Source organism: Caretta caretta, chromosome 23, assembly GCF_965140235.1.
Source record: "Caretta caretta isolate rCarCar2 chromosome 23, rCarCar1.hap1, whole genome shotgun sequence".
NCBI lineage: Eukaryota > Metazoa > Chordata > Testudines > Cheloniidae > Caretta > Caretta caretta.
The window spans coordinates 5060801-5166252 of record NC_134228.1 but is presented as its reverse complement, the minus strand read 5'-3'; the positions used below and the strand labels follow the sequence as shown (position 1 = coordinate 5166252).

Genomic DNA, 105452 nt, shown 5'->3' with positions numbered 1-105452 from the left:
GTCCAGGGAGGCTCTTGCAGGGGGTAGGGGCTGCAGAGGAGAAGGCTCCCAGGCCGTCACGTCAGTGGGGGGACAAGGCAGCGGCCAGTGCTAGGTGTGAGAATGAGAGAGACAAGAGGCCAGATTCTCTGATCTGCTCCTGTCCACGTGTGATATCTCAGCTTGCTTGCAAGTGTGTGTTGGCCCATGCAGGCCTGCGGAACGGCAAGTCTGCATGGGAGATGCCGGCAGAGTTGCCCATTGGCAACTGCATGGGTGCCCCTGCGTGTTTGTTTGTGCATGCGTGCAGTGACGTTTGCACGTGTGCATTTGCTCGTGCGCATTTGCTCGTGCATGCATGCAGAGTGGCAAGTTTGCCCAGGTGTGTTTGCATATGGAGGGGTGCCGGGCATGTTTGCAGATGTGTTTGCTCCTGTCTGTGTGCTATGTGTGTTTGTACACATGTTGGCACACGCATGCGCAGGGGCACGTTTGCACAAACATGTATAGTCTTGGGGTTGCACATTGTACATGGCACTTGTCAACACATCCAGGACCCTGGAAGAAGTTCTAACGTGACCACTTTGGGAGCAAGCTTCCCCATCGGGGACCTTTGTCTGTGGGTCCCCATGCCCCCTCCCCCTTTCCCCAGGAAGGTGGCAGGGAGACAAAGGGAGGTGGACACAGAATCTCTACTCCCCCCTCCAGGGCTCAGAAGAGCCACTCACTGCTGCTGTCATCTCCGCATGGCCTGCCTTAGACAAACATCCTGCCACCCGTGCCGGAGGGGCTGGGAGCTCCCCCACCCACAGAGACCTGGGGGCAGGAGCCGTGACTGCCTAGGCCTGGGAGGGGACAGAGCAGAGAAGCCTGGGAGATGTTCCCAGCCTGAGCCCTGCTGAGCTAGAAGTCTAAGGGGAAGGAAGTGGAGATTAGCCCAAAGGCCCATCTACCCGGGTATCCTGTCTCCTTCAGTGCCCTGGCACCAGCTGTTGCAGAGGAAGGTGCCCCCTGGTGGGCAATGAATGAATAACCTGCCTAGCAGGGAAGTTACCTCTTCACCCCATCCCAGAGACTTTGGCTCAGGCTCCGCATCAGGAGGATTTTCATAGATCCCAAGGCCAGAGAACATCCCCACAGTAATTCCTAGAGCAGATGTGTCTGAAAACCACCAGATTCAAACATTGCCAGAGGTGGAGCAGGCCGGCCGCTGGACACGAGCTGGGTCTGAGGCCACGGGGAGGAGGACGAACTCCCGGGTCAGCCCAATCCGGATGTGGATCGACACCTCTTTCAGTCTTCCTGGTCTTTACGCAGCTCTGGCCGCTGCTGTGTGTCAGCTCCCCTTTGGGGCGAACAGAAGCAAATCTGCTATTCCAGTCTAGGGCAGCCAAATATTAGCAGGGAGGGATAGCTCAGTGGCCTGCTAAACCCAGGGTTGTGAGTTCAATCCTAGAGGGGGCCAATTAGGGATCTGGGCCAAAAATTGGGGCTTGGTCCTCCTTTGAGCAGGGGGTTGGACTAGATGACCTCCTGAGGTCCCTTCTAACCCTGATATTCTATTCTATGATTTGCAGAATGAATGGCATTGGCACAAAGCTGCCCACAACCTGTCACTCCCTGGCTCTTCTGTAGCACTTGCCAGCCAGCCATCTCAAAGCCAGGTGTCAGCATCATTATCCCTATTTTACAGATGGAGAAACTGAGGCACAGAGCAGGGAAGTGACTCACCCAGCAGGGCAGGAGCAGAGCTGGGGACAGAACCCAGGTTGCCTGAGTCCCAGCTCACTAGACCATGCCCCAGGAACCCGTCATGCTGGGGCTGTCCATTCTTACTGCTTTTAGCTTTATTCAAGTATCCGTAGGAGCGCCAGCAAAGCCGGTTCCTGCCCCGAAGAGCTGCCCATCTAAGTACAGAAGAGTCAGACCAGAAAGGGCTGATTTGTCCCTATCCGCTCCTGAGTATGGCACTGGGAAGGCGGGGGAGGAGTAGAACTCACTCCTTAATTGTGCCCTGGGGATTATTAGCTAATGTCACTGGCAGCAGGAAGGAGGGGAGGGGTACGGGAAGGAGAGGGCTCCCAGCCAGTGCTAAGAGGAGTAATGGAGACTTGGCCATGCAGAGCCAGAGCACCAGCTGCCCCTGGGCAAGGGGAAGCTGAGCACAGAGTCATCTTCCTGCCCTGGCCCTGCACCACCCTCCCTGCCCTGGGGAGAAGGAGCCCAACAGGTTGGGCAGCATTCTGACCCAGCCATCCCGGCACCCTGCTGCAGGCCCCAGCGGGCGGGGGCGCTGCCCCAGCTCATGTCCCTGCGTGCGGGCACGCATGTGCGGGCACCCTATCCTGCTGGCGTACATGGCGGGGGCGTGCATGCGGTCAAGCATGTACAGATGTGCACAGGCTGCCCTGCATTGGCGGACACGACGGCTTGTGGGGTGCACACAAGTGCCTGGGTGTGCGGAGATGTGTGTGTGTTCTCAGACGTGCACGGTTCTGCACAATGGTATGCATAGTTCACGTGCCTCTGTGTACGGGGCGTGTGGGTGCAATGCATGTTTGTGCGTGTGCAAGGTGTGGAAAGCATGTTCATGTGGGTGCCAGGTGTGTCCATGCGCATGCAATGCATGTACAAAGCATGTTCATGCGTGTGCAATGTGTGGTTCTTGAGCAGATGGCTTGCAGAGTGGCTGGGAGTTCTGGCAGGGGCTCTCGGAGCCTTACAGCCCCAGCCCCGCCCTGTTTACATCGCGAAGAGCAGACCCGGCCGCACCCTCTTGGGAGCCTAAAGTGGATTGAGGACAGGCTGGGCTTTCCTGCCCTGTATGCAGCCAGGCTTAGGCCGGTTTGAGTGCGGGATGAGAGGGGCTTTGTTCTGGGCAGGTTCTGCAGGTGCTTCCCCCGGCAGCCCCACCCCCAGCCACCGCCAACGCAAACAGCAGCGGGAAGAGGCCCCAGGCTGCAGTCACAAAGCAGCTGGCCGCCAAGAGCCCATGCCTGCCACAGGGCGGCTCTTCCAGTGCCCCTCAATCCCAACCCGCAGCCCCCTGGCCTCCTCCTGCCCAGCTCTATTGCTGCTCCTCTGTCCCCCTGCCAGTCCAGCCCTGATCTCTCCCCACACAGTTCTGCTGATGCCTCTCAAGTCTTGCCCCACAGGCCCCCCAGTTGTTCCCTGATCCTTACCCGACTTGGGGAGCCTCCCATATTTAGAAAAAGGAGCATCCCAATTAAATAAACATTAGGAGGAACATAACAGGAATCGGGGCATCTTTGCTGGAGACTTAGGGGGCGGAAGCGTTTCCGTTAGTCCCAGCCTCTGCCCCCAGGTTGGCTGGTTCAAAATCAGTTCCTCCTCTTTTCCGAGGAAGTTTTGCTTCTTGGAAATAAATACGAGACATGGGTGGGTGTACTTGTGTACCGTCCGGGAAGTTTCCTGGCAGCCGCTGCTGAAAGCAACATTCAACCTACTTAAAAACAATCAAACAATCCAGCCATATAAATAAACCTTACAGAGCTCCTCAGCCCAGCATGGGGGGAGGGAAACCTTTGGCCCAGTGAGCCTGCAGCTCCTATTAGCTTTGGGGGGCTCGGCCCCTCTGGAAATCAGGGCCTTAAGAGACACCTGCCCCTGAGCTCTAGGCACAGCCAAGCCTTTAGGAAGTTCACATCTTCCCCACCCTCCCAGCCAATCCCAGGGGAAACAGTCTTGTGCATGGCGTGAAGGCACAAGCACCAAGTCAGCTCCCCATTATTATTAGGTGTATTACGGTAGCACCTCATGGACCAGGACCCCATTGTGCTAAGAAAGGGGTGGGCAAACTTTTTGGCCTGAGGGCCACATCTGGGAATAGAAATTGTATGGAGGGCCATGAATGCTCACAGAATTGGGGTTGAGGTGTGGGAGAGGGTGAGGGCTCTGGTTGGGGGTGCAGGCTCTGGAATGGGACCAAGAGATTCGGAGGGCAGGAGCGGGATCAGGGCTGAGGCAGGGGGTTGGGGAGAGGCTCAGGGGTGCAGGGTCTAAGCAGCGCCTATCTCAAGCATCTCCCGGAAGCAGTGGCATGTCCCTTCTCCGGTTCCTACGTGGAGGCACAGCCAAGCGGCTCTGCATGCTGCCCCATCTGCAGGCACTGCCCCTGCAGCTCCCATTGGAGTGCCGAAGGGGGCCATTGGAGTGCATAGGAGCTGGAGGGGGGCTATGATGCAGCTTCTGGGAGCCACATGGTGCAACTCCAAACCCAACACCCCAGCTGGAACACCGGAGCAGGGCCGAGCCGTGTGGTGCGCTCCCCCCCCCCCCCGCCCCAGCTGGAGTGCTGAAGCAGGGCCGAGACGCATGGTGTGGCCCCCCCCTCCCCCTGACCCAGTGCCCTAGCTGGAGTGGGGCTAAGTAGTGCATGCCCCCCCAAGACCCAGTGCCCCAGCTGGAGCACTGGAGTGGGGCCAAGCCGTGTGGTGCGGGCCCCCCCCGAACCCAGCACCCTTGGTGGAGTGCCGGAGTGAGGCAAGCTTAAAGCAGCTCACAGGCCAGATCCGGCCCATGGGCCATAGATTGCCCACCCCTGTGCTAAGGGCTAGAGATTTTTTCACTGCTATTTGGTGTATTACAGTAATGGCTAAGCACTCCAGACGTACATCAGGACCCTTTTGTGCTAGGGAGCTGTACATTTTTATTGCTATTAGGTGTATTATGGTAGTGCCTAGGAGCCCCAGTCCTGGATTGTGCCCCATTGTGCTAGGGGCTGTACAAACACAGAACAGAGACTGCCCCTGCCGCAAACAGCCGAGAACCTCCCTCCCAGACACACACATCTAGGGGCCATCGCCTCAAGGGGCCCAGCAGATCTCAGCCCCTATGTGACAACATGAGAGTCCATGTCCGAGACACCCAAGGCCAAATTAAGGCAGTTGAGGGCCCTCGGGACACTGCCACCAGAGCCCTCCACCACCCCTGACCCCGGGCCCACACCCACCTCCACAAGAGCTGTCTGCTGGAGATCCATTCCCACTCTTCTTTGGGAAGGCTGGGCCCCCCACTGCTCCCTACTTTGTGGTGGGGTGGGAGGCAGGGGTCTCAGCACCTACCTGCTCCTCCTGGTGTGTGAGAGCACCATGCTAGCACCAGCTGAGTAGAGTCACAATAGGGCAAAGAGATTCCCCCCCACGCACACATCCCCTTCTCCTTTCGAGAGACTGTGCCCATGCCAATGTCTCTCCCAACAGCTGCCCCTGCAACCCCTTTCACCCCACCCCCTCCCCCTTCCACAATGGAGCTCTGCTCAGGGCCACAGAAGGGGTCAATCAGGCTCATCCTCCCTCTCCACTGCAACGCTGGAAGCCCTGGCAGGGGCTAACATCAGCCACTTGCGGGCTATCCGGATCCAGAGGCAGGTGAAAGCCCATTCATTACCGTCCAGCCCCACACCCCCAGGTCAGGATTGGGTCCTGTTATACAGCTCCCACCCATCAGCCCACGCTGGTTTCAAACAAGCCCAGCCCGTCTGCCTGGGCTCCCCTTCGCCCTGCTGCACATCACCACAAAGGGCTCATCTAGTCCAGGCCCTTCCCATCCTCTCTGCAGCTCTGGATCAGGCTCCTCTAGGCCAGTTTCCTGGCTCCACGCAAACCAAATCCCCGCTGTTAGCAAATGACCCTTCCAGAGCTTGACCCCTTTGGAAGCAGGCACAGAATGCTTTCCCTGGGAAAGGCTCGCATGTGTGAAATGTCCACATGAGCAGAGCCACACACAGGAGACAAACCACACGCTATGCAGGTGGCCTGCAGCAGCTGCCCTGCACCAGGGCCTGAGCAGGGTCTGGGCTTGGTTGGGAGGAGGCCAGGAAACCTCAGGAAGTGGTGCCTTGGGCACTAGGGGGTGCTGCACGGCTGGAGGCGCAGGCAGGCAGACAGACCTAAACCCAAGACCTTGCGCTCGCTGAAGTTCCCAGGGCACGTCCCGTTCCCTACCCCCACCCACCCAAGAGTCAGTATCAAATCTGAGATGTGGGGCAGAGTCCAGCTTGGATAATTCCAACTGCAGTTTCAATAAGAGAACAGATTCTCCTTCACTTCCTATCCTAAACTGATCCTGCCCTGCTCTGTGCGACGTCACTACACGCTGCGCCCCAGAGGGAGCTGCATTTCAGCAGGGGAGTGAGAGTGCACCCCAATCTGTACAAACAATTGCTGCATAGACCTGGTTCAATGCAGTGACAAGGAGGGGGAAGAACCTGCTTCTTATTCCAAAGGGGGTTTATCGAGGCAGATTTTTTCACATACGATTCAGTCTTGTGATTAAACAGGACAAAAAAAAAAAAAACAACCCAAAGAGGTCAAATAAATATACAATAAAAAGTTAAACGGCATTAAAAAGGCGAGTGCTCTCAGTTTGGATAAATACAGCACACCGATACATACAGTATATTGGGGACGTCGGGCGAGGTTTTCAAGAGCGGCTAGCGATTTGATTTCTTGGGGAGCTCCCCTGCCTTGCCCTGGCCTAATGTGGCCTGATTGCCAGAGGGCAGCTGGCTCAGCAACGCCCCCCCTTTAGAGCTAGCACCCCACAGTCGCTAGTCGGTTTGAAAATGCCAGCGGTAGAGACTATCACACAGTGATAACATGGTTTGTGGTCACTTTAGCTTCAGCCCTTTAGGTGTCTCTGGGTTCGGTTTCAATCAGATTTCATTTGTACAGAATATACAAGGAGTTTTTCTTTGTTACAGGCGATAAGATGAAACAAAGAAGAGATGGCAGGGGATGCCAACCAGGGGGCAGGGATCTGCACCCCTCCAGCCAGGGTGGAATCAACCCCTGCCCCCAGTAGAGAGGTTTGAGAGAGCCCTGCGATCAAAGCTAACATTCCCCTTTTCGTTCCCCCCTCGTCGGTCTGGTTCCTGGTGTTGTCATGGGATTCTGCCTGAAGCAGCGACATGGTACAGGCTGCAGGGGACATCCCACGGCGTGATGGGTTAGTGTCCAAGCCAAAGTGGGGAAGCCGCCCCTGCTGAGATGAGGGAGATGGTTCCTGATGTGGCAAGGGTAACACTCAGCCGCCCAACGGCACCATGCACTTTGCAAACAGGGGGTGGGGAGGAAGAATTACTGTCCCCCTTGAGGATAGGGAAAGGGCGATGCCGGGAGGGGAAGGGACTGCCCCAAGGAGTAGGAACAGAACTTAGGAGTCCTGACTCCCAGCAGGCCTTCTGCCCTAACCCTTAGGCCCCAGTGCAGGTTGCAGTCTCGGTGACATTAGCAGAGCGGGGGGTGGGGTGGGGGAGGCCATGTGCCCACAGTCAGACCCTAGGTCACTGTCTGAGGGTGGGGGGGCAGGTAGGGAAGGCATTGTAGCCCCGGGTATATGGACTTTATTGCTGGGGTGATGGCAAGGGCGACTCTTCCCCAAACCGACTCTTAGCGCCATGGGATCCATCAGGCTCCGTGATGGCCGTGTCCAACCCTTGCCAGGGGAACGCCCGGCCTGCTGGCACTGGCTTGCTTGGGGGAGCGGGTAGGGGGTGTTTGGCCGGTGCACCCACCCTAGGTAACACTGCTCATGTCCAGTCCTGGCAAGGGTGGCCTTGCCCCCTGGGAGCAGCATGGGGGTTTAGTGTTCTGGGGGGAGCACTCCAGGTGCCAGGCCTGCGCTGGGGGTGGGCCGAGAACCAGGCTGCAGCCGGAGGGCAGGAGAACCGTTCGTGGATGAATGGAGCTCCTCTCACAGGGCAGGCAGGCGACCCTGGGCTAAGGGAGCAGTAGTGTCACACAGGAGCTGCCTGCTCGGAGACCCCCCTCCTCGGGCAGGAAGGGATTATTGCTACAATAAGGTAGGAAGCCAAGGAGGCAGAGGGCTGCTCCCCAGGGCCTGATGGGGCCGGGATCCAGGGCAGGGCCAAGCAGGCCAGGGGCAGGAGGAGGAGATCTGACATGGGAGGCTGGCTGGCCTGCAAACTGAAGGGCTAATAGGGCAGCATGGTTTGCACAGCTGGGCCGAGGGCAGCAGCAGCCTTAGAGACCAAACACTCCAAATCAGGCCCAGTGGCGCAGAGAGGGGAGGGCAGCACCCATCAGCCCCTCCACTGTCGACGCTGTAAACCCTGGTCCTGAGTCCTGTCCCCCTGTCCCAGTCACTCGCCTGGGCTGGCAGCAACCTGGAAACTGCCTTGCTAGCCCCACACTGCTCCCCGCAGGAAGGAACCTTCCTGGCCTGACCCAACGCACTGGAGCCTCTTATCCCAGGTCAACCTGAGCAACCTCCCAGCTGGCCCCCTCTTAAAATCAGTGCCCCTCCCTCCCTGGCTCTCCAGCCCCCCTTGTGATCACTAAGTCTGCCCCCAAACCCCTCCTGCTGACGGGCCTGGCGTCAGCCGGCAAGGGCAGCTCGGCTGGAAGCCGGCTGCAAGGGGCCGGCAGGGGACAGCTCAGGGAGGAAAGGAAGAGGCCAGGAGACAGTTCTGGAGGGTTTGTGAATCCTAAAGGTCCAGGGGTTACTTTGTGGTCTGGCAGTGCCTTGCCCAGGGAAGTGAGGGGCAGCAAGGGCTGCCCTGGTGCTGGGGAGGGGACGAGTGCCCAACGTCATGGAACAGCTGTGCCCAGCCCCTCCCCTCCATTATCCGTGCCTGGCCCTGAACACTTTCCACTCGCTGGCTGGGAAATAAAACCAGGCGACCTTGAAACAAGCAGAAAAAACATTCCAGAATCTGGCTTCTGGGCCCTGAGGGCACGGAGAGGGCTGGTCACGGGGCTGTCATCCTCCCCTGCCTGCCCTCCCCAGCCACACACGTCCGTGCCACTTCACTGGGTGAGAAGAGACGCCCCTTGGCAGTAGGTCCTGAGCTGTGGGGAGGTTGGGGGGGATAAGCTCATCGCCAGACGGGGTTAGCACCTCTGGAGAGTCCCAGGGACCCACCTGTTGGGGGAGACAAGAGGAGCAGGCCAGTAGCAGGCAAGGGAGCGGGGCGGGGGGCCCTCTGGCCTCCCACTCCAGCGCTGCCCTGTCCCGCAGCCCCAGCTCACCTGCAGGATCCTCTGCTGCTCATACAAAGACCTTGGCAAGGGCGTCGGCCCCTGCACTGGCGATCAGGGCCTTGCTGGGGTGGAAGGCCACAGCGTGGATGGCCTCCTCGTGCTTCTTGCGGTGGGCCGTGATCTCCTGCACGCACGTCTTGTTGTCCAAGTTCCAGAGGCGCAGAGAGCAGTCATGGCCTAGGAGAGCCATCGGAGAAGGGTCACCCGTGGTCAGGGGAGAAGATACTCATCCACGGAGTCGGGAATAGAACTCAGGAGTCCTGGCTCCCAACCCCCCTCACTCTAACCACTAGACCCCACTGCCCTGCCAGTCCTGGCTCCCATTTCCCTGCTCTTCCCTCAAAGCTCAACCAGCAAAGCCCAGAGCTCTTCCGCACAACACTCTGGATCGCTTGTTTACTGCACTTAGTGCTGGATTCTGGATTCACTTCCCACTGAACACGCCCAGCATGGGCAGTACCAGGCCAAATGCCCCCGCATTGCTCCCTGCACTGGAGGGACATCTCCCGCTAGGGGTGGGACAGGCGAGCCCAGCCCCCATGACCCATTCAGTCCTCAGCCCCTCTGACGCAATCCAGAGGGCAGGTCTAGCCATGCCAGCGGTGATGGCAGGTGCCCTACTCGGAAGCTGCTGAGATCCAGCAAACTCATTTCACTCCGGGGCCACGCGGGCGGGTACAATTTTTGGTCCCCACTGGATTTGAACACCCGGATCACTGCCCATCCTCCCCCCGGCAGGTGACTCTCAAAGCCGAAAGCAGGCAAGATGCATGCAGCTGGGGGGCAGGGTGGAGCAGAAAGACACTTACTTCCAGACATGAGGAAGACCCCGTTGGGGTCCACAGCGAGGCAGGTGACAGCGTCCAAGTGAGCGACCATGGAGTGGATGGCTTTCCCTTGGCACGGAGAGGAGAAAGGGTTAATAGGGCAGCTCCCACTCATGCCTGGGGCCTGCTCTAACCACTAGGTGTTCTCCTCACAACCCATGGGGTGGGGTAGCTTACAGCGCTGGATTCCCCATGGGCATGGGAAAGGTGGCTCCCTCTACTGGGGGGTCTTGGAGCAGCATGCTTAGGGTAGGGCACTGAGGGGCCGCCAGGGTGGCAAGAGGGGATGGGACCCTCCTGGGGAAGGGGGAGACAGTGACACCCCCAGGTGGGTGAGTGGGGTAGGCTGGGAGCCATCAGATCAGTAGACACGGTCTGTTCAAGGCAGGTGAGGGGAGCTGGAGGGCAGACTGGTCCTTGGGAGGGACATGGGCCTTGCGAGAGAGCTGATTCCATCGCATCATGGGTGAGTCTCCCTGCGAAGGGTGCACGGGAAGGCTCGCACGTGCGCCCTGGGGAGATGGCAGGCGGCACAGCAGGGGCTGGGTCCTGCATGCACAGATTTCACCCCATAACTGCCACCTACCTCTCTTCCTACCCCCAGCAGACGGGGGATGCCCAAGGCAGGACCCCAAGGCACAGTGATGTCAGAGCCTCCCTCAAGAGCCTCAAGGCTGTGGGAGAGATGGCCCCAGGAGGTGGAGCTCTGGGAAACAGCAAGGCCCTTCGCCCTAGGAGATTGGGCTGGCTGCCTTCCTGCCAGGGGGTGGGGCTGAGAAGGGGGCAGCAGGTCTGTCCCAGCCACCAGTAGACGGCTGCCCTACCTGTCCGGTTGTCCAAGAAGCGGATCCCTCGGTCATCATGCGCTGTGATGGTGACGGGCTGCGTCGGATGGCTCACCACATGATTGATTTGACTGAATCCTGGGTCAGAACATGGGAGAGGGAGCAGGTTACCACCGAACCACCCATGCCCCCTCAACCCCCCACCCTGGCCTGACCCATCCTGTGCTCATCCCTCTACCGCCCCCTGCTGGAGAAGTGCCTCCCAGGCAAGGATCTCAAAGCACAAACTAAACTGCTGGGCCTCACCGCTGCCTGGGAGATGGACACCTCATGGCGGGGAGAGAGGGAATCAGGGAGAGGCAGTGACTTGCCTACCATCACACAGCAAATCAATAAGAGCTGTGAACAGAACCCAGGAGTCCTGACTCCCAGCCTCCCCCACCCTCCCGTGCTCTAACCACTAAATCCCACTCCCCTCCCACAGCTGGGACTAGAACGCAGGAGTCACCCCAGCTCACCAGTGGTGGCTCTGGATTCCAGCGTCAGGATGGGCTGGGAGGTCTCCAGGTCGTACAGCACCGTGTTGCCCGTTCGGAAGGCGGCCACAACATGGGCAGGGTCCATGCTGGCGAACACGACAGAGGTAGGAATTCCGTACTCTGCGGGAGGGGCGGGGACACAGGGAGAACAATGAAGGCCGCCTTACGGGACCAACCGTCACGCTTCAGTGCCAAGACCACCCCTGCTGTGGCACCAGACAGAGCAAAGCATTCCAACCGCACTAACACACAAGCCTCAACCCAAAAAGAAAAGGAGGACTCGTGGCACCTTAGAGACTAACCAATTTATTTGAGCATAAGCTTTCGTGAGCTACAGCTCACTTCATCGGATGCATACTCCAAGGGTCTGGGTCTGTAGTCACCTAGGCAAATTGGTGAGGCCTTTTACCAAACCTTGTCCAGAAAGTGGGGTGCAAGGTTTTGGGAAGTATTTTGGGGGGGAAAGACGTGTCCAAACAGCTCTTCCCCAGTAACCAGTATTTGTTTGGTGGTGGTAGCGGCCAATCCAAGGACAAATCCGATGAAGTGAGCTGTAGCTCACGAAAGCTTATGCTCAAATAAATTGGTTAGCCTCTAAGGTGCCACAAGTACTCCTTTTCTCTTTGCGAATACAGACTAACACGGCTGTTACTCTGAAAGCCTCAACCCAACCACTCCCAAAATGCAGCCCTCTCTGGGGTGGAGTATGTCACGTGCACACAGCAACGGCACAAAGTTTTCAACGGGAAGTGAAGTGCCTCCCTGTTTCCCATTGAAACGAGAGGTCTGTTAGAGAGGCAGAACGGCATTCCCTGAGTTGGAATTTGACCAGGGCATCGAGCAGCATCGTGACTTTTTGGGAAGTTACCAAGGGATCTTCAATGCCAAGAGAGAATGGCCCTCGTTTTAGATGGCACCTATCTAAGGTACATATGTGCCCCCCACATCTCTGTAGTATCTGAGAGTCTCACAATCTTTAATGGATTTATCCTCACAATGCCCATGAGGCAGGGCAGGCCTATAATCCCCATTACACAGATGGGGAAACCGAGGCACAGAGAGACTAAGTGACTTGCCCAAGATCACAAAAGTCTGTGGAGGAGCAGGGACTTGAACCCAGGTCTTCCAAGTCCTAGGCTAGGGCCCTAACCAATGGGCCATCCTCCCACCTATTGAAGCACAGCACTCCCTAGTACTGTGCTAGGGCACTGGGGTCAAAACTGACCCAAAAAGAGAGAGAGATCCCCATGCTGTTCCTAACCCCCCAAAGCCTTAATCTGGTAGGGAACACCCTCTCAAAGGGGCCCCTATTTCCCAGCCAGGCTCTGTTATCCCAGGGTAGGGTTCGCTCACCACGCTCCGTGTTGTAAGTGCTGAGGCAGGATGGGTTCTCGCTAGGGTCCCATATCCTGACCGTGCCATCTGCTGAACACGAAGCCAGGCGGTTCTTGGAAGGGCTGAATGCCAGGCCCCAGATCGCATCCGTGTGGCCTTCCAGGACGTTGCTGAGGACTCCTGGATCTGGGCCAGAAACAACGCCGGGGTCAAGGAGGAGTCACGCCGCATCCTGGCTCCCAGCTGGGGAGTTTCACCCTAATTTGCCCCAGGGCCCTCCTCCAGCTGAGAGTTCCCAGCATACAGTGCTCCACCTCCACTGGAGTGGCCAGGCCGCAGTGCATACTGGGAACTGTAGTCTCCACAGGTCAAGTCAAGGGCCACTGCGCCCTGGTGAGTTTTCTACACATCAGGTACAGCCCGTCAGCTCCTGAAGAGATTCCAGCACAACCCACTCCCCAGCACTGCCACCCTGCCCTGCCCTCCCCTCCCCGGAAAACTCCCAGCAACCCCAAGGAGACAAAACCACCCTGAAAAATCACCCAAAATCTCACATTTGGGCCTCACTCCACCCTCCTCCCAGCTGTCAGGAGACAGGCTGCATACTCTGGGGTCTGCTCAGTGTGTAGGGACTGCCAGGGGAGAGAACGGACAGACAGCTGCCTGCACCCACCATAACTGTCATAAGGATCCATGCTCAAATCCGGGACCCTCCAGAAGCGGATCTTGGTGTCCGTTCCTCCGCTGTAGCAATATTCGCTGTTACAGCCCATGGCAATGGAGAGCACTGGACCCCTGCAGAAACGGGACGGCCACAGAAATGAAGGGCAGGGCAAAGGAAATGGGGCAGAGAAAGAATGGGGGAGGGGGACTTCCAAAGCCGTAGGATGGGGCTTCCCCTCTCTGCCCCACACTCACAAGGACTCTCCCAAGGAGCGAGCGTGGGTGCAAACCACACAGGATGAGCCAGCCACAGCCACCCACTCGGGGAAAGGCGCAGCCACGTGGAGCCCATCGGAGCCCTGGGCTTTGGGAAGGCATTCGGGGAGTCAGAGCACCCTCTAGTGGCAAAGTCTCTAGTTTGCCGTAGCTCCTTTGGCACTCCAGACAGCACCTGCCCGGACTGAACCACTTGTCCCTCGTAGACCGACGGAGTCGTTTAATGAACTTGCAAGACACCAGAGCTGCACTAACTGCACTTGTGGGTAGGCTGGGGGTTCAGAATTAGCCCTGACCCTCTCGCCCCAACCTCCTGCGGGTTTAAGCCTCACCCCTTCACTAAATCACAGACTGCCGAGACCAGGGTTCCAACATCTGATCCCAAAGGCTGTACTGGGGCCCAGGATCCAGACTCTAGGGTCATGGGCTTGACTCTCTGGGACCACAGAGTACATTAGGGAGATGCTCCGGCCAGAGTCACTCATGGATTCTGGACCCTGGGATCAATACACGGGTGGGGAGATGCCCCTTTGGACAGAGGTACTAGGCATCAGCCTCACACCCCAGGACTCACCTGTGTGCCCGGAAAGCGTAGACCGGCTCCACATCCAATGCGGCGTTCCTGCAGCAGGAGAGGAAAGGGCAGAGATTAGCGGAGGGGGACCCCCAGCTGGTAGGGCTGGATGCTTTATACTCTACCACCCAGCAGGACTGGCTCAGGGACAGGGCCGGACCCCACAGTGGAAAGGCCCAGGGTTCAATGTGTGACCTTCCCTCAGCATCAGGGGAGAAGGGGAGGGGATGTTGCTGGGATTTTAACCCTTTTGTGCCCACATGAAACTGAACAAATCAGGTTAACAGTTGGCAGTGCTCCCCTTCCCCACCTCCCCATCCCAAAATAACCAGCCCCACATGCAGCATGATGTGGAATGCCAGGGGGGAACCTTGAGGGGCTGCTGGCTAACAGATGCCTTAGACACGTGGGTGTATTTATGTTCTCCCTTCCCTAGATTTGGTTTTTACAGGGTGTGGTTAACGCATCTGCCTGGCAATCCCTCCCCACCCCTCCCCCACGCAGCGCCTCCTGCTGGCCCTGCTGAGCCTGGCATGCTCCCCAAGCTACAGGGGAGCTCACTTCTTGGCAGCAACCGTCTTCTGGAGGTTCCACAGCTTCAGCGTGCCATCCTCAGAGGCTGTGACTAGCGCGGACTCTGTGTGGTGGAAAACCAGGGCCCGGATCCCGTCGTAGTGACTCCGGAGGGTGAACTTGGGATTCCAGGTCTTCTTAAAGGCGTCCTTGCCATCTGACAGCTGGAAACACAAAACAAGGCAGCATGATCACAGCTATGCTCTCCTCCTCCTCTGAGCTGGGCCAAGCCATCTCCGTCCATTTTCAATTAAAGCCCCCAACAGGGACCAGCAGCCAGGCTGCTTCTGCACATCCTCTGCTGTTCTCTGAAAACATCCACTCAATGTGCAGCAGCAGTCCAAAAAGCTAACAGAATGCTGGGAATCATTAAGAAAGGGAAAAACAAAAAATATCATATTGCCTCTACATAAATATATGGTACGCCCACATCTTAGATACTGTGTGTAGATGTGGTCGCCCCATCTCAAAAAAGATATATTGGAATTGGAAAAGGTTCAGAAAAGGGCAACAAAAATGATTAGGTTATGGAACAGCTGCCAGATGAGGAGAGATTAATAAACTGGGACTTTTCAGCTTGGAAAAGAGACAACTAAGGGGGGATATGATTGAGGTCTATAAAATCATGACTGGTGTTGAGAAAGTAAATAAGGAAGTGTTATTTACTCCTTCTCATAACACAAGAACTAGGGGCCACCAAATGAAATTAATAGGCAGCAGGTTTAAAACAAACAAAAGGAAGTATTTTTTTTACACAATGCACAGTCAACCTGTGGAACTCCTTGTCAGAGGATACTGTGAAGGCCAAGACTATAACAGGGTTCAAAAAAGAACTAGATAAGTTCATGGAGGATAGGTCCATCAATGGCTATGAGCCAGGACGGGCAGGGATGGTGTCCTTAGCCTCTGTTTACCAGAAGCGGGGAATGGGCGACGGGATGGATCACTTTATGATGACCTGTTCTGTTCATTCCCTCTGGGGCACCTGGCATTGGCCACTGTCGGAAGACAGGACACCAGGCTAGATGGACCTTTGGTCTGACCCAATATGGCCGTTCTTATGTTCTGCTTGTGGGTTATTATCCCAAGCATCTGCCTGCCTGCTGGCTCAGTACCACACCTGTCTTAACTACATTAGGTCCTTATATGGCCTTCATCACTATGGTATCAGAGCACCTCCTCTCAACACCTTGTGAGGCAGGGCAGAGCAGGGATATTATTAGTCTCTTCTCGCACAGCACCTAGCACAATGGGGCCCTGGGCCATGACTAGGGCTCCTATGCGCTAACGTAATACACCTAATAAATAATAATTTCACTGATGGGGAAACTGAGGCACAGTGACTCACCCAAGGTCACAGAGGCATCGTGTGGCAAAGGAGAGACTTGAATCAGGTCTCCCAAGTCCCAGGCAAGAGTCATAACCACTCCTCTCAACCCCAACAGGCTCAGTTACAAACTTTTGCTGATGCCAACAGCAACATGGCTTTTCATGGAATTATGGAGCTACAGGACTGGAAGGGACCCCAAGAGATCCTCTAGTCCACCCCTCTGCACTGCGGCAGGGCTGAGGCTATCTCCCCTCTGGCCCTGGGAGCCACGCGCTCAGGTCTGGCGCTGGGAACGCTCAGGACAGAGCAGGGGTGGATTAGAACAAAACTCTTCTCAGAAGAGCTAAGAGGCAGGAAAAGAATCCAAACTGGCCTCGTACTCCTTCCTGCACTGGAATATGGCTGCATATTTGAAAGGGAAACTAGCAATCCAGTAGAGACTGGTCATACTGGTATGTTCACTGGCTATGCAGGAGGGTGTTCTGGTGGTCCCATAGGAATCAGAGTTTGCTCCATATGTCCCAGACCCACTGCAAGAAGGCCCCACCTCTAGCCCCCACTAGAGTTCCCATCTGGGGACTACTAGTAGACATGTCCTGCTGGATGCCAACTGTCTGCCTGGTGCCCATGGAGCAAGACAGCATCTGTATCAGACAGGACCCAATCATGTGGTCTGTCCATCTGCTCCACACCCAGATAAGCTGGTAGCTAGCGCAGCCCCCAAAGCACAGGGGTCCCTGCAGCTCCCTGCATGGAACTTCCCCCCATCCCAGCACGCAGGCAGCTGGCTTCTGCACCAGCTGAGATCCTCGGGTTACTTCCTGCAGAGGGCATTACAATACAGTCCAAGCTGGGGGAGACAGCAGCTAGGTCTGCGGAGAGAAATGACTGCTAAACTCCAACCAGGGGGTGAATGGGAGGAGATGTTCCTGGATACTGCTGCGCCCAGGGACCTCAGGTGCCAGAAAGATCCCCAGGCTGTGGGGCTCATCAGACTCATCTTGATGGGCAGATGTCAGTGCAAAGGACTGCTGGGTATTAGAGCCCACTGGAATAGGATGTACGGGGTGTACGGAGCGGTGCTGTGCCACGGATGCCTGGCACCACAGGCGGCACTGACTAACGCTCAAGGAGCCTGGGCTAAGGGCCAGCTCGGAAAGCTGGGGTGAGGAGATGATGCCGGCTACTCACATCACAACTGAGCTCGTTGTCGTTGGTGACAGTCAGGTCCGCCAGGTCCCCCAGACTTACTTCCCCTCCGCCGATGGTGTCCATGATAAACACGTCCGAGGAGAAGCCAAGCGACCCTGCTGCAAGGGGAGAAGGGGCAAAGCTCAGGGCTAACTGGAGAGGTGCCAGGTGGGAGCAGGTTTACAACTGGAGGAAAGGCAGCGGTATTCCAAGCTTGAGAAAGGTATGCTGGGAGCACCCCTAGGTGGGAGGTGGTCTGTAGGGCCTCTGTAACTGGGGATTTGCTGAAGAGGTCCAAAGAGGATCAGAGGAACATGACAGCTTGAGCATGATGGACCCCCCCCCCCCAACTTCTCCCCTCTATAACACAATCCCCACCCCACAGCCAGAAACAGGAGGGGAACAAAGGGACTAGGCATTACCTTCATGAGACCTGGGGTGACTGGAGATGGCAGATGGAACAGATGGTTTAGGAGGCAGCCCATCAACGTCCCGGAGATCGGCAAGCATGCCTTGAAGCTTAACTCTCCGGCTCTCTGCAGAGGAAGGAAAGATGAGGGGGGGAAGGTTAAAATCCAGGCCCTGGCAGCATGGTAAGAGACAGGTAGCTTCTTTGGGAACAGGACAAGACCCCCGAAATATGGGTTTGCCCTCAGCATTTGTTAGTTTCACTGCTTCCCCAGTTCTTGGTGGAAGTCTTTCATCCAGCCACATGGGAAAGAGAAACATGCAAGAAGAGGAATTCATTCAGTGAAGCCCTATGGCCTGTGCTATGCAGGGGGTCAGACTAGCTGCTCACAATGGTCCCTTCTGGCTTGGGAATCTACAAAGAGGAAAAGAACCAAAGGAACAGGCCTGGGACCTATTTTGTTCTATAAGAGTTCTTATCTCACCCTCATCATCAGGGCGCCTTTCAGACATGCAGTAACTGACACAATAACCACCTCTCCCCTGTGGTTCATTCTATCCCACAATGGCAGGGATTGTGCGTGTGAGTGGGGGGGTGTTTTGGTAAAGTTTTGCTGTTGTTGATTAAAATGTCCACACCACTCTGTTTCTGTTAGAGGAGCCTGGTCGGAGCAGTGCTCCCAGCACTGGGAGCAAAGGGTGGGCGGATTTCAGATAGTCCTTAGCTCCTGGGGGAGTTTGTTCCGCAGTCTGGGACTGGCCCCTGAGGACAATCCTTCTCCTGTGCAGACAGGCGTTACGCTGATGGTAACAAAGTTACATGGTGCTGGAGGAGCAGCGTCATCAACCATGCTCCCCACCCTGGAGCCTCTTTTAGATCTAGCCTGGGCCTGGGCTACGGAGGGCCTTGAAGATAAGGACTGAGACCGCGAACTAGATTCAGCTTCTGCAGGTTGCTGGTGTAGAGGGCAGAGGATAGGTGTGACATGCACACAGCAGCCAGCGCTGCTGACCCAAAACTGCCTTCGACTCTTGGTTTGAAACTGATGATGCATTACCAAAAGAAAGCTTTCCTTCCAGGCTGGGACACTGCATGGCCCATTGCAGCCCGGAGGAAATGTGGAGTGTTAAATTCCTGAGAACACAAGTTTATAGCAGCTCTAGAGGGCGCTCACGTCATATGGAGTCCAGGCCCAGGGGCTAGGACCAGCTTCACTGCCAGGAACTGGAGCTGCCAGGAGCCAGGCTGGAATCACTGATGGGGCGGGGGGGGGGGGGGGGGGGAGGAGGAGGAATGAACTACTGTATGAGTGTATGTAGGAACAGGGGAGGGAACGCTTCATGCCATCCAAGCCTGCAGAGGAAGTGCAACCGCCCGGTGCTTTCCTGCTGAAGGCTGGTTGAGGGCAGCCCCGAGGGGAAAGCAGGATCATCCCGACCGGACATGGGAACAGCAGCTGCCGCTAGCAATGTGCTCCTCAGGAAGTCTGCGTTTCCTCTCTGGAAGCTCAGAGCACTGCTGGGGGAAGAAGGGGCGAGGGAACCCCACATCCCTGCAGCAGAGATGGGGAGTCAGTGGCTCTTTCACCTTGCTAGAAACCTTTCCCGGTTTGGGAAGTTAAACCGGAGTTTGCAGTGTGACCCAGCAGTAAAGCGCACAACAGATCCCAGGGAGTGGGAGTGTGTACAGGAATCCCAGGGAAGGGAGGGGGCAAATCCTCTTTACAGGGCTCTTGGGATTTACATGCAGTTCTAGGCACCATGGTCCCTGGAGGATATGAATGAACCAGAGGGAGTCTGACAAACAGAAATGATCCAGGAGGGGGCTGAGAGTAAAGGTATTCTTCTTCCTGATTCCTAGCCTTCCTGCTCTAATCATTAGACCCCCACACCCCTCCCAGCCGACTCCCGATAGAACCTGAATCCCAGCCCCCCTGGGCTAGCCATTATACCCCAGTCCTTTCCCATAGCCAGAGATAGAACCCAGGCATCCTGGCTCCCAGCAGTCATGTGCTCTATGCAAAGCTTAGCTAAGCTACGAGGAAGCTGTAGCGGGGACAAGTCGCTGGCTGCATACATGAAGGATGTCACCCCAAAGGTGGGTGGGGAATTCATTTGGCTGACACATGGATGTAAGTTGCAGAAATGGAAGGTTAATGTGGGCTGTAAGGAGCTCGGGAATGATCTCCCCCAGGGACATGCAGAGAAGTGGGGAAGCCCCATCGCATGGGGACACAGACTGGAGGGTTTGGTCCTGTGGGGATGGCTGCTGGGAGCTCTAGGATCCTATCCACACACTCCCATTACCAAGCTCGTTCCCGTCCCCGGTGCGCCGGGCGTCCCCGGAGCCCTCGCCGTTCTCCCCAGAGCCCAAGAAGTCAAACTCGTTCAAGGCATCCTCAGAGTCTTCATCATCCTCCTCATCCTCCACCTCGGACATCAGGGGCTTTGTAGCAAGCTGGTAACACAGACTGGAGAGAGTTAGCCTAGGGCAGGGGGGCTCCAAGCTTAGCCTGCTCACCACAGCCTGTGGACACAATGCGGAGACACCAGCCCACGGGACTGACAGACCCAGACCTGTGATGGGGCCCAGGTAGATTCTGTTCAACACAGGAGGGCTGGGAGAGGAAGATCAGAGACCATGGCCAAGGAAAGCCTGGGCTACTGATTAGCTAGGGTGGGGCACATCTGCACACGTGGGAAGGATGCTGCCATTCTCCAGGCAGACTGCTTAGGGGGAGCTGTATGCACATAGGGCTTCAGTCACTAAAAGGGTTAACTGTTCTATACAAGGCCAATAGCCGCTCATACACACAAGCACAGCGCAGGGCTCTGCGCATGCGTGTTAGGACACGCGTGTGCACCAACATTAACACGACTTAGGGCTTCTCTGTCCCATTACCATGCCCCCAGATTAAGCCCTGGGGCGGCAGGTCCCTCTCACCATGGGGCAGGCTGGAGTTGGGAAGGTGAAGTCGTTTCAGGCATCGGTGTGTTATGGCAGCGGGGTCAGACCACCCCTCTGCAATCTTTGCGACGCAGCTGCTGCTGCAGCATGGATCTCGTTAGAAGCCAGAGACACTTAATGGGTAGAAACGGGACAAGGGAACCCTGCAGAAGAAACCACCACTCCCCTATCAGCAAGGGAAAGGGAACCAAGAAAAAGAGGGTGTATGGGGCAATGTTTAGAGCACAGGGGCAGCCAGGAGTCCTAGGTTCCATCCCCACCTCTGGGAGGAGAGTGTGTCTAGTGGTTAGAGCTGGGGGGCTGCTGGGAATCAGGACTCCTGGGTTCTATCCCCAGCTCTGTCACTGACTCACCATGTGACTGGGCATGTCACTTCCCTGCTCGCTCTGTGCCTCACATCTCCCATCTGTAAAATGGGCACAATGCTGGTGCACCCCACAGGACAGAGTGTGAGAATTAATTAAAGCACTTTGAGATCCTTGGATGAAAATGCCAGAGGAAGGCCAGGAATGATCATTGCTAGAAGTTTTCACCTTCAGCTCCCACCACCCACAGTAGGGGACAACTTCTTATCCGGCCGCTAAGGCAAACACAGTAGCATCTGATTATTATGTTACTTGTCCATTTATAGCACTCTTCTGCAGAGGCTTATCAAGCACTTTATAAAGGCGGATGTGTATTAACCTTGTTATACAGCTGGGGAAACAGAGGCACACGGAGAGGATTGGCCCACGGCCATGCAGTGAGACAGTAATAAAGCCGAGAACAGAACCCAAGAGTCCTGACTCCCAGTGAATCCTTGTTCTAACCAATCCACTACACTCTCCTCTCAGAGGAGCCGGGAGTTCTGATGCCCAGTCCCTGCCTTCAGAAACCTATCGGGAGTGCTTGTTAGAGTGGCCCAGGACATGTTAATTGTCTCCTGTCCTTGTAAGACCTGCCTTTACTCGCTGTTTCTTGTGCTGCCGCTGGGTCTCGAGAGGAAGGCCTTCCAGATCTTCCTCTTCATCGCTGTCCTCGTCCTCGCAGTTCTGGAGGAAGGGGATTTTCTCCATCACCGAGCTGCTGATTCGGTCCTTTGTCTCCTTCCCGGCATTCCTGCCAGAGGCAGAGGCGATACCAGGCCAGCGTTAGGGAACGAGGCTGCACTGCGGCCCCCCAACCCAGCATAGCCCACTGGGCAGAGAGAATGGAGAGCAGCTGCATTGTGGAAGTCGGGGAGAAGGGATAGAAACCTCCCTGGTTCAGGGCACTAACTGAGTTCTAACTGCCTGGGGTTGGGAAGTAATGCCATAGGGGTCTCCTGTCACACCTTCCTCTGAAGCAGCTGGGGCCAGCCACTGAGGATCCTGCTCTGCTTCCTATGCTAGAAGAGCTCCACGGCCCAGAGGTCCCTCCCATGGTGCCCTGCAGCTGGATATCAACACTTTTGCAGTGAACTCATGCACATCCCATTGGGGATGAGACACCATGCAGCAAAACCCCTCGGTGGGGGGCAGCTCCCCCCATACCATGCTGACTCCAGGCAAAGCGCCATGTAGGCGGCACGCCCCCTTTTTACCAAGCAGAATCAGGGCCTATCCCCCTCAACGCAGCGCATCACCTGTCTCCCCCACCAGCCAGACTCTGGGTTGAATGCATCCAGCAGAGACATCCTCCCCCAGCTTCCCCCACCAGCCAGAACCCCCCTCATCCAGCAGAAACCTACCCTGCCCCATGAGACACCCCAGGCTGGAACCCCCCTCCTCTGCCAGCAGGATCCCCATCCATCCATCTCGCAGAGCACCCCCTCCCGTAGCAGCCAAACCCCATCCATGCAGCAGCCTGTGAGAATCCCCAGCAAAGACAAGCACGCAGCCCCCGATATAACTCAAGAGGAGGCATAGAACAGCGATGCCCCCTACAGGAGGGGGGCAAGATGTATGGCCAGGACAGAGGGCTGCCCCCTCACCTTTTAATCTGTTCCTCGATCTGTTTGACAAGCAACGACTCGCCCCCGTTCAGCCCAGGGGGCCCCGGAGCAGGACCCAGCCCCAAGTCGCTGGGCTCAACGGTGCCGTTCAGCTCCACAGAGCAGCGGCCCAGCAGGGAGCGCACTCGCTTGGAACGCATGTCCAGGATGGTGTCTGTGTAGCCCACTTCTTCCAGGTACCTGCGATGAGGGAGAAAGGCGAGTTGAGAGCTAGGGTCCAGGGCAGGACAACATAACACTCTCCGTCTGCGGATCTCCACGCACTTTAGAGACATGGCGGGTCAGCAATCTCTCCAGAGCTGGCATGGGAAAGGGACTACTCCAAGTCAGCAAAGCAGACCTGAGAACTTCCCCCTTGCAGTCCTGTGCGCTCCCTCATTTTGTCCGTGACGTCAAGAAGGCTGCACAGACTTAGGGGGAAAATGAGGGAGGCCCAGGCAGATCCCCAAGGAGTCCCTCTCTGGAGGAGGGTGCAGCATGAGACAGCTCTCCACGCTGCCAGCGGCTTTTGATCCTCAGAGGGTGGTGGCTCTCCCAGCCACAGGGCAGATGCCACATTAAAGGGAACATAGCTGCAGAGAGGAAGCGTGGGCCTGTGGGTAAGGCACAGGGCTGGGAGTCAAGAGAACTGGGTTCTATCCCCTTAGCGCGGCCACAGGCTTGCTGGGTGACCTCGGGCAAGTCACTTGCATTCTCAGCATCTCGGTTCCCACCCGGTACACATGGGGTTAATGTTACTAAGCTGACGGCTGGAGGACTGGGACACTAGTGCATGGGGTCCACATGGCGCCCGAACTTACCACCCAAGCTACATATGGAGCAATGACAAATTCCTCACCTGCAAAGGGAGTGTTTGTTGCACTGTCAGGACAGATCCACCCTGCACCAACGCCCTCAACTGGGAAGTTTTGACTGTTGAGGGGCTTGGGCTAGAGCTCTGGTTTAGTCCAGGTGAGGTCATATAAAGAGGGGTCCTCCCCCCATGCTTTACTGCAGGGTATTTTCAGCTTGCTGTGGAATTGTGCCCCATGCCCTGGCAGCTGCAAAGGGAGCACCCAAAAGCCTTCAGAGTCGATAAGGACATGTAGTATTTAGGTTCTATGCTTTGTCAGGAGCACTAGGGAGCCCAAAGTCTGGGCAGGGCATTTTGCATCCTTGTGTATTTCAGAGAGCAAAAATAAAACAAAACTGTAACCTGAGTGGCGCCAATTCCTAGAGAACCAAACTTAAACCAATCGCCCTGCACAGCCCTCTAAGCTGTTATGTGTGGTGCCCGCACAGCCCTCTAAGCTATTATTTCTGGCTATTGGTAATCTATAGGAATTGCTCCTCATGGATCAGCACCTGCCAACGCTGTTCTAAGAGCTGGTTGTGACAACCCAGCTCCTTTAGCCGATGAGCCAGATCAATGCTATCTCAAGTAACAATAGCAGCGAAGTCACAGCGGCATGGGCGGCTGCGTGGGCTAGCCCTGCCCGCCTGGGTACACACTCTAGTGGCCACTGCCTGTCCTGGGGAGGCTTCACTGCTGTTGGGGTACTCGAACTAGCCCGGGTAAGTCTACACCTGCTACAGTCATGCCTCCGAACTGCAGTGTAGACAGACCCTAGGGGCTAGAGCAATAGAAATGTCACATAACACCAACTAGGGCAGAGATGAGAATACTCCCATTTGCTGCTTCGACAGCAGGAGTGGGCGGGGGGCAGGGCACACCTCTGTTATCAATCGCACCTGGAATAGTTAGAGGTTAAGTCTATGGGGCCCCGACGGTCAGGGCTTTGCAAACGGTGCACAGCGCAGGCATATTCCAAAAGGCATGGACACGTACTGACAATATTCAAAGGAAAATCCCCTCCCCCTCCCCCTGAAATGCAATTGCCTCTGGGCTGGAATACAGCAGGTGTTTAACAGCACATACCAATGCTGTCATACCCAACTGAAACAAACCGGGGAAATTCAAAGAGGCAGAGTGGAATTGTCCAGTATGGAACAGGCCAGGACACTGGGATTCATGCTCCTGTGGTAAGTTCTTCTAAGAGCTACAATCAAAGTAAATCTCACCTGGAGAATCATCCTAGGGGCTCATCCAACTCCTCCTTCCCCTGTCCCATCACACAGCTCCCCATTCTCCCACTTTCCCCTGGGGGCTCAGCTCCTGAGCCTTGGCCCCTCCCAGGAGGCTCTACATACTCACTGCCGGAGCAGCTGGCGCCCTTCCTTCCACACCAGTGGGTTGCTTTCCAGTGAAGTTGTTTCCGCTGGGCCATTGGAAACTGAGAGGACAGTAAAGAAAGTGTCAGTGACGCATACCCGCCATGGGGAACCCATTCTGGCTTCAGCTCCAGCTTTTCAGTAAGCCACCCACATCCCTGGACCAGCCTCAAACTCAAGCCCTCACCTGTCAGTGCTAGGCTAACCTTTGGGAAGAATCTAACCCTGAGGTCACAAGCCCATAGCATCCCACATCCCAGCTATATGCAATCACAGAAATCACGTCGATATCCATGAGCAGGGGACTGGGCAGAACATATAGGACACTGTGGGTATGAGTGCACTCGCATGGTACAATACCTGGTTCTGACAGATCCGCTCTCTTCTCCCCTTGGTTCGGTTCAGTTCCAAACTTCAGCTTGTGGTATTTTGACCTTGAACGAACATGGAAAAGCGAAGTTTGATGTGAACCTAAAGCAACTGAGGCAACGCACGATTCCCATATTATAGAAGGGGAAACTGAGGCACAGAGAAGTGCAGCAACGTGCCTATGGTTGTACAGTAAGTCTGCTCCACCCACTCCTCAGAATGGAGAGCAGGAGGTCCTGACTCCCTGTATACCCCTGCTCTAAACACCTGGCAATCCTTCCCCTTGGAACTTGGAATTGAACCCAGGAATCATAACTCAACATGCTTCTCCGCTCTCATCTAGTCTAACCACTAGACCAGCACATCCTTCCAGACCAGAGTCAGACACCGACCATAGTCTGGCCCCTTCATGATTCCCTAGGCTGTACCCAGGAGCCAGTAACACCCCAGCATGATATGAGTTGGGGGAGGGTGGCAGGAGGATAGGGGGCTGGCCATGCACCCATCACCGTTCAGAAACCCTTTCAGGTGGACTCATGAGATGGCAGTAGATTTCAAGGGATCACAACTAATGGCTGAGACTTTCATGTCCAAACCCAGATGACCTAACAGACTACAGGACCCTCTCCGAGAGCGAAGGGCCCCGCACCTGTTCTGCTGCTGGAGAAAACGAAGCTGGGGGAGTCTGCCTGGGAGGGGGAGTTTCCAAAGATCCCCCGAAATGTGGAGAGTGACAAGCAGGCCAGCCCAGTCCTCAACGCCACAGCCTTCCCGGGCGTTCCCACCTCCTCTAGCTGCCGCATTTCTTACCTCTCTTGCTTTAAGGCATACTCCAACATCTTTATCCTGCGCACCAGGTCTGTCTTGAGGTTCTCTTGGCCCTTCCTCTCTCCCTGCAGAAATGCCACTTGGGCCTGTAGGAACAAGAACCAAGCCCGAGGTCAGTCAGGTCCCAGAAGGGCTTGGAGCGCAGGTTGTTGGCTCACACCCATGCTGCCCTCACCCCCTGCCTGCCCTACCATGCTTGGAGAGCCCCATACAGGAAGTGCTAGAAATGATTATTTTTTTACTTATTCCAGCAGAACCCAAAAACAATGCCAGTTATACCAGCCCAGTTGCTTGTGTACATTGCTAACATTCCCAATCAGTGCAGGGCGCAGGCACTAATTTATTCAGCCACTTTTATCTGAGGATCTGAAAGCAAATCACCTCCCCGTAACACAGGATGCCTCACAGCTCCCTGGGGAGAGTCAGAGCCATTATTCTCCATTTTACAGATTTACCAAGAGGTGCAGTGACCTGCCCAGAATCCCATAGATAGAAAAGCAGGAGCAGAGTCTCAAATTGAAAACAAGACTCCTCATTCCCAGCTCCCCCACCCCTCTAACCACTAGCCCCCACTCTGGTCTATTCTATAGAAGATTTTAACCACGCTTATCACCATAGGATCTGAGAGCCTTCCAGCAGCACACCATGACTACACATCTGTCCTGTGCTGGTCTCTCCTCCTCTCCTCAGAGGGAGAAGCACCGTGCCGTGGCCTGTCTGGTTTTGATAGGGGTGTCTTTTTTTCTTTTAATATACAGGTACTTGTTGCTGTATTTTTACAGAAGGCAGGTCAAAGAAATGTCCCTTGCAGTTGGAGTGGAAGGTGGTGAGGTTTACGATAGTCCTTAGTTCCTGCGGCAGTTCGGTCTACAGTCTCAGACCACCCCCAGAGACGGCTCTGTCTTCCGCATGGACTAGCTTTACTCTGATTGTTGAGAGTCCATTGGGCCAGAGGAGCAGAGCTGTTGACCACACTCTTTCCCGGAGCTTTAGATGACCTTTTAGATATGTTGGGCCCAGGCCATGCAGCATTTTGAAGATAAGGACCAAGACTTTGAACTTGATTCGATATTCTATGAGAAGCCAGTATAGAGAGCAGAGGACAGGTCTTTCTATGAGAAGCCAGTATAGAGAGCAGAGGACAGGTCTGATGTGCTCCAGCAGCCTGTGTTGCTGAGGAGACATGCCAGGGTGTTTTCTACTAGTCGGAGTTGCCTAAATGCTGAAGTGGGAGTAGAACCCAGGAATCCCAACTCTCAGCCCCACTTCTCTAACCCACCAGACCCCACTCCCCATCCAGAGGGGGGCACAGAATCCAGACATCCTGACTCTCAACCCCACTCCCCTCCCAAAGGCGGGAACAGAACCCAGGATTCCCGACTTCCAGCTCCCTTGCCCTAACCACAAAACTATCCTTCCCCTCCGATGCCATTGCCAAAACTCTGATAAAAACAGGCCAATTTTCCTGCAGGTGCATCTCGGACTTCAGTGGCATTAGGCAGCTAATTCTGGAGCAGACTCAGCCCAAGGCACTGCAAGGCATCCACAACACCTCCCTCCTCTCTCTCTTTCACACAGCAGCGATCTAGCTAAGTGCAGACCTGCCCGCAAGGAGCTCACTCCCCTCCTCATGCTCCATTGCATTTGAGAGACTGCTCCACTCTGGACTGAGCTAGTGTGTGTATTTTCTCACCCTTCTACAGGCAATTTAACCCAATCACAAAACATTTCTATCACTTAAGGACCGTCTGTTGGCTTAAGCCACGGGAATCTGCACCATATGCCAAACTGCCTGCCAGCTCCTAAGGCGAGATTGCGAGCTGGCTCCACCATCCGCCAGCTGACACCTTCTTAAACCCCCCACCCCCAACCACCAGTCTATTAACACAGATTTTCTGCTTATTAGCCAGATTTCCGGTCCGACATGCTCCCGTCAGTCAAACCCTGTCCCAGCAAACAGTGATGCTAAGCACCCCTTACAGATTCATTTCCAATCATTTGACTCATGGCACATGCCCAGCTTTCTGAGCTTCTAAACATCAGCTACTTGTGCCTAACGCTCTAGGGTAGCAGAGTGGAACCCCAAAGGAGTACTGTTGTCATCTGTGTAGGGATCATTCCCATCTCCTCCACAACCCCTCTTTCCTGCGGGTTATGTACCTGCTCAGATGAACCTGGAGCCCTCTCTGGCTACAAGAATTGATCTAGCCCAACTCAGCCTGCCTTTGCATACCAGATCACTGTGCAAGGATCAAGACTAGAATTCACTTTGCAAACCTAACTTACCTTTGAGTACCACAATCTAGTGCAGTGGTTCTCAAAGCCACAAGCCCCAGGAGGGGGAAATGGGGAGGATTGTGATGCGTTGAAATTTTTATTATGCTCTAAAGCAAAAAAGATCTCGCTACCCCACTTCCCACATCCTCTGGCCCTTCAAGGTCATGTGTTCTCGGCCAAGCTGTTGACACACACACACATATTAATTACTTGGGCTTAGTACCAATATCTTCTTTTACTCTTACTTTTATAGTAAGCGGAAGGGGGTGGCAAAAAATTTTAACTTCAAATAAGGGATTGCCAGCTTGCGAAGGCTGGCAAACTCTGGTCGAGTGGAAACGAACACAGGACTAGGAGTCGAGGAATCTGAAGTTCTCCTCCTGGCTCTGCCACTGACTCACAGGGACTTCAGCAAGGCCCTTCCCATTTCGGTGCCTCAGTTTCCCACTCTGTACAGTGTGGATAATGATACCGACCAACCTCACTAGAGGTGGGGGGTGGGGAAAGAGGACTTTGCAGATGGAAAAGGACTGTGCTAACCACTGCTCAGAGACTGGGTCAAGGAACACCGTCCATGTGTGCCAGCACACTCATTCCTAAAGAGCTTCCACTTCTCACAGCAACTCCTAGGGAACCTAACTTAACACTATAACTTCTGGGCCTGCTTAACCCTATCTGAGCTCTGGGGAAGCATAAAAGTCACAGAGTTTGCTGGATCGAGACAAGGATTCTTGGCCCATCACACTCGACCCCACAAACCATCTTGCAGGTTAATGCTATCACTCCCAAGGAGCCTGTGACCCCTAGGGACTGCTTAAAATACTTCACAGATCTTACTGGGTTGAAAGATTTTACAGAGGCAAAACGTTCAGATTCTCAGATTCCTACAAAGACTTCTTGGAGTCCACAGGCACACAGGCCAGCTTAAACCATTTTTTTAAAAGGCTGAAGCTTTGAAGAAACAGCAGTACAGTTCTAACGAAGATGACATCAAGGTATGCTAAACATCATGCAGGTAACCAAGGCTACAGTGTACTTTGAGTGCCTGGTGTAGAATACATAATTCCATATAGGAAGGGGATCAGTACTTTACTTGTCAGATGAAAATAAGGAAGTTCCCTGGTTAAGAAAGAAAAAAAAAGTTGATAAAATGGAGTTAAGGAAAAAAGTGAAGAATACTATAGTTTTACCTAGCCCTGTAGAAAGCCAAGGAATTGCAAGGTGAAGTCTAAACTCAATCAACTGATAATTTCCATACAGGCCTTTCAATTAAGATCCCAAACAGCCTAACCCCTGTTCACCTGTATGTCCCATTTTGTGTGTCTGCTATGAAAGGTTTGAGTGGAGATAAAAGTACAGCAGTATCACAAGCTAACTGCTCTCTCTGACAACACACACCTTGGAATTTCCACCAGGAATGTGGGAAACTAGATAGGCAGAAAGCAATGGGCCTTTTGGTAGGACTTTTAGTATGCAATCTTTGAAACAGAAAGTCTTAAGCCATGCCCATGGGTTTATGTTTTGTTTATAAGCCATGGGTTTATGTTTTGTAATATGTCCTTTCCTAGGAACAGCAGGGCCAACGTAAACATACAGCATTCAAATGGGTGCCTTTAGTGGGGCAATAGAAAATTGCGCTGAAGCACGGATAGGCCTGTGCTACAGTTAGCAAATGAGGTCTGCAGGAAGGCCGGAAGTTGCAACCTTCCTTGGGAAACAATCCAGAAGCTCTGTTATGCAAAGGTTTCTTTGCAAATGCCACCACATACACCATTGAGTGGCCAATTCACGCACCAGCTATGCTGGTGCATGAGAACGCAGGTGAAACCCACCTAGCAATGAATGATCACTAGCTAAATCTGTCTCCTCAAGGATGCATAAGCGAGGCACAAGCTGAAGTGATGCAATTAATATTGTTTGAGGGACTTTTCATATGAATTGCCATGCTATTTTGAATATTTATCTGGCCCGCATCACCATACTATCTGAGTGCCACACAGTCTTTACCTTTGAGGTAGGGTAGTGCTATTAGGCCCATTTTACAGATGTGGAACTGAAACACAGAGAAGCAAAGTGACGTGCCTAGGTTCACACAGGATGTTTGGGGTGGCGCAGGAATTGAACCCAGGTCTCCCACAGCCCTGGCTAGTGCTCTAGCCATTGGACCATCCTTGCAGCTACTTTCATATACCCTCTTCCACTGCTCCTCATCATGCTCTTCCTGGCTCCTTCCTTCTCCCCTAGAGTCCAAGTTGCCACAAGGATGCTCCCATGATGCTTACAGATCCAGAGGCCGAACTCTGATGGCATTTTTAAGTGCTCCTGTGCCACAGTGCTCTCTACCCACAGTTATGAAATGTGGGTGGGCAAGAGGATTTGTGGTGGGGTTTCTCTCCTCCACTTTGCTTTTCAGCCACATCCCCGCTCCCTTCAACAGCGATGCACATTTGCTGCGGTTGGTTAACTTCCGGCTGGCTTCAGAATGCATTGCTTGCTTCCTAGCCTCATGGTAATTCTCTCTCTCCCTCCCAAACAGGAAAGGCTGAGGTCAGAGCTGGCTGGACGAATCCAAATTCTAAGCAGCTGCAGGGAAGTTAGAGTATCAGCATATTAAACCAGCTAATATCTCCCAAAGACTATCCCAAAGCATTCTCCCCAACACATGACCTTGTTACCTCCAAGAGAAGTCTCCCAATCTTCTTTCCATCATTCTTCAGCCATTAACCACTCTCCTGGGTAAATGTTATCATCAGCTCCCTCAGACAGCAAATCCCTCCTCATCCCTGACACTGATATCCATGGAATTACTGAGACCAAGCAATGCTCCCCTGGCCTTTTCTTGCTTGAGAATGAGATAGGGTCAAGTGGTCTCCGCACAGGACTGGGAGCCAGAAAATCCCAATTTCTAATCATGGCTCTGACAGCACCCACAAGTACAGAGGAGTCAAGTCACTTCCCATCTCCGTGCCTCAGTTTCCCAATCAGAGAATATTGGCACAGTCTCATGGGGAAGTTACCAGGCTTAATGAGTTAATGTTTACAAAGACAGCACTAGAGAAGTGTCAAGCACAGGCAGCCTACCCCCAGGGTACCTCCTCCTTGAGAATCTCATTGTTTGGGCTATGGAGCTGGCATCAGAGTCACAGCCAAGACTGCATCCTAATTATCTTCTGAAAGCCCCGCCCCGCCCCACCTTCCTCTTCCAGCTTCCTCTTCTTGATCAGTTTCTCTTCCTCCATACTACTGCTGCTGCTGACTCACATGATTCTCTTCCCTCCCACCAAGGCCTCATCCAATCTGCTACACTCCCACCTGTGCCGCTGGACACACCCTTGATTTTATAAGCAATTCTCTATGGCCTTTTTCCTGTTCCACTCATAACCCCTCCTACACAACACTCCTCAGCCTCACCCTGCAGATTAAAGCTCTCTCACTGTTCCCCTAGCACCTCGATCTCATTAAACTCTCCAGCCAGATTCAGTCTCTCAATCCCTGCATATTCCCTTGCCTAGATACCTGCAGCTCTGTCCCATCCATTGCCTTTCACCCCCCTGCTCACATCAAACCCTGCTGCTTGGCCCACTTCAATTCCCCATGTTACACAGACCAGCTATAAGTCATATATACAAGCACGCACACCAGAAAGCAGTTTATGCCTCATGTCCACTCCAGCTATGAGGATCTGGAAATCTGAGACACTTTCTAGGGATGCCTTACATCCTGCAGCATCCAGCACACGTGCTAGAGGCTGGCATCAAGGCCTTCTGGCCTGGCATGTGATAAGCTACTGCTCTTCACCTGTTCTCCATGTGCGAGCAGAGCAACAAAGTGAAGTCAATGAGAACTGGTCTATTTTGTTTGCCTCTCTCCTGTGACCTATAAACCCATAAACGTTCAAGGGGATAGTAACTCTCTCACCCAGGCACTGATGAGTCACTCAGACACCCTTTGCCAAGGATCTCAAAGGTCCTCAGCTCACCGCCCTTCTCCACTGGTATTCGGGAAGGAGAATTCTCTATACCTGAGCTGCTGTTTGGGACAGGGCATTCCCTTGACATCTTCAGCACCTATTTCCATCCCAAACAATTCATCCCTCCAACTCTGTGGAAGTGAATTCACCCAAATTACTAACCCCAGATCCGCTGGCTGTGGCTATTCAGAGAAGTTAATGCACTTAACAGCCCTAGTCACTACTCAGAGAAATTTCCATCCCTGGGCACTGTCAGCACTGTTGTTCTGAGAGGTTGCCATCTCCTCCCATCCCAATTCCAGCCCTAGAGCTACTCAGGGAGAACAGCCCTGCAGGTCTTCATGCCATATTAAGGGAGATCACTGTCCCCTGCTCCTTAAACAATACCTCAGGAAAGCGACATTCCCTTTGCTCCAAACACCAACAACCGGGGAGCAGCTCCTCTTGACCAGACCCATGGAGGCTATTCAGAGAAGTGACCACCTCCATGGTCTCTATTAGGTGTCCCACCTCAATTCTCTCCTCTCCCACTACTGGACTGGATGTTGGCTGTGCCCCCGCCAACAACTCCCTCCCTAGTTGCTATGGGGTTGACAGATGCATGTCTCCCCACATGCCCTCACCCCAATTCCTTCCCTGGTCCCTATTGGAAGGCGAGATACATTTCCCCCCTCATCACCTCACCTCCCTCTTGGGCAGCAGCAGACATTTCCTGGCCCCTGGCCCCTGCCCCAACATTCACCCCAACTCTATTGGGAGTTGCTACGGGGTTGACAACTGCATTTCCTCCCCCCCAAAAGCTCATCCCAACTCCTTCACTGGTTGCTATGGCAGGAACGACAGCTGTGTTCCTCCCCCATGGTCCCCCTCAACTTCCTATTGGAGGGGGACGGCTGCATTTGCCCCAAGTCATTCGCTCCTTCCCCTGGTGCTACGGGGAGGCGACAGCCACGTACCCCACCCCTCACGCTCGCCCCAAGCCTCCTCAAGCCTTCTTGGACAGCAACAGCCACCATCCCAAGTCGCAAATAAAGGGTCCCCAATTTTTTTTTGTGGGGGAGGGACCACAATACCTCCCCCACTCACCACCCCCCTCTAATCTCTCACCCCAATTTCTCCCTTCAACCCCCTGGTCTCTCCCAAGGTCTAAGCCCCTGCCCCCTGGGGGGGGGGGGAATCCCCGACCCACGGGGGAGGTCCCCGATCCTGGGGGGGGGCGCTGACACTCCCCCGCCCCGACCCACAGGGGGGTCCCCGATCCTGGGGGGGCTCTCTGACCCCCCCCCCGGGGTCCCGTCGGCCATTTCCCTCCAAGATGGCGGCAGCGGCGGAGGCAGCGGTGGCCCCGGTAACCCCTCGCCCGCCCGCGGCTCCCCGCGCCCCGGCCCGGCCCGCTGCCGCCGCCCCCGGCACCTGCAGCTCGGCCCGCTCGGCCTCCCAGCGGCTCTTCTCGGCCTCGAAGCGGGCCCACTCGTGCTGGATGTAGTGCAGGATGCCGGGCAGGCTGAGCTCGCCGGGCCCGGCCCCCGCGGCCGCCCGGCCCGGGGCCTGCGGCGGGGGTGGTGGCGGCTCTGCCCCCGCCGGGCCCGAGGCCTGCTGGGCCCGCACCAGCACCCGCTCAGCCTCCATCATGGATCCCGGCGGCTGCCACATAGGGAGCCGTGCGGGGGGGGCACTTCCTGCCAGATTGTGCTCCGCCAGGAAATGGGGCCCGCGCCGCGGGACGGGGGCAGGGAGGGGTTCCCATGGCAACGGGCCCCTCCAGGTAGGCCTGCTGCTTCCCCCGAGCGGTGGGTTCCCATGGCAACAGGGCCCCCAGGGCCGGCCTGCTTCCCCCCCTGAGCAGGGGGTTCCTATGGCAACGGGCCCCTCCAGGTAGGCCTGCTGCTCCCCCTTGAGCGGGAGGTTCCCATGGCAACAGGCCCCCCCAGGGTAGGCCTGCTTCAGCCCCGTACTGTTCCCCCAGCAAGGAGAAGGATTCCCATGGTAACACCTGCTCCCTACAGGCCTGCTTTATCCCCCCCAGAGCAGGGAGGGAGCAGTTCCCAGGGAACATCCCCCTCCGCCCCCACACACATCCAGAAACCCAAAGCATCCAGGGAGGGGTTCCCATGGCAGACCTCACACACCCCCCCACCAGACCTCACGCCCCCGCCCCCCCTGACTTGCTTCACCCCCCACTCAGAAGAGGCTGAGATGGATTCTCATTACACTGGGGACCCCAACCAAGTTCCCCCTAGAATAGGGTCACTTCTCTCCCCTGTCCCGAGCAGACAGGGAGAGGTTCCCATTTCAATGAGGGTCTCGATCAGGCTCCCTCAGGACAGGCTTCTTATCCACCCAGAGCAAGCAGGTGGAGGTTCCCCTGGCAACAGGCTCTTCACCACTGTAAGCACAGTCCCACCTCCACCCAGGACTGCACAGGCCACCCCATTGACAGGCCAGCTCCTTTCCAGATCAGTCCTCCCCCCCCACCCCACAAAGTACTTTTCTCCCCCCCCCCCCCCCCCCCCCCAGGGCAGATCCCTTCTTAGCACAGAGCTGAGATTCCAGTCTGGTTTGGATGAGGACAAATCAAAGCCTGCCTCATCTCCCCAGCCATGATGCTGGAACATTTGGTCTGTCGCCTTAGCTCCATACCAGCCCCTATTCAGAGCAGTCACTGTCCCTTCCTCTCAGCTATTCAGGGTGGTCACCATCTCCTTTCCCCATCTACTTCCTTATCTAGGGCAATTGCCTGCCTTACCCCAAATCCACCACCGGTTGGTATTCAGGTTTATCAGTGTGCTTTACCTGTCTTACCTAGGAGGACTCACAGGGCTGCCTCCAGAAATCTTGAGATTTTTGGCTGTGGCAAAGGAGCCAAGTCCAGAAGCGCTGTGAAATTGGGGTGGAATAGACATAGAGGAAGCAGAGAGATGGGACTCTGTCCAGATGTCCTTGGGCCCCACTCTTACACAAATTCACTTACATTCAAGCATCAGTCATTTCCCTGAGTTAAAAATGTATAATGTAATGTCAACCTTTTCTTCTTCTCAAAAGCCAGAAACTAGGAGGAGGAAGATATAGGTGAGTGGAAAAGCTCAGGCATCTTGTTGACAGTCTAGAAAGATGGCCATTTTGGGGTAAAATAGAGACAGACCTTTCAAGACCATTGAAATCCAAGGCCCCAGGCATGTTGCTGGAAGGAACAGAACACTGACTCAGAAGCCTACAAACAATGGTTGTTGATTGAATCCCCCCCATGCTTTATGGCGTTGTGCATTGTGATATGTGTGGAATTCTTACTTGGGGCTTTTGTCTCCTGGTAGAACCTAGGCAGGTGGAGAGGTTGTGGTCAAAACTGTCGGGGAGCTGTTTGTAACAGCAGTCATAGAGTCTAATGGTTTTGCTTGACTCCTCTTGTATGACTGAGCAAGGGGCAGCAGAAATATTTTGACAAGGAGCTGGGAAAGGAGACTGGAGCCAGAAATACACATTCTGGAGTGCTCGTTGATGTCACACTTAGCTGCAAACTTTGCTTTATCAAGTACTTTTATTAAGATGATGTTAAAATTAAAAAAAAATGGTACAGAGTTTAAGCGTAGAAGTTTCTGGTTATCCGGGAATAACGTGCAGATTATCAAGTGGTGTGAAGTTTGGTTTAGGATTGGGTGGTGTAAGGAATACATAATCTGCAATATCCCCGATGGGGAGTAAAAGGTTAACAGGTCAAAGTACAGACATTGAGATATGAGCTATGTTCAGGTGTGGAGAATAATGAGTGGCTACTCATGTTCAGTGAGTTTATGGTTTCAGTTCATATGGTCCAATGGAAAAAGTCTCTTGGTCCCTTTCTCGTAGTTGATGCACGATGTTGTTCTGGCTCATGGTACTGTCGGTGGCTGGGGATCTTGGTACTGTCGGTGGCTGGGGATGTGTTCGATGTAGATGTCCCTGGACTATTGGATGGTGTCCGAGACCATGAGGCGCCGCATGAGCCGTGCGTAGCATCAACCGATCCCACGGGTCCACCGCACATACTTGTTGCAGGGGTCCCAGGCAACAACAAAGGTTATTTTCCTGTCAATCATTTTATGCTTCTTTTACTTCTAGTACTGGTGAAAGGGGCCAGATTGACAACCCCGGAGACATCCCCATGAGTACAGCACAGGCAACTAGAGAACCAACTCCCTCAAAACGCACTACACTGGGTGCCTTCTCCCTTCCCTGGAGGGACCCAGTTTAGAGGTAAGACGGGGCTTGCTCAGGTCTCTGCTGCGGCTTCCCACCTGGCAGACAATTAGTGCCAATAGGGATGGATGATTGTTGATTTTTGAATGTGAACATACATCCACTGGGAGTTGGACTGAGCCCTCCCAAACTCATTTCACACAGGCCAGCATTTAATGCTATATACTAATAAAATTCCAGCTGATTTCTTCTGGAAACTCTGAGGATTGGATCCCTCTTGTCCAGTACCTTGTTTCCAAGAGTGGGCGGTACCATCTGCTTTAGAGGAAAGGGCAAAACACTTTAGTAGACACTTGAGGAATAGCCTAACCATAGAGGAGAAATTTCTTCCTCACCCCCCCCATTAGTGAAAGGTTCGTGTCTGCCCAGAAGCAATGCGGTTTATATCCTTTTTATATATATGAGATTATACATATAATATATAGAAGTAATACACTACATTATATCCCTTTTTAGCCTTTCTAACGTAACTATGAACATTCTTATTATCCATATAAAGTTTGGCTCCAGAAGGTAGGGAGGGTTGGGTCTGAGGTTCTGGTCCAGACCAACTTTCTGTTTCTGTTCCACTTCCTGATTCCTTTGTCTGAAAGGAAACAGCATTAAAAAAAAAAAAAAATCAGGGCTGGTGAAATACTTTCGAGGTCTTAATTAATCTGACCTGTTTGATTTCTCCTTTCAGAGTCCCCTTTCTCAGATGTCCTTGGAAGAGAATGGCAGGTAAATATGCCTCCTGTAAATCACATTTCATCTGGACTCTGTCTAGCCTCTCACTCTCACCCTGTCTCTTCTTGGACCATTGTGGGGTAGGATGTTTTTAAAGGTGTCAGAGGTGTTCTGGTGTCTATAGGAGGGGACAGTGTCAGCTTGAGTGCACTGCTTTGAGATATCTTCTTAGAAGCTTGGGGAATGGGGACTAAAAAACAGGCCAGGGAGTCAGGACTCCTGGGTTCCACTATTCCCAACTCTGCTACTGACTCACACTGGCAAATCAGTTCCCATCTGTGTGCCGCCGTTTAAGTGGGGATAACAATGCCTCTCTCCCAGGCAGATTGCGGAGCTTAGTTTATTAACCGTCTTTTAAGAACCATGCATGGAAGGTGCTAGAGCAGGGCAAGGGATTATTAAGTACCTTTTAATATAGCTTTGTCCTTTTCAATTTTACATAGATTTCCCCCCCACACACACACATTGGGAATGGAGCAGAGATTAATACAATCGCTTTTTAATGACTTCAAGCTTATCTAAACCCATCGTCTTAAATGCTGCTTGACACAGGTTCCCTTTCAGTCCCGCAGAGCAGCAGGGGAGGAGACTAAGGCCTGTGGTGCTTATAAACAAGTGATTAAAAAAACTAAACCCATGCTGACAAGATTGTAAGCGACAAAACAGCTACAGACGAAACAGCTACAGAGCCCTGGCTTAACAATGCAAGAAGCCTGCTAGTGGAAAAGCTTTCCTGAGACCAGGCTTCCTTTGCATGCGGAGAAAACTCAGCTTCAGCCTCCTTGGGGAAGCTTAGGCTTTGTCTACACTGCCAAGTGAACAAACTTTTGTCATTCACAGGTGCTTCTAAAAGCCCCCCCCACCCCAAGACAAAAGTTTTTCCATGGCAAGTTGCAGTGTAAACAGCTTGTTGTCAGCAGGAGCACTCTCCTGTCAACACGGTGAATCCTGCTTGTAGCAGTAGGAAGTACTTTGTACCGACAAACAGCGTTTACACTGCCCGTGTTTCTAAAAGCTGTGTAGTGTAGACAAAGCCACAGAGATGTTTTTAATTCTGAGGGCAGTTCATCTTTCAAGTGACACTGCTGCCTCCTCTTTTAATTTTCGTCTGCAATTTACAGTTTTAACAGCTTAAAACTGGGCTGGTCACTGTGGCAGAACACTGTTTCCCAGGCTAGGCCGTTGCAGTCCCAGGCAGAAAGGAGTCTGGTTTAGTACTAATGAATAATAGTTTGCTCTTTTCCAGCACCCTCTGCTTGAGGAACTCCAAGTGCTTTACACACTTCAACTAAGGCCAGATCTGCACTGGAAAAGGTTTGCTGGCATAGCTAGAGGTCAGACTTGATGATCACAACAGTCCCTTCTGGCCTTTTCATCCATGGGTGCATCTTATGCTGGTAAAAAAAGTGCTTTTGCTGGCATAGATTATGCCAGTTCCCTGAGCTAAATAAGCGATACCAGCATGACTGTGTCTACCTGATGGCTTTTGCCAGCATGGAAATGTCATCAAAAAAATCACCCCCCAACCCACATTACTATACTGGCAAATGTTGCTAGTGCAGACCTCTCCTAGCTGAATCTCCCAAAAGAAGTAGGGAGATAAAGATACCTGCATTTCATAGCTAGGGAGACAGGTGCAGACAGCTCAGGTGTTATGTCTAAGGTCACACAGTGAATAAGTGGCAGAGGTGGGAATGGGATGCAGGAGGACACCCTGCTCTGACCACTTAGCCACACACCCAGTCCAGGACTGACTTCCAACTTCCCGGATGGAATCGCTGTGTGACATTGCCTCTTTCTAGGTTTGGTTCCTAAGTTCCTGCAACTTGAAGTGGGAGCAGCGTTGAGGCAGCACAATGAGGCACTGCAGGGCTTGCTCCGCTTTAAACCATGTTGCTGCTCCAGGAACTCGTTGACCTGCTGGGGGGAGAGTAGCTTTAGCTAAAGGAAAATGAGTGCATTGTGGGCTCTTAAACTCCAAGGCAACAAAGCAAATCTGTCTGCTTGGCTTCCTTGTTTGAGCATCGTTATCACTAGGAACGTGCACAGCTCTGGGGGACAATGTTGATTACTTGGATGCTGCAGCTCAGCAGAGGGAGCCAGCCAGCAGAGGGAGCACAGAACACTGTTTCCTCAAAAGTCCCACAAAAATAGTGATTTCTGATGTAGAATCTGGAGGATGTTTCCACCCCAGGCTCTATCTATCACAGTGGGTCGCATTCAGAGCTTTAACTGCTTGACCCTGTATCTTGTCCAATGGGATCGGAGAAGAGCAGCTGCCATTTGCTGAGAGCATCGTGTTAGATTAGACTTGAGCTCAGACCAGAACCCCCGAATGAGACACCTCCAAACTTTAGGAGAGTTCAGATCTGGGTCTTAGCTTCGGGGGTCGTCTCTTGCGACCTGGGAGGGAGATCCTGGTGATTAAAGGTGCACGGTATGTGGCTATAGTTGCATGAACAGAGCTCTCCTGGGATGCAGGGTGTGTTGCTGACAGACGGGCTCCTTACAGTGCTAAGCGGTATTCCCAGGGCTGGTGAGAGAGGGAGGGAAAGGGTGGACAGCTGTACCAGGGACTCAAGCTCAGGGGGATCCCCCCAAACATCTGTGTAAATAAAGTGACATGGGAGGAGGTGGGGCCTCAGCGAACATGATGTACCAGGTCCCCAAATTTCTTTCATCAGGCCTGCCTGTAACAGTGCCCCTAGGTTAGGAGGGCAGGTGGGTTTTCTTTTCCTAGATGACTGGGTTCTTGTTGTGCAGGGTGCCGTGCTCTGGGTTCCCCACCCCTTCCCCATGAGGGGAAGGTGGGTTTGCAGAGAAATTAGTGCTTAAACGGAGGCCTTGATCCCTCTGGGGCAGTGGTTCCCAAACTGGGGTTCGCAGAACATTACAGGGGGTTCACCAGAAAAATTTCACTCATGGCAGCCAGAGGACCCTGGGCATTGGAGGCAGCAGGTGGGACCGGGTTGCAGGGCAGACAGCCTGAGCCCCAGGGAGAGTGGGGCCGGGCAGTTGGGGCTGGCAGCCCGATCCCTGTCCCCATCAGCAGGGGAGCCAGCAGTCCAAACCCCAGCACTCCACGCGGGGCTGGCAGCCCGAGCCCCAGGGAGAGCAGGGCCGGACAGTTGGGGCTGGCAGGCCGGGCAGTTGGGGCTGGCAGCCCAAGCCCTGCCCCTGTCCCTGTCAGCAAGGGAGCCAGCAGCCTGAACCCCAGCACTCCGCGTGGGGCTGGCAGCCCGAGCCCCGGCAGTCAGCGGGACCTGCAGCCCAAGCTCAGTGGAGCTCAGTTGACCAGGGCGGTCAATGGGGTCCAGCAGCTGGAGCCCCGCGGAGTGCGGAAGAAATTTAAACTTAAATCCCTGGAAATATTCATTTTTAGGAGGGGGTTCACGAGATTTCACAATTTAGTGAAAGGGGTTCGCCGGCTGTTAAAGTTTGGGAACCACTGCTCTGGGGTAATGAGCCAGCTTGATACAAACAAGATTAAATAAAGCAGCCCCCTCGTCATGGCGCATCTCTTGTTCTGGGAACTTTAGCAGTTAATGTAGGTTGAGAAGCCGTGTGCACTAATTCAGAACTTTCAGATGGTCTCCTTGCTCCTGTTTTCCCAGCAAGACGGAAACCCCAAGTCCCTTAGGAGCAATCCCGAGCTCAGACATGCCTACAATACTGAGATCTGTCCTCTCCACTGGCTGCAGCTCCTTTGGGAGTAGCAGTTCGGTCAGCCAGTTCCAACCTGCGCTGACTGGCTGGCTTTGCTCAGTGGTTGAGCTGTGCTGATAACCAGCCAGTAAACACAGACTTCAAACAGGCTGGGTGAGGGAGGCTCAGACTGGAATCTGAACACCACTTTTGAGGGAGGAACTGAGAGACAGGACTCCTACAGCCTATTCCGGGTTCTGCTCCTGACTGGGGAAACTGAAGCACGGAGCGGCAGTCACTTGTCTAAGGCTGTACAGTGGTTCAGCGGCAGAGATGGGAACAGAATATAGGAGTTCTGAGTCCCTGGCCCCTTCTCTACCCACTAGACCATGCTGTGTCAATGAGGGACAGTGGAGAGATTTAATTTAGGGGAGGCCTTAGGTGAACCTGAAGAATCAGGGGACTGTGTTTCTTATGGCAATCAGCTGGGGGGAGCATCTTTCTTTAATCGGACCATTTATTTTAAACCCTTTTTTCCATCTAGTATATCTGTCTAGTAGCCCCTGCTCCAATTGTAGGATTGGGGAGACAGCCCCTGAGCCGTGGACGCAGGCTTTCCTCAGTCGCAAACATCCCTGGCACTCAAACTCCATCTGCATTTCTTTCCAGGGTGACCAGCAAGTCAGCTGAGTTGGGATGGATGAGCCCAGAGCCTCCTGGGGAAGCAAATGCCTCTGGCTGCCCCATGCAGAGACCACAGCCACATAACATCGTTCCCCAGGTGAACAGACCCAGCTGCCTGGCAAGATGCGCATCACGTTCTGTCAGGGGGTCCTAGCACTTGCGATTGTCATCAATCTACTGATACTGTACTACGTCTCGAGGCTGCAGCAGCGGATGTTGCACAGACACAGAGACCACGTCCAGCCTAGCTCCCGGCTGCTGCCTGTCTCCCAGAAGCTCGGGGTGACTGTCATCATCAGGGAGTTCGAGGACTTTGAGAACTACGTCCCTGGTGTGGTGAAGTCCTTCCTGAAGCAGAAGCCGGAGCAGCCAGTCATGGTAGCAGCAGATACCTTGCCGTACCCTCCGCTTGTATTACCGGATGCTCCCAACGTCCAACTCGTGATCCTCAAGCCAGCCCCTGACCAGTCTGCCCATGTGTCCAGGCCTGAGATGTACGTGAAGACGGAGTATGTGGCCCTGGTGCCTGATGGGGTCAAGGTTGATTCCACAAGGCAGCTGGATCGTATGTTAGAAGAGTTCAAAGCCAACCAGGGCAGAGTTCAAATGGTGGCAGCACCCGTGCAGTCCCTCGCTCCCCTCCAGTGCTTGAACGTGAAGGTCAGCCTTAGAAAGTGGACTGCTGAATACAGTGTATCGCCTTCCACCAGGGTCTGCACAGCCCTGAAGGGAGACGCCGTGATTCTGCTGCGCACAAAGGATCTCTTCAACCTTTCCACTCCCTTGGCCAAGCCCCTGCTGACCTCCCTCTTCATCCAGACATCGCTGCGGGGCTGGACGGTCCGAATCCTTGATGTCTCCTTCTCCTCAGCCCACCAGCCTCTGCTCAGCTCCTCGCACAACCAATGGAAGGCAGAGAACCGCGCCAAAGCCAGCCGGCTGCAGCTCTTCCGAGACTTCGGCATCAAGCGGGTTCTCCTGGAGGATGGGAAGCAGCAGTGGTTTGGGTGCAGCAAAGAGACGCCGCGTTGCTTCAGCACCGTCCATGATGATACGCCGGAATATCTCTATCAGAACCGCTGGACCCCGCCTTGCTGTCTACAGGCCCTGAGGGAGACGGCAAAGTATGTCATCAACGTCTTGGAGACGTCTGGAGTTCGGTACTGGCTGGAAGGCGGGACGCTCCTAGGGGCTGCCCGACATCAGGACATCATCCCATGGGATTATGACGTGGATCTAGGGATATACCTGGAGGACATTCCCAACTGCGACCTCCTCAGGAACGTAGAGTCTGGCTCCATCGTGGATGAGAAGGGCTTTGTCTGGGAGAAGGCCATCGAGGGCGACTTCTACCGTGTGCAATACAGCGAGCACAACCACCTGCACGTTGACCTCTGGCCCTTCTACCCCAAGAATGGGCTGATGACCAAGGACACGTGGATGGACCATCGGCAGGATGTGGAGTTCCCGGAGCACTTCCTCAAGCCCCTGTTACCCCTGCCATTTGCTGGCTTCACAGCTCTGGCACCCAACAACTACCGGAGTTTTTTGGAGCTGAAGTTCGGCGCAGGTGTGATCGAGAATCCAGAGTATCCAAACCCAGCACTGAAGAAGCTGGATAAGGAGAAATAAGCAAGGACTCTGGCTTCTGCCTCTGCATTGGAGCCCAAGAGAGCATCAGACTCTGAGGCCCAGGGAGCAGGGATCCCTCTCTCCTTCTGAACATATCCCTGATGCCAACGGAAGGGAGTCATTCTGGTATGAACCATGCTGCTGCTAGGGCAGCTGTCTGCCCACTGCTGCTGGTACGGCCCACTGAAGCCAGGAGACTCTGAAAAAGATTTTCGGTGGCGGGGGCAGATAATCAGCTGAACATGAGCTCCCAGAGCGATGGCTTGGTCACTAGGGCTAATGCGATCCTGGGATGCATCAACAGAGGACTCTCGAGTAGGAGCAGAGAGGTTATTTCTCCTCTGGATTTGGCATTTGGTGCAACTGCTGCTGGGATCCTGGGTCCGGTTCTGGTACCCACAATTCAGGAAGGATGTTGATAAACTGGAGAGGGTTCAGAGAGCCACAAGAATGATTACGAGATTAGAAAACCTGCCTTACAGTGACAGACTCCAGGAGCTCAAACTATTTAGCCTGACCTATTGATTGTGTATTAATTATATTGATTACTTAAAAATTCCCCATTAACACTCTGAGGTTTGGTAGTTTCTTGTCTACAGATCAGGCCCAATGTTATTAAAATGAAAGTTCAGTTGGGAACCCGTGTGTGGTCAGTTGCAACACTGGCTCTTAGGAAAACTCTTCTGAATTTGCAATCATTTTATTGACAGGACTGGTAAAATTGCAAACACACCAAGCCAGCAAAGTAGATCGAGATAATACAGTATGTGCATCTGAGCATCTATATACTCACACCATCCCTTGCAAAACAACCTGAACTGTTAGTTATCTTCCTCGTCACCGTCACCAGTGGTCATAACCCTGGCATCTCCCAGGAGTTACACCTCCCAAGGCACTCAGGCCAGGGGGATGTAACTTTTGTAGAGTGTTACACTGACACCACTATGCCTAATGTTCGGTAGGGGTTTCCCCACATTTCCTTGTTTGTATTTCCTCACCCTACTGTGTTTGCAGGTGGGGGGGCCTTCTCCCATAGGCTACTAGCTCGTTTACCTCATGCTTATTAGCATATATGTCAATTAGTTACCACGGCACCCTTGTGATCAGCCATCTGCTGATGTTCCTAACTTAAAATATCCCCCAACTGATAGAAACGAGCAGCTCCCGACTACCTGAGAGCTAAATTAGTCACAACAGTTTTCTGTCCTGTGAGATCTTCTCAGCTGGGGTTACTCCTAAGGTTAGCTGCTCATGCTAAGGTTTGGGGGGCCATACACCTTGCTTAGTTTAGCTAAGCCATTGTCTTGGAGGCCTGCTGCTCACTGCATTACTGCCTGAACTCATACTCATGCCTGACCTAGCAAACACCTACAGGCTATGTGAAGAGAAGGTTAAGGGTAACTTGATCTCAGCCTACTTGGGAAACAAATAGTTAATGATGGGCCCTTCAATCTAGCAGGGAAATGCCTACCACCACTCAAGGGCTGGAAGCTGAAGCTCGAGGGATTGAGGCTGGAAAGAAAGCGTACATTTTTAACAGTGAGTAATTAAGCTTATCAAGGGCTGTGGTGGATTCTCCATCACTGACAGATTTTAAGTCCAGATGGGATGTTTTTTCTAAAAGCTCTGCTCTAGGAATTATTTGGAGGCAGTTCTCTGGCCTGTGCTATCCAGCAGGTCAGGTGAGGTGATCCCAATAGTCCCTTCTGGCCTTGGGAATCTGAACTGTTGAGGATCTGGTCCCATATGGGAACCAGTTTGATCTTTGTGATCAGATATCGCTTTGGAGCTCCATGGTAACCCCCAGGCTCAGCAATGCTGAGTTTAAAAACTGATAGCTGCCCCTGGGATCTGTCAGAAGACATCCCCAAGACACACCAGGGCAGTTCCTTCTCTCCATTCCTTGCTGTAAAGAAATCCACAATGTTGTAATGATGGAGCCCTAGTTAGAAATCTAGAATGAGAATAAATAAATGGAGGCTCATGGCACGGACAGGCGGCCTTTGGAAGAAATGGCTAGGCCCAGCTCCTCAAAGTTATTTAGGTATCTAACTCACAGGAAATTGAGGTGAGTTAGGTGCTTACAAGTGCCCACTTCTGCACAGATCTCCTGTATTTTAGCATGTTTCCTTCACCCTATCATCAGTTCTCGCCTATGAGTCCTTGGTTTTGTTGCACTCCTAGATGCAATGTATATCCACTTTCCATTGATGAAGTGGTGAACCAATTAATAAACTTGCACTGTTTGTCTTGAGCAGTGCAAGATGGTATATTCCTGAGGTAAAGTGCCAGGAGCTGGGGGGATTGGGCTGGTGCCTTTCTCTGTGTGATTCATGAGTGGCTTTAGGAGCATTCATACAATCTAGCCAGGTGTGCTTGTGCTGAGTGATCGCAGCGCCTGGAGGGGTTTGCTGCTTGTCACTAGCAAAACATTGTGAGAGACAGCCCCGGCTGGAGAGTTAAGGTGGCACAGGGGTCGCACAGTCCCAGGCTGCACCCCAGGGATCCCGTCACAGGGATATCGTCTCCCAAACAGCGTGAGTGGTAAAAGAAAATCCATCTAGCCCTCAGGGAGATGCTGGCGGGAGAATAGGGCAGATACGTCCGCTAGCTATAGCTCAGCTGGGGGAAGGGAAGCTGGGTTCTGTGCCCGTTGCAGAGGAAATAAGCCAATCCACCACCAGAAAAGAGAAGCAGAAACGCCTCCCGCACAGACACGCAGGGTTGATTAGGAGGAGCTAAGGAGTTGGGCTTTGTCCCCAAAGCAGGAGTCAAGGGGCTAGCTCAGTTCCAGCAAATGCAGCTCATCCCAGGGCTGACTGTTACCACAGAGAATCAAGCTGTGGAGCCCGTGTGCAGGAGACCTGGGCCTGGCTTGTTTACCGCGCAGCCTGCCAAACGCATGCAGTGTAGCCCACTTCGTGCCAGCAGAGGGCAGCACCGACCATCCACCATCATCTTCACGTGCCATTGTTGGAGGCAGATCGAAATCCGCCTCCAGTCTGAGCACTGGGGGCTGCCCCCCTGGCCTGAGCAGGCAGGGGCAGGGTTACAGGGAAGGCCAGCTCAAGCTCTCAGCAGCAGAACGCCCTGAAATCCTGCAAGAGGGGAGGCAGCAGTGGGGCAAGGCAATGGGCAAGTTAAGGCACCGACAGGTTTAGCCGATGCAGAGCAGGCATGGAACCTTGTTCTGCAGGCCAGGAAACCCTTTCAACTGGTCCAGTGTAGCTGGGTTGCCACCTCCAGGTGGCCTGCTGCCACCCTGCCTCAGTTTCCCTGGGAGGTTTCCAGAAATAATCCACCCACAGGCTGAGAACCTTTGTGACAGAGCCAATGGGGGGCCGGGAGGGTTGGAGAGAGGTACTGCTACATATGGGGCCCAGCCAGGGCCACCTCCCATAGACCCAGAACCAAACAGGGGAGACCCACCCCCTCTCTTTGGGGGAACTGGTGTTTCTCAGAGCATCTGCCCTGAAGCCTTGGGGGAAAACTGCAGAAAGGAACTAGCTAGAGACTCCAGATGGGAGCAGCTGCAGCTGAAGCAGAGACCTCTGGCCCTTCAGAGAAAACTGCAGCAGACAGGACTTTCCTCCCACCCTCTTCCTCTCTGCTCCCCCTTCCCTTCTCATTGAGCTGATCCCCTCCCTTCCTAAACCCACCCGAATAAAATCATGGCATGAGCATGCCCTTTGATGCCATCGCATTGTTCACACTCTACCCTTGCCCTGTCTGGTCTTGTTCAATTGTCCACACAGGAGGGCAGACTGCTAGCAGTTGTACAGCCCCTAGCACAATGCCATCCCCTATAATAAACATTAATAAAGGGACTATAGATCAATCCTTTAAATCTGACCCACAGTGGAAGAACAGCTTGGGCTATGCTTATGCACTTGAGAGGTTACCACTAGAAAGTCAGATACTGCCTTGGCTACCATAGACAATGCTGTGGCCAACAGGAGAACCAGGAGGTGTAAGACAGACACTGGGAAGGAATAGGGTGTTGGAAAGGGCCTACTTCACCGCTGTCATCCTAGAGGAGCTCCTCTTCCCACGCCCACAGATCAAGACTGGATCGGGCTGGTATTTAAAGGACAACAGCTGAGTTGGAAGCAGTGAGTGTGGAAAGAAAAGGAGACAAAGAAAACAATGTTTATTCATCTCTAAGTACACGAGGGCAGTGCTCCCTGCCCCGTTTGTCTCTGGTGCAGGCACCTGCTCGCCAACTTTCACCCGCACTCATCCAGGGTGCAGCCAGCAGTTTAATGATTGTCTTGCTCTGCTGTGCCAAAGCCCCTGCAAGCGAGTGGAGGCAGATGCCAGGCCCCTGGAGGCTGCCAGCCAAGGCAGGTGCCAGCTCTCGGAGACTTGCTTGCACTGGGTGCTTGTGCTGCTTGAATTTCCCTAGGATGGGGGAGAGCGAAGGCTCAGCGGCTGGCCCCAGGGGAGGCAGCCGCGGGGTGGGGGTAAAGCAGGCGGGACCAGGTGAGAGCTGTATGGCTGGGTCAACCTGACTCACCACAGACAGGAAGTGAAACCCAACCACGGCACAATCGGCAGCTGGTCCAATATCCAAGGGACTGCATGAACCAGTGTTCCCTGCTTCCTCCGCATGCTAGGATCTGGCTCTTTACTCTGCTGTCTTTATTGACCCCCCATGTATGGTCTGTGATGCCCATCGTCTCTGGGTTAGCTCACTGCTCCCCCTCACCTCCAGTGCCAGCCTAAGGTAAGGAGGCCCTGGCACAGGCCATATCAGGGCCCCCCAGACCAGCCACAGCAGCAGAGCGCGCCTGTTCTCTCTAGGCCACGCTTAGAGGGTCACAGCATACAAAGCACAAACACACCCACGGGACAGTCTCTTTTATTGTCTCCGCAGTCAGGAGTGAACATTTTAGTTACAGCCATTGCAGCATTGAGGACAGACGCCACCGCCACCAAGCGCCCTTGAGAGCGGCACTGCCCTGCAGGGCTCCTACCAGCAATTCCTTTGGCATTGTGTACTTTGGACGTGCACCTGCATCCCCGTCCCCATCCGCCTCAGGGGCGGTGAGATCTCAGCCCGAGCACCAATCTAAGGATTTGCTCATGCTTCCAAAAGGCTGGGGTTAACTGCCTGAAGCAAATTCAGACAGGCCTGTACCTAACCTTCCTGCACCCACAGGCACTGATCTCTGGGCCAGCCTTCTCTGCTCCTCCTACGCACAGGTACCTTCTGCAGATGAAAATCCTACGCTCCAGGACTGGCTTTCAAGCCAAACAGTTGATGAGACTTGCAGTCCCTCCCAGCAGAGTCTGCCTGAGAATCACAGAACTGCCACTACAGTTACTCCTCCTTCAAATTGTGCTTCCATCTCCCTGGGACTGGGACTGCAAAGACCCCCTGAAATCCAGGGTGAGTACTGACCCAAGACTGCAGATGGGCTGTGCTTGAGGAGTGCTATATCACCATAGCAGCTACCGGGCCTAAGCAGGGCTCAGACTCCAGTGCAGGACGTCCCTCAAATCACCACCCCCAGGATTCAGTTATCCCCCACATTGGGCCTTTTCTCACCCCACTGCTGGAACAAAGGGGATGGAGTCTCTGCCCAGGTCACCCAGGTGATAGGCAGCTGGCACAGGCTAGCCCAGGTGGGAGCATGCCCCTGCAAAGCCCTACCTGCATTACTGCGACCTGGATCCGACACGCATGTGTGGGCTGGGGGCATAGCTGCTGGTTCTTGGAACTGGGATGCCCTAGGATTATTTCTGAGGCAACTGCAGAAGAAGGGGTCTATCCTTCTGGGGAATTGTGGGCAGGCCTTGGAGGACTATCAGCAGATACCCCCAGCTGTGCTAGCTGGCCCAGCCTTAAAGAAAACTGGGCCAGAGGGTTTTGTAGGTGGCCGGGCTAAAACCTAGGTTATCTGCACAGCCAAGGACAGCTGCCTCCCCCGCCCCGGGAAGGAGGCTGGCTGAAGGCCACCGTGAAGCTAAGGCAGAGGTCAAGAGGCCCATGCTACAGCCCAAAGACAGTCTCACTACCGGCAGCATAGCAGCCACTTGCTTGTGCCTCTAGAGCCGGCTCACCCAAGGCTCCGGTTTCTTCCCTCATCTGGAGTAATGGTCCTGTCTGCCCTCGGTTGGTTGCCATGGAGACAGCTGCCAGAGGAACACTTGGCACAAGGCCACTTGAGGCCCTGAAGTGCCTGTTTTGTGCCAATGTCCCCAGCAGCGAGAGCAGCATTAACCCCCCCAGCAAAGGGAGTTCACACAGGGATCGGCCAGAGCCTGTTCTCACCAGCGAGTGGCTCGGCACCGAGAGGCCTGGCTCGAGAGGGTGATCTAGAGAGGAGCTAGTCCGCAGCAGCTGCCCACGTTTGCCTGGCAGCAGGAGCGCCCTGGGTGGAAGCAAGGCTGCATGGGGCTGCTAACAGGAACCAGACCCTGGTGGATGGTGTGAGACTCCGGCACAGGCCGGGCCGCCTGATTAGCAGCTCAGATTTCTTCAGAGAAGGAAGGCGGCCCAGAGGACAAGGCTCTCCCAACTAGGCAGCACCAGCCGAGGTTTAGCAGAGAACCACAGCCTGCAAGCAGACATGGCACACTAGGCAGCCCTGGCATCTCCCAGGAACGTCTCGGTTCTCCCAACACCCCCCATTGAACCCTGGACTCAGCCCTGAGTTGAGGGATCCTTAAGGGGCAAACGAAGGGCCTCCAAAAGCTCAAGTAAAACCAGCGTTAAAGAGCCAGCCTGAGAAACGGACACACCCACCCCCTGGCCTAGGGAGGAATCAGCCAGAGACACTGGGTCGGTAAGAGCACATGGAGCCAGCAGAGCAAGCAATCACATCCAAGATCTGGCCTGGCCCCAAGCTGGCCAGTATTGCAAACACCCTCCCCTCTCAGATCTTTAGAGGGGCCTGGTATCTTCTCCCTGCCTGCCCTCCATCTGTTTAAAACGGAATCGGACCTTGCTGCCAAGAGCTAACCCATCCCCCCGCTTGCGATTCCTCACCCCAAAGCCTCTTTGGGGAAGATATGGCAGAAATTCAAACAGACCAACCCACTGGACTGAGGCTGTGGCCGAGGGCAATAGCTTAGCTGCTACCAGGGCCCGACAGCCCCCAGAACGGCTTGCTCGGGGCCAGAACAGAACAAGCCATTCGCCCCCGAGAACAGTCCCAGATCAGAGCCCCACATGGCTGGTCGTGGCACAGGCAAGAACAGCAGGTTCCAGCTGGCATCGGAACAGCCCTGCTGGATCTGGGTCTACAAGGCTAAGGAGTGAATGGGGCCAGAGGAACCTGTCAGAGCTTATGCTGAAAAGCCAGAGGGTTGACACATCAGCAGCGAGCTGTAACCCTTGGCTGGAGTGTCCAGCCCAAGAACCAGGGCTTGGAGTCAAATAATTAAGGCAATGCCTAGCTGGGGTGTTGACATACAGGCTTCCCCATCAGTCCAGGATCTGTCCCATCCCCTTTTCATGGTAGATGCCACGTGCAGCCTCCAGTCCATTGGTGCTGTCTAAGGGTTCCCTCCTCTCTACTCTGGAGAGACCAACTAATTCGCATCATTTAAATAGCAAAATAAATTACATCAGCCTGGCTGGAACTACCAGTTCTTAGGACACCAAGAGACCGTGGGACACAGACACACGACTCCACACCAACATCAGCGCTGGCTCCTCCGGGACCAGCGTGACAGACAGGACTGCACCACAGCAACACAAACAAAGGCACAAGCTGTTCCACCACCGAGTTGTAACCACATGGAGAGAATGGGGGAGGGGGAAGAATCTCTTGCAGGGACCCCCAGCCGGAGCTCTGGCTAAGCTAGAATATCAAGTCTTTCAGGCAAGAAGGAGAGGGCAGAGGTCAGGAGGGGTCCGCGAGCCAGCTGGCCTCCACTTGAGCAGCTGAGCGCATGACAGAAAATGGTGTTACCAGTCGTTCAAGAAATGCCGGATGCTTCAGCACATTTAAAGCGCAAGGAGGCCAGTTTCGGTGCATGCTTGGTCCAGAAAATTAACAGGAAGGGGGCAGGGGTGGGAGGGCAGACAGCGGAGGCTCAGAGGCAAGGAGTGATTGAAGAGGCCCCAGTCCTGTCTGCAGCCAGCATCAGGAGAATGGGATCGACGCAGAAAAGGAATAAGGGGTGGGGCTGGGAACCGAGCCAAGATTCTGGCTCCCTGAACACAAGTCAGATCGGCAGGGGGTCACTCTAGAGGGGTGTCAGAATTGTCTCGAGCTGATCAGCCCTGCCACAGAGACTGCCTCGCCCAGGGGGTTCAAGGCTTAAGAAAACCAGAAGTGGCCGTTTCTGCCCCAATTGACATGTCTTTAAAAAGGAGCCCTAAAAAAGGAAAAGTCTCCGACCAAGGCCACGCTCCGGGCGCTGATTACATCACAGACTCCTTCTCACAGGAGCCAACGGCAGCCAGCAGGACGGGCTCATCTCTCTTGATCAGTGGGGAGCCCTCCTCTTCACCCGGAACCTTGTTGGGGCCCAGGGCCTCAGTCTTGATCTCCATCAGCTCCTCAGCTTCAGCCTTCCCCATCGTCCTCTCTGTGTACACCTGCAGGAGGCCGGCTCCGAAAGCATCTCCTTCCACGTTGAGGATGGTGCAGGTGCGGTCCCTGAATAAACACAGGAGGATTGGTGGGTGAGCAGACAGGTGACAGCAGGGAGTCAGAAACTGCTCCCCAGCACTGAACCAGGGGCAGGTGCTTCAGTGCCACCAGGAGATGGCAGCCCAGTGCTGCCACAAAGCCCCTGCTCAGCAACCTGGAGCCCTTCCCGCAGCTCTTGACCACTTGTTGGGCTGGATGCTGACTTGGCATGACAGTGGCATCTACCACCAGAGGATTTCTGGAGCAGGAGGAATCCTGCACCCCACAGGATACGCCCTCGTGCCCCAGGGCACGTTCCATTCAGAGCCTAGGATTTGCTCTGAGCTGGTCCCACTCAATCAGGCTTTTTTGCTGCTAGGCCTGGGGTGTTCAAACATGGGGAAGTAGCACCGAGCCCACTAACCAGGCCAACTAATTCCCTAGCTCAGCTTGGAGACGAGCCAGCATCAGCCTCCTTGTGCTGATCATGCCCATGATTGAGACACTCTCCCCCACCACCCTCCCTCCTCCCCTCCCGCGCCTGGTTACATACAAGAGCAACCTCACAGGCATCTGCCCCAAAGGCTGCTCTCGTTGGCGATTAACCCACACACCCCCTTGCTTCAGCTGCCCACTGGCAAAGTGGGACTGCACGTTGGAAGCAGGGGAGGCTGCATGGCAGGCAAACACAACAACCGTATCCTTGCAGAAGCTGAGCTGCAGGCCAGCCGAAGGAACGGCCCCGTTCAAGTGGGGACTTAGCCTATGGGGAGTGCAGCCTTGGGTCACTTTGCCCAGGGCTCTCCCCATGCGAGATTGCTCTCAGCTGGTTTAACTTGCTCTGCCGAGGCTGCAGAAACCCAGGGGGGCCCCAGGAAATGGATTTCCATAGACCCAGCCAGCCGGCCTGTTCCAGACAGGTGCACCCACTGAGCCCATCAGACGGATCTGTCTGTTCTACCCTGTACAACCCGCGTCAGTGTCTTTGCCCCTCTGTCCTGCCCTTACACAAGCCAGTCCACAGCCAGGATGAGGGAGATGTCGCTGGTGGGCAGCCCAACGGCTTCCAGGATGATGGCGAGGGTGAGGACGCCGCCGGCAGGGATCCCCGCTGCCCCCACACTGGAGGCTGTAGCTGTGACGCTGCAGAGCAGAGAGAGGTCAGACAGGTCACCTGCGCAGCAGGGGTGCTCTTACGTAGCACTTTTCACTGGTGGATCTCAAAGCGCTTCCCAACCTAACTCACTTAACCACACAAACCCCCTGCGGGGCGGGACAGGGCTCTTATGGGGAAACCGAGGCACAGAGGGGCCAAGTGACTTGCCCAAGGTCTCACAGTCTGTGGCAGAGCTGGGACTTGAACCCAGGTCTCCCTAGTCCTTGGGTAGTGCCCTAACCACATGATCCTTGAGTTAAGGAGTACGTGGCAAACGGAGGTGTGTCAGCACACACACACACGTCCATTCCTGTGCTGTCCTGGCTGGAGCAGGGGCGTGGGTACTCATCCTGCCTCTGCCACCAATTCAGTTAACTCGGGCAAGTCACTTCCCCTTGTCCTCACCCATCTGTGAAAGGAGGACAGCCATCTCCCTTTCTAGTGCTCGTAGGCCATGATCCTTCCTAGGACTGAATGCAAGAAACACCTTGGAGTGGGACTGTCACACAGAAGAAGAGCCTATACATGTTCCCTGGGGACATGCAGGTAGATTTCAGTCTTGCTCCTTGCCTTTTCTCCAGCCCTGACAAATGCAAAGGCAAGACGAGGGGGGTCAGACCAGAGATCTCAGCTGTTCTTGGGGCAGAGAACCACCTTTGCAACCCCCTCAATTGCATCAACAGACGGTGATGATGCAAGCACAGCGTAGGACGCTATGAGGGGGTAGAGAGCGCATCCATTCCCGCCCAGGGGAGAGAGGAGAATTAGGAGCAGGCAGAGCTAGCAGCTTCCTAGTTATTCTTTCCACGCAAAGGTGATGCTTCTGGACAGAGTCACATGGGATCAGCAGCAAGAGAAGTTACAGAAGAGCGGCAGCACAAAGGGGCCGTGGGGAAAGCAGGAATTGCATTCACTTGCGCCAGGGCTCTGTATGGCAGATCCCCACAGGGACAGGAAGCCACTGTAAAGATCGGGGGGGGCAAGTGACTGGGTGTGTCAGCAGGGCTTCAGTGGTGCAGCGCTCCCCAGCCACGGTGCAGTGTGGCAGGGCCCAGTGGCAGCGGGTTCAGCCCCAGAGGACATTGCCGGGTTTGAGGAGAGCAGAGGTGCACGGTCAGATCAGAAATTGAGGGTCAAGGCAGGACCCCAGCAGGGGGCTTGGCAATAACCTGCCAGCACTGCTCAGAAAAGGGACCTCCCAGCAGCACGACCAGCCAGTGACAGGCCCCATGCCAGCCAGCAAAGCCAAGGACAAAGCGAGCTCTTCCCCTTCCACTCACTGCTGGGGAGGAACGTGGGCAGCATCTCCCGACCAAGGAGGAAGCATCCGGCTCTAATGAGCCATGGGACAATCATGGGACCCTCTGATCACTGACCCTCTCATCACCTTGTGTGATCTGTACCGGATGGATCAGTGCAGCCCCGCACCCAGAGTCAACAACATATCCCAGTCTGACTCAGTGCCCACACTTGGGGTGGGGGTGGGGAGGGTTGTTCAGGGTTGGGGCAGCACAGCTGGGTGAAGTGAAAGATCCAAAGGCAACAGCTCATTTGTGCCCCAGCAGCGTCTGCACTGGGGAAACGCAGACACAACCCAGGCGTGAAGGCCACCTTTTAAGAGCACAGCGGGGGGGCAAACCCCTGGACTGGCAAGACCTGGGAGTTCTGCTGAGGCAGGACATCCAGCCTTCAGTCCTGGCCTCTTAGCTACTAACCCTTGTAACTCGCACTGGTTAGTGCCAGGGCTCAGCTAGTCATCACTGCGCTCAGTTATAAAACAGAAGCGGAGACGATGACCCACCCCGACCCTGCAACTTCCTGCCATAAGCCAGCGTCACATGAATCTCTCCTGGTCCTGGCAGCAAGCTCATGACCACATTTTTCCTATGTGACGCCGGCCAGGAGATTCCCAGTTTCCTGCAGAAAACCGCAAGAGGAAGGGGAACAGCCAGGCTGGGCCACACAATGGGGCCTAGCAGTTAGATCAAGAACCTGGGAGTCAAGGACTCTTGCCTCTGGACAGAAGCATGGTCTTGTGATTTGAGATGGAGACAGGACTCCTGGGTTCTATTCCAAGCCCCGCCACCGCTTGGCAAGTCCCATTACCTCGCTGTGCCTCAGGACCCCACTCGCCCCTTTGTAAGCCAGAGCTAATATCCAGCCCACCTCTCGGGGTGGGGCAGATTCTGTGGCTCAGTGTTTTACGCCAGAGGCTTCCCCACTCACAGGATGGTGATGACCTGGATGAAGTTGAGCGGGATGTTGTTCAGCTGGGCGATGAAGACAGCCGCCACACACTGGAAGAGGGCAGCCCCGTCCATGTTGACCGTGGCCCCGATGGGCAGGATGAAGCGACTGATGTGCTTGGAGACACCGTTGTTCTCCTCAACGCACTTCATCATCAGCGGCAGCGTGGCAGAGCTGCGGAGAGATTAGAATGTGTACGGTGAGTACTCATGCGCCAGCCCAGCGAGGCCTCAAGCCGGGTGTGTATGTAAGGGGAAGCAGCCCCCCCCGACCCCGGGGAGGGACCAATGCAGAACTTCCTAATAGATCCATAAGCAACCTTCCCTGTGGGAGAAGGGCACCCACAGGCTATGCTAGAAATGGGAAACAGCCCCCACCAAGTTTGTTACCTCCTTGGTCTAAATGCAGCGGCCAAAGCCAGGTGCTTCACAGGAGAATGAATGCACTTCACTTAACAGAAGCAAATTTCTTCCTGATCCCAGTGAAGTGTTTATGCCCTGAAGCCCAAGGATGGAGAGCCCTACTTACTGCAGCCTCCCTAGGATATGATTCTACTACCCGGAAAAACCTGAGTCCTTTTCTTGACTCTTAAAGATACTAGACTTGTTAGTATCATGCAGCAGTGAGTTCCGCGGGTTAACACAAACCACTACAGCTGGCAGTTAGAGTTGCTGAGTGACCAAAAACCCAGCAGGGGTCAATGGGAGTAGCAACAGCCCAGGACTGCTGAAGAGGAGGTAGTATTTTCCTTGACTTTCAGCATAATCAAGCACGGTCTCGGGTTCTTATATCACACACATAGGTTGTTGGGTTCAGTGTGCGAGCAGCGGGGCGGAGTTGGGGTGACAAGGTCAGACTGGATAAGCTGGAGGGCCCTTCTAGCCTTGGACTCTATGAAGGGATCTTCTAACAACCCCAGTATTCTACCACTCTCTCTCCTTTCCAGGCTCAGCAGCCATCCCTGCTCTGATGGAAGCCTCCCTAAGAGAGGTTTACTCAAGCCCCTAAGCGCCTGTGCCCGCAGCTAACATCACAATACCTGGAGGAGGTGCCAAAGGCAGTGGCCAGCGCTGTGAAGATGCCCCAGAGGAACCTGTAGGGGTTCTTGCGTGTGAAGATGAAGTAGATAACCGGGAGGAGGATGAAGCCATGGATGAAGTGCCCTAAGACACAGCAGCAGATGTACTTGCCCAGGCTAGTGAAGAGCACCACCACGTCCTCCATCTCCACAATCTTGCCAGCCACCAGGAACATGATACCAAGGGGAGCGTACCTAAGGGCAGGAGAGACCAGTGAAGATAGGGAAACCCCCCTCAGCCACTATGGCAGGACAATGGTGCCAGCCATTTGCAATCAACGGCCAATTAACACCTCCCAGAAGTTGGCAATTATCCTCATTTTGTAGATGGGAAAAGCCAGGTTAAGTGTCTTGCCCCAGATCTGCATGCAGTGGCCAAGCCAGGATGAGAACCCAGAAGTCCTGTCTCCCAGGCCCAGATCCTCAAAGGTATTCAAGCTCCTAACTTCCCCCAAAATCTGGGCCCAATCCCTTTTTTAGTTCATGCTACCTCTCATAGGTCAGGAGGAATCCCCATCTCCTGAAGGAAGTCTGCCCAGCACATGCTGCTTGGAAGAGGAGAGAAGGTTACATCAGAACGGCCACACTGGGTCAGACCAAGGGTCCATGTAGCCTAATATCCTGTCTTCTGACAGTGGCCAATGCCAAATGCTTCAGAGGGAATGAACAGAACATGGCAATTATCTAGTGATCCATCCCATCATCCAATCCCAGCTTCTGGCAGTCAGAGGTTTAGGGACACCCGGAGCACAGGGTTGTGCCCGTGACCATATTGGCTACTAGCCATCAATGGACCTATCCCCTGGCAATGAGTTCCACAGGTTGACTATACGTTGGGTGAAGAAGTACTTCCTTTTGCTTGTTTTAAACCTGCTGTCTATTAACATAATTGGGTGACCCCCCTGATTCTTGTGTGTTGTGAAGAGGTAAATAATACTTCCTTATCCACTTTCTCCACACCAGTCATGATTTTACAGACCTCTCTCATATCCCCCTTTAGACGTCTCTTTTCCAAACTTACCAGTCCCAGTCTTTCTAATTGCTCCTCGTATGGAAGCTGTTTCACCCCCCTAATCATTTTGGTTGCCCTTCTCTACATCTTTTCCAATTCTAGTATATCCTTTTTGAGATGAGGTGACCAGAACTGCAGGCAACAGTCAAGATGTGGGTGTACCATGGATTTATATAGTGGCAAGATGATATTTTCTGTCTGATTACCTATCCCCTTCCTAATGGTTCCCAACATTCTGTTCTCTTTTTTGACTGCAGCTGCACTTTGACGTTTTCAGAGATCTACCTACAATGACTCCAAGATCTCTTTCTTGAGTGGCGACAGCTAATTTATACCCCATCATTCTGTATGTATAGTTGGGATTATGTTTTCCAACGTGCTCTACTTTGCATTTATCAACACTAAATTTCATCTGCTATTTTGCTGCCCAGTCATCCAGTTTTGTGAGATACTTTTGTAGCTCTTCACAGTCTGCTTTGAACTTAACTGTCTTGAGTAATTTTGTATCATCTGCAAATTTTGCCAACTCACTGATCACCCCTTTTTCCAGATCATTTATGAATGTGTTGAACAGCACTAGTCCGAGTACCGACGGCTGGGGGACTCCGGTATTTACTGTGAAAACTGACCATTTATTCCTACCCTTTTGTTTCCTGTCTTTTAACCAATTACCAATCTATGGGAGAACCTTCCCTCTTCTCCCATGACTGCTTACTTTGCTTAAGAACCTTTGGTGAGGGACCCTGTCAAAGGCTTTCTGAAAGTCCAAATACAATAAGAGGACTCAGCGGGGCAGGATCCCAGGAGAGGTGGATAAGGAGTCCAGCGATAGCCAGGAGGACTTTTGCTGATCCTTACTGTCCACTCCTCAAGCCCAGATAGAGGATTCTATTTATTGCCCTTTCCAGTCCAGACACGCGAGCGTCAGACCCTTCCAGAAGCAAAGAACCCCATGACCCACTAATGCTTCCCTCATTCAGCTAGGGAAAAAACCCTCATGATCTTTCCACTCCCATCTCACACTACACCATGGCATTTCCAATACAGCAAGTCATTTACCCATCTTCCAACAGTGGAGAAATAACAGGAACGTCCAGCTGCTAAGGAGGCGGCAGAACTGGGTGTAAGCACCAATGCATAGCGACCGCTACACCCGGCATATTGGCACACTGGGAAAGAAAGTGCCAACAACCGTGTCCAAGAGCATCTGCTGTATAATATTACACCCCCGGCATGTGTCTGACTGGAGGCCAGCAGAGCAGGGCCAGGTTCTATTTGTGGCTCTGCAGATGACTGTGCCACCTTGGACGAGTCACTTGACATCTCCCTTTCTGTAGTCAGGCTCACATCCAGTTCTCGAAGGGCCTAAGAGCAAGGCACTAACTGTACATACTGGAGAGTGAGCCCAGCTCTTCCAGAGTGAGGATGTTAAAGAATTAGCACTGAGCCTAGTAGAATGGTTTCCATGTTAATGAATTAGCACTGAGCCAAGTGGAATGGTCTCCATTACAGCACAGAATCGCCACACAGCTGTATCTGAGCAGCTTGGTAGATTCCCATCACTGGCTCATCTAGCCCCATAATTATCCCCACAGGCCTTTGCATCGACCCCCAACAGCTCTGGCTATCTGCCCAGGGCGACACACTACAGGAGACAGCCTTATCGCCAAGTTACCAGTCACTGCCCGCCCCCCCCCCCGCACTGAATCACCCCCCTTCTCCCGCAATGGGTGCAACTAGCTGCCCTTTCATACCACATGATCCAGGCGACCAGCACCATGGTGGCTTCATTGAAGGAGTTGAAGAACTTTATCAGGATCTCCCCTTCGGGCCCAAGCTTCCGCAGAGCGATCCCAAAGACAATGGCAAAAACCACCAGACCCAGGATGTTCATCCCTTCCACCTCATCTCCCAGGGGAACCTGAGCAAAGAGGTCAACATTTGTCACCAGAGAAACAAGGTAGCTCAGAGAAGACAACAGGCCAGGGAACAGAGAAAGGCTCTAGCTATTTGCGGAGGCTTGACAGGCATGAGTTTGGCAAGAAACGAGAGCCTTGTAGAACTTTAGCCATCAGTACTTTAAGGTCCAAGAAGGCTGGAGAACCTGGAGAGGTGACCTCCCTGCATTTGTGAGACACAGACACACGTATTGCCTGGGTCTTGTCTTTGCAATCCTCTGCCCAGCACTCACACTACTGAACAGATGTCTGTACAGCCATGAGCCTCCATGGCAGACCATGCTGGGTGGCATCTCTAGGAATAAGGGAGATGGTCTGGATAGCATTTGTGAAGGCTGGCGTCATAAATAAAGAGACCTTCCACGACCACTTGACCAAGGACAAGGGGGAGCAGTGAGAATGGCCTGTTCTCAGATTCATGTTCTTAGAATGCGCCTATCAGTCACCATCCAATTTTTAAAAATACGGGGCTTCATCTTCGGGAGATAGTACCTTGTCTGTACTAAGGAGGCCTATCTAGCTCTCCCAGGGGTTCCTTGGACATGGCTGGGAAGGGAACGTAGCGGAATGCAAAGCCTCTAGTTCTGGGAGACTGCTACGTCCAGGCCATGAAGAAGGTCCCTGCAATTATGTCCTATTCCTGAGCAATGGGGAAGAGGCCGATGGAGAAGGCACCAGCAGTGTCCTAATCACAGACAAGGAGGGATTAGGGTGGGGCTGCAGAGTTCCCACCTGGACAGGACTCTTAGCCCCAAGTTGCCTCCAATCCAAACAAAGACAACAGTTTAACGGATTTAGGTGGTCCCACCCCAACTGGGCCTCACCACTAACTGATCCAGTATGGCCAGCCTAGTCTCTAGCTCTGCTGTAAAGCAGAGGCCTCCGTGTGCAGCTTCTGACAGGGGGTTGGGATGACAGCAATTTCACCTGCTCCCTGTGTTCTTAGCAGCAGGGATCAGACCAGAGCGACTTGTAGCAGCACTGTTCCCCAAGATGAGGTTCTTACCTTCTCCTCTGTGACCATTTCATTAAAAACTCCCAGCTCATCGGTGACGTTCTTCCTGATCACCACCAGCTTGTAGTGGGTAGCATACTGGAGAGACGAAAGGGGAAATAAACTGCTTCACCCATGTCTTGTGATTAATTCCACATGGTTTGGGGGCCTACAAGATAGGCTGAGATGGAAACCCACCCAATGTTGTTTAATGGCCAACAGGGTCGAGGAGTGTGCCTGCTTGGTAGGAAGTTATAAATCACACAGTACAGTGTAGTGACCAGTTACACTTTAGTTACACTGCAATTACAACTATAACTGCAGCGTAATTGCCACAGATGAATATAACCCAAAGGTTAGCGCTGTGACAGATTTGCTTATGATCCCCTTGTTCCATTAGCAATAACTGCACCTGCCAAACTACATTGTATGTAAACCCTGCAATTACTGCAATGCTTACACGGAGGCCTTCACCTGCTACCCAAATCCTTTAATCAGGTGCTTAGCCACAGAGCTTGCCAGTTCTCAGGTGTATTTTTAGAATCCAGGTGCATTAAATGCACTGCACTGCAAGCAGGCAGAGTTCCCACACAATGGAGAAGGGATGAATTTACATCCCCATCTGAGATTTGCCTTCATTGTTAACATAATTCTCAGCCTGAATTCCCCCCACCACCCCACCCACCTGAGCTTAGCTCTCCTTTAAGGGCTCTCTCCCACTCTAAAGGGCACACACTGATTGTCCTTTTTTAATCTCAGGAGACCGTCAGATACCATGGCAGACCCATTACAAGAACCTGGAGAGATTGAATGCCACTTGGATCTACCTGATCCTAATTTAGAGTGACAGCAAAACCACCACTGTATCTCTAGAGCAGGCATTATGCACCCAACATCAGGTTCATCGTTTATTCTTTTCCCAGAGGCCCCACTGGGCTAGGCACTGTACAAACATATTGAGGGCACTTCTTGCCCATGCTAAGCCTATGGAAGGCAGTTCTTGAGAGGCAGTGCCAGGGAGCTGGCTGTCACCAACATGCACAAAACAGGGTACCATCTGTAGGATGAAAATAGGGGAACACGCTAGGTTCCATCTACACTACCAAACTGTAAAGGGGGCGGTTCTGCCCCCAACCCTGAGGTTATCTGCAGTGCAGGTGACACTAAGATGGTGTCCTACACTCAGACAAACAGCCCAACGACAGTTTCTAGAATGGTTATTAAGGGGAGACCTGCGGGACAAAGCACAGCGCGTGGGATGATGCAGCAAGTCACTTACCGAACGGAAAGTCGCCGACACCAGGTTGGAAGGGAAGATGTTCCTGTGGAGAAGGAAACAGTTTAGCCAGCAAAGCTTCAGAAAAATACAAGGTCACTAAATTGGCCCCCTTCGCATTAGAGATCTCCGAGCAAACGCTTGTCTATACAAGGAAGTGACACCGATCTAGTATGTTCACTCTAAGTACCCAGAATTAACTGTATAGAACTGAAGTACACAGCACGGAGCTGTTATGTCACCTTAAGGCACAACCCTTGTTAATTACTGCAGTCACACAGCTCTGCAGTTGTTCAAATGAAGCAGGTAGCATTCTGGTGCCAAGTTCTGCCACTCACCTCAATGCTCTAGAATTTTTCTCACGGTGCATTGGGGGAAGCCTCCCAGAACCTAGAGGAATTCTGGGATTTGGAGAAGGAGATCTGAGAAACACCCATGATTCCTCTCCTAACATCCCATAATTCATCTGTATTTTGCCAGTGCCATTTTCGAACTGCTAATCAGGCTGCCCTGGGGACACACGGAGCACCGTGGTCATGACAGGATGAGGCATGTGTATTGGCAGTCACTTAGCTGACAGGTTTGGATGCCGCAGCGATACAGCCACTGAGGGGGAGAAGAGGAAATCCAGCAGTTACTTCAGCAGGGCATTTAACCGGAACAGCCTTACTGAGTGCAGCACTGTTTTTGGGCTTGGTCAACTAGCACAGACAGAGGAGAGAGGAGAACAGGATAGTGCTGCTGAACGGGGCTGATTAGCAGTAGCTGCAGCAGGCTACGTTCCTAGAGATCTCTGCAGAGCTCACCCCGGAGCAGCAGAACCACCATGAGAACGCCCCTCCGCACAGAGAAGTGTGTAGCCATTTGGAACCCACCCCCCATGCTAAGTGGTCTGGAGTTTTTTTGTGGGGGGGAGGGGAAGAGAAATCAACTGCTTGGGCTGGTCTTGTGGAGGCGTGCAAGGCTATTAAGAGGATGCTATTGCCCCAGGTCAAAATTTGGCAATGCCTTTGCATGGATGGGGGACTGCATGGTACAGGGGCAACTGCTAAGCGATCAGTGCCTTTCCTTTGCACCACCCACACACCCCAGGCCAGAAACTTTGACCAAAATGGTGCTGCAAGGCCTGGCTGATCACTGGGCAAAGTTCATCAATATTAACGGGGGCTGCGGAGCAGCTGCAAAATGACAGCAGCACATGTGTTTGGAAGAGCGAAGGGAAAGCAGCCATGGTACCTAGTAATGCTGGCTATTTCTCTTCATTCTATGCCTTGTGCAGAACATAGCAAACGCCCATCAAAAAACATCCATGAGCCAGGGAAGAGAGCCTAGACAGGTGGTGGAGAGAATTTCTGAACATTATAGACAACCTCTGAGAAAACATGTCCCAAGAGTTCACGGAAACAGGAGCAATGATGCAACTGTGCTCCTACATTGAGGCCAAGGGATAGTTAGGGGGTAATGAGTATGCTGCAACTAAAACAGTGACGTGTTTGTGCACTGGTTTTATTAGGAACTCAGAGGATGGAGGGATGTTAGGTAAGTGATGTAATCGAATGTTCCAGCCAGGTTGGGTGAAAAGAGCCATTGAGTTAACGAGTAACACCCACCCCAAAAACACTTCTACTTTTATTACAGAAACCCAGACCGTTAACCAAGAACACAGGCCAACAGAACTGTGGCACACTCAGCCTGTGGGGTGCTCACAAGCTCCTGGAGGTGGGGCACTCAGGCCTATCCTTCTGTGGGGAGTTGAGGGAGGTCTTTCCCACACCACCATGGTTCCAATGTGGTGCGTTCCCCAGAGTTGGCAGGGCAAGACGTAGGGGCAGTGCTTGGCCTCTGCTACAAAAAAAAAAAAAAAAGCTGCCTCACAGTTGTTTGCACGTCCATCACGTCCCTTTCCAGGGCCGCACACGCTCCTGTGAGCCTTCAGCCTGAGCCTAGGAAGCCATCCCTCCACCCTTCTGCCCTCCTAGGCTGCAGGCATTGGTTCTCTGAATGTTTCCTTGTGTCTCTGCCTCATCTTTGGCAATTTGAGGTCATTTTATTGGTGCCAGGACCACAGATTACCACAGAATATCAGGGTTGGAAGGGACCTCAGGAGATCATCTAGTCCAACCCCCTGCTCAAAGCAGGACCAACCCCCAATTTTTGACCCAGATCCCTAAATGGCCCCCTCAAGGATTGAACTCACAACCCTGGGTTTAGCAGGCCAATGCTCAAACCACTGAGCTAGCTATCCCTCCCCCTGTATGCACAAGTCATGGGACCCAGCTGCTAAGGGCCATCAGAATGATCACATTTATTCTCCCAGTGCTAGTCCCCATACCAACAATGAGAAAACACTGCTTCTGCCCTTGATTTTGGCATGCCCTTGTAGCAGTGCTGGGTAGGGGGCAGGTTAGTAAGAGCCTGCAGAGGTGCTTATCCAATCCTTATGTTGGAGAACTGGCTTCAGGCCATCTTGTTCTAGGAGGCAATGGGCAAACCTAAGAGATATGCAGCATTGCTATTCCTGAGGATGGGGTCTGCCCAGCTGCTACAGGAATAGAAGTGAACACTAGCTCTAGTGGGTGTACACAGCCATGAAGTGTGTGTGCTAAAGCACAGTGTTCCCTGGGCCTTCAATTTTTTAAAAAAGTGACCTGCAAAAAAATAAACCTTTACAGCAACTAAATACAAAGGTTAACAGCCCATAGGAAGCGATTGAAGACACCCTGCAATTCTGGAGGTACTCCATAAGCTGATTTTGGCCATTTACCTCATCCAGTCTAACTGTACCTTCAATTAAAGTGCATCGGGACAACCTGGGACCCAGAGCAGAGTTCCTACTGGAGCTGCTGCTACAAGCAGCATAAAAACTGTGTACAGTGTAACCCCCACCAGGGCAACTGGCTGTGGTATTTGCTATTTTATAGCTTTAAGTCTCTGGCACAGGTGCCCTTTTGAGTATGGGGATGATAACTTCTCACTGCCAGTTGGTCTTCTGGCTCTGCTCAGCTTGGCAGAGGACAGCTGGTACCCAGCAGAGAGCAGTTTAACCACCCCCCCCCCCCCATGCATTTGTATTTTAACAGCACATAAAACAGGTACACCTCCCACCCATAGCATCATGAGGCTGGCTGCTGGTAGAGCTCTCCTCCATGGCGGCTTCAGTCAGGCTGCACACATACGGGTCTTCTGTGATCTCTGCATGTGCTGTGTCCCAGTTCTTGTCTGCCCAGGAAGACCATGTGGTGTGGAAAGGACCCTAGACATCTTGGGCGTATGTCATGCTGTCTTGGATGCTTTGCAGAAAACGGCCCTTAAGAATATCGTCACTGGAGTCCAGTTGCTCCCATTACCTGCCCATGTGATGAGCATTACTGGAAACCCTGTTCTTGTCCATTGTCTTCAGGTACCTCTGACAGAGCCCCTTTGCTTTGGCTGGGCACTGGGACCAGGCCTGGCAGCGCCCCTGCATCTCAGTGTCTTGTAGCTGTCTGCAGTCCAGTGCCTGACATCGCTCTTGCTGGAGAGCTGCAATCAAACCCAGGTGGTCTCCAGGAGTCCATGTGGAAATGTGGGGCATGAACTCACCCCTACCTGGTACTGGTATGCATCTGATGAAGTGAGCTGTAACTCATGAAAGCTTATGCTCAAATAAATTGGTTAGTCTCTAAGGTGCCATAAGTACTCCTTTTCTTTTTGCGAATACAGACTAACACGGCTGTTACTCTGTCATCCCTACCTGGTACTGAAGAGGGGCAGAGCTGGCTGCATGCCTGCACTTAGAGTATGCATCCAGTCAAGATGAGCCCAGAGCAGAAAGCACAGACAGGCCAATCCAGCTGTGAAGCAATGCAGTGTAGGTAGCAACAGGATGAATTCATCCATGTGAACCTTAAGCAGACAAACTGCAAAGTAGAGTTACTCCTGTTCTATACAGGATTCATTAGAACAGCCTGATATACCAAATTAATTCACTTTTAAAAGCCTAGGTAGAGGCAAGGCACTTTAACATTAGCGTGTTTGTGTTAATCTTATGCAAGATCCCTGTTTAGGCAAGCCCCCACTCTCACAACCACTGGGAGCGTCTAGCCATTTTACAAAAGCACAGAGATCAAATGCTTCTAAGGTTGCAGAATCAGCACTGGGGATAGACCCCAGAAGTACTGACCTGAAGGCTTCAGACCTGACCTGCTTGCATGGCTTTCCACATTGCTTGCTAGCAGTGTGATGCCCAGTTAGAAAGAGAGCAGGAGACTGCAAAGTCCTCCGTGCTCAGTGATGTCCTTACGAGTTAGGGTAGGAGAGTGGGGGTGCACTCTGAGATGTACTCGCACTGCAGATGGCACCATGGAACCTCACATTTGTAAGGTCTCCCCTACCCCAGTGGACTCACTTTACAAGTATTACAGTAGCACAGAGGCCTCAACTGTCTTAGGGAGTCCCCACTGTGTTGCGAGCAGTACCTGTGTCAAGGTTCCTTCCCCACTCTGAACTCTAGGGTACAGATGTGGGGACCTGCATGAAAACCTGCTAAGCTTATTTTTACCAGCTTAGGTTAAAACTTCCCCAAGGTAGAAACTATTTTACCTTTTGCCCTTGGACTTTATTTCTGCCACCACCAAGCATCTAATGAACATATAGCAGGGAAAGAGCCCGCTTGGAAATGTCTTTCCCCCCCAAAATCCTCCCTAAACCCCACACCCCCTTTCCTGGGGAAGGCGTGATAAAAATCCTCACCAATTTGCACAGGTGAACACAGACCCAAACCCTTGGATCTTAAGAACAATGAAAAAGCAATCAGGTTCTTAAAGGAAGAATTTTAATTGAAGAAAAAACTAAAAGAATCACCTCTGTAAAATCAGGATGGTAAATACCTTACAGGGTAATCAGATTCAAAACAGAATCCCTCTAGGCAAAACCTTAAGTTACAAAAAGACAAAAAAACAGGAATCTACATTCCATTCAGCACATCTTATTTTATCAGACATTTAAACAAAACAATCTAACACATATCTAGCTAGCTTACTTACTAAGGTATGTCTACACTACAAAATTAGGTCGAATTTATAGAAGTCGGTTTTTTAGAAATCGGTTTTATATATTCGAGTGTGTGTGTCCCCACAGAAAATGCTCTAAGCGCATTAACTCGGCGGAGTGCTTCCACAGTACCGAGGCAAGCGTCGACTTCCGGAGTGTTGCACTGTGGATAGCTATCCCACAGTCTCCGCTGCCCATTGGAATTCTGGGTTGAGATCCCAATACCAGATGGGGCTAAAACATTGTCACGGGTGGTTCTGGGTACATATCGGCAGGCCCTCGTTCCCTCCCTCCCTCCGTGAAAGCAGCAGCAATCGTTTCACGCCTTTTTTCTTGAGTTACCTGTGCAGATGCCATACCACGGCAAGCATGGAGCCCGCTCAGGTAACTGTCACCGTATATCTCCTGGGTGCTCGCAGACGTGGTACTGCATTGCTACAAAGCAGCAGCAACCCATTGCCTTGTGGCAGCAGACGGTACAGTACGACTGGTAGCCGTCATTGTCACGTTCGAGGTACTCCTGGCCACATTGGCCAGGAGCGCCTGGGCAGACATGGGTGCAGGGACTATATTAGAAGTGACTTGACCAGGTCATTCTCTTTAGTCCTGCAGTCAGTCCTATTGAAACATCTTATGGTGAACAGGCAGGCGATACGGATTGCTAGCAGTCCTATTGTACCATCTTCTGCCGAGCAGCCATGAGATGTGGATGGCTTGCAGTCCTTCTGCACTGTCTGCTGCCAGCCAAAGATGTAAAAGATAGATGGAATGAATCAAAACAAGAAATAGACCAGCTTTGTTTTGTACGCATTTGCTTACCCCCACCTCCCCCGTCTAGGGGACTCCTTCCTCTAGGTCACACTGCAGTCACTCACAGAGAAGGTGCAGCGAGGTAAATCTAGCCATGTATCAATCAGAGGCCAGACCAACCTGCTTGTTCCAATAAGAACAATTACTTTGGTGCACCATTTCTTATTGGAACCCTCCGTGAAGTCCTGCCTGAAATACTCCTTAATGTAAAGCCACCCCCTTTGTTGATTTTAATTCCCTGTAATCCAAGTCGTCAGTCGCCCCTCCCTCCGTCAGAGCAACGGCAGACAATTGTTCCGTGCCTTTTTTCTGAGCGGACGCCATACCAAGGCAAGCATGGAGACCGCTCAGCTTACTTTGGCAATTAGGAGCACGTTAAACACCACACGCATTATCCAGCAGTATATGCAGCACCAGAACCTGGCAGAGCGATACTGGGAGAGGAGGTGACGTCAGCGCAGTCATGTGAGTTATCAGGACATGGACACATTTCTCTGAAAGCATGAGCCCTGCCAATGCGTGCATCATGGTGCTAATGGGGCAGGTTCATACGGTGGAACGCCAATTCTGGGCTCAGGAAACAAGCACAGACTGGTGGGACTGCATGGTGTTGCAGGTCTGGGATGATTCCCAGTGGCTGCAAAACTTTTGCATTCGTAAGGGCACTTTCATGGAACTTTGTGACTTGCTTTCCCCTGCCCTGAAGCGTATGAATACCAAGATGAGAGCAGCCCTCACAGTTGAGAAGTGAGTGGCGATAGCCCTGTGGAAGCTTGCAATACCAGACAGCTACCGGTCAGCTGGGAATCAATTTGGAGTAGGCAAATCTACTGTGGGGGCTGCTGTGATGCAAGTAGCCCACACAATCAAAGATCTGCTGATATCAAGGGTAGTGACCCTGGGAAACATGCAGGTCATAGTGGATGGCTTTGCTGCAATGGGATTCCCTAACTGTGGTGGGGCCATAGACGGAACCCATATCCCTATCTTGGCACCGGAGCACCAAGCCGGCGAGTATATAAACCACAAGGGGTACTTTTCGATAGTGCTGCAAGCACTGGTGGATCACAAGGGACGTTTCACCAACATCAACGTGGGATGGCCGGGAAAGGTACATGACGTTCACATCTCCAGGAACTCTGGTCTGTTTCAAAAGCTGCAGGAAGGGACTTTATTCCCAGACCAGAAAATAACTGTTGGGGATGTTGAAATGCCTAGTTATCCTTGGGGGCCCAGCCTACCCCTTAATGCCATGGCTCATGAAGCCATACACAGGCAGCCTGGACAGTAGTCAGGAGCTGTTCAACTGCAGGCTGGAAAAGTGCAGAATGGTGGTAGAATGTGTATTTGGATGTTTAAAGGTGCGCTGGCGCAGTTTACTGACTCGCTTAGACCTCAGCAAAACCAATATTCCCACTGTTATTACTGCTTGCTGTGTGCTACACAATATCTGTGAGAGTAATGGGGAGATGTTTATGGTGGGGTGGGAGGTTGAGGCAAATCACCTGGCTGCTGGTTACGCGCAGCCAGACACCAGGGTGGTTAGAAGAGCACAGGAGGGTGCGGTACGCATCAGAGAAGCTTTGAAAACCAGTTTCATGACTGGCCAGGCTACACTGTGAAAGTTCTGTTTCTCCTTGATGAAACCCCCCGCCCCTTGGTTCACTCTACTTCCCTGTAAGCTAACCACCCTTCCTTTGATCACTGCTTGCAGATGAATAAAGTCATTGTTGCTTCACATTCATGCATTCTTTATTCATTCATCACACAAATAGGGGGATGACTACCAAGGTAGCCCAGGAGGGGTGGTGGAGGAGGGAAGGAAAATGCCACACAGCACTTTAAAAGTTTACAACTTTAAAATTTATTGAATGCCAGCCTCCTGTTTTTGGGCAATCCTCTTTGGTGGAGTGGCTGGTTGGCCGGAGGCCCCCACACTGTGTTCTGGGGTGTCTGGGTGTGGAGGCTATGGAACTTGGGAAGGAGGGTGGTTGGTTACACAGGGGCTGTAGTGGCAGTCTGTGCTCCAGCTGCCTTTGCTGCAGCTCAACCATACACTGGAGCATACTGGTTTGGTCCTCCAGCAGCCTCAGCATTGAATCCTGCCTCCTCTCATCATGCTGCCACCACATTTGAGCTTCAGCCCTGTCATCAGCCCGCCACTTACTCTCTTCAGCCCGCCACCTCTCCTCCCGGTCATTTTGTGCTTTCCTGCAGTCTGACATTTCCCTCCATGCATTTGTCTGTGCTCTGTCAGTGTGGGAGGACAGCATGAGCTCAGAGAGCATTTCATCACAAGTGTTTTTTTGTTTTTTTTTTTCTTTCTAATCTTCACTAGCCTCTGGGAAGGAGAAGATCTTGTGATCATTGAAACATGCAGCTGGTGGAGAAAAAAGGGACAGTGGTATTTAAAAAAAGACCCATTTTATAAAACAGTGGCTACACTCTTTCAGGGTAAACCTTGCTGTTAACATTACATACATAGCCCATGTGCTTTCGTTACAAGGTTGCATTTTGCCTCACCCCACCGCGTGGCTACCCCCTCAACCCTCCCCATGGCTAACAGCAGGGAACATTTCTGTTCAGCCACAGGCAAACAGCCCAGCAGGAACAGGCACCTCTGAGTGTCCCCTGAAGAAAAGCACCCTATTTCAACCAGGTGACCATGAATGATCTCACTCTGAGGATAACAGAGATAAAGAACGGATGTTGTTTGAAGGCCAGCAAACATACACTGCAATGCTTTGTTGTACAATGATTCCTGAGTACGTGTTACTGGCCTGGAGTGGTAAAGTGTCCTACCATGGAGGATGCAATAAGGCTGCCCTCCCCAGAAACCTTGTGCAAAGGCTTTGGGAGTACATCCAGGAGAGCTGCGAATGCCAGAGCAAATTAATCCTTTCATATGCTTGCTTTTAAAGCATGTATAGTATTTTAAAAGGTACATTCACTGGAGGTCCCCTCTCCACCTGCCAGGTCCAGGAGGCAGCCTTGGGTGGGTTCAGGGGGTACTGGCTCCAGGTCCAAGGTGAGAAACAGTTCCTGGCTGTCGGGAAAACTGGTTTCTCCGCTTGCTTGCGAGCTATCTCATCATCTTCTTTGTCCCCAAAACCTGCTTCCGTGTTGCCTCCATCTCCATTGAAGGAGTCGAACAACACGGCTGGGGTAGTGGTGGCTGAACCCCCTAAAATGGCATGCAGCTCATCATAGAAGCAGCATGTTTGGGGCTCTGACCCGGAGCGGCCGTTCGCCTCTCTGGTTTTCTGGTAGGCTTGCCTCAGCTCCTTAAGTTTCACACAGCACTGCTTTGGGTCCCTGTTATGGCCTCTGTCCTTCATGCCTGGGAGATTTTGACAAAGGTTTTGGCATTTCGAAAACTGGAACGGAATTCTGATAGCACGGATTCCTCTCCCCATACAGCGATCAGATCCCGTACCTCCCGTTCAGTCCATGCTGGAGCTCTTTTGCGATTCTGGGACTCCATCATGGTCACCTGTGCTGATGAGCTCTGCATGGTCACCTGCAGCTTGCCACACTGGCCAAAGAGGAAATGAGATTCAAAAGTTCGCGGTTCTTTTCCTGTCTACCTGGCCAGTGCATCTGAGTTGAGAGTACTGTCCAGAGCAGTCACAATGGAGCACTCTGGGATAGCTCCCGGAAGCCAATATTGTCGAATTGTGTCCACAGTACCCCAAATTTGACCTGGCAAGGCCGATTTAAGCGCTAATCCACTTGTCGGGGTGGAGTAAGGAAATAGATTTTAAGAGCCCTTTAAGTCAAAATAAAGGGCTTCATCGTGTGGATGGGTGCAGGTTTACATCGATTTAACACTGCTAAATTCGATCTAAAGTCCTAGTGTAGACCAGGGCTAAGACTCCATTCCTTTTCTGTTCCTGGCAAAAGCATCACACAGAAACAGAGAACCTTTGTTTCTCCCCCCCAGCTTTGAAAGTATCTTGTCTCCTCATTGGTCATGTGCCAGTGAGGTTATCCTACTTCTTAACCCTTTACAGGTGAAAGGGTTTTTCCTCTGGCCAGGAGAGATTTTAAAAGGTGTTTACCCTTCTTTATATTTATGACAACCTGCATCTAGCAAGAAGGAAAACTGAGGCACAGCAGGAGGGAGGAGTGACTTGCCCAAAGTCACCCAGGAAGTCAGTGGCAGAGAGGAGAATTGAACCCTTGAGTCCTGATACCCAAAGCTGCACCTCAGCCACACAGCACAGAGCTTTTCTCCCCTGGGCAACATAACACTAACTGCTACTGCCAGAGATTTTACATGATATCAGGGACAGGGGATTTCCCATGGAAGAGCCAGCAGGCCCTTTCACAATTCCCAAGGCTGAAGGCAGACCTGAATGATCTGTGCCTCCAATGCAGAGGTACTCTGCTCTGCATTCACATCACAGTCCAAACCCAGCTTCCCCCAGCCTGCATGAACAAGCTTGGCTGAGACACTCCATTACAGGCCAGCATATCCATTTGGGGCAGCAGGGAGATGCCTGCATCCTCTCCACCAGCAGCCGGCCCTAAACCACCAATCCAAACAGCAGTCACATGGGGCCGCCACAATCAAACCCCAGTGATTGCCACATTCCAACACAGGACTGGCACTAAAGGGAGAGACTGCATTTTGCCGACAAGAGAACTATCCTGATCCAAAGCAAACATGACAAGCCCAGCTCAGCCTTAGCTGGGAGGGGTGTGTGTAGGGGACTGTATATCCCACCCCACATTGGAAGGGGCTTACCCACTGCAGAAGTAAAGGGAGTATTCAGGCAGGCTCTGGAAGGGGGAAGTATATGGCTGCCATGTTTGTGATTCTCTTAAGGACACAACACCCCATCCTCAAGTTACCCAAGGATAGGAGCCAGCTTTTCTCTCAAAGTGCAGCCAGTAAGTACCAAAAGCAACAAAGCTCTGCAGACTCAGCTGTCATGTGCTTCCAGCTAATCCTGCACAACAGGGCTAGTGTAAGCCTTCCTGCCCCATTCCCAGAGTGCTGCCACGGACTGCATTAGGTGTCTGGTTCCCAGTCACCCTCCTTTATGCGGCTCCCAGTCTCAGAGCCCAGCATAAGGGGAAGTGTGATCACCAGGACTGTGAAGTGTTCTGCACATGTACAGAGCTCTACTCTAGCGCTGTGGTCTCCCACAGCAGCTTCCATCCTCCCCATGGGATTGAGACAGGCAGGAAAGGCACATTCATGACAGAGCTCTGTTCTTCACTGATTGACCATCTGAATTCATACCCTGGATTCACAGCAATCATTCCCATCTGCAAAGAGTCAAACCCCCTCTACGTAGACACCAATTGAACTGGTGTTTGAGCAGCCTGAACTGGTCCCATCCACCACAAAATAGGACTGGTTTATGCTAGCTGGAAAGGACTACAGAGGGAAAACTCATAGGGCCCAAATCTGTTGCTTCTGTGATCAGCATGGTGGCATGTCACTATATGCACTGATGTAACTGTGCAAGATCCCACAAGCAAGTGAATCAGGCCCCACATGTCTGAAGTGGTTCTGTTTTTTCCATTCAAACCAAGGAGTGGCTTTCCAGCCTATTCTCTTCCCCTTATAGCCTCTGTAGGCCCAACCCCAATCCCACCACCTGCAGCCAAAGTCCATATTTTACCAGACTTCTCAACTTGGCCAAGTCACTCAGCATCCCTGTGCCTTTGTTTTGCATCTGTACAATGGAGTTAATAGCCCTGCCCTGCCCCCCAAGAGGAGGGGAAGATATTGACAACTGAGCACCCATGCTCTAACATAAGCCAAAAAGATTGGATCAGCCCCTGCTCCAGCTCTAGGTAGGTCTCCTAGCTCTGATGTTGGTGTGAGAATTATCACACCAATGGAGTCCAGCTGGCTTTTACAATTAAGCAGCAGTGTAGAGCAGCCCTTAAGTCTAGGTAACTCATGTTGCTATGGGGCTGAAAAAGACACCCTCCCTGAGCATCGTAAGTTACATCTACCTAAGTGTTTTCCACACCAGCGCTACATCTCCTACCAACATAGCTTCCGCCTCTCGCGGCGGCGGAGTAATTATGCCGACGGGAGAGGATGTGCTTCAGCTGCATGGGTGCAGCTGCGCTGTTGTAGCACTCCAGTGTGGACTTGCCCTTAGGCTCAGGAAGGCAGTAGATCCACAAACATGCCAGAGCACCACAGGCCAGCATCTCCTCCTCACATCCCCCAGGATCAATAAGCCAAGGTTTCCTTCTGTTTCCACCCAAGTTGTTAGGAAGGCTGCTCTGAGCACAAGCCAGTCTGTGCAGCAGATTCAGGTGAGTGCTGGTTAGAGACAGTGAACAGAGGAGATCGCTGGCATCTGATGGAGAAAATTTAACTGGTTAAGATGGATCCTACACATTTCTGAAACCTCTAGTCCCCTGGCAGAAATAATGGGAGCAATCCCCTTGCTCCAGACAAGCAGAAGCCCAGCAGGAACATGTCTCTGGCTCTCCCAGGGTGTTGCCTATGTCAGAGCTTCCAGAGGCAGGGATAAGGTCTTTGATCTTTTATAAACAAGCGCACACTGATGCTTAGATACATCACACATCTCGGTGCAGGAAGCCTGGCAAGTAGGGACAGAATTGAACATCCTCAAGCTTCTCTGATTTAATCTCTCAAAATAAAGTGCTATCTTGCCAGCTCCAGAGACTGGAGAGCTACTTCTCTCCCCAGGGCAGGTATAGCACAGGCAAAGGCAGGAGGACCATGCACCCAGGCATGCCTCAGCCAGCAGCACTAATTGTGTTGCAATACCTATAGTATACAGCAGTGCTTATCAATCGATCTCAATGCACTTTACAAAGGAGGTCTGTACCATTCACCCCTATTTTATAGAGGGGGAAACTGAGGCACAGAGAGGAAGTGGCTTGGGCAAGGTAATCCAGCAAGCCAATGAGAGAGTGAACAGAACACAGCTCTGCAGAGCACCAGTGCAGTGCTCTAACGACTAGGCAACATTGCCAGAGTGGAGGACCCTTCTGGGAGGCAGCTGCTCACTCGCACTCCCCCCTCTTCTGATCAGGATAGCAGAGCCTAGAGGCAAGGAGAATGCAAACACACTGTAGGGAATCACCCATTTTCCTGGGAGCAAGGGCAAGGAAGCAGTTTATTCAGATGTGCCCAGATACCCTTGGATGGGCATTTTGACCTGTTCAGTTTTGACTGTGTACACAGTTCTCCTTTCAAAGAGGCTTCAGCACAGCTTCCAATGGGGGAGGGAAAGTGCTGAACTAGGGGTCATGAACAGAACTAATAATGCCAGCAGTAATTGTTGGCTAGAGATACCTGCCTGCTAGAACTGAGCTAAGACCACACTTATTTCATACAGGCCGCTGAGCTGCCATAAGAGGGCAAACGGATGTTCAACCCATGTCAGATTCAAACCAAAGATTCCAGATCCTGACTGCCGCTGGTTGTTCTAACCCCTCTGGATAAACATGTTTACGATGTCACTGGAGCATGCTAAACCCTCCCTAGTGCCAAGACACATGGAGCAAAGCCCTGGTTAAAAAACAGGATCACTGAAGATTAGTGAAGTGCCAGGAAATTCCAGTGTAAAGCCAATGACGCTGTCCTCAATTCCCCCTTGCTGCGAAAGGATGAGACGGCGCCTATTAACGACAAAAGATCTGCCTTAAGTCTAGCGCTGCAGTTTTTAGATGCAGCCTTATCTGAGATATCTTTTTCACTTCCAAGTGATGTCTCAAGTGAGCAGCAGTCTTGCATGAGCAGAACCTCTGACATCTAAGTGTCACCTGGGTGGCAGCACAGACTTCGATAGTTAAAGGGACCCAGTCCCTTCACCAATCACACTGGCTCAAATCCCACCCCTCCACCATTCTACTCTTGCTACAGACACCAAAGATCGCTATTGTTAGAACAAGTTTTGCCTCTTTTGGAGGTCTCATTCCTCTCTGAAGTTTCACTGTTGCACCCGTGAGCTATTCCCAGCTGTATGCGAATCAGACAAATCTCTTTAAAGATTGTAATGCCCAAAAATTGGCTGGGAGGGAAGAGCAGTGAAAAGAGATTCAGGACAGTTACAGGACTCAAAATGACCTTTCTAAACTTATTTAACTTGGTCTAATCAATTTAAACGCTCCTTTTGACCTGGGTCCTGTGGACAACTAGGCACATGAGCCAGCCACTTCAGGAAAAGTGGTCCACTGGTTACAACATGAAAGCTGGCACTCCAAGTCCCGGCCTAATTCCCTGCTCCACCACAGACTTCCTGTGTCACCTCAGACAAGTCACTTAGCCTCTCTGTGCTTCATTCTCTCTTTCCCTCCCCCCCCCCCCCCCCCCAATCTATATAGTGTGGATAATAACCCTGCCCTACAGGGAGATTCTGGGGATAACTACATTAGACCATGAAGCACTTTGAGAGCTGATGAGAAGTGCTAAGTAAGGAATTGTCAGTTCATGCAGAGTGCACAGGTCCTTCATTGTGACAGAGCACAGTGGCTAAATGGGACTGTTAGGTTCTGCCACGTAGGTCTGTATTTGTTTTGGGAAACCGATTTAATGATGGCTTTTTTAAAAGACAAATCCGCCATATGTCTCTTATGACAAACTACAGAGTAGATTCCAGCTGCTGCAGAATGCACATTGTAATCACAGCCAGCCACTCCAAAACCATTTACAACCATGCTTGAAGAGTTTGGACAGTTACAGCAGTTTATATTAGTTTAAGCTACAATCCCACAGCAGCCTCTGGGACCTGCCTAGTGTCAGCCAGCTGCAGTATTCATTTACACACAACCTAAAAAAAAAAAAATAGACCAATGCAGATTTGACCTGAGAGACAGAGCAAGACAGCAGCAGAGCCGGGAACAAAATCCAGGAGCCCAACATCTACTCACCTCCAAATCTGGCAGTAAGTTTAGGAGAGAATGCACACAAACCCCATTAAGCATCAGAGACGATCCCTTTCTCTAGGCTGTGTGTGGTTTTCATCTCAGCATTTGTTTTGCCCAGAGGTTTTGGTTTAAGGTAGTCTGCTTTGGCCCAAGTAGAATAGGTACTATCCTGGGCAAGGAGGTAAGTGTCCCTGACAAGTAGCAACTGGGTAAAGCAGAGAGAGCATTTGAAATAAGGGTGTGTCTACACAGCCTAGCTATCACCAAATAAGCTATTCTGGAACAGCTGTGTGGACGCTATTCCAGAATAGTTACTCTGCTTTCTTGTCCCTGCAGATGGGGGAGTGGGCACCGAGATCTAGTTTGTACTCTACTTTGCCACTAGAGAAGGCCTGAAGCAGAAAACCCAGCTGGGCTCTTTAGATTCTCCTTAGCATGTTCATCATCTTTTGGCTTTTTAAAAGCCATGTTGTTTAATCTGGAATCAGCAAGTTTAAGATGGGCCACACCACCAATTAGTCATTTTTCTGCTGAACACTTCACTGGAAAGGCTCCAAACGGGGGTGTCTTAGAGGAGACTGGCTAACTAGAGCTAATGATCAGAGTGGCCCCTCTGGCCTGACCAACTGGCCAATATCCAGGGCCCAGCAAGGTCATTTCTATTCAGAAGAGAAATAGAGGAGTCAGTGTTCTTGGTGTTACCTTGTTTATTCAAAAACATCCACAGGGTCATGTTTCCCAGGAGGCAGTTTCTTTGCTCCAAAATTCCTAAGCCTGCCATTCCAGCACGCTCTACGCCCAAGAAGCTTCCTCTGAGGGTCATGCTCACAATTCCTTGTCCTGGCTCGCTGCATCCAACACCAACTTCCAGCTCCTTCGTTGGCAACTCAGTCCACTCAGCTTTACTCTGACCTACTATGCATCCTAGTGGTAGTCCCCCATTGTCTGCAGCTGTTTTTACTACACAGAGGGGCTTAATTGCTTCCAAGTCTGAGTCTTCATGGACAAAAAGTGCATTTTTACCATGAGCTAAACACCCATGTTATCTATCCGGCTATACAATCCTGGTGGTGACAAGACCCTGTCATTTTACTACAAGGTAAACTAAGTGAGGTCAACCATACGCAAAGGGAAGAGATTGTAATGAGGTAGCTGGGTGAGGTCTGTACAAACAGCTTTCCTGCTGTAAACAAAATAAAGACCTACCCACTTTTTTTGGGGAGGGGGTGGGGAGGGGAAAGGATAGTGAAGATGTAGTTCAAGGATTTGTCTATACACAGTTATTCAGGGATAGCTATTGAGCTTTGAATTCACAACATACTTGAATCTGAATTAACTTTTAAATGCAGACATGCTCCAGGAGTACCTGGCAAACCCACAGACTATAACAAGGGTTGTGATAGTCTTTGGATCCCAGCCACACCTGCTGGCACCCAGGAGCACCTTTCAACGTAATAGCAATAGAGGTTATAATTTTGCCTATTTGAACTTAGACAAAAGGCAATAATACTTATGGGCAATAGGCAGTTAGAGATTTCTCCTCTTTTGTAAGAGACATTTGCCTCCCTGACCCAGACAAAGCCAAGCAACTCAAGCATTGGCTGCCCTTAACTCTCCCTTGAGAAAGGCAAGGAAACAAACCAGTTCACAAAAAAAAAAAACACATGCAACAACGCCACCAGGAAGAGAACACTTCGGCTGCTATTTCTTATTTTAGAACATAGTCTTCCCTATTTTGTATGGGTTAATTAACCCTCTTACCTTTCCACCCTACTATTCTAGTGGTGCTCCCCAAAGACCACTGACTTCTTGTGCTGCCCTTGGGCTAAAGATAAAGCTACACAGGTGCTCCTAGGAGGTAAAGACACCCAAAGAACTATTTTTAGCCTTTTTTCTAGACTTGAGGCAGACAGCTTCATTTTAGCAGTTAACCCTTGACAGTTCAAAGCTCTGCTTTACCATCCCCCAACCCAGCCTCCACATGGCTAGGCTGGAATGCCTGCCCAGAGCAGTGGTTTCAGTCTCAACCCCACCCCATGCAGCACTTCTTTGCCTGGCAGCAGGCTCAACATACAGTCAACATTGCATCAGACAGACAGGGCTCCACCTACAACGAGGGTGACAAGATGTCTCAATTTTATAGGGACACTCCCGATTTTGGGTCTCTTCTTATATAGGCTCCTATTACCTCCCACCCTCATATCAATTTTTCCACATTTGCTCTCTGGTCACCCTACCTATATCACACTCCCCCCTGCCACTTCCTAAAGACATAGGGTGATCAGATAGCAAGTGTGAAAAATCAGGACAGGGGCAGGGGTAATAGGAGCCTATATAAGAAAAAGCCCCCCAAAATCAGGACTGTCCTTATAAGATCTGGACATCTGGTCACTGTACAAAGACAGGATCAGTAGTGACCCCCCCCCGGCACCTAATTTGGTCCCTAAAGAAAACAGGGCATCTAATGCAAGCTAGATTTTCATTCCCCTGAAGTGAGGGAGTTTCAGCACAAGACACTGGCTTACATGGAAGCTAACCACTGGCAGAGCACTATGTTGGAACCCTTGGGCAAGAGATGGCTGTTCAGAGCTAGGTTGCTAGCCCCAAGCCACATAAAAAGCCCATAAAAAAACCCTAAAGACTGGAATTTGTTTCCTGCACAACTATTCAAATGTCAGTTCTGGTGACTCATTTCAGATGATTCATGCATAAGATGTTGAGATTTTACCAGGAACAGGGGAAATGCTGACAGGCTGTTCCAACGAAAGGAGGAGATTCAGGCTGTTCGGGACACAGCAGCACCTCAGCCAAGGAGTCAACAGAACAGAGGGCAGTTCGAAGCAGGTGTCCAAAACACAGCTAAGGAGTTCTCCGGCCAATAGGCATCACCCTCTTAAGTGTGGTGCTAGGACGCAAGTCATCTATGCAGGGATTTTGGGGGTTAGCTGACAGAAAACTCCTGCAACAAGAAATTTCTGTTCATCCATCAAAACAGGAACAGGGACACAAACAGGGCATCAGATTTAAGCATGTAAATAGACACAAATGAAGTACGGGAGCTTGCTGCTATCGTGAAACTTGGGTGTCTCTGCAGTGCAGTGATCAAAGATACTGCGCTGGCCAAGACAGACATCAGCTCTCAGACACAGAGCAGCCTGTTGTCACAACAGGCTCTCTCCATCAGCTACAAGCCCAACTCCTTCACCCTCTGTGTCCAAATGCCAGTCCAGGCTAGCAGCTCAACCAATCCCAGCTCCCACCAGGCAGACTCACAATGTCACCAGCACAACGTGGTCCTCAACCCCAGATCACAATTGATGAACACAAAGGCTCTGTGAACAGATTGGTTTGAAATCTGGGGTTATCTGTCCTCCCACAAGTCAGCTCCAGGGGGCATGAAGCTAGTATGAAAGTTGCTATAAGAGGCTGGTCTTTGTGGTTCTAATCCCCTCTCTGCCACAGTCTGCATGACTGTGGGCAAGTCACAACACACGTATAATGCCTACCTCACATCCCTGCTCCACCCAGACTGGGATCTAGTTATTTATATAATTCAGAAACAAAGAACGTTTGATGGTTCAGGAGCTCAGTCAGCTTTGCCTGTGCTGGCTCTGGCCTTGGAGTAGGCTAAGGCTATACTCATTCAGCAGCAAGTTACAGGTTCTGTGACAATTCTCTTCCTTATGGGCTGCATGCCACCTCTCTAGTCCCCATCTACCAAGGAGAGACACCAGAATTCAATTGCCAGTCACTGTGACTCAGCAGTTGCCTGGAACAGAGCAGATTCAAGGGGATATTCCATCAAAAATAGACTCCACCTACTAAGCTTTTTGTTAAAAAAGCCCTGCACTTTACCCTAGGAGAGAGACTGAGAGATGCCATCAGGTTCCATAACATGATGCGGTCTCCTTCCCTTTCTCAGGGTGGCAGGCTGCTATGTAGCAGTATGCAATCAGATCGGAAATATCTACGGCAAATGGACCATATTTACTGTAAATAGTAAAGCCTGAAAAAAGTAAAACCTCAGTAGAGTGTCAGCATCTGGCACTGCCCAGAGGGATCTCTCCCTTTTATACTTTGGGAACACTTGTATAGCTTGACATGCCAACTAAGCATTAATGAATTAACAGCCTAGAGGCCAGGCTGCCTCTGCATATACACATCACGAGGAAGGGGTGGTCTAACGGACATGTAACGTTTATGTCTGACACAGGAAATTAAATGCGTAGGCCCTGTGGGGTCAGAAGTGTTGGACTACCACATTCCTCTGGTCTCCTGTTGGATCTCCCACCATTCTGGACATACTTCAAGCCATGAAGTGCCAATCAGGTCTTTACAAGCTTTCCATAGGATCCTGTTTGCTGGACTCAATTAGCAAAAAGACACTTTCCACAGCAAGCATTTAACATGCCTTCAGCGGGGGGGGGGGGGGGGGGGGGGATCCAAGTTCCATGCCCAGCTCTGCCATAAACTCACTTGGTGACTTGCCCAAGATACCGACACTGTATCCCGCTTTCCCCAACCGTACTGGGAAAGGAGGCTGGGAGACTAAGTCATTCTCGGGATCTCTGGATGTGGGGAGTGCTGTGCAGGTGGCAAATCACATTTTCATCCAACATTTCTTGCTTATCTTTCATCCCAGCATGTTACAAACTCTCAACCAACCAGACACTCAAGGGACCCACAGAGCTTTAGTTACCAGTGGACAAGAGTCTGAAGGTAGAACAAGATTAGTAGAAAGCCTTTGAGGTTACTTCAGAGAGGCAGTTTAAGACAGCTGCCTTAGAGCAGATTCTACCATGTATATCTAGGGCAGTACCTAACATGGGGCTTTAATGTGGGGGAAGGGAAGAGGCCGGGACAACACTGCATACAACTCAGGAACCTGTTCAGAAAAGAGTAAGAAGCTAAGTGGATGGACCCAGCCACAGTAGTGATGCCAGGGAGACCAGATATTACACCAAATGGAGACACAACACAGCCAGTACAGAGGGGTCACTACGGGATCACTTTTTATCTCCCCAAACCAGCCATCAACCAGAATAGGATAAAAGGGGATGAGCACGATTCCCCACTCCACCACCTGCAACCAGAGCCCCCAGCTGTCCTATCCAGGCCTTGGAGCAGCCACCATCACGGCGCTAGGAGGGGAGGAAGCCCCCCCCGCCCCAAGTCCACCTGAAGGGCGACCCACGCGAAGGAGAGGACCTGCAGCCTCCCAGGTACGGAGCTGGAGCCGGGATGGAATCAGCAAGGCCAGCCGGAACTTGGGTCTCCCCTAGATCCGGGTGAGAGACGGGAACGACACGTGTCCGTTTCCCCTTCACTGCCGGATCAAGTCCTGCCTCAGACGCGGGCCTCAACACGCTCCCCAGGCCCCCCCACACACGCTCCAGAGGATGGGGAAACTGCAACCCCGCTTCCCCCGCCATGCATCCGCCCCAGGGGACACGTGGCTCCCCCCCTGGCTTCTGCCCCCTCCCCAGCGCCTCACCTGATGAGATCCAGGAAGGAGTCCGCCACCTCCTTGGCCTCCGGCACGGCTCCGTCCCCCTCGCCCTCTAGGCTGGGCGGCGCGGCCCCCTGGCCGGGCCGGATGATGAAGGCCAGGCTGACCCCGACGGCCGAGGCCAGCAGCGTGGTGAGCAGGAAGAAGAGCATGGCCCAGCCGCCCAGGCGGCCCAGGGCGGCGGGGTCCAGGCTGGCGGCGCCGGAGACCAGGCTGCAGACCACCAGCGGCAGGATGATCATCTTCAGCAGGCGCAGCAGCAGCTCGCCGGGGAAGGAGAAGGCGAGGATCCCGGCGCGGCTCAGCCCGCCCGGCACCTGCCGCACGCCGAGCCCCACCGCCACCCCGGCCAGCACCCCGGCCACGGTCAGCAGCACCAGCAGGTTGGCGCGCAGGCAGCCCCGCACGCGGGCTGCCTTGGACGGGGAGCCCGGCGCGGGGCCGAGAGCGCCGTGGCCGGCGTCCCGCGGGCCGATCTCCCCGTTGGAGGCGCCCTTCTCCCCGGCGCCCTGGAGGCGGACGCGGTCCCTACACGCGGCCATGGCCCCCCACGGAGCGTCGGGTCCCGATGGGCGGGCGCGTGGAGGAGCCCAGGGACGGCGCGAGCTGCCGGCGTGCGAGAGGAGAGAGGCATGGAGGCAGCGCTTTTGCTGGGCGGCGAGGGGGCGGGGCCCGGGCGGCGAGGGGGCGGGGCCCGGGCGGCGATTGGCGGAGGCGGTCTGAGGGTCAGGCGATGAGGGCGGGCGACTGAGAGGCGGGGCGGGGCCAGAGGTTGGCGCGGACAGGGACTGGGCAACATGAGCGGGGCTCAGTCCGAAGTGAGGGAGGGCGGGGCAGGGAGAATGGGCGGGAAGAAGTTTCCCGCCCAAATGCCGGCTGTCGGGGGGGGGTGAGGGGGGAAGGTCGTTGTTGTCCCTCCCACGTGTATTACCTCAGTAGGAAAGTTGTGTTCCCACACGCACAGCCACCCCCAAGCCTATGTCACCATGATTCCCCATGCGCGGGCGGGTCCCGCACCATGATTCACCCTCCCCGAATTCTCACATCGGACCACACTTGCCACCCAAAGCCCCTCATCCCCCATGTGACGGGGACCCCTCGCTGGTGGCAGCGACACTGCCTCTGTGCGCTTAGCCCCTGCGCCTCCAGCCCCATCACCGCACCCGCCCACCAGATCCCGCCTCCTCCAGTCCCCTCAGAGGCACCTCCGAGCACATAGCCCCGAACTGAGTCTGCTGCCCTGCCGGTTAGCCAGCGGCTGGACGGTGCCTCCCAACGTCACCGCCCGTCTCTCAGCCACACGCCTGCCCCCACCTAGCCACCCAACAGTTACTCCCAACTGCCTTCTCCCACCCAACAGTGCCTCCCAACGTCACCGCCCGTCTCTCACCACACGCCTGCCCCCACCTAGCCACCCAACAGTTACTCCCAACTGCCTTCTCCCACCCAACAGTGCCTCCCAACGTCACCGCCCGTCTCTCACCACACGCCTGCCCCCACCTAGCCACCCAACAGTTACTCCCAACTGCCTTCTCCCACCCAACAGTGCCTCCCAACGTCACCGCCCGTCTCTCACCACACGCCTGCCCCCACCTAGCCACCCAACAGTTACTCCCAACTGCCTTCTCCCACCCAACAGTGCCTCCCAACGTCATCGCCCGTCTCTCACCACACGCCTGCCCGCACCTAGCCACCCAACAGTTACTCCCAACTGCCTTCTCCCACCCAACAGTGCCTCCCAACGTCACCGCCCGTCTCTCAGCCACACGCCTGCCCGCACCTAGCCACCCAACAGTTACTCCCAACTGCCTTCTCCCACCCAACAGTGCCTCCCAACGTCACCGCCCGTCTCTCACCACACGCCTGCCCCCACCTAGCCACCCAACAGTTACTCCCAACTGCCTTCTCCCACCCAACAGTGCCTCCCAACGTCACCGCCCGTCTCTCAGCCACACGCCTGCCCGCACCTAGCCACCCAACAGTTACTCCCAACTGCCTTCTCCCACCCAACAGTGCCTCCCAACGTCACCGCCCGTCTCTCACCACACGCCTGCCCCCACCTAGCCACCCAACAGTTACTCCCAACTGCCTTCTCCCACCCAACAGTGCCTCCCAACGTCACCGCCCATCTCTCAGCCACACGCCTGCCCCCACCTAGCCACCCAACAGTTACTCCCAACTGCCTTCTCCCACCCAACAGTGCCTCCCAACTGTCACCGCCCATCTCTCAGCCACACGCCTGCCCCCACCTAGCCACCCAACAGTTACTCCCAACTGCCTTCTCCCACCCAACAGTGCCTCCCAACGTCACCGCCCGTCTCTCACCACACGCCTGCCCGCACCTAGCCACCCAACAGTTACTCCCAACTGCCTTCTCCCACCCAACAGTGCCTCCCAACGTCACCGCCCGTCTCTCACCACACGCCTGCCCGCACCTAGCCACCCAACAGTTACTCCCAACTGCCTTCTCCCACCCAACAGTGCCTCCCAACGTCACTGCCCGTCTCTCACCACACGCCTGCCCCCACCTAGCCACCCAACAGTTACTCCCAACTGCCTTCTCCCACCCAACAGTGCCTCCCAACGTCACCGCCCGTCTCTCAGCCACACGCCTGCCCCCACCTAGCCACCCAACAGTTACTCCCAACTGCCTTCTCCCACCCAACAGTGCCTCCCAACGTCACCGCCCGTCTCTCACCACACGCCTGCCCCCACCTAGCCACCCAACAGTTACTCCCAACTGCCTTCTCCCACCCAACAGTGCCTCCCAACGTCACCGCCCGTCTCTCACCACACGCCTGCCCCCACCTAGCCACCCAACAGTTACTCCCAACTGCCTTCTCCCACCCAACAGTGCCTCCCAACGTCACCGCCCGTCTCTCACCACACGCCTGCCCCCACCTAGCCACCCAACAGTTACTCCCAACTGCCTTCTCCCACCCAACAGTGCCTCCCAACGTCACCGCCCGTCTCTCACCACACTCCTGCCCGCACCTAGCCACCCAACAGTTACTCCCAACTGCCTTCTCCCACCCAACAGTGCCTCCCAACGTCACCGCCCGTCTCTCACCACACGCCTGCCCCCACCTAGCCACCCAACAGTTACTCCCAACTGCCTTCTCCCACCCAACAGTGCCTCCCAACGTCACCGCCCGTCTCTCACCACACGCCTGCCCGCACCTAGCCACCCAACAGTTACTCCCAACTGCCTTCTCCCACCCAACAGTGCCTCCCAACGTCACCGCCTGTCTCTCAGCCACACACCTGCCCCCACCTAGCCACCCAACAGTTACTCCCAACTGCCTTCTCCCACCCAACAGTGCCTCCCAACTGTCACCGCCCGTCTCTCAGCCACACACCTGCCAACACCCAGTCTCCCAGCGATTACTCCCAACTGCCGTCTCCCACCCAACAGTGCCTCCCAACGTCACCGCCCGTCTCTCAGCCACACGCCTGCCCCCACCTAGCCACCCAACAGTTACTCCCAACTGCCTTCTCCCACCCAACAGTGCCTCCCAACGTCACCGCCCGTCTCTCACCACACGCCTGCCTGCACCTAGCCACCCAACAGTTACTCCCAACTGCCTTCTCCCACCCAACAGTGCCTCCCAACTGTCACCGCCCGTCTCTCAGCCACACACCTGCCAACACCCAGTCTCCCAGCGATTACTCCCAACTGCCGTCTCCCACCCAACAGTGCCTCCCAACTGCCACCATCCAGCCACCCAACAGTTACTCCCAACTGCCCCCTCCCCCCGATGGTGCTTCCCAACTGTCAGCGCCTGTCTCTCAGCCACCCAAGTTACTCCCACTAGCCACCCAACAGTTACTCCCACCAACCACACAACAGTTACTCCCAGCTGCCATCTTCCTTCTCCCATCCACCAAACTGCCACCTCTCTGCCACCCAGCAGTTCCTCCCAGATGCATTCTCTCAGCCTCCAGCTCCTACTCAGTTGTTACCCCCAAACGCCACTTTCCAACTCCCATACCCCACTTCCCAGCCCTCGGGCCGGGGGGCATTCAGATTAACTCTCAGTCTCTCCTGCGGCTCCGGAGCATCACCCTAAGCACCAGGCGTGGTGCATGACTAGCAGTATCTCTGAGAAGGACATATGGTTGCCACCTCTGAGGGCACCCAGGATAATCCTGAGCCCTTAAAACTGGACAGGTGGCAGTGTGTGCTATGCAACATTACAGATTCCTCAGGACAGCTACCTCAACAAAGGGACAATCCTGGGAAAACCTGAGCAGGTGGCAACCCTAGGCTGCAAGCCTAACACCCTGGTTACTCAGTGAGGGAGGGATAGGAAGAGGGCACTGTGGAGGGAGAGGACGGACAGACAGTGGGCTGGGAGAGAAGGAACAGCTATAAGCATGAAGATAAGGAGAAGCAATGGAAAAAAAAGAAGAGGATGGAGAGGATACCTCATGGCTATGAACAATGAGCACCTTGATGGACCCAACCCAGACCTGCCACCCGGCCTCAGGTAGGAGAACTGACAGTAAGAGGCAGAAGTGAAGGAGAATGGGAAACGTGTGAGCAATATTTTGAGACATTCTTTTTCTGGGTAAGACCCATCACTCCTCTTCCTATTCCCTGCATCAACTAGACTTTTAGGGCCAGACCCTCAGCTGATGTAAATTGGCATAGTTCCACTGAAGTCAATAGAGCAACACCAATATACAACAGCTGAGGATCTGGCCTATTATTCACAACTTCAGCAAATTCTATGTCTTCCCCTCTGTCAGAGTTCCTGGGCTAACTGCTAACTGGGGTAGCGGCGGTGGCCGGGAGCCCTGGGGCTCTGGTAGAGATTTAAAGGGCCCGGGGCTCTGTCAACTGCTACCGCAGCGGAGCCCTGGGCCCTTTAAATCACCGCCGGAGCCCCCCTACCAGAGCCCTGGAGTAGTAGCGGCGGATGGGAGTCCCGGGGATTTAAAGGTGCCATGTCTTCCGGTTGAGGACCCACCCCTTCCGGTTGAGGACCCACCCCCTGCTCAGGACTTTCAGCGTCCTTTAAGTTACTTTCACCCCTGCCCCTTAGTCATCTTTTTTCCAAGCTGAAAAGTCCCGGTCTTATTAATATCTCCTCCTATGGAAGCCATTCCACACCCCTAATAATTTTTGTTGCCCTTTTCTGTACCTTGTCCTTCATTTTCAGTTTTAACCATATTTCTCTGAAAAATTCCTGGGGTCAGGAAAATCCAGTACTGTATTTGGATTTTACCAAGTCTGACCTGATTTTTTCCAGTCCTGGAACTCCCCAGACCCAGCTCCCTGCTCACAGTCCCCACTGGACGGCACAGCATACTTGCACAGAGGAGATTTACTGCCCCTCCTGACCCCGGCCCTTCAGCACGGCACTGTCCACTTCCCCTGTGTGATGCTGTATGGATTCTGGGGGACACCTGAGGGTATTATGAATATTAATATTGTAAAATTGCAATGAGTTATGCCAGATATGCCATGTAAAATATCTGCAAAAATATTATAATTTGTCAGATATGATAATCTCATCTATGTATTTGTATTACCTTTGTATTTTGGGTTATAGATATGAATGTATGTCTGTATTTCAAATTTAGGCTATGCTTCTGGTGACACTCCCAGACAGCTCTTTCTTGCTTGCCTGATGGCCCATTAAGGACCATCAGCTATACTACTGACTCATTGAAAGAAGGCAGATACACTTTATGGGCTTGTCTATGCTGGCACTTTACAGCGCTGCAACTTTCTTGCTCAGGGTGTGAAAAAACACCCCCCGAGCGCTGCAAGTTTCAGCACTGTAAAGTGCCAGTGTAGACAGTGCACCAGCGTGGCTCCCAGCACTGGTAGCTATTCCCTTCATGGGGGTGTTTTTTTTATAGCGCTGAAACCTGCCACTATAAAAGGCAGCTGCATCTTCTTCATTTTGTCTTCAGTCCTGCTTCTTACCTCTGGAGGAACTTTGCTACAAACGCTCTGAACAAGGACTGAATGACCCATCCAAACTGTGGATGTGTTCCAGGGGGACTTTCAAGCCAGCAAACTCAACAATACTGCTAGGAATATAATATATGGACTTTGAAGTCTTTGTTCTACCATTTAACATCTCTCTTCTTGTTCTTTCTTTTTTCCTTATAATAAACCCTTAGTTTTAGACACTAAAGGGTTGGCCGGGAGTGTGGTATTTTGGTATTAAGATCCAACCTATACTGACCTGGTAACGTGGCTGACCCTTTGGGATCAGAAGAACATTTTGTATATGTGAGCAGAGTTTTTCAAATAACTTCTTACTGTACTGGACCAAGGTGCTGATTAGGAGCCAGAGAACTGGAAGGCAATAAAGGGGGCTGTGTGAATTCTTTTTTTGCTTCTTGATAACCATTGTGGGGAATCAAAAGCATAGTTTGTGACTGGTTGAGGAGAATAACTTCAGTGTTATTCCCAGGTCTGGTGGGTATCTGCTCTCCCTTTTGTATCCTGCCCTGACCTTGGCATTTCCAGCAAGAGCTGCCCCAGGTACCATGGGTCACACCCTGTAGTGGCAGGTTTCAGAGTGGTAGCCATGTTAGTCTGTATCAGCAAAAAAAACAAAGAGACTAACAAATTTATTTGGGCATAAGCTTTCGTGGGCTAAAATCCACTTCATCAGATGCAGAGTGGAAAATATAGAGGCAGGTATAAATACACAGCACATGAAAAGATGGGAGTTGCCTTACCAAGTGAGGGGTCAGTGCTAATGAGACAATTCAATTAAGGTGCAAGTGGGCTATTCTCAACAGTTGACAAGAAGGGGTGAATACCAAGGGAGGAAATATCACTTCTGTAGTGCTAATGAGGCCAATGTAATCAAGGTGGCCCATTTCAAACAGTTGACAAGAAGGTGTATCAGCAGAGGGAAATTAGTTTTTGTAGTGATACATCCACTCCCAGTCTTTATTCAGGCCTAATTTGATGGTGTCCAGTTTGCAAATTAATTCCAGTTCTGCTGTTTCTCGTTCGAATATGTTTTTGAAGTTTTTTGTTGAAGAATTACCACTTTTAAGTCTGTTATTGCGTGTCCAGGGAGATTGAAGTGTTCTCCTACTGGTTTTTGAATGTTATAATTCTTGATATCTGATTTGTGTCCATTTATTCTTTTGCGTAGAGACTGTCCGGTTTGGCCAATGTACATGGCAGAGGGGCATTGCTGGCACATGATGGCATATATCACCTTGGTAGATGTGCAGGTGAACGAGCCCCTGATGATGTGGCTGTTGTGATGATGGTGTCCCTTGAATAGATATGCGGACAGAGTTGGCAACGGGGTCCGTTGCAGGGATTGGTTCCTGGGTTAGTGTTTTTGTTGTGTGGTGTGTGTAGTTGCTGGTGAGTATTTGCTTCAGGTTTGGGGGCTGTCTGTAAGTGAGGACTGGCCTGTCTCCCAAGGTCTCTGAGAGTGATGAATCGTCCATCAGGTTGGGTTGTAGATCCTTGATGATGCATTGGAGTGGGAGAGCGAGACAAACAGGGACCCGGGTCCTGGCAGCCAAGACCACTGGACTGTTGCAGAGATAGGTGCACAGGAAAAGGTGGGTTACACCCCGTGAGTACTGGTCCTCATAACTGGGCCCTTCAGCATGGCCTGGTTTGTTTCCCCTTCCTGACCCAGGCCCTCCAGCATGACCCCATCTGCTTCCTTTGCTACATCATGGGTACTGGGCACCCCTCCTTCCCTCTCCCTTGCGCTTCATTTTTGGATTTTACTGATTTTCATCCTTTTTTAAATTTTGGAATAAACAATAAGAAATTCCCAGGAAACTTTAAACAAAATAAAAACTGAAAACTAAAAACCTTATCCCATTAACCCAATATACTTATACAGGGTTTCTCAATGACAAGGTCACATACAGCATGAATACAGCTGAAGCCTCAGGCTGTCACACAGTGTGCTGGTTGAGTTGTGTGCGTGGTTCAGAAGAACAGCAGCAGTTGAGCCAAGTAATCCCCCAGCGGTGCAGTCTCCCTTGTACGACCAATTAAATTGTTGCATGCAAATTATCTGTAGAATAAGGGTAGTGATTGGTTGAGTTACGTCTGCTATGACAAAGGTCTGGGACTCTTGGGGTGGCATATACCTTGCTGTTGCCTGGGTGCAATTCTTAAAGTCAAAATGGCCAAGAACTTAAAAATTGGATGGCAACAGACCGTGAATCCCCGGGACGATTGAACCTGGTGATTCTAAACAAAAAGAGCTCTCACTAATGCTTGAAGCTGTTTCCATCGCGTCACACTGACAGCAGACACGCTAGGCTTCAGAGTGACAATCCTGGAATTGTATTATATAGATTACGTGGCAGCTCCATGTCTGCCACACCCTCTTCATCCCTTTCCCTCATTTCATTCTGAGTGAGCTAAAAAGGCAAATGCCTCCCTATTGCTTCTTACTAGGGCTTTGCTGTTGTCCCCATTAGGGCATAAGCAGCGTCTCCCCATCCTCACACATGCATGTTTTTATTTACATTATTTCAACAGCTATACTTAAAGCTCCTGTACTTCCAAAATTGCCTGTACTGACTAATTTGGAATGTTGTGGTTGGGCTAGGGCAGAGCAGTACATTTTTCACACACTGTCCCTTTCCCTCGACTCTCTTAATCTTCATGCACAAATTGCCCTATCCTTTCCACACACACCTGGAAATGCAGGCATGTATTGTCTTGCTGCCTTCTATCCAAGCCCAAACTGGAAATTCAGAGCTGCCACCTCCAGACACAGTTTCGTTAATTGTGGAACCGACACACATTCCCATTATATTTGACCATCAGCACTAGAAAGTTCACCTTGCCAGAGGTTATTTGAGTTTTCTCAAGAACTGCGATGAGTTGGTAGGGCCATGGAACAGCCTGTGCATCCTAGTCCAACTCCAGAGTCTAGTCCAGGGGAGGGCAAACTACAGCAAGCGGGCCTGATCCGGCCTGTCAAGGCTTTCAGTCCGGCCCACAGGATTGCCAGCCTCGTGGCGCAGCTAGGGTGACCAAATTAAATGGAGAAAATATCAGGACACATGGGGGAAGCACAAAAAAAAAAAAAAAAAGCAGCCAGAGTTGCCGAAGCAAAAAAAACCCAAAACGCCGGAGCAGCCAAAGCCGCAATATCAGGACAAATGGCGTCCTGAACGTGCATTGGTCAGGACACGGGACAAAGACCTAAAAATCGGGACAGTCCCGATTTTATCAGAACGTCTGGTCACCCTAGGCACAGCAGGGCTAAGGCAGACTCCCTGCCTGCACTAGCTCTACGCCGCTCCCGGAAGCTGCCAGCACCACATCCCTGTGGCATCTGGGGATGGGGTGGAGGCAGAGGGCTCTGTGCGCTGCCCTCGCCTGCAGGCACCACCATCCCCAGCTCCCATTGGCCGGGAACAGGGAACTGCGGCCAATGGGAGCTTCAGGGGTGGTGCCCACAGGCGAGGGCAGCATGCAGCGGAGCCACCTACCCCACCCCATCCCCAGAAGCCACTGCTGGACATGCTGGCCACTTCTGGGAGCAGTGCGGGGTCAGGGCACACAGGAAGCCTTAGCCCCGCTGTGGGCCGCTGCCACCCTGGAGTCACTCCAGGTAAGTGGCGCTGGTCTGTACCCCGAACGCCTCCTGCACCCCGCACCCTAACCCCCTGCCCTGGGAAACATATATACCACCCAGGGTGTCTGGGTAGGCAACAACTTCTCCACTTACAAGCATTGTGTCTAGGGGTTTAAAACAAGGAATTGTATGGGAGTGAGGAAGGGACACAATAATAAACCTGGGAAAGGCAGCAATTAATAAATTAACAAATTCTCTGAGGTAAGACTCCCAACTGCCCAGTGTGTTTTAACAATAATCTCAACCTCTGCTCTCCTCATGCAATTATGAGCTGCTAATGGGTTCTAGCATCTTCCCTCCTCCCACTCGCAGTTTGCTGTTCTGGGTTGGTGTATTGCAAGGATTCTGGCAGGTCAGTGCTGCTCTATCACCTGACCTATCCAAAATTATTTCAGCTTTGATTGCTGGGTAGAAAGGCCTGCATCTGAGTCTCTTTCCCTAAGGTAAGCTGCAGCACTCTGCAAGTCATTTCAGTTCTTCACCATCCCTCACCTCAAAGCCATCTCTGCTCTGGGTTGTCTGGTGCCTCCAAACTCTCTTAATTTAGCTCTTTAAAGAAGAATCAGTTGCGTCTCGGAGCCTTGACTAAGTCTTTACCACCAAAGAGACAATTGTAGCAGAAGATAAAAACCTCTTCTCAGCCTTGCCCAAGCTCCCATATGCCCCTATGCATGACTACAGCTTACTCTCTAGGGCTTCAGGGCTTACAAAACTGTATTGGCACTGTGTGTTATAATTGTTCCCAAAGTGTAAAAAGACCAAAACATCAGGTCTGTCGGAGGTGGATACAGTGCTTTAAGCACTCATTAAGACTGTTTTTCCTTCTGCCTGCAGACTCCAGCAGCCCTCCTCAAACCAATGCAAGGAACCCCCTGTCCTCTCCCCACTGCATTAGTACAGATTGCGATTGGCATTTTTTATATTTAAAAGGTTCTTCAAGGGAGTGAGAGAAGGAAAACACCCCACACAATATCATAATATTCGCCTGTGAGAAGAAATTATTTTTCCATTTTAGGCACCAGACAATTTAACTCAGTTTTCCTCAGGAAAGGTGATGCAAGACATGAAGAGCTACAGAGGCCCTAAATTGGTTCTGGGGATGACTAACACGCTGTAAAGTCTTTCACCGCTAGCTTAAGGGTTCAAATCCAACCCCAAGCCCTTTTGAAATGGATAATTTGAAAAAACAAACCTTTCATCACTGGTTTTTAGTATATTTTGAATGCATTCCCCTAATCCACAGCCTCCAGCCATCAACATAAGAACAGCCATACTGGGTCAGAACAATGGCCCATCTAGCCCAGTATCCTATCTTCCAGTGGCCAATGCCAGGTGCTTCAGAGGGAATGAACAGAACAGGTAATCATAAAGTGATCCATCCCCCATTGCCCATTCCCAGATTCTGGCAAACTGAGGCTAGAAACACAAACCTTTTTTAAATAAACCTGTTGGTTTTGTAATGTAGAGGAGCAAGGCAGATGGGTTATTAGCCCCAATGAAGAGCAAATGATGGTGAGTTTTGTCTGGTTTTGACTAGGAGTCAGGACATCTGGGGCCAGATTCTTGGTTATTCCGTCCCTGCATTTGAGGGGGGGGAAAGCCACTTTTATGCTCCTCTGTATTCTGGAGCTATGGCGAGCCGGGCTGGCCTCAGGGCTGCTCTAACTAAGCCCTGGTCTACACTAGGACTTTAGGTCGAATTTAGCAGCATTAAATCGATGTAAACCTGCACCCGTCCACACAATGAAGCCCTTTATTTCGACTTAAAGGGCTCTTAAAATCGATTTCCTTACTCCACCCCTGACAAGTGGATTAGCGCTTAAATCGACCTTGCCGGCTTGAATTTGGGGTACTGTGGACACAATTTGATGGTATTGGCCTCCGGGAGCTATCCCAGAGTGCTCCATTGTGACCACTCTGGACAGCACTCTCAACTCAGATGCACTGGCCAGGTAGACAGGAAAAGAACCGCGAACTTTTGAATCTCATTTCCTGTTTGGCCAGCGTGGCAAGCTGCAGGTGACCATGCAGAGCTCATCAGCACAGGTGACCATGATGGAGTCCCAGAATCGCAAAAGAGCTCCAGCATGGACCGAACGGGAGGTACGGGATCTGATCGCTGTTTGGGGAGAGGAATCCGTGCTATCAGAACTCCGTTCCAGTTTTTGAAATGCCAAAACCTTTGTCAAAATCTCCCAGGGCATGAAGGACAGAGGCCATAACAGGGACCCGAAGCAGTGCCGCGTGAAACTGAAGGAGCTGAGGCAAGCCTACCAGAAAGCCAGAGAGGCGAACGGCCGCTCCGGGTCAGAGCCCCAAACATGCTGCTTCTATGATGAGCTGCATGCCATTTTAGGGGGTTCAGACACCACTACCCCAGCCATGTTGTTTGACTCCTTCAATGGAGATGGAGGCAATACGGAAGCAGGTTTTGGGGACGAAGAAGATGATGATGATGATGAGGTTGTAGATAGCTCACAGCAAGCAAGCGGAGAAACCGGTTTTCCCGACAGCCAGGAACTCTTTCTCACCCTGGACCTGGAGCCAGTACCCCCCGAACCCACCCAAGGCTGCCTCCTGGACCCAGCAGGTGGAGAAGGGACCTCTGGTGAGTGTACCTTTTAAAATACTATACATGGTTTAAAAGCAAGCATGTGAAAGGATTACATTGCCCTGGCATTCGCGGTTCTCCTAGATGTACTCCTAAAGCCTATTTTTGCAAAAGGTTTCTGGGGAGGGCAACCTTATTGCGTCCTTCATGGTAGGACACTTTACCACTCCAGGCCAGTAACACGTACTCGGGAATCATTGTAGAACAAAGCATTGCAGTGTATGTTTGCTGGCATTCAAACAACATCCGTTCTTTATCTCTCTGTTATCCTCAGGAGAGTGAGATATAATTCATGGTCACCTGGTTGAAATAGAGTGCTTTTCTTCAGGGGACACTCAGAGGAGCCCATTCCTGCTGGGCTGTTTGCCTGTGGCTAAACAGAAATGTTCCCCACTGTTAGCCACAGGGAGGGGGGAAGGTTGAGGGGGTAGCCACGCGGTGGGGGGAGGCAAAATGCGACCTTGTAACGAAAGCACATGTGCTATGTATGTAATGTTAACAGCAAGGATTACCCTGAAAGAGTGTAGCCACTGTTTTATAAAATGTGTCTTTTTAAATACCGCTGTCCCTTTTTTTTTTCTCCACCAGCTGCATGTGTTTCAATGATCACAGGATCTTCTCCTTCCCAGAGGCTAGTGAAGCTTAGAAAGAAAAAAAAATGCACTCGCGATGAAATGTTCTCCAAGCTCATCCTGTCCTCCCACACTGACAGAGCACAGACGAATGCGTGGAGGCAAATAATGTCAGAGTGCAGGAAAGCACAAAATGACCGGGAGGAGAGGTGGCGGGCTGAAGAGAGTAAGTGGCGGGCTGAAGAGGGGGCTGAAGCTCAAAGGTGGCGGCAGCGTGATGAGAGGAGGCAGGATTCAATGCTGAGGCTGCTGGAGGACCAAACCAGTATGCTCCAGTGTATGGTTGAGCTGCAGCAAAGGCAGCTGGAGCACAGACTGCCACTGCAGCCCCTCTGTAACCAACCGCCCTCCTCCCCAAGTTCCATAGCCTCCACACCCAGACGCCCAAGAACGTGGTGAGGGGCCTCCAGCCAACCAGCCACTCCACCACAGAGGATTGCCCCAAAAAAAGAAGGCTGTCATTCAATAAATTTTAAAGTTGTAAACTTTTAAAGTGCTGTGCTTAAAGTGCTGTGTGGCATTTTTCTTCCCTCCTCCACCACCCCTCCTGGGCTACCTTGGTAGTCATCCCCCTATTTGTGTGATGAATGAATAAAGAATGCATGAATGTGAAGCAACAATGACTTTATTGCCTCTGCAAGCGGTGATTGAAGGGAGGAGGGGCGGGTGGTTAGCTTACAGGGAAGTAGAGTGAACCAAGGGTCGGGGGGTTTCATCAAGGAGAAACAAACAGAACTTTCACACCGTAACCTGGCCAGTCATGAAACTGGTTTTCAAAGCTTCTCTGATGTGTACCGCACCCTCCTGTGCTCTTCTAACCGCCCTGGTGTCTGGCTGCGCGTAACCAGCAGCCAGGCGATTTGCCTCAACCTCCCACCCCGCCACAAACGTCTCCCCCTTACTCTCACAGATATTGTGGAGCACACAGCAAGCAGTAATAACAGTGGGAATATTGGTTTCGCTGAGGTCTAAGCGAGTCAGTAAACTGCGCCAGCGTGCCTTTAAACGTCCAAATGCACATTCTACCACCATTCTGCACTTGCTCAGCCTGCAGTTGAACAGCTCCTGACTACTGTCCAGGCTGCCTGTGTACGGCTTCATGAACTATGGCATTAAGGGGTAGGCTGGGTCCCCAAGGATACATATGGGCATTTCAACATCCCCAACAGTTATTTTCTGGTCTGGGAATAAAGTCCCTTCCTGCAGCTTTTGAAACAGACCAGAGTTCCTGAAGATGCGAGCGTCATGCACCTTTCCCGGCCATCCCACGTTGATGTTGGTGAAACGTCCCTTGTGATCCACCAGAGCTTGCAGCACTATCGAAAAGTACCCCTTGCGGTTTATGTACTCGGCGGCTTGGTGCTCCGGTGCCAAGATAGGGATATGGGTTCCGTCTATGGCCCCACCACAGTTAGGGAATCCCATTGCAGCAAAGCCATCCACTATGACCTGCACAGTTTCCAGGGTCACTACCCTTGATATCAGCAGATCTTTGATTGCTTGGGCTACTTGCATCACAGCAGCCCCCACAGTAGATTTGCCCACTCCAAATTGATTCCCAACTGACCAGTAGCTGTCTGGCGTTGCAAGCTTCCACAGGGCTATCGCCACTCGTTTCTCAACTGTGAGGGCTGCTCTCATCTTGGTATTCATGCGCCTCAGGACAGGGGAAAGCAAGTCACAAAGTTCCATGAAAGTGCCCTTACGCATGCGAAAGTTTTGCAGCCACTGGGAATCGTCCCAGACCTGCAACACTATGCGGTCCCACCAGTCTGTGCTTGTTTCCCGAGCCCAGAATCGGCGTTCCACAGCATGAACCTGCCCCATTAGCACCATGATGCATGCATTGGCAGGGTCCATGCTTTCAGAGAAATCTGTGTCCATGTCCTGATCACTCACGTGACCGCGCTGACGTCGCCTCCTCGCCCGGTATCGCTTTGCCAGGTTCCAGTGCTGCATATACTTCTGGAAAATGCGTGTGGTGTTTAATGTGCTCCTAATTGCCAAAGTGAGCTGAGCGGCCTCCATGCTTGCCTTGGTATGGTGTCCGCACAGAAAAAAGGCGCGGAACGATTGTCTGCCGTTGCTCTGACGGAGGGAGGGGCGACTGACGACACGGCTTACAGGGTTGGCTTCAGGGAGCTAAAATCAACAAAGGGGGTGTCTTTACATCAAGTAGTATTTCAGGCAGGACTTCACGGAGGGTTCCAATAAGAAATGGTGCACCTAAGTTATCGTTCTTATTGGAACAAGGAGGTTAGCCTGGCCTCTGATTGATACATGGCTAGATTTACCTCGCTGCACCTTCTCTGTGAGTGACTGCAGTGTGACCTAGAGGAATGAGTCCCCTAGACAGGGGAGTAGGGGAAGCAAATGAGTACAAAACAAATCTGGTCTATTTCTTGTTTTGATCCACTCCATCTATCTTTTACATCTTTGGCTGGCAGCAGATGGTGCAGAAGGACTGCATGCCATCCACATCTCATGGCTGCTCGGCAGAAGATGGTACAGTACGACTGCTAGCCATCCTCATCTCTTGCCTGCCTGGCAGAAGATGGTACAATACGACTGCTAGCAATCCTCATCTCTTGCCTGCCCGGCAGAAGATGGTACAGTACGACTGCTAGCAATCCGTATCGCCTGCCTGCTCACCATAAGACGGTTTGATAGGACTGACTGCAGGACTAAAGAGAATGACCTGGTCAAGTCACTCCAAATTTAGTCCCTGCGCCCATGTCTGTCCAGGCGCTCCCAGCCGACGTGGCCAGGAGCACCTCGGACATGACGATGATAGCTACCAGTCATACTGTACCGTCTGCTGCCACAAGGCAAGGGGTTGCTGCTACTGTGTAGCAAAGCCGTACTGCGTCTGCCAGCACCCAGGAGACATAGGGTGATGGTTACCTGAGCGGGCTCCATGCTTGCCGTGGTATGGCGTCTGCACAGGTAACTCAGGAAAAAAGGCACGAAACGATTGTCTGCCCTTGCTTTCACGGAGGGAGGGAGGGAACGGGGGCCTGACGATATGTACCCAGAACCACCCGCGACAATGTTTTAGCCCCATCAGGCATTGGGATCTCAACCCAGAATTCCAATGGGCAGCGGAGACTGCGGGAATTGTGGGATAGCTACCCACAGTGCAACACTCCGGAAGTCGACTCTAGCCTCGGTACTGTGGAAGCGCTCCGCCGAGTTAATGCACTTAATGCACTTAGAGCATTTTCTGTGGGGACACACACACACTCGAATATATAAAACCAATTTCTAAAAAACCGACTTCTATAAATTCGACCTTATTCCGTAGTGTAGACATACCCTGTGGCCTCCTATGGGCGCATCAAAGAATAGCCACAGTGCACTATACTCCACCAAAGCCCCTCTTCTGCCCTATATGGGCCCTGGGAAGCAGAGAATAGCCATAGCAATATGCTCTGACTCTGCTCTCAATCTACCTCTTGGGGACCTTGGGAGCACACAATAGGAACCGCACAGTCTGCTCCACCCCGACCTATGAGATCTGGGGAGCAGAGAATAGCCACAGTACAGTGTGCTCTGGCCACACACCCCAAACCATCTACACCTGGGGCTGGGAGCAGGGTCAAGGCAGATCCCTTATGCCAGCTGTATACCAGCCAGTGGGCTGTTTGTGCCCAATTTAAGGCCAGAGCAGGGTAAAAGGACCTTAGAGTAAGCAAGAATCCATTCCTGGCTCTACCACTGATTCACTGTGTGACTCCGACAACTCAGTTCCTCCATGTCTCCCATGGTAAAATGGGGGCACTATCACACTGGGTAGGTTGTGAGGCTTAACTCACTTGTGTATGTAAAGGTCTCAGAAATCCTCAAATGGAAGACACCAGAGAAAGGGGAAGTGCTTTATTTTATTAAATGATTCATGACATCACTGGAGTCACAGGTCCTGCTCATTGTAAAGACAGAATCACAACTCAGTCAGGATTAGACTGTGGAACTCACTGCCACAGGAAGAAATTAAGGCCAAGAGTTCAGCAAGATTCAAATACAGATTGGACATTTAAGTGGATATCAACAACATCCAGAGTTATCATAATTAATTATAACAAAAACATTGGAAGGGGTATAAACCTCATGTTTCAGGGCTTAAGACAATCTCTAAGTATTAGGTACAGAATGAGACCTAATGTCGGGGCCAGAATACCACAAATCTGCTACTGTGGGGATCTTCCACCTTCCTTTGTAGCATGATTGGATTTGACACAGGAGTAGCTGAGTGACATTCAAGGGGCTGTGCTATACAGGAAGCCAGAGTACATGGTCTATTAGTCCCTTGTAGCCTTAAACTCCATGAATCTGACACTGGCCATGGTCAGAGACAGGATACTGGGCTAGATGGACCTTGGGTCTGATCCAGTCTAGCAATTCTTCATTCCTAGACTATCTAGGAGCACAAGATGGGACATGGTAGGTCACCAGTGCCAGCCCCCTGAACCTACCTATCGTGAAATAGCCTATAGAGTCCTAAAATGTTACCATTTCCCTGTAAGTGCAAGGGAGGACTGTGGTAACCCTTTGGTGTTATCCAGACCAGGGATCTGCTAGGTCACTCCAATCCTTGACTCTGGGAACCAGTCTTACCCTGCTCTGCTGTGAGAACCCCCTGGGCTGTTCATACACAGCTTCTGGCATGTAAGCTGCTCCTTGGATTGTGCAACCAAATGACACTAGCCAATATCTCCGGTCCCAGACACAACCCCAGGAATCTCCATCTTGCAGTGTCCAGTTATGCCCGCTGGATGCTGCATGCTTATATGAGTTCGTCAATTTAACAAAGAAATTGATATGCACCAGGCTTGTTATCCCAAGGGGAGTCTCTGACACACTTCAAACCAAATGCACTGCTTCAGATAGAATAAACAAACAGAGTTATTAACTGTAAAGATAGATTTTAAGTGATTATAAGTCAAAACATAACAAGTCAGATTTAGTCAAATGAAATAAAAACAAAACACATTCTAAGCTGATCTTAATACATTCAGTGCCCTTACAAACTTAGATGCTTCTCACCACAGGCTGGCTGGTTGCCCTTCAGGCTCTCCCCTTTGATCAGTGCTTCAGTCGCTTGCTGGTGATGGTGTCTGTAGATGTAGGTGGAAGAGAGAGGAAGAGCATGGCAAACGTCTCTCCTTTTTATCATGTTATTTTTTCCCCCTTGGCTTTGCCCCCCCTTCAGAGTATTACCTCATCGCAGTCCCAAACTGACCAAAGGAAGGGGGGGTGACTCACTCAAAAGTCCAACAGATCCTTTTGTTGCTGCCTAGGCCAGCGTCCTTTGTTCCTGTGAGGCTGGGCTGGGTTTGTCCCATACATGCCCTGATGAGGTGTGAACTGCCTCTCTGCTCTTGGAGAGTTTTTGCCTGGGATTATTTTAAGCCATGAAGACACATTTTCACCTCATAACTATATACATGAAATTATAACCTGTAACATTACTATAAGATTGCTGTAACAACAATTACTATAACATCACTATAACAACAATGCTCAGTGCATCATGAGTTTTCCGAAGACACCTAACATGACAAACTTTGCATTCGATACCACACAATCATTTTATAAAGATGAACATGGGGGTGTAGGGTGTTCCCATAAAGGTACAGAACGTCACAAGGACAAATCTGACCAATTGCAGCTTTTTATTGCTGGTGAACTAATGCAGCAAGCAACTTCTGCTCATCTACAAAGAAAGATAACGATACATGCAAATATTAGGCTTGTGAGCATTTCTTTTGCTGACTAAATATACAAATAACACAAATTGGGTGTGGTTGCTCTGGCTTTTGGCAAGTAGCCAAAATGGCCACAACGCCTGCCCAACACTATTCCTCTGAGATAGCTCATATCTTCTTTGACTGTTTCCATTGCTGGAGCATCAACACTCAGTTGTTGTTCCATTAAGACAGTCTCATCTCAAGATGGGTGTGAGCTGCACAGTTCTTTCAAACTCTAAGGGCAAGTCTACACTACAAAATTAAGTTGACCTAAGTTAGGCTGACATACAGACACCGGAGTAAGTACTGTGGTGGTTCATGTTCACACTATGCCTCCTCTGTCGGCGTTGTGCATCCTCACCAGGAACACTTCCACTGACTTAAATGTGTGTGGCATTGTGGAGCACTGACAGCTGGAGGCCCCCCACCTCGCCCTGGGGCTGACAGCCTGATTTATTAACTACAGAAAGATAGATTTTAAGTGATTATAAGCAGCAGGCATAGAGATCAAAGTTGGTTACTTAAGAAATAAAAATAAATTTGCAGTCTAAGTTCTACAAACTATGCAGGATTTGTCTCAAGCAGTGTCTCCCTCTGACAGATGGTACAAGCAGGTTACAGGTCTTCAAAACACAGGCTTGGGACTCTTCACAGCCTGGGGCCACCTTCCTCCAGTTCAAAGTCTTTGTCCTCCAGCCGTGTTTCCTGGTGTTGAGTTGTGGGGAGTGAGGCCAAGTGATGATGTCACTTCCCCTCTTTTATAGTTTCTTCCAGATTGCTGGAAAGATCTATGCTGTGATGTGGGGTTCAGTCAGTCCCCATTGGTCAAGCAATCTCCATTGCATACATGTGCTCTCTGAGAATTCTCCATTGCATACAATCTCTGGGATAATGGATTATTTCCCTGATGGGTGTTGATGAGCCATTAACACTGTCTAGCTACTCCACTGCTGTTACCTCGCAAGGTATACTTTGTACAAAACATATCATAATCATATCACCATGGTGAATATGGGGGTGCCGGGATGCTACTATGAGGTACAGAATGTCACCCTCCCTCAATCTGCCCTTCCTGTAGGAAGCCCCAGACTACGTTCATCTCCACTTTCTGTCTGTTGCTGGCAGCAATTACACTGTGGCCAGGGTTTGTAGCTTGGGCTAGTAAAGTAGTAAACATTAGAGCTAGTCAAAATAGTTCCAACAGAAGAGCCCCCTTCCTGTCACCACCCCCAAGAAAATGCTGAATCAACAAAATCAAAACTTTTGAGGTATATTAGATTCACTAAAAGATTTGACAGCAAAATTATCACAATATTTCAACAAGGTCAAAACGTTTCATTTTGACTTTTTCATTTGGACTTTTATGCTATATCATTTACAATGTAATATAAATGCCAGAGGAAAAAATTGGAAATAGGAAATTTTGTGTTCTACCAACCTTTTATTTCCCCCCCTCACACCCATTTTGCTGCTGAAAAAAGGAGTGGAGAAATGGGTCAGAAATGGGTGGATGGGAAGGAATGTTTCCCCACAGACAATTTTTTTTGTTTAGAAAACATTCAATTTTAAAGGTTTTCTGAACCAAAAACTTTAATTCCCCCCTTCCCACCACAAACACAAACACACACACCTGTACTCCCTAATTTTTTCTGTCAATGTCAATGGGACACCTCATGGTAGCAAAATTAAGCACATAAGTGAAATATGTGGAGGATTAGGGTAATGATAAAGCCTACGATTTAGTCACGGAAGTCACGGAATCCATGACTTCCAACAACGTCCGTGACTTCAGCCTGTGGTGATCGGGAGCTTCAGGGTCCCGCACTGCCCACGGGGGCATCCCCCAGAGCTCCCAGCGGACGGGTGAACCCCCAGAGCTCCCCGCAGCCAGAGGAATTTTGCAGCTTCCGGCCACTAAGGGCAGTGGCGGGGGAAACCCCGCATCTTCCGGCCACTGAGGGCGGCGGCAGAACCCCCGAGCTCCTGGCTGCTGGGAGCAGTGGTGGTGGAACCCTTTAGCTCCTAGCCCCCAGAGCTGCGGGCGGCAGGGGTACCCCACAGCTCTAGCTGCCGGGGGCTATGGGGGAATCCCTGAGCTCCCAGCTGCCACAGCCCCTGGAGCTGCGGGTAGCAGGGGTAACCCGGAGCTCCCAGCTGCCATAAGCAGTGGGGGACCCCCGGAGCTGCAGGCAGCAGGGGTACCCCACAGCTCCAGGGGCTGTGGCAGCTCCTAGCCCCTGCGCAGCTGCCCTGCTTCAGGAGATGTGGGGACCAGCAGATCCCCATGTTGTCACAGATATTTTTAGTCAAAGTCACGGACAGGTCAAGGCTTCTGTGAATTTTTCTTTTTTGCCCGTGACCTGCCCGTGACTTTAACTAAAAATATCCATGACAAAATCTTAGCCTTAGTCATGATCTCCAGAGCTGGCTGAAAAACAGAATAGTTTTGGGAGAACATTTTCGAAATAATTTTAAAAAGGGAGATTGTTTGTTTGTTTCACTTTTTTTTGGTAGAAAATTTTAATCAAAGGTTTTCTGCTTTCAAAAAATGTTCAAAATGGACATGTTCTGGTGTTTTCCTCCCACGCTTCCCTTTTTCCATTTTGCTGCTGAAAAAAGATGAAAACAGGAAACACCTCCTGGAATTTGGGGGCTTCATCCCCAAAACATGGAAAGTTTAAAAAAAAACCACCACAAAATTTTCATCTTTTTTTAAAGAACTTTCAACATAAAAAGTGTCAAAAAAAATTCAACCAGCTCTAATCATGGTGTTTATTACACAGGAGCTGAATTGTTCCTGGCACATGCACTGATTTATTTTTCCCGGCGGGGGGAGGGTGCTCCACCCCTGCGTCACCCCAAGGCCCCACCACCACTCCGCCCCTTCCCCTGAGGCCCTACCTTCACTCCGCCTCTTCCCGCCCTGCTCCACCTGCCACTCTCCGCCCTTCCGCAAGCACCTCCCTCAGCCACCAAACAGCTGATCGGCAGCAGCATGGAACAGTTGTAGCTGGTGGGTGCTGAGCACCCACGCTTTTTTTCTGTGGATGCTGGAGCCCCGGAGTGCTCATGGAGTCGGCACCTGTGGTTCCTGGAATGGGAACATTTCCCAGGGCAGAAATGCTCCTTCCCCCTTATTTTATTTGCTTCCCCTCCTTGTCTGTCTAATTATGCTCCCTCCCACCTGCTTCTGTTGCTTAGAGGGAACTAAGTGGGAAAATCAAGGGCTTTTTTTTACCTCAGAGAAAAGCTCCATGTGCCCCAAATCTGCACAACACATGAGCTAATAGACTGCCACCTTAGGTTCCACTTCAGGAAGCTACTTAAGTGTGATGCCTAAGTGTAAACATGAGTAATTCCAATGCAAGTGCTGGGGTGGGGCCTTGGCATCCAGGATTCTGTTCCCAGCTCTGCCACAAAAATTCTCTTCCACATTTTGAACAATAATTTTCAAAGTAGACTGTAAATTTGTTAAAAATTTGTTAGTCTCTAAGGTGCCACAAGTACTCCTGTTCTTTTTGCAGATACAGACTAACACAGCTGCTACTCTGAAACCTGTAAATTTACAGCTACCTACTGTAGGGTGCACCACCAGTAGAAGTGGCAGGATTTGCTTTGATGAATAGAAGATCTTTTATTAAGGCTGCTGGACGTAGGCACACCCTGTGGTTCTCCCAGACTCTGTAGCTCCCTGACTGTGCTGTCGAATTTCATCACTAGGCGACTCCATAAATCTAATCAGGTTTTGGACAAATTTTTCCTGTCAAAATAATTCAGCCAATTCCAGAGTTTTTTGATCTCCAGTTTGTTTTATTCAGTGCAACAAACTAAAGGGGAAGCAAATCCGTCTAGAAAGTGAGAGTCTCTGGAATGGAAAAGCAGCAGCTGAGAAAGGCAAATGCAAGCTGAACAGGTGTTACTCAGTGCAGTGTCGCCAGTGCATAATGTGGGGATCAAGGGAGGAGCTTCACCAGGAATAACCCTGTGAGGACTGGGAGGACGAGAAGCCCAGATGGTCTTGGAGTCATGCCAGCCGCAAAAGGGGCTGCACCCCTAGTTGGGCTGGCTGCACCAGGGGCTAGTCCCTTAGCTGTGCCACTTGCGCTGGGGGCTGGTCCCTTAATCCGGCTGGTTACAGTAGGGGCTGGTCCCTTAGCTGTGCCACTTGCACCCAGGCCTGGTCCCTTAGTCAGTTCAGACCTGCCAGGGGCTAGCCTGCATGTGGCTGTGGTTATCTGTATGTTGTCTCCGAAGGTCTTTGAATCTCCTTTTAAAAGGGTGCACATGGATTCAGTGGCGCAACCCTTCAAAGTGGCCTGTAAAGGAAACGAACCTGCCCCAGGAAAAAGAAGCAGCTGGTCAGTGTCAAGGAAGTTTTGTCTCCTTCTGTCACCATTACCCATAAATCCACACCTCCTGCCCATCTAAACCATGTTAGGATATAGATATTCAGGCCTGTCTGTAAAGGCCTATACTCTAAGAATTTAGGTGTATTCTTATCACGTAGCTAGTTATAGAGGTATAAAAGAAAGAATCAAAGTCACTGTCTGTCGGTGTAAGAGCCTTCTCTTGCTGTAACTGTCTGAGGCCCTGTTCTTAGGCTAAGGCCTTTGGCTAAGCAACAGAGGCAGCCATAAACTGGGAAGCAAATGGTCACCGCCTCACATTCCAAACTAGTCACACTGAAATAAGGTACTATTGGGCTGTTAGGAATACAATCCTGTCCTGATAATGCCTATCACCTCCAGAGAAAGGGAAGTGCCTAGAAGATGTAAAAGGAAGCTTAGTTTGATAGCATCCTGTCTGGCAAGAACTCACTTATCAATAGCTGGGATGTGAAATCCTCATTTCTGTGTTGTTCTATCACTGTAGTCCCTATTTCCCTATTGTTTGTCTGTATAATCTCTGTCTGGTTTTGTGATTGTTTCTGTCTGCTGTACAATTAATTTTGCTGGGTGTAAATTAATTAAGGTGGTGGGATATAATTGGTTAAATAATCATGTTACAATATGTTAGGATTGGTTAGTTAAATTTCAGCAAAATGATTGGTTAAGGTATAGCTAAGCAGAAGTCAAGTTTTACTATATAGTCTGCAGTCAATCAGAAAGTGAGTGTGTGTGGGGGCGGGGAATGGGAACCATGTTTTGCTAAGGGCAGGAATGGGAATAGGGACACAGGTGTAAGGCTCTGTGGTGTCAGAGCTGGGAAGGGGGACATTAAGGAAGGAAACTGGAATCATGCTTGCTGGAAGTTCACCCCAATAAACATCGAATTTTTTGCACCTTTGGACTTTGGGTATT

The 105452-nt window shown here is 52.2% G+C and overlaps 4 protein-coding genes across 12 annotated transcripts in view; 1 reads left to right on the top strand and 3 right to left on the bottom strand.

Annotated features, from left to right (window-relative positions):
* Nucleotides 1–6212: 6212 nt before the first annotated feature.
* Nucleotides 6213–33754, bottom strand: STRN4 (striatin 4). Of its 6 annotated transcripts, none has more exons than XR_012665819.1 (18): nucleotides 33515–33754; nucleotides 25837–25940; nucleotides 25018–25091; nucleotides 24641–24719; nucleotides 22426–22626; nucleotides 21416–21572; nucleotides 19814–19964; nucleotides 17521–17634; nucleotides 17099–17217; nucleotides 14566–14741; nucleotides 14005–14052; nucleotides 13165–13286; nucleotides 12510–12677; nucleotides 11136–11276; nucleotides 10657–10755; nucleotides 9815–9901; nucleotides 8887–9182; nucleotides 6213–6981 (listed from the first exon to the last, which is right to left on the bottom strand). XR_012665819.1 is itself a non-coding variant. In XM_048833511.2 (18 exons), exons 1-17 carry the CDS (start codon nucleotides 33752–33754, stop codon nucleotides 9013–9015), a joined length of 2250 nt encoding a protein of 749 aa, XP_048689468.2. In that variant the 3' UTR covers nucleotides 6213–8886; nucleotides 8994–9012. The 6 variants fall into 6 exon arrangements, 5 of the variants coding, with proteins under 5 accessions (XP_048689468.2, XP_048689471.2, XP_048689469.2 ...); XM_048833511.2 differs by having other exon boundaries at nucleotides 6213–8886; nucleotides 8994–9182; XM_048833514.2 differs by having other exon boundaries at nucleotides 6213–6984; nucleotides 8994–9182.
* On the top strand, nucleotides 33381–43593 carry FKRP (fukutin related protein). Of its 4 annotated transcripts, none has more exons than XM_048833519.2 (4): nucleotides 33381–33449; nucleotides 36197–36331; nucleotides 37017–37054; nucleotides 41375–43593. In XM_048833519.2, the coding sequence occupies exon 4, from the start codon at nucleotides 41513–41515 to the stop codon at nucleotides 43019–43021; it is 1509 nt and encodes a 502-aa protein (XP_048689476.2). In that variant the 5' UTR covers nucleotides 33381–33449; nucleotides 36197–36331; nucleotides 37017–37054; nucleotides 41375–41512; the 3' UTR covers nucleotides 43022–43593. The 4 variants fall into 4 exon arrangements, with proteins under 4 accessions (XP_048689476.2, XP_048689477.2, XP_048689475.2 ...); XM_048833520.2 differs by lacking the exon at nucleotides 33381–33449 and adding an exon at nucleotides 33772–33866; XM_048833518.2 differs by lacking the exon at nucleotides 33381–33449 and adding an exon at nucleotides 33843–33976.
* Nucleotides 43594–47866: 4273 nt separating this feature from the next.
* Nucleotides 47867–82189, bottom strand: SLC1A5 (solute carrier family 1 member 5). The gene is made up of 8 exons (XM_048833517.2): nucleotides 81540–82189; nucleotides 61334–61376; nucleotides 60067–60153; nucleotides 58857–59023; nucleotides 56052–56285; nucleotides 54992–55186; nucleotides 52618–52752; nucleotides 47867–51636 (listed from the first exon to the last, which is right to left on the bottom strand). The coding sequence occupies exons 1-8, from the start codon at nucleotides 82094–82096 to the stop codon at nucleotides 51399–51401; spliced, it is 1656 nt and encodes a 551-aa protein (XP_048689474.1). The 5' UTR covers nucleotides 82097–82189; the 3' UTR covers nucleotides 47867–51398.
* A 21775-nt stretch (nucleotides 82190–103964) lies between these two features.
* Nucleotides 103965–105452, bottom strand: part of LOC125628255 (phospholipase A2 inhibitor and Ly6/PLAUR domain-containing protein) — a 15515-nt gene continuing 14027 nt past the window's right edge. Inside the window, exon 6 of the mRNA XM_048833168.2 lies at nucleotides 103965–104485. Within this exon, the coding sequence (XP_048689125.2) occupies nucleotides 104106–104485 (380 nt within the window). The 3' untranslated portion in view covers nucleotides 103965–104105. The remainder of the gene's footprint in view (nucleotides 104486–105452) is intronic.

Bases quoted from the DNA above. Each gene is read 5' to 3' on its own strand.
- STRN4 (XM_048833511.2), bottom strand. From the start codon at position 33,754: ATGTGGCAGCCGCCGGGATCCATGATGGAGGCTGAGCGGGTGCTGGTG. The intron at 13,287-14,004 runs GTGAGTCCTGGG...CCGTTTCTGCAG, and splicing joins TACGCTTTCCGGGCACACAG to GGGTCCAGTGCTCTCCATTG. The intron at 9,183-9,814 runs GTAAGTGTCTTT...TGGCTCTCCTAG, and splicing joins GGTCTTCCTCATGTCTGGAA to GCCATGACTGCTCTCTGCGC.
- FKRP (XM_048833519.2), top strand. From the start codon at position 41,513: ATGCGCATCACGTTCTGTCAGGGGGTCCTAGCACTTGCGATTGTCATC.
- SLC1A5 (XM_048833517.2), bottom strand. From the start codon at position 82,096: ATGGCCGCGTGTAGGGACCGCGTCCGCCTCCAGGGCGCCGGGGAGAAG. The intron at 55,187-56,051 runs GTATTGTGATGT...ATCTCTCCGCAG, and splicing joins GCCTTTGGCACCTCCTCCAG to CTCTGCCACGCTGCCGCTGA. The intron at 52,753-54,991 runs GTGAGTGGGGAA...TCTGCTCTGCAG, and splicing joins ATCCAGGTCATCACCATCCT to CGTCACAGCTACAGCCTCCA.